Source organism: Dipodomys merriami, unplaced genomic scaffold, assembly GCF_024711535.1.
Source record: "Dipodomys merriami isolate MVZ:Mamm:240054 unplaced genomic scaffold, mDipMer1.0.p SCAF_143, whole genome shotgun sequence".
NCBI classification, from domain to species: domain Eukaryota; kingdom Metazoa; phylum Chordata; class Mammalia; order Rodentia; family Heteromyidae; genus Dipodomys; species Dipodomys merriami.
The window spans coordinates 111,490-249,842 of record NW_027202749.1 but is presented as its reverse complement, the minus strand read 5'-3'; the positions used below and the strand labels follow the sequence as shown (position 1 = coordinate 249,842).

The 138,353-nt window shown below is 54.1% G+C and overlaps 5 protein-coding genes and 1 long non-coding RNA gene across 10 annotated transcripts in view; 3 read left to right on the top strand and 3 right to left on the bottom strand.

Moving 5' to 3' along the window:
• Cplx1 (complexin 1) overlaps positions 1–14,849 on the top strand; it is a 19,606-nt gene extending 4,757 nt beyond the window's left edge. For both annotated transcript variants that reach the window (XM_070021631.1, XM_070021633.1), the window contains 2 exons: positions 10,678–10,853; positions 13,298–14,849. In XM_070021631.1, coding sequence (XP_069877732.1) covers positions 10,678–10,853; positions 13,298–13,495 — 374 coding nt within the window. In that variant the 3' untranslated portion in view covers positions 13,496–14,849. The remainder of the gene's footprint in view (positions 1–10,677; positions 10,854–13,297) is intronic.
• A 9,717-nt stretch (positions 14,850–24,566) lies between these two features.
• Pcgf3 (polycomb group ring finger 3) lies at positions 24,567–54,876 on the bottom strand. 4 transcript variants are annotated; one of them, XM_070021629.1, is made up of 11 exons: positions 54,837–54,858; positions 44,308–44,347; positions 43,853–44,016; positions 42,166–42,283; positions 39,862–39,958; positions 36,719–36,774; positions 32,016–32,123; positions 31,026–31,114; positions 29,816–29,953; positions 29,322–29,402; positions 24,567–28,516 (listed from the first exon to the last, which is right to left on the bottom strand). In XM_070021629.1, exons 4-11 carry the CDS (start codon positions 42,272–42,274, stop codon positions 28,469–28,471), a joined length of 726 nt encoding a protein of 241 aa, XP_069877730.1. In that variant the 5' UTR covers positions 42,275–42,283; positions 43,853–44,016; positions 44,308–44,347; positions 54,837–54,858; the 3' UTR covers positions 24,567–28,468. The 4 variants fall into 4 exon arrangements, with proteins under 4 accessions (XP_069877730.1, XP_069877728.1, XP_069877729.1 ...); XM_070021627.1 differs by having other exon boundaries at positions 43,879–44,016; XM_070021628.1 differs by lacking the exon at positions 43,853–44,016 and having other exon boundaries at positions 54,837–54,876.
• A 15,489-nt stretch (positions 54,877–70,365) lies between these two features.
• Slc49a3 (solute carrier family 49 member 3) lies at positions 70,366–76,367 on the top strand. The gene is made up of 11 exons (XM_070021613.1): positions 70,366–70,455; positions 72,087–72,245; positions 72,379–72,589; positions 72,745–72,821; positions 73,258–73,395; positions 73,504–73,620; positions 73,981–74,133; positions 74,361–74,518; positions 74,773–74,882; positions 75,561–75,828; positions 76,226–76,367. The coding sequence occupies exons 1-11, from the start codon at positions 70,366–70,368 to the stop codon at positions 76,365–76,367; spliced, it is 1,623 nt and encodes a 540-aa protein (XP_069877714.1).
• A 4,524-nt stretch (positions 76,368–80,891) lies between these two features.
• Atp5me (ATP synthase membrane subunit e) lies at positions 80,892–83,841 on the top strand. Its single transcript, XM_070021625.1, has 5 exons — positions 80,892–80,915; positions 82,075–82,121; positions 82,886–82,940; positions 83,168–83,266; positions 83,759–83,841. Exons 2-5 carry the CDS (start codon positions 82,086–82,088, stop codon positions 83,782–83,784), a joined length of 216 nt encoding a protein of 71 aa, XP_069877726.1. The 5' UTR covers positions 80,892–80,915; positions 82,075–82,085; the 3' UTR covers positions 83,785–83,841.
• Positions 83,842–85,464: 1,623 nt separating this feature from the next.
• On the bottom strand, positions 85,465–122,004 carry Pde6b (phosphodiesterase 6B). Its single transcript, XM_070021626.1, has 22 exons — positions 121,537–122,004; positions 108,897–109,049; positions 108,494–108,583; positions 100,834–100,974; positions 100,674–100,748; positions 100,181–100,245; positions 99,504–99,570; positions 99,269–99,316; positions 98,394–98,543; positions 98,056–98,199; positions 97,378–97,443; positions 94,682–94,828; positions 91,416–91,523; positions 91,096–91,205; positions 90,847–90,934; positions 90,240–90,340; positions 89,735–89,842; positions 89,324–89,387; positions 89,033–89,107; positions 88,014–88,097; positions 86,878–87,031; positions 85,465–85,619 (listed from the first exon to the last, which is right to left on the bottom strand). The coding sequence occupies exons 1-22, from the start codon at positions 122,002–122,004 to the stop codon at positions 85,558–85,560; spliced, it is 2,568 nt and encodes an 855-aa protein (XP_069877727.1). The 3' UTR covers positions 85,465–85,557.
• Positions 122,005–130,998: 8,994 nt separating this feature from the next.
• On the bottom strand, positions 130,999–135,805 carry LOC138826461 (uncharacterized). The gene is made up of 3 exons (XR_011371726.1): positions 133,067–135,805; positions 132,501–132,916; positions 130,999–131,747 (listed from the first exon to the last, which is right to left on the bottom strand). It is a non-coding gene; the product is annotated as an uncharacterized lncRNA (long non-coding RNA).
• Positions 135,806–138,353: the final 2,548 nt, after the last annotated feature.

Here is a 138,353-nt window from a genome sequence, read left to right as displayed (position 1 = left end):
CTGGGAGGAGAGTGGGCAGCTGTGGCTGCTCAGTGTGGGCTCTTAGTTGAGTTAAGCAGAAGCGGCTATTTTGGCCCAGATGATCCAGGTCACGCCTGTTTTGCCTTTTCTGTGGGATGCTGCCCTCCCTCTGAGAGCACGCTTAGACCCCCAGGGACAGAGGGGCAGGGGCAGGCTCTGAAGAATGAGCGGAGCGCTGTCCTCACAGCCCTGGGGGCCTGGGGTTAGGACAGGCAGAGACAGAGGTAGGAGGTGTTCAGGGCAACCTCCTGACAGGACGGTAGACCTGGCCCGGGGTAGGAACCTTTGACCCCTGCTGGTCCGCTCTCGGGCAACCCCAGCAAGGGCGCTCTGTGTTCTCCAGCAAGTCCACCCTGGGCCTGGCTGGAGATCTGTGAGGTGGATGAGGAAGGGATCCGTCCTGCCTGCACAGAGTTCCTGGGTGCGGCTGGCCTTCCCGTGCTGGTCTGAGTCTCAACAGCCATGTTTCTCAGGTGCCTCTTGCTGGTTCCTGTCCCATTGGGGCACTGGCCAGGCTGGTCAGGCTGCAGCTGAGTTGAGCAGCAGGAAAAGTAGTAGATAGGAGAGGAAGCTCTGGAAGTCGTCGTGTGGCAAAGCTGTCTCTGGTGGAGTTAGGCTACGGCAGCATGTCCAGAGACAGCTCTGCAGTGCCATTGGAGACCTGATGCCATTAGCCCACATTCATTCTTGGTAAAATCTCATGCTCAGTCTGCTCCTCACAGTCTCAAAGTGGCTGCTGCAGCAGCCCTGGCATCACATTCCCAGTGAAGGATGAGCTAAGGAATGAGCTGAGAGTTCATCTCTTTGGTGGAGGTGTGGAGGGTTTCCACTCGGGAAGGGGAGGGCCACGTTGGGCAAATGGACTTCCCGACATGAGCAGGGTATTGAGAGGGCAGTTCCCAGTTCCGAGATCCTCCTCACGCTGTGCTGTGATGGTTTCCAGAGCCTCTGACCATGAGCTCCTCAGGCAGAGCATCCTCCTCCCCCTTCACCCTTTTAAACGGCATCCAGCAAACACTTGAGGACAAAGTACCAACAACACGTGTGTTTGCTCAGAAGCTGCTTCTGCTCCTCTCGGCTGGCAGAACTGCCTCTTGCCCTAAATCTCTTGGTGGCTGGAAGGACACTTCAGGGAAACGACTTTTCTCCCCACACCCTGAAGGCTGGTCCCTCCTTCCTGAAGACGCTCCTAGATGATGGACCTGCGATTCAGTTGCAGATGTTTTAGTCCTGAGCTGCATGAAACAGCTGCAGTGCACTTCGTCTGATGAAGTCATTTGTGTTTTGCCTTGTTGGTTGGCAGACGATCATGGTCAGGATTACAGCATTTGTTTTAATAGCCCCAGTGTGCTGACTACTCTCAGAATCCTTGCCAACATGGTGCACTGCGGGAAGTTCCAGTTCCTGTCATTCAGGGCAGGTTAAACCGAGCAGGGAGCGCATGGCGGCTTCAGAGTGAGCAAGTGCACCTCCAGCCTGGCAGAGTCCCAACCCGGCTCTGAGGCATCGGGACAAAGGAGACGGCTTTGCTGCCAGCCCTCGCGGCCCACGCCTTTCCCACCCTCCACACGGCGCACTTTTCCAGTGTCACCCTCACGCAGCAGCTGGCCGCCACTGTCTCCTCCACCTGGACACACATGGCCCCCTGCTCCGGAAAGGCCCAGAACCTCTGGCTTCTTATTTTTTGGTAGGACAGGACACTTGGCACGATGTAGGGGAGAGCCCACTGTTTTATGGGAGATGGGTTCTCAGGCCAGGCTGCCAGGTACTAGTGTTGGATGCTAAGTGCTGGGTGCTGGTGCTGGGCACGGAGTGCTAGTTATGTTGGTGCTGGGAGCCAGGCCTGGTGCTAGGAGCTGGGCTTGGGTCCTGAATGCCGATGTTAGTGCTGACCAAGGCATGGAGGCGGAAGACGGGCCAGTCAGGTGACCACTGGCTGGAGCACAGTGGGAGGGAGCCGACAGCCCTGCTGTCGCAGCGGCCCTGGCTTTGGCTGACGTTCCTGAGGTGGCCACACACACTGGACGTGCGGTCCCTGCGGCGGAGCCCCAGGGTGCACAGAGGTGCTCACCGGTGCTGGTTTGCTGGCCGGGGGCCTCCTCAGCAGAGGAGATGCCCAGCGCTGCACTGCTCCTGCTGAGACAGCAGCCAGGGCCGGGCCCCCGAGCCCACCCGGCCCACGCCAGGCCCCCGAGCCCACCCGGCCCACGCCAGGCCCACGCCAGGCCCCCGAGCCCACCCGGCCCACGCCAGGCCCCCGAGCCCACCCCACCCGGCCCACGCCAGGCCCACACCAGGCCCACGCCAGGCCCACGCCAGGCCCCCGAGCCCACCCGGCCCATGCCAGGCCCACGCCAGGCCCACGCCAGGCCCCCGAGCCCACCTGGCCCATGCCAGGCCCACGCCAGGCCCACGCCAGGCCCCCGAGCCCACCCGGCCCACGCCAGGCCCCCGGCCCACGCCAGGCCCACACCAGGCCCCCGAGCCCACCCGGCCCATGCCAGGCCCACGCCAGGCCCACGCCAGGCCCCCGAGCCCACCCGGCCCACGCCAGGCCCCCGAGCCCCCGGCCCACGCCAGGCCCACGCCAGGCCCCCGAGCCCACCCGGCCCACGCCAGGCCCCCGAGCCCACCCGGCCCACGCCAGGCCCATGCCAGGCCCCCGAGCCCACCGAGCCCACCCGGCCCACGCCAGGCCCCCGAGCCCACCCGGCCCACGCCAGGCCCACGCCAGGCCCCCGAGCCCACCCGGCCCACGCCAGGCCCCCGAGCCCACCCAGCCCACCCCAGGCCCCCAGCCCACGCCAGGACCACGCCAGGCCCACGCCAGGCTCCCGAGCCCACCCAGCCCACCCAGCCCACGCCAGGCCCCCGAGCCCACCGAGCCCACCTGGCCCACGCCAGGCCCCCGGCCCACGCCAGGCCCACGCCAGGCCCCCGAGCCCACCAAGCCCACCCGGCCCACGCCAGGCCCCCGAGCCCACCGAGCCCACCCGGCCCACGCCAGGCCCCCGAGCCCACCGAGCCCATCCGGCCCACGCCAGGCCCCCGAGCCCACCGAGCCCACCCGGCCCATGCCAGGCCCCCGAGCCCACCCGGCTCACGCCAGGACCACGCCAGGCCCCTGAGCCCACCTGGCCCATGCCAGGCCCATGCCAGGCCCCCGAGCCCACTGAGCCCACCCAGCCTACCCGGCCCACGCCAGCCCTCCCCAGGCCCACGCCAGGCCCACATCAGGCTATGCCATGGAAGTGGCCAGTGGCAGATCAGGCGGAAGGCAAGGGTGATGCTTGTCCTCCAAGCTGGTCATCTGCTGTCTGTCCTGGAGCCTGGCTCTGTTGGGTTCACTACTTGGTACTTCATCTTGTCTTCGTCTCCATTTACCTCTTCCCAAAGCCAAGATCAGACACTTTTCTCTCCTGTGGTGCCTCAGACAAGGATGGCAGTGCCCACAGGTAATACAGACCTCCCACCGGGCTCCCCAAGAGTGTCCCAGACCTCCCCAGAGTGTCCCAGGCCTCCCCAGAGTGTCCCAGGCCTCCCCACCCCAGTGTCCCAGACCTCCCCAGAGTGCCCCAGACCTCCCTCCCAGTGTCCCAGACCTCCCCAGAGTGTCCCAGACCTCCCCACCCCAGTGCCCCAGCTGGGAAATCAGCATGTGACCCCAGGCCAGCTGGTAAAGGTTTGCAAAACCATGCAAGTTGTTGGGGAGAAACAGTCTTTGGCTCTTCAGTTACAAAATCCAGAGAAGCAGTGCAGTCCGGCTGGGCCCTGGAGGGCGGCAGCAGGGCTGGACACGGGCAGCGAGTGGGCTGGGAGCTGAGCCAGGGTAAAGACGGGTCCTTGGGCTGCGCTTCACAGGGCAAAGCACAGGGACTAGCCAGGTCTGCAAAGCTTGGTCAGCAGGGTGGCTGAGTCGGGCACAAAGCCCAATCCCACCAGCACTCCCTGGGTTCCGGGGCCCCCTGCTTGGGAGTACGTTGGGCAGGGCCGGGTTGTGAGCCCTCCATGCTAAGCAGGGTGCTGCCTGGGCTTCCCGCAGCAGAGCAGCACCGAAGCTTGCTTCAATACCAAAGCGTCAATGGTAGCGGGGCGCCGGTGGCTCACCCCTGTAATCCTAGCTACTCGGGAGGATGAGATCTGAATAGCATGGGTCAAAGCTGCCCAAGCAAGAGATGAGACCCTCATCTCCAGTTAGCCACAAAGAAGCCAGAAGTGGAGCTGTGGATTAAGTGGTAGAGTCAGCCTTGGGGAGGGGGGAGAAGAGAGGGGCCAGTGTCCAAGCTCTGAGTTCAAACCCCACAGGTTTGGAGGCATGGCTCAGTTGGTAGACTGAATTCAAGTCCTGGTCTTGGCCCCAAAAGAAAGTGACCTACTACACACACACACACACACACACACACACACACACACACACACACACACACACACCACATACAAACACACACACCCCACACACCACACAAACACCCCCCCACACACACATACTATACCACATACCAGTTGATGGTTTTTGCGGCCTTGAAGGGAGGTGCACAGCTTGCTGGAAGTGGGGCTCTTGGAAGCTAGTTTACACCTTGGCCAGAAAGGAGAAAGGATCCTGGCCTCCCAGGCTTAGCAAGTGGCTCCCCCGCAGCCCTTCCACCCGCTGCAGTGTCGGGACACTGCCAGGGGGCACTGGGATGAAGGGGGAGTCCCAGGAGGAAGCCAGGAGGAAAGGGACATCTGAGCAGCACTGTCCATGGCAGAAGGGCCATCGAGCATGCACCGCACGGAGGCGGCCAATCTCCAGGCATTTATGTTATCTAATTTATACTTAAGCATTCTAGAGTTGGGCCAGGTGGCTTGTGTCTGTCACTGTTACTATTCAAGAGGCTGAAAACAAGAGGATCACGGCTCAAAGCCAGCCTGGGCAGACATCTCATGAGCTGCATCTTCAATTAAGTAGCAAACAGCCAGAAGTGGAGGTAAGACTCAAGGAGCAGCAGAGCACCAGCCTGAGTGAAAAAAGCTAAGCAACAGTGGAGGCCTTGAATTTAAGCCTCATACCGGCATGAACAAAAAATTATTAGATAACATAAAATTATCCCAATTACTCTTAGTTTTGCCTATAATTCTGCTTGGAATTTTTCTCAGTTACCTGATACGCTCTGCATGCCAGGATCAGCATTCTCATGGCAGTAGCAGTTTGCCTGGTGTGTGCATGTGCGTGTGTGCGTGTGTGTGTGTGTGTGTGTGTGTGTGTGTGTGTGTGTGTGTGCACGTGCGTGCAGGGCTTGAACTTCAGTCTGCTTGCTCTTGCTTGGCTTTTTTCTATCACAGGTGGCACTCTACCACCTGAGTACACTTACAGTTCTGGCTTTTTGTTGGGTAATTGTAGATAAGAGTTTTGTGGATTTGTTTGTCAGTCCTCAGATCTTTGCCTTCTGAGAAGTAGGATTATAGATGTGAGCCACTAATCCTTGGCAATTTACATTTTATTTAGAAACACAACGCCAGTTTCCCCTCTGTCCAACCCCAGTCTGTCCTCAGCAACAATGCAAACACCCAGCAACACACCCTCCGACCAGCTTGTGGGGCCCCACCCCTGCCAGCTGCAGTTTTAAACACTGGCCTTCAAGCCTCATTCATCTCAACAAGGATCAGATGTTCCTTTGAAGCCGTGGTGTGCTCCCGTTGTCAGGAGTCCAAGATGACCTTCAAGGGCTTCCCACACTTGTCTTTTTATTTGTTTGTTTTTTGGTTTGGATTTTTTTTGGCCAGTCTTGGGCTTGAACTCTGGGCCTAGGCAATGTCCCTGAGCTACTTCTGCTCAAGACTAGTGCTCTACCACTTGGGCCACAGAACCACTTCTGGCTTTTTCTGTGTATGTGGAACTGCTCCCCATACTTGTGATATGATAACTGTCCAGGTGTATGTGTGTGCACTCTGTCAGTTTCATAAGAAAATACAATGTGTAATGGTCACATAAGAGCAATTGGCAAATCCTGGCCTCAGACATGTTTCATTTCTCTGTGTTGAGAACTTAAAACAAACAAATACTTCTGCTTCAGCCTCATGAGTGCTGGAGTTTCCCCATGGCCACTCTCCCCCTCCCCCTGCATTCCCGCATACTTTTTAGTCCTTCCTTTCCTCTCCTGTCTTTCGGTCTTTGTGGTCTAAACACAGAGGGTTGGTAACAGTCCCTGTGTTCTTTATATGTAAACACATTTTGATCTTTGCATGAGCCTGTCAGCAGATCTGGCTTTGATCTGGGCCTCTTCTTCTGCAGATGGCTGCTTCCTTATATCTTCCCAGGGCAGAAAGAAGGTGAGAGAGGCTCATGTTCCTTTGATGAGGGTGCTAACCCCATTCTTGAAAGCACAGCCCTGTGACCTAATCACTTCTTAAGTGGCCCAGCCACAGAGGAACTGGAGGGATGCTCCCATCCTCCATCTAGTCGGCCTTACCAGCTGCTTCTCTGAGCTGGGTACAGACCAGCGGTCTGTGTCCTGAGGTGGCACCCATGCCAGTGTGGGAAGCGTGACACCCTGTTTTGTGGGGCAGTGCCACGTGCCACATAAGAACGCAGCAGAGCTGTGGGTTTGTCTGCGTGTGCTTGCTCTCCACAGCCATGGCTACAGCAGGGTAGTCTGTCAAGACACCTTATATCCTTGTTGGTGTAGCCATAGTGGGCCCTGGTGCGTACTCTACCTGACTCTACCTGACTGTGTACTGCCTTGAGAACTCCACCCTCACCTGAATGAGGGATTTTGCCAAACAGCTGGTGACCTGGTGGCTAAAATCCACCTTGCATGGTATGAAACCCTGGTGGGTCCCAGGTCTGAGCTCAGAGATGCTCCTGCCCTGCTCCCACGTAACCGGGGTGCAAGGCACACACATTGCTGCCCAGCTGGATCTCATTTAAATAAACAAATGAATATATATGTAATACATATACATATGCACACACATGGACGCATGCCTATATTTAGGAGTAATGCACTTCAGCATCTTTCATTCATACAAGATTGTTGACTATCTGGTTAGTACCATTCTTTTTTTTTTTTTTTTTTGCTGACTTTCATGTTTTAGGTGACATTTTGTTGTTTATTAAATCTTTCCACGTTTGGCATTTACCTTTATGATGGTCATGGACTTTCACCGCATGTATTCCTATAATCAGGTCTGTCAGACTTTGGCCATGACTTCCTCATTATAGGTATGCTGTCTTTATTTTTTATAGGCCCAGTAAGCTTTTGAATATCATTTCATGTTATCATTAAGGTGTTGTATGGAAGGGTTACCGTTTTGTAAGTCAGATAATGAGTCACATTTCTTTTTGGACGACGTCGCCCCCTGCTTGGCTACCCGGGTTTCCCCTCTCGTCTCTGCTCACAAGATGTATAGCTTATTGCTCACAGTATGTCTACGGAGCGCGTGCCTGCACTTGTTATTCCTGCTTGCTGTGCACTGGGCAGCCGTGGTCCCACCCCACCCCTTCCGTGCCAGTGTGCCAGGCAAGATGATGGGGAAGAAAGGCTCTGTCCTGCCAGCGGGCCTTTCTAGAGCAGGAGTGAAGGCTGTGGCCAGCCTGCCTTTGACGGTGGGTGTGAAGGAAATCGTGGTGTCATCTGTAGAAGAAGGTGCTGAGGGTGCACAGGCATCTGGACTGAGATGCCGCTGTGCCGCTGACACTCCTGCGCCTTCCTGAAAGGAGCCGCCGAGCACCAGTCCAGCCCTCCTGCCCAAGAAGCACAGCTGAGCCCGCTGTTCAGGCAGGTGTGCACCCAGGCCTCAGCGGCCTGCAGCAAGTGTGCTGACTTTTGGCAAAAGCAACCCAGATGATTTCCTTCTTTTTTTCTCCTCTCTAAGAATTCTAAATATGATGGAATTATCTGGTGATTTTTGAAAGATCCCATCTATGAATTCTTTTTTTGGGGGGGTCCGGTCGTGGGGCCTGAGCTCTGGGCTTGGGCGCTGTCCCTCAGCTCTTCAGCTCAAGGCGAGCACTCTACCACTACAGCGCCACTTCCGGTTTTCTGGTGGTTTATTGGAGATAAGAGTCTCACAGATTTCCTGCCAGGGTTGGTTTTGAACTGTGATCCTCAGGTCTCAGCCTCCTGAGTAGTGAGGATTATGGGCATGAGCCACCAGTGCTCAACTCTCAGATTTTTATTAGTTCTTTTCTGGAAACATATTTTACTCAAGGTTCAAATGTATTAGGACAGAGTATACAATGTATCACTGATCCTTTTGACTGTTGTCTAAGGCATTTTGTGTTATTAATACAACTGTTACTTTGTGATTACCTTAACTCGGGACATTTTCATGCTTGCTTTGTCTCCCAGTATTGAGCGCTGCATTTCCTCCTTCCTTGGCGTCACCTGCTGCTGATGCTTGTCAACAATGTCCATGCTACCTTTAGCTTTTCTGCCCCCGTGTTTCCTAGCTTGCCACCTTCTTCTTGGAGGGCAGAGGTAGAGCTACGAGCCCTCAATTGCTCAGGAGTGTGGTATTGGGACTTACATGGCCACCGGTTAGTCCTGCTAGGAGGCGCCTCCAGCCCTCCAAGGTGCGTCCACTGAAGCCATCGTCCCCCATGTCACCGATAGAAGTCACATTTGCACACCTGGGAGTCAGTTTCACCCGCTTGCCTCCCCTCCAGAACGCGTGTCTGCCTTGGGGAACATCCGAGATCATCTATGGCTTGAAGACAGATGGCTTCAAATCCCAGTCCTCAGACCCCAGCCTCCTGAGTAGCTCAGATTAGAGGAGTGAGGGCCCAGCCCCCAGCTCCTTGTTTTAGTCCTTCAGACTTCCTCTGAGGCTGAATCATGTCCACTGTGTGGACAGACATGTTTCATTTCCCTGTCCTGGCAGTGTGGTGCTCAGGTGGGTCCGCGCTTGGCTGTGCGGACATGGGTGGGCAGGCCCCGGCTCAGGGTCCTGTCTTCAGTGCTGTGTGCACTTGGAGGTGGGGTTGTCGGGGCAGGGCTCCTCCTCCTCCTCCTCCCCCTCCTCCTCCTCCCCCTCCCCCTCCTCCTCCTCCTCCTCCTCCTCCTCTCTTCTTGCCATCCTAACAAGTATTGGCCTGTTGTAGTAGGGACTGACATTGGATCTTTTTTTTCTCATTCTGTTATGTATGTTAATTGTATAAAGGGTTTTCACCGTGGTATTTCTCATGTGTTTATGCTATAATTTAAGTCAGATTAATCTCTTCTCTTTGACCTTCCCATTTTTCAATAGCTTTCTTTTTTGTTTTTGTTTTGCTATTATAAAGGTGATGTACAGAGGGGTTTTGGTTATGTAAGTCAGGCCGAGTGCATTTCTTTTTGGACAGTGTCACCCTCAACAGCTTTCTTGATTGATCTTTGTAAGCTTTCCCTGCAAGCCAGAGAGAAATGCTGCTGCTGTCTTCAGGACTAGAGTATGCAGCCAGCACGCAGCTCTCTGGTCCTTGGACCATGAAAGCTTTATTTGTAGGGTTCTCCCTCTGCTTTCCACATGAGGTCTGTGATCTCGGGTCTGCACATCGCCGTCTTCCCGCCAGGGCCTTCCCCTGCGCACACCTGTGTGTCAGCGGGCACTGGGCAGCAGGGCTCAGCAAGCAGGCAGCGCTTGGCACCTGTTTCCGTTGATATTTGGAGGAGCAGGCCTAGCAGTGTGGGCTGTGTCACTGGGCTCTCTTGCCTGACCTAGCCACCATACACCTCTCAGGAGAGAACTGGGGACCTGGTGTAGCTCCTTCCACTTTAGCTTACCTGCTCCTTCTAGGAGGAAGAAAGTCTCTCTCACTGTTGTGTGAATTAGCTTGTTCTAGCAGGGATCCCATATCTGGAACTTCTGTCCTCAGTATCTGGGAACCATAAGAATATGCTACTCCATGACCAGCTTTCCCTGGAGAGGTCTGCGAAGTCTTGTAGACGTGGCTGAAAACTGGCTGGGAGGCTCCTTGGTGTCAGCAGCATCTGGCCCTTGCTCTCCTCCCCACAGCCTCCCATCGGTGATGGCAGCCCTCTCCCTCGTCTGCGGAGGACCTGGGTGTCCCTGAGGTGTGGGGTAGGTCACCCTCCCCCAGCTGCAGTGGGGGGGAGCAGGATGTAGCCTTGCTCCTGTCAGTCAGGGTGTGTGGAGGGCCCCCCGCAGCACCCAGGGCGGCAGCAAAGCAGGCCCACCAGACAGGCCCCTGCCTGGGGTGGCCAGCATCTGGAGGCGGCCTGGGGCAGGGCTCGCCTGCTGGGGCTCATGCTGTAATTACTGTCTTGGTCTTGGGGGCCGAGCTGCAGGGCGTTTGGGGAGGTGTCTGTGACTCAGGAGCTCATGAGCAAAGTGGTGGCTGGCAGAGGGGGAATTAGGGCTTTGGTGATGGTGCAGACGGCGCCTGCAGCCGGGCCACAGCGGTCCAGGCGTCGGAGCGGCAGGCCTGTCCAGGCATCTGTCCCCCACCGCCTTCTCCTCTGTGTCTGCGTAGCTGAGCACTCTCCCCCCACCGCCTTCTCCACGCCTACGCTGCCACAGGCAAGCACACCTGCACACACCATGGTCACCCCGTCACCGCCCAGAACACACAGCCTCCTCCTGTAAACCACTTCCCTGGCAGCAGCGGATGCCAGAGCTGGCAGGGGCGTTCGAGGGTGCCGCGTTCAGCTCTTGTCTTTGCCCTGCTGTTCACAGGGGCCACCAAGGACATGGGGAAGATGCTCGGGGGTGACGAAGAGAAGGACCCTGATGCTGCCAAGAAGGAGGAGGAGCGCCAGGAGGCACTGAGGCAGGAGGAAGAGGAGCGCAAGGCCAAGTACGCCAAGATGGAGGCCGAGCGTGAGGTCATGCGACAGGGCATCAGAGACAAGGTGGGCACCACCCAACCTGCCTGCGATCCCAGCCACTGTCAGGGTAATTGAGTCAGATCCCACCCGGGGAAGAGGCGAGGCCCAGCCCGGGCTGCGAGCACCCACCTGATGCCCCCTCCTTGCCCCTTTGCCTGCTGGGGGCCTGCCTGCACATCTGCCATGGCCGGTGCGGGTGGGGCCGGCAGCCTCCGATTGCTGCCAGTGCTGACACCGTGGACTTTCTTCAGCGGTGCTCGCAGGGTTTTTGTGATCCCTCGTACTTCACACCCCATCCTATCCCTAGTCTTGGCTTAGCCCAGAGTCTGGCAGTGTCTGTGCTGCCCCACAGGTAGGGACAAAAGCACAGGCGCCTCCCCCTCCTGCCTGGCTCTGCCTGGGCAGGCCAGACTGTCGCTGGGGGTAGCGGCAAGCAGGACCGTAAGCGGTCCCCCGGGTGGGAACATGCTCTGCCCCCTTGTGCTGACCTATCAGCTCTCCCGTGCTGGATGGGGACAGAGCTGTCTCTAACATACGCAACACGCCCTGTCACCTGGCCACAGGAACTGTAGTCTCAGCTCTGCTATCAGCACGGAGGAGTCGCTGAGGAAGTTGAGTCCAGTCCCCCTCTCCGGGGCTGGGAGCTGAAGATGGCTCTTCCTAAAATTACCCACAGTTCGAAGACAAGGAACAATGTCACTGAAAAATGGAGGGGTTCTCTCAATCTCCCACTTTCCACATTAAGGTTTTAGCAAGGATTTTAGTATAACATAAAGTAGGAAGAAATGGAAAAAGAGAAACACTTCCTTTTTCCCCCGTGCAAAAAATGGGAGTTAAAGACTCAAATGGGAGCTGGGCGCTGGTGGCTCACGCTTGTCATCCTAGCTACTCAGGCGGCTGAGATCCGAGGATCTTGGTTCAAAGCCAGCCTGGGCAGGAGACTCCATGAGACTCTTATCTCCAATAAGCCACCAGAAAACCAGAAGTGGTGCTGTGGCTCAAGGGTAGAGTGCTGGCCTTGAGCTGAGGGACAGCGCCCAGACCCAGAGTTCAAGCCCCATGACCGACAAAAAAAAAAAAAAAAAAAAAGACTCAAATGGGCATTGGTGGCTCACGCCTGCCTTCCTAGCTACACAGGAGACTAAGATCTGAGGATCACAGTTCAAAGCCAGTCCGGGCAGGAAAGTCCTGGAGACTCTTATCTCCAATTAACCATCAGAAAACCAGAAGTTGTGCTGTGCTGTGGCTCAAGTGGTAGAGTGCTTGAGTTGAGCAAAAGAGCTCAAGGACAGTGCCTAGGTCCTGAGTTCAAGCGCCATGACTAACAAAAAAAAAAAAAAGAGAGAAAGAGACTCAAATGGTTTTCATCTGTAGGTTCCTCCCCTCCCCCCTTTTTTGGTGCCAGTCCTTGCTTGAACTCAGGGCCTGGGTGATGTCCCTGGGCTTTATTGTTCAAGGCTAGTGCTCTACCACTTGTGCCAGTTCCACTGATGGCTTTTTGGTGGTTACTTGGATATATTCTCATAGACCTTCCCCTCCGGCTGGCTTCAATCCATCACCCTCAGAGCTCAGCCTCGAATAGCTAGGATGACAGCTGAGAGCCACAGGTGCCCAGACTTTCGGTTCTTCTTTGCCTAACCAGAGCTCCCAGATGTTCACTGTTTGAAAAAAGGTAAATGTGGATAGTCCCTCCAAAGCCTCCAGTCTTGTAATTTATCATTAAAGAGGAGGTATGATGGGAGGGGAGTTTATGTGCTTTTTCAGTTTGCTTCCTGGTTTGTGTTAGGCCCTTTTGATACTTGTTCTAAAAAAAGAATATAATTTTTTGTCTCCTCATCTATTTATGTATCTATCTGTGTATGTATCTATCATTTACCTATCCCTCATCTACCTATCATCCATCTAAGTATCTATCCCCTCTCCATGAATCTATCTATCTATCATCTACCTATCTACCTACCTACCTTTCTGTCCTGACAGGAGAATGAGAATGAGAATGGAGGGTAGGGAAGGGGCTCAGTGTGTTTGCTGAGATCATGTCGGGGCAGAACTCCAGTATACCAAGTGGCACCAGTGACACCAGTGCAGGCGTTGCTGACTGCACCGGGCTGCAGAGTGGTCAGGCAGCCTAGGCCACAGCCAGGAAGCAGCGGACAGCCAGACCACAGAGTGAAGGGCTTCTGGTACCAGGCCCCTCTTTCTGTCCATCCCTCCCTTCTTTTGTCTTTCTGTTCGAGGGTGCTCCCTCTTGGCCAGTATAAACAAAGCTTTAGGTTTGAGTTTTCAGACATACACCTCCAGGTTCCCGGGATGCAGGTCTCCAGGAAAGCGATGGCTGGAGGAGCCAGGGATGTGAGGACCAGGGCACTGACTTGGGGTCCCGAGGGTAGGGCTCTCCACGGGCGGGAAGGCCCAGGGCTGCAGGACTGGCTGTGCAGAGCTGCCCCCTGAACGCCCTCTCCCTGCAGTACGGCATCAAGAAGAAGGAAGAACGAGAGGCGGAGGCCCAGGCCGCCATGGAGGCCAACTCGGAGGGCAGTCTGACGCGACCCAAGAAGGCCATCCCCCCGGGCTGCGGGGACGAGCCCGAGGAGGAGGACGAGAGCATCCTGGACACCGTCATCAAGTACCTGCCCGGGCCGCTGCAGGACATGTTCAAGAAGTAACGCCAAGCTGGCCGGAGGCCCGGAGCCCGAGACCCTGCCCCACCTTCCCTGTACAGACCCCACGGAGGCCCCGCAGGATGTCGGGAGCAGATGCAACACCCCCAACGCCAAAATAAGCCATAGTCCTAGGTCTGTCCTTCCGTGCCCCTCCCCCTCAGCCATCCAGGGCACCGCCCGGCCCTGCACTCCCAGCCCGTCCTCGCCTACCCCCCTCAGCCCGCCCCACTCCCAGCCCGTCCTCGCCTACCCCCCTCAGCCCGCCCCACTCCCAGCCCGTCCTCGCCTACCCCCCTCAGCCCGCCCCAGGTCAGGCCCTGAGAGGGCCAGCCCCTTGACCACCCCTGGGCGCGCCGTCCCTGTGTCTGTGGGCACCTATGAGGGCCCAAACTCAGGAGCACAGCCATAGTCGGAGCGGAGCAGTTGTGCAGTTGGGGTGGGCTCCGGCCCGGGCTCCCAGCCCTCCCTGATGCCTGGCACCAGGGTGTCTGGACCTGTTGGCCCAGCTGGACCGCGCGTGGTCTGCCTGCCTGCGTCCCCCTGACCTCCATCTGCAGGCCCTGACGTCTGTCTAGCTGTCACTTTCTGTTGCTCTTCATTGTTCCACAGGTTTGGCTTTTTAGAAACACTGTGGCCGGCCGGCCGTATTCGTCTCAGCCAGAGGAAACAAGGCAGTAGGCTTGGGAGGGGCTCCAGGCACTCTCCAGTCTCTGCGCACCCCTCCCCACGACGCTCACCTTGAGCCCCCTCTCCCCGTGGGTCCCTGTCCTGTGTCAGAGGGGGCTGCGGATCCCCTGAGCGCCCACTTCCAGAGAGGCCCCGGGAAGCCACCGGTGGAGGGGGGCCGCGGGGTGGAGCGCGTTCTTCCCGCCGCGCCGTGCTCTGCTGTGCGCGCGCACCGTGCGCGCTCACCCTCGGTTCACCTTGTTTAATTTGCATCACAATCTGTTGAATCTCAGGTAAATGAGGTCTTCTGTATCTGTTGAGTTTTCCCGTGACAGACAGGCCATTCTCCGTCCCCAGCGCTTTCTGTCCAGTCAGACGGCTGTGTGTCCCCAGGGCGGCCAGGGGCGTGGCTTGGCGCTGACCTCCATGACCTCACGTAGCTCTAGAGAAGCCATACGATTAGACTGCAATACTGCGCATCACCCCGCGCGCCCCGCCTCCCGCGTCTTCCGCGATGCCGTGTCCTCGCACCGAAAGCTGGCTCCGAGCGCGTTCTCCGTGACCGCACCCGTTCCCGCGCCTGGGGCCGCCGGCCGCCTGTCTGTCCGTCCTCCCGCGCCCCGCCCGCATGTGGGGGCCGGGCGTTTCCTCTCCGGATGGAATCACAGCCAATAAACAGTGATTTCCCGCAGGCCTCGGCTCCTTCCGCGTCCCGCGGGCCCGGGTCCCGCAGGTCCCCCGGCGTGGCGCGCGTGGCCCGGGTCCCGCAGGTCCCCCGGCGTGGCGCGCGTGGCCCGGGTCCCGCAGGTCCCCCGGCGTGGCGCGCGTGGCCCGGGTCCCGCAGGTCCCCCGGCGTGGCCCGGGTCCCGCAGGTCCCCCGGCGTGGCGCGCGTGGCCCGGGTCCCGCAGGTCCCCCGGCGTGGCGCGCGTGGCCCGGGTCCCGCAGGTCCCCCGGCGTGGCGCGCGTGGCCCGGGTCCCGCAGGTCCCCCGGCGTGGCCCGGGTCCCGCAGGTCCCCCGGCGTGGCGCGCGTGGCCCGGGTCCCGCAGGTCCCCCGGCGTGGCGCGCGTGGCCCGGGTCCCGCAGGTCCCCCGGCGTGGCCCGGGTCCCGCAGGTCCCCCCGGCGTGGCCCGGGTCCCGCAGGTCCCCCGGCGTGGCGCGCGTGGCCCGGGTCCCGCAGGTCCCCCCGGCGTGGCCCGGGTCCCGCAGGTCCCCCCCCGCCCCGGCCTGCGCAGGGTCCCGTCCCAGGCGCCCGCCCGTCGCGCGGGGAGGCCCTTTGGCCTCGCTCCGTGGGAGCCCGGCCGGACCAGGCCTGCTGCCCACCAGCGGCCGCAAGCCGGGCGGAGGAGCCGGGCTCCGCGCGGCTTCGGGGGTGGGCGGCGCCCGGCGAAGGCGCGGACCACCCACAGGACGGCCCTCCCCGCAGCCGACGCCCGCCCCGCCTCCACACCCGCCCGCTCCTCGCTTCCCACCGCGGCCCCAGGCCACGTGGCCCGCCCCTCCCCTAACCACGCCCCCGTCCATGGACTCTCCTCTAACCACGCCTCCCATCCGGCCCTCGCCCCTAGCCACGCCCATCCATGTGACTCTCCTCTAACCGCGCCTCCCATCCGGCCCTCGCCCCTAGCCACGCCTCCACGCCATACGGCCCGCTCTTCGCCTCTAACCACACCCTCATGTGTGGCCCGCCCCTCGGTTATAACCACGCCCTCGCGGCGCATGCCCCGCCCCTCGCCTCTAGCCCCGCCCCGCGTCCTCTGGCCCGCCCTCGCGGTGGCTCCGCCTCCGCCTGCGCGACGCGTGCCCTGCGGCCCTCGCCTCCCGACGTCCGCAGCCGCGCGCACGGTAACGAGCAGCGTCCCCTCCCCGGTGTCCCGAGGCGGTGCCGGCGGGGCGCGCCCCCCTTTTCAAAGCCATATTAACATCGGTCCCGGTCCCGGGGCGGCTACGGGGTGCCGCGCTGAGGGGTCCTCGTCCGCCCGGGGTGGGGGGCGGGGCGGCCCAGGCCTGGCCCCGCCTCACCGGAAGTGTGCCTGCGGGCTGCACCGGAAGGAGGCGGCCTGGGAGGGCGGGGCGGGGCCCGGGTCGCTCTTGTTCCCGGGCAGAGGGCCAGGTCCCTGAGGCCGGGAGCGTCCGGTTCCCGCCGCAGTGAGGCCGAGCGGCGCGGGGGGCGGCGCGGGAGGCGGCGGGGGCCGGCGGGGGTCGGCGCGGGGGTCGTCGCGGGGATCGGCGCGGGCTGTGGGGACGCGGCAGAGCCTAGGTCCTGTGCAGGTGAGGGCGGCCTGGGTCCCGGGTGTCCAGGGCAGAGGGCAGAGCAGGCTCGCAGGGCCTGTGCTAGGCCAGCGCAAGCTAATGACAAGCCAGGTATCTGTTGGTCACTTTGGCTCTGGGTGGTGGACAAGTCCTGTGGACACCTGGGACACAGACCTAACAGGCACACGTGATCCTCTGTGGACACCTGGGACACAGACCTAACAGGCACACGTGATCCTCTGTGGACACCTGGGACACAGACCTAACAGACACACGTGATCCTCTGTGGACACCTGGGACACAGACCTAACAGGTACAGGTGATCCTCTGTGGACACCTGGGACACAGACCAAACAGGTACAGGTGATCCTCTGTGGACACCTGGGACACAGACCTAACAGGTACAGGTGATCCTCTGTGGACACCTGGGACACAGACCTAACAGGTACAGGTGATCCTCTGTGGACACCTGGGACACAGACCAAACAGGTACAGGTGATCCTCTGTGGACACCTGGGACACAGACCTAACAGGTACAGGTGATCCTCTGTGGACACCTGGGACACAGACCTGACAGACACACGTGATCCTCTGTGGACACCTGGGACACAGACCTAACAGGCACACGTGATCCTCTGTGGACACCTGGGACACAGACCTAACAGGTACCCGGGTGTACATACACAGAGTATGACAGGTAAATATTAGGTTTTGGTTCCATGATAGGAATATGTCTATTTGTGGAAAACAAAAAACTCTCAGGTGTCTTCCAAGGTGGCTTTCCCAGCAACAATGCATGGGAGTCCGGTGCCCCACCTCTTTCTCTGCAATGTGTTCATGGTTCTGGGTTTAGCCACTCTAATAGTGTGTGATTATGCTCACACCTGTGATCTTAACTACTCTGAAATCTGAGGATCTAGTTTCTAAGCCAGCTCAGGCAGGGAAATTTGTGAGACTTATCTCCAATTAACGAGCAAAATCCAAACCCCCACACAGTAACAAACAACTGGGTGTGGAGCTTTTAAGACTTCACTCAAGTGCCAGCCTTGCGTGACGAGCTAAGGGACACCCAGGTCCTCGTATTGTACAAAAAAAAGCTGCATTATTATAGCTCATTTTTTCTAATTTGCAATTTCCTAATAATAATATATGGTGTTGTATCATTTTGTATGTGTGTGTTTTTGCCATCTGTATATCTTTTCTTTGGAGATTTTTTTTGGTTTTAATAGTTAGACTTTTTCCTTATTGTTGAGTTTGACGTGTCCTTTGCATATGTTTGGATCCTAGTCATTTTAAAGGGTGACTTGCAGGTATTTTCTCCATGGCCCGTTTTTTTCATTCTTTACAGCATCTTTCAGAGAATAAAGAATTTAATTTTGCTAAAATCTGTCTTATCAACTTGTTCTTTCCTGGATTTTGTGTGTGGCATTTGATCTAAGAACCTCCTTTGTTATCTTCTAGGGGATTTATAGTTTTGTGTTTTATATGTGAGAATATGGTCTATTTTGATTTAACTTCAGTGGGATAAGGTCTTTGTTTAGTTTTTTTCCTTTGTTTTTTTTCATATGGAGATTCTGTTGTTCCATTTGTTCAAAACGTTTTTGTCTCCACTGACCTGCTACGTACTCCCTGTCAAGGTCCAGTTGCTTTTATATGTGTGGCTCTGCTTGGGCTTTCTGTTTCTTTTTTCTTTTTTTTGGGGGGGGGGCTTTCTGTTTCGTTCCATTATCTGTCTGTTCTCTTACCAGTAGTGTTGGTCACTGTAATCTTGGGAGTCGGATCCTCAACTTTGTTCTTAATTCATTTTAGTTGTCTTATGCCTTTCCCTGTAAACTTCAGAACCAGTTTGATATCCATTACCAAGATTGCTTGAATTCTGATTGGGATTCAAGCTATAGAACAAGCTAGGGAGAACTGATATCTTTTCATGGCTCAGTAGTAGAGTGCTTTCCTCGCATGCATGAGGCCCTGGGTTCGATTCCTCAGCTCCACATAAGCAGAAAAAGCCGGAAGTGGTGCTGTGGCTCAAGTGGTGGAGCGCTAGCCTTGAGCTGACGAGCTGAGGGACAGCGCCCAGGCCCAGAGTTAAGCTCCACGACCAACCAAAAAAAAAAACCCCACTGATATCTTTTCAGCATTGAGTCTTATCTGTGAACATGGATAGTTCTGTCCTCATGTAGTTCTTTTATTTTATCCATCAGAATGTTACAGTTTTCTTTGTGTAGATCTTGTATATATTTGGCTAGGTGTATATCTGTGTTCCATTTCTTTTTGTTGCTAATTTTATGGATATTGTGTTTTTAATTTCAAATTCCAATTTTTCACTACTAGTGATTGTGTTTATTTTTTTGGTTGTGGGGCTTGAACTCTGGGCCTGGGCACTGTCCCTCAGCTCTGTTTTTTTTGGTCGGTCATGGGGCTTCAACTCTGGGCTTGGGTGCTGTCCCTGGGCTCTTCAGCTCTACCACTGGAGCTACAGTGCCACTTCTGGTTTTCTAGTGGTTTATTGGAGGTAAGAGTTTCACGAAGACTTTCCTGGCAGGGCTGGCTTTGAGCTGTGATCCTCAGATCTCAGCCTCCTGAGTAGCTAGGATTACAGGTGTGAACTACCAGTGCCCGGCTTCCCTCAGCTCTTTAGCTCAAGCTAGCACTCTACCATGAGCCACAGCCCACTTCTGGTTTTCTAGTGGTTTATTGGAGGTAAGAGTTTCACGAAGACTTTCCTGCCAGGGCTGGCTTTTAACTGCGGTCCTCAGATCTCAGCCTCCTGAGTAGCTAGGATTACATGTGTGAGACCCTGGCACCCGGAATTGTGTTTTATTTTTAAGTTTCCTTTTAAATGATTTTTTTTTTTTTTGGTGGGTTTTGGGGCTTGAACTTAGGGCCTGGGGCACTGTCCTTGAGCCTCTTTGTGTTCAAGGCGTGTTCTACCATTTGAGCCACAGCGCCATTTCTGATTTCTGAGTGGTCTGTTAGAGATAGGAGTCTCATGGGACTTCTCCAGCCAGGCTGGCTTTGAACCACTATCCTCAGATCTCAGCCTTTTTTTTTTTTTTTTTTTTTTTTTGTCAATTGTGAGGCTTCAACTCAGGGCCTGGACACTGTCCCTGAACCTCTTTGTGCTCAAGGCCAGCACTCTGCCACTTGAGCCATAGTGCCATTTCTGGTCTTTGAGTGGTTAATTGGAGATGAGTCTCTTGGAGCTGGATGCTGGTGGCTCACACCTGTCATCCTAGTCACTCAGGAGGCTGAGATCTGAGGATCACAGTTCAAAGCCAGCCCAGGCAGGAAAGTCCGTGACACTCTCTCCAAAAAACCACCAGAAAACTGGAAGTGGCGCTGTGGCTCAAGTGGTAGAGTGCTTGCCTTGGGCTGAAGAGCTGAGGGACAGTGCCCAGGCCCAGAGTTCAAGCCCTATGACTGAAAAAGGAAAAAAAAAACCAACAACAAAAAAGAATTTCATGGGACTTTTCTGCCCATGCAGAATTAGCACACATTAGTCGTGTCAGAGAAATTTCACTGTGACATTTTCATACATACCTACATGGGGATACAATGTATCCCAATGAAATCACCTTATTACTGTCCCTTACCTCCACTTCTAAAGGTTCCACCAAGTTTCACTGTTCTCATACAGGCAGATGCCCCACTGTGACTGTACTCACTCATCTGCCCTCTCCACTTACTCTCCCTTCTCTTTAGAGCAGCCTGCTCCCAGCAGAGCCTGTCATTAATTTTCTTTTAGTGTGTGCATTCATTGCACCAAGAGGTTTCACCATGTTTTTTTCAGACATAGATTTTTAAATTTTTATTTAGTTTATGTGGTGCTAAGGAATCGAACCCAGGGCCTCATGCACGCTAGGTAAGCATTCTTAACAGTAAGCCACCTTCCCAGCCCACATTTTTTTAGTCAGAATAACCCTCTTTATGGTTTTCTTTTTCCCTATCTCCAGCCCCCTACTAATCAACAGCTATGTGTGAACCCCATTTTGAAAATTTGAAGTTATTCATTTTGATTCCCCTCTCCCCTCCCAGCCATGTCTGACCGTGCGCCCCAACTGTTCTGTTGGAGCTGGTGTGAACCGGGGTGGGGAGCCCCTGCTCCTCACCCCTGGTACCCACTTATTTGGACGGCCACCTTCAGTCCCCCACTGACCTGACTTGCATCTCCAGTGACTCTATTCTTATCTATCAAAAAAGCTTTTTTTTTTTTTTTTTTCCTAATGGCAGAGCACCTTGAAATAATTTTTTTTTTTGGGTCCGGTCGTGGGGCCTGAGCTCTGGGCCTGGGCACTGTCCCTCAGCTCTTCAGCTCAAGGCTAGCGCTCTACCACTTTGAGCCACAGTGCCACTTCCGGCTTTTTTCTTTTTGCTTATGTGGTGCTGAGGAATCGAACCCAGGGCCTCAGGCATGCAAGGCAAGCGCTCTACCACTGAGCCACCTTCCCAGCCCCTAAAATAATTTTTTAAAAATTATTATTTTCGCCGGGCGCTGGTGGCTCACGCCTGTAATCCTAGCTACTCAGGAGGCTGAGATCTGAGGATCGCGGTTCAAAGCCAGCCCCGGGCAGGAGAGACCGTGAGACTCCTATCTCCAATAAACCACCAGAAAACCGGAAGTGGCGCTTTAGCTCAAGTGGTAGAGCGCTCACCTTGAGCTGAAGAGCTGAGGGACAGCGCCCAGGCCCAGAGTTCAAGCCCCACGACCGACAAAAAAAAAAAAAAAAAAAAAAATTATTATTTTCTGCCCGTCATGGGGCTTGAACTCTGGGCCTGGGCGCGCTGTCCCTCAGCTCTTCTGCTCAAGGTGAGTGCTCTACCGCTTAAGCCACAGCACCACTTCTGGTTTTCTGGAGATAAGAGTCTCACAACGCTCCTACCTGGGCTGGCTTTGAACTGCAATCCTCAGATCTCAGCCTCCTGAGTAGCTAGGATGACAGGCGTGAGCCACCAGCGCCCGGCTTGAAATAGTTTTTATAAAGGGAGACACTTGTGTTTTCAAGCTGTTCTGCCAAAAATGTTTTATATAAAAACAGGCTGGTTAGGGCTGGGAAGTTGGCTCAGTGGTAGAGCGCTTGCCTTGTACGCATGAGGCCCTGGGAAGCTGAAGAGCCGAGGGACAGCGCCCGGACCCGGAGTTCTGGCCCACAGCTGACCAAAAAAAAAAGGCACCAAACACAGCAAAGGTGCTCATTTGCCTGATTTGCTTACTTCCTAAATTTATTCAGAGCCAGTGTCTAATGGTGTGTTCCAGGCTGGCCTCAGCATTCACCTGCCTCCCTCCCAAGTTGTTGGTATTATAGCACTGGGATTACCATATATATGGTTTGTCTGTGTGTGTGCACACGCATGCTCACGTGTGCCCGTGAACTGGGGCTTGAACTCTCTTAGCTTTTTCTCTCAAGACTTGCACTCTACCACTAGAGCTACACTTCCATGTCTGGCTTTTTACTGGTTAGCTGGAGATAAGAGTCTCATAAGCTTTCCTGTCCAGGGTGGCTTTGAATTGGGTTCCTTAGACAGCCTCTTGAGTAGCTCGGAATTACAGATGATGGAGCATATTACAGGTTACAGGCTCATCATAAGCACAGCTGCATGTCGGTATAAGAGAGCAAGATAACCTGCATTCCTAGATACAACTGTGATCATGGAGAGATGGTCATGGTACAGGCCTCCCTCCGCTCCTTCAGCCATCCCCAAGGACAGAACTCATCCCAATGCATTACAAATGCTGTTGACCTCTGGTGGACGTGAGCACTCCCAGAGAAAACGTCGTCCGTGTTGGTCTCAGTCACACCACCAGTTTCTCTTCTACTGTCCATTTTGTTTCAGGGGAGACCCACAGCCTTCTAGGCCCGCAGCTGAGTCCATGGTTATGCAGCTGAGCAGGGCTTGCAGCAGAGCAGCTCTGGAGAGCAGCCTGAGCCAGGCCCACAGCTCCTGCAGGCCCCGGAGCAGTTTCGCCAGGCGGGAGCAGAGCCTGCCGTAGGGACTCGAGTCTGCCACTCCCCATCACTTTTCTAAAGGGAAGGCAAAGCTGGGGGCCAGTAGTGAAAGCCTGTAATCCTAGCTACTCAGGAAGCTGAGATCCAGGAATAAGGTTGGAAGCCAACCTGGGCTGGAAAAGTCCATGAGTCTCTTAGCTCCAATTAACCGCCCAAAAGCCAGAAGTGGATTTATGGCTTAAGTGGTAGAGTGTCAAAGATCAAAGGAAGTGCCAAGTCCCTGAATTCAAGATTTGGGACCAGCAAACAAACAAAAAGGCATCAACACTGGTGGTACATAGTGTGACATGGTCCTGAACTCTTCAGAGGTTAGTCTGCAAAAGCTGGGTACCACTGGCTCACGCCTGTAGTCCTAGCTACTCAGGAGGCTGAGATCCAAGGAGAAGGCTGGAAGCCAGCCTGGGCAGGAAAACCTGTGACTCATCTCCAGTAAACTACTCAGAAAAAACTCTTAAGTGACTGTGGCTCAAATGGTTGAGTGCTAGCCTAAAGCAAAAAAACATAGGGACAGAGCCCAGGTCCAGAGTTCAAGCCCCAGGACTGGCCAAAACAAAACAACAAAAGACTTGCAGAAAATAACTTTTTTTTTTTTTTTGGATCCGGTCATGGTCCTGAACTCTGGGCCTGGGCGCTGTCCCTCAGCTCTTCAGCTCAAGGCTAGTGCTCTACCACTTGAGCCACAACACCACTTCCAGCTTTTTTCTTTTTTGCTTATGTGGTGCTGAGGAATCGAACCCAGGGCCTCATGCAAGCAAGGCAAGTGCTCTACCACTGAGCCAACTTCCCAGCCCCAGAAAATAACTATTTTCTAAGGCAAATTTATTTTTCAAACTTACTGATTTTAGGACCATGAGAATTTAATTTTGGTCAATATTCTTTCCCTCCTGTTTTCTCAGGTTTGCAAGAGAAGTGGAAGATTATTATTACTATTAATTTTTCCAGTCCTGGGGCTTGAACTCGGCCTGGGCACTGTCCCTAAGCTGCTTTTTTTTTGCTCAAGGCTAGCACTCTACCACTTTAGCCACAGCACCACTTCTGGCTTTTTCTGTGTATGTGGTACTGAGGATTCGAACCCAGGGCTTCATGCATGCTGGGCAAGCAGTCCACCACTAAGCCACATTCCCAGCCATGGAAGATTAAAAACTGAAGTCTGGTTGAAAATGAGCTAAAAAACTTGATATTGTCCAAAAAGAAATGTACTCATTACCTGATTTATGTAACTGTTACTACTCTGTACATCACCTTTATAGTAATAAGAAATAAAAATTACAGCACCCTCCCCCCCCCAAAAAAAAACCCCTGGTAAGTCTGGCGAGCACGTGTTCTTTCCCTTTTTGACCATATCTACAGCCAGCCACCCACAGAACCAGCGGGCTTGCTCCCAGCGCCTGCCATCACACCCTGCTCCACGCCAGAGGACAACTGCAGACCAGTTGAGTGCACTCCAGCGACAGCATGTTACAAATGCTGTGCAGAGTAAAGAAAAAAGGTGGTATACCTAGGAGGGCGCAGTGAACCTATGCACACATGTGACCGTGCTGGGTACATGCACGTAGTGCGCTCCTGTGTGCAGCGAGCATGCATGCAGTGAGCATGTGCTCCTGCACACGTGACCGTGCTGTGTACATGCACAGTATGCTCCTGTGTGCATGTGTGGCCAGGCTGTAGTATGCACACATGTAGTGAGCATGTGCTCCTGTGCCGAGTACATGAACATGGGTGAGCCTACCTGAGTGGCAGGCTTCTGTACCTCAGCATCCCAGGGCTAGATTCTCTACCAACACCAGAATCTGCAGGTCTCAGGTCCCTTCTATGAAATGGCATAGAGCACCGGGCACGGGTGGCTCACGCCTGTCATCCCAGCTACTCAGGATGCTGAGATCTGAGGATCATGGTTCAAAGCCAGACCTGGCAAGAAAGTCCATGAGAAAACCAGAAGTGGCACTGTGGCTCAAGTGGTAATGCACTTGACCTGAGCTGAAAAGCTCAGGGACAGTGCCCAGGCCCTGAGTTCAAGCCCCATGACTGACAAAAAAAAAAAAAAAAAAAGGCTTAGCATTAACTTATAACCATGCACACCTTCTTGCGTACTTTACAGATTACTTGTAATACTTTAATACTTAATACATATGAATGCTGTGTTATGGTATATGGTTTAAGGAGTGACAGAAAAGTTTGTATTTTCAGTTCAAATGAATTTTTCCCTGAATATTTTCAATCTATGATTGGCTGAATCTATGGATGTAGCATCTGATGAACAGAAGGCCAACTGTATCCATGAGACTGTCTTACGTTCTTACAAGTATTCTATATAATAAAGTTCCAGCCTGGGAGATTCTTAGTCAAGTTTTTCTTCTGCTTTTATTACAAGCATATAATATTAGTTGGCAAAACACTGAATACAAGCTTCACTATCATAAAATCAAAACATTAAGCAATATTCCAAAAAAGATTTAGACAAAAACTAGCCACCGATGGTACAAAAATCACACACCAACACAAGCATAAAAAATGTAAACTTTCAAATCAAACATCAGAATCTGTATCTGCATCATCCTTTTCAATACTGTGGCGTTTTCCTCTGCTCACCATTCTGAGGCGATAGTTCATGGGACCGTCCCTGGCTGGACATATTTTCACTGTGGAAACACATCTGGAGCCCAGCTGAGAGCTGGGATGTGGACATTTATGTGAAGCTACACACACCTCAGTGCACTCTTGGGAGTGGCAGGGATGAGCGTGAACAGCCCAGCCCCCACCCCCGTGGCCCGGTCCTGGCCTGGCGGGAGAGCAGCGTGCAAAGCGTGTGAAACAAGTGTTTTCAAACTACAGACAGCGGTTGATTCATGTGGTGTATTTAAGTATCAAGGTGGAGAAATAACGTTTTTGAGTAAGGTCACATGTGATGTGGTGGGGCTTACATGATTTCCTGAGGAAACAGAGAAATTGGTTGTTCTGTGTGATTTAGCTATCTGCACTCTATTTATTTTTAATGCTTTGGGAGCACACTCAACCTCTACGTACTATGTAGAAATCTGTTGGCTCGCTCCTAGGCCGTCCAGCCCCGAGAAACAAACCAATCTCCAAAGACTGACACAAAGCCAGGCCTCAAGCTCGCTAGCCATGAAGGAAGGCCACTAGGTTTGTGGGCTGAGGCCACACGGTCCCAACCCCAGGGTGGCCTGGCTATGCGCACACAGGCTCTGGCACCAGGACCTGGGTAAGCCTGGATGCTTGTTTCAGGATATTGCTGGCAAGTATTCATGCACACAGCCCAATACGGCATTCTTATAACAACAACGAAAAAGAAAAAAAAAACAGCTGAATACACATAACTTGAAATTCCACCTATATTCCCTTTCAGTTTAGTAGAATCGATGCTAGATCACAATTAAAACACATCTAATAAATGCATGTTGGAACCTATTGCACAAAAGCATAAAAATGCTCTTCATCCCTATAAAAACATATGAAGGCTACACAAAGTAAAAGAAGCTTGCAAAACATCTCACAATTTCATTTTATATGCCTGTAAATAAAGCTGGACCACGGAAACCAAACGATTGGATGGGAAAATATGATAGAAGGCTTAAAATAGAATAAATAATTTTATAAAGTTTTCTTTTTTAACCCCCCAAATCTTAAATTCAATATTATATATTCTATCTGAGTTCTATTTTCATGAAAATGGTGTCTGGCGAGACCAGTGCTGGGAGGCTGGTCCCACGGCCGCCGGCACCGGCACCGGCACCGGCACCGGCACCAGGGCCTGCAGGTCCTCCGGCAGCGCCGGGCTTCCTGTGCAGCAGCTGTGAAAACGACTTCGAAGGAGCTAGGCCTGCTGGGAAACTCAACAGGACCAATCGCTAACAGGGCCTGGAACTCATGCTGTCACATGGAGCTCGGCAGGGGTGAAGAGGCGGCCCGAAGCTTCCATCAGACACAGGTTCACTCTGCTTGTCTCCAAGCGAGGTAAGGCTACAGGTCAGACCAAAGGGCAGAGGGCACCGGGAGACACCTGCAGTGCAGCCAGGTGTGTGATGGAATCTTAGAAAAATAGGTACTTTTGCTGCTGAGGTTTATCAGGTTAACATGGTGACAGAGCAGGGCTGTGAGGGGCAGCGCCCAGACGGGAGGTCTGCACTGCTGCACAACTTAGATTTGTCAACTTAGCACCATAGCAAAGTCAAGTGATTCCAAAGGTAGCTACAAAGTTACAAATGCATGTCATGAGATTATACAGCCATACTATATTTGATCAGAACTGTAAATTATCTTTATTTGAATTTGGAGGCTCCTAACCGTTTAATCCTTCTTTAGTTTCACCATACAGAAAACACCTAAACCTAATGGTACTCTTCAGCTGCACTGTGAGAACAGGGTCCTGCCGGGTACTTCAGCAGTGTCATGTGTTTTGAGGTAGACAGGTAATATTTACTCATAAACCCTTATATAGTAAGTAACTCTAGAAACGATTTGGATGAATAGCAAGCTCAGGAAACTGAGTAATCCAGAGAGTCCTGGGCTTAAATAAAGAGGTGAATTTTGACCAATTACTAACAAAGAGCTTGTTTTTATTTTAAGAAAGGCCTCACATTGAAGATTGCTTGGATGAGTTAATTTGGACATTTCCTCATCACTGACCTTAAGTCTCATCAGTTGCTGCTTCTAACATTTTGTGTATGTGAAAAGGAAACGAAACTAGCTGTCGCAAGCCCAACCAACTTTCAAAGCAAATGAAGAAGAAATTCCAGTGGCTATGGTGAAGACTCATGGACACACTGGGGCCCTCTGTCTACCCAGCAATTGCTGGAGGGCAGTGGGCCGAGTGGGCCTCCTGGGGGCCGTCTGCCATCTGCCCAGGGCCTGGGGAAGGAAGGGAAGAATCCAGCCCACAGATCATCAAGAAGTAGTGCTCAGTGCAGCTTCCCACGGGACTCCAACCACCACAGAAAAGCGCCTCTCCTCTGCTCTCCTGCCCCACACCGTCTCTGCCATGAGGGACAAAACATCCATGTGGTGGCAACGATTTGATCCTCTAATTCAATTTAAAAATTGAACCCAATTACACTGGGAGGTGAGAGGGCTTAACAAAGGGCCGCCTGCCTGTGACTAAAAAGCAACTTCCTGGCAGAGCCAAGCGGCCTGGCCTGCCCGGCCCAGTCCTGCAGCACTCGGCCGAGCCACGAAGCGCACACACCACCCTTGCCCTTGCCCCTGGCCGGAGGGCAAGCCTGGCACGGGGGCACACCAGCAGGCGTGGCCCCACGGGCTGGGCTCTGTCCGCAGGCACCAAACAGCCACTGCCACGGCGCACCAGCAGCAGAACGGAAGGGAGAGCTAGGAACAGATGGTGACTCCAGGCATCTGGGCCCTTTCTAAACCAGGAACTCTTCTGCAAGCCAGCGCTACTCTGGTCTGCCCTGCCGAGCGTGCTGGAATCTTGTTGTGGGGTCACGTCTGGATGACAAAGGAGCCCTGCCCACCTGGCTGCTCAGGCCGGCCCAGGACACAGTGCAGGCCTTGGCTGTATCCTACAAGGTGGAAATTCATCACCATGGTTAAATCATAGTATTACTGCAAGCCTCTTTGGGTATGCTTTTAAATTAAATTTTTATATATCTTCTAAGTTTCAGGAAGCTAAAGGCAACATAAATATTATTTACCATGAAAAGGCTCTTTTTCAATAACTTAGGAAGGATGCGATAAAAATACAAGTATTTTTGAGGCTCATCAGGAAACCCAATCCATGACTTAAACCAAAACGAACTCAGCTGTTCATGACCTGGACAGGGGTGAGGTGGTGGAAGCGCATCGCACTGCACTCGCTCTCTGGCCGGAGACGGAGCAGAAACGAGTGTGCGCGGTCACACAGAACTGCGAAGTGTCTTCATCCTCTGTAAACGCGTGCTGGTAGTGTCTTGGGTGTGGATTCTCTCATACAAAAGTTATAAATATTCTCTATTCAGAAATCTGGTCCGCATGACACCCAAGAGGTGACATTCCATAGCAGGGTCACCGCACGGAGCCCCGAGGGCGCCGAGACTGCCAGGTCACAGCAAGTCCATCTTGGGTCTGTAGTGCAGCAAGAGGGGCGCCTTCTGCAAGACAGAGACAGTTGCTGGCAGGGGGGGGGGGGTGGGTAGCCACGGCGGCCAGACGGCCATCTCCTCAGAGGGCAGAGAGATACTAGGAAGGCTGGAGCTTTCTGTCCTGGGTGACACTGGGTGTGGGGCCGTGGCTCCTTAGACCTAGAAGAGGTCCGGGTAGCCAGTGCCTCCTGCCCACCACACTGGCTTTGGTCCTTATTGTGTTCTCTCTCACATACCCCCCGGTCACTGGTCAGCTCCGTCCCTAGGCAGTGGACCCTGGGCCCACTTAGCTGCTGCTTTTCTTTTCCTTCTAGCCGGTGGCTCAGCTAGATCGCTCCCAGTCCGAGATTCACTGCTTGTTTCTTGCCCAAGGATTTGGAGATTTGTTCCCAGGCAGGGGTCGCTCCCCCAAACTTGCACCCTCTGACACTGGTCTCTTGGGGTGGGGGGGAGGAAGGGGAAAGGGAGACTCTGGCTACAGTAATTTTTTTTTTTTTGGTTGGTTGTGGGGCCTGAACTCTGGGCCTGGGTGCTGTCCCTCAGCTCTTCAGCTCAAGACCGGCGCTCTACCACTTGAGCCACAGCACCACTTCTGGTTTTCTAGTGGTTTATTGGAGATAAAAGTCTCACAGACTTTCCTGCCTGGGCTGGCTTTGAACTGTGATCCCCAGATCTCAGCCTCCAGTGTAGCTAGGATGACAGGCGTGAGCCACCGGTGCCCGGCTGTGGTAATGATTCTCGAAATGATTCTGCTGCATCACCACAGACTCCGACTGGAGCCATCACAGAGAGAACAAGTACCATGCACTCTCACCTTGAATCTCCACCTGGTGACAACCACGAACTTGAGGGTATGGTCCTTGCCCAAGATTTCCTCATTGCATAAAATGTCCAGCTGTGGGAGAAGGGCTTTGGTTAGGGACGACGCCGAGGGCGACGGTGAGAATGACACTGCCTGGGCCTCCTTCCTCCTGGGAGCAGGAGTCGGTGCTGCACAAGCTACAAAGGATCAGGAACATTCACAAAAGCACTGATGTTCCTCAAGGGCCAGAGGCAGCTGGGAGCTGGCCGCTCCCGCTGCCCACACAGTGACGCTGGGGCCAAGCCAGCCCTTCGTCCTCAGAGGGCACAAGGCTGTGTTCACACCACAGTCTGGGGGACGGATCCATCCCTGGGGATCTGTCCTGACTGAGGGACACGGGCAGTACCGTGGATGAAACTGTCCACACTGTGCTCTCCCCGCACAATCTCCAAAACTACTCAGAGGAGAAATGCCTTGTCCCCACTCCTGAGTGCATGGCTGCCTACCTCATTGAAGGAGGAGAGGTTGAGCTTCTTGGCGATGAACTTCTTCAGGTGCAGGACCGTCGCCTGGGCTGAGCAACGAATCCACTTCCGCTTCAGGCCCCTAAGTTTGCTGCTGTTGCATTCCAGACAGATGCTCACCTGGAACGTGTAGGTGGCACAGTAAGGGATTTTCTGTCAACTCCCAGGGATTGTCCTGGGTAAGTACCTGTTCCTGCATTGAGGATGGTGGCCTTTTTGAAATTAGAAGTATGCTCTACCTCACTGAGGTAGAAGGAATTGTACATCAATCACTTTATACACATGCTTTTAAAAACTGCTTGTTCTGCTGGGCACCAGTGGTTCACACCTGTCATCCTCGCTACTCAGGAGGCTGAGATCTGAGGATCATGGTTCAAAGCCAGCCCGGGCAGGAAAGCCTGTGAGACTCCTTTTTTTTTTTTGATCGGTCGTGGGGCTTGAACTCTGGGCCTGGGCGCTATCCTTGCACTCTTCAGCTCAAGGCGAGCGCTCTACCACTTGAGCCACAGCGCCACTTCTGGTTTTCTAGTGATTTAGTGGAGATAAAGAGTCTCACAGACTTGCCTGCCCAGGTTGGCTTTGAGCTGCGATCCTCAGATCTCAGCCTCCTGAGTAGCTAGGATTACAGGCATGAGCCATCGGCGCCCAGCCCGTGAGACTCTTATCTCCAGTAAACCACCAGAAAACTGGAAATGGAGCTGTGGCTCAAGTGGTAGAGCGCTAGCCTTGAGCTGAAGAGGTGAGGGATAGCGCCCAGGCCTTGAGTTCAAACCCCATGACCAATAGGGAAAAAAAAAAAGTTCTATAAGCAGGGTTAGGGAGTTTTAGCAAGTCCTTCTGCAGCACCTCTCTAACAGTTGGTCTAGTGGTCGTCTTCATCTGATGACACAGTGAAGGAGACCTGGACCGTCCCCCACCCTGCAGGCTGACTCTCATGCATGGAAAAGCACCCACCAGAGGACTACAAATGGACTACAAATGGTACAAACCTGCAGGGGTGCTAAACTATCAACACTAGGGGGCAGCCTGTAATTTTTTGTTTGATATGCTTTATAGTCACTCCATATTACTTTGGTTAAAAAAAGACAAAGAAAGAAAAGGTAGACAGAGGAAGAAAACCCCCAGGCATTTAACTCGGATATGGCTTCACGAGACACCCCAGTGTGGAGTGCCAGCCTGGGAAGCACCCCACCTGCTCGTCACTCCGGTGGTAATCATTGTCTTCTTCCTGTTTCTCTTCTGTTGTTTCTTTGTTTGAACTGTCATCTGCTTTGGTTTCACCTTTTAGCACAAACAGAAAAACCATTCAGAGTGCTCCCAATCCCAAATCCAAAATGTTTCAAAACCCCAAACTTCCTGAGCTGTACGTGGGAACTTCTACAACCAACCCCTTGTGACAGGCCAGTCAAAGCCAGACAGACACACTGAAAATACTGTATGAACATACCCTTGGGCCTATGTATATACAGGGGTATATGAAATGTATCTTGAAATTCCATAAGGCAGCTTGTCTTGTATGCAAATGTGCCACCAAATCTGAAATGCTTCCAGACTCAAAGCCGTTTGGATGAAGGATACCCAACCTGAGTCACGAAATGCAGTATGTTACACTATTTTTAAGAGTCCACAGAACCCTCAAAATGCTGTTGACATTCAGTCTACGAAGGCTGCTGGAGATGAGGAACCCAGTGAGTCTGAGCCATTCCAAGGTCATTCCTCTGTGGCACAGGGTGAGCCTGCACAGCAGGTGGAAAGCCGGGTTTGGTGCCGTATATCTGGGGGTTGGGGAATGGAATGAGATCCCAGGGCCCTTGGCTCTGACCCAGAAGCCTTCCTAGAACACTGGCTCCTGGAACCCAACTGTCTGAATGCAGGATCCCAGACACCTCTGGAGGACCCTTAGGAACACGTATGATCCCCCGATCCATGTGTGGTCCACTCAGTTATTTGAATAATTCATGATAAAGACTTTAATGTGCCACTAACTTCATGTCCAAATCAAACTGTCATTTTGCCCTTTTATCATAAAGCTCCTCTTTCCCCGACACCCTCCCCGCAACCCAAGTTTCAGGGACCTCTTGCTCCCTACCCCTCCATGATCCACTCCACCGGTCGCATTGCTCTCTGTGAGGGGAAGCCTAAGAGGAGCGCTCCTGGCATCAAACCGCCGGCCGCTACTCACCATTCCGGGCGTCTAGATGCTGTTTTGCAGAGCACGCCTCCCCCTTGATGTCGCCTGGAACCTCCATTCCCAGCTTGTGGTAGAATTCCCGCTGTTTCCTCATTTCCGCTATTAAAAATTAACAGATAACTTGTCATCTTTAGTAGGCAAGGAATTATAGAAAAGCTTCACAAACAGCATATGAAGGAAGTTGTAGATTTGGGTTATCAACTTTAAATGCTGTTGCTAGTGAGAAAAAAAGCTGTGGAGAGAACCCCATGTGGAAAGCGTGCAGGAATAGGACCCTGGGAGCTGTTGTTTAGTATGCAGTCATGGAGCTCTGTGAAGTTCTTCCAGCTTATTTGCTTGTTATCATGCTACTCAGCTGTGTATTAATCACTTCTAACTGAAGAATAGGTGTAAAAGCTCCTTATGTGCACACAGTTCAATAGATTCTGAAATATTTTTGCATTTGTATTACTGTTCAAAAAGTACTGTAGGATCAGCCACACGTTCCTCCCAGTGCATTGCCTTGCATGGCCCAAAGCCATACGATCAACTGATTCTGGACTGAAACCTCAAAAATGAACCAATAAAGTTCTTCTCCTGGTAAGCTGGTGATTTTGTTATACTGATGGAAAGGTGAGCAACAGCTTGATGTTGGCAATACATTCTACATGTAAATGTTTTGTCTTAAAATATCAAGGTGAACTCAATATTCAGCTTTATTAGGTCCTTAGCAAAAGCTAACTTCCAAAACCACTCAATGTTTGACAACGATGGTTAAAAGTTCTTCTCATTCAGAAAATTGCCATCTCTGCCCTCTGCTCAAACAGATAAAGAAAAAAACCACACACATTCATTTTATCACTGCCAAATCAATGAAATGTGGTGGACAGGCCAGGATGTTCGCTGGGCCTTTAGAGTCAATGGTGGCTATGGGCATGGGCACAGATGAGGTGTACCATGGACAGTATGGCTTTATAGCATGGAAGATCCACAAGCTTTGTAAACACCTGATGGTGAATTACAATGAGCTTCAAAACTACACTCTTGCTAGTTTTGTTAACTTATGCAGCTAGACATTTTGGCTATCCTGCTGTGAAGCGTTGAAAGAAGACTATCCCAGAGGCTCCTCTTCTGCTCAGCACTGACAGAACACAAGGTCTTGGCAGCATTAGTGATGCCAAGAAAGATCACTCCATACTCAACTGCTGATTCTGCTCCCAATGTCCCTGATCCCAGAGCATTCCTACCCAGAAGCTAACCATTTGAGTAAGTGTGTCTCCTCTGGTCATGTTTCTTCAGTTGCTGCAGTCACAGATGCCTTAATTGATTCATGTCAGTAAATAAGTGCTTTGCCTGTTTGGCTGACAAGTGAGCCAATGAGCAGCTTACTTTATAGCCTCATCTTTGTGTTTTGCTTTTGTGAAAAGATTCTTTGATGACCTATTCTACAGTAAAATTTCCGGGTTTTTTCCCCCCCCCAGGGCTGAGGATCGAACCCAGGGCCTTGCGCGCGCCGGGCAGGCGCCCTTCCGCTGGGCTAAACCCCCAGCCCCCCTGTTTTTTCTTAGATACCATGTCTCTGTGTGTTGGGCTTATCAGTGAGTAGCCACACATCACTGCATGTGAGTATAGTGCTCTGCTACTAGTAGCAACTGGTCAGCAGCAGCAGGCTAACACTTAGGGTTATTTTTCTCTTCTTTCCTTGTTTTAGCATGTTGGACATGTGCTGACAGCCCAAGGTGTCTCACCACAGTGTAACACTGCACGCAAAGGGCTGTCTCCTGCTGAGAAATGTGTTGTCCTGGGGCTGAGAACATGGCTTTCGGGTAGAGAGCTAGCCTCGCATGCATGAGGCCTCCCTGGGTTCAGTTCCTCACTACCACATACACAGAGCCAGAAGTGGCTGTGGCTCAAGTGGTGGAGCGCTAGCCTTGAGCAAAAGCAGCTCAGGGACAGCGCCCAGGGCCTGAGTTCAAGCCCCAGGACTGGGGGAAAAAAAAAAGAATCTGTTGTGCTGAGCAGTGTATCAGAGCAGTGACCACATAACACATAATATGTAGCAAATACGTAATTGCCACGGGAGGATAACATACAATAATACATTCACAAATAAGCACGGCTGTGTCTCAATAAAACTTTATTTTTTTGGGGGGGTGAGGGTTTGTTGTTGTTTTGCCTGTCTGTTGTGGAGCTTGAACTCTGGGCCTCAGTTCTGTCCTTGAGCTGTTTTGCGCAAGGTTAGTGCTCTACCACTGTCAGCCACAGAACCACTTCTGGTTTTCAGGTGGCTAGCTGCAGATAAGGCTCTCACAGACTTTCCTGCCTGGGCTGACTTTGTCAGATCTTAGCCTCCTGTGTAGCTAGAATTAAGGCATGAGCCCTCAGCCCCCAACCCCCAGGAGGAGGAGGGGATTTGAGAGAGGGTCTTACCATGTGGCCCAGGAGGGCCTTGCCTCAGCTGCCTGAGGGCTGGAATTATAAGTGTGCACAGCCATACTTGGCTTCTAATGAGACTGACGTACTGTGAAATTCAGTTTATGTACTTTTCATGTTACAAAGTAAGATTATTTTGTTTTTTTCCAACTGTGTAACACTGAAGCACATGTTCTGAGCCCACCTGCCACACGGAGGCAGGCAGTGAGTCAGGTGCGGCCTGTGCTGTAAGCGGGCCAACTCCTGTTCCAGATAGTGCAATCAGGCACAAGAAAGAAATAAAAAGGTAGATACTTTGGTCTGCTTCCACAGTGAAACCAACAGATATTTTCACCCATTTGCATACCTTTCTTAAAAAGTAAAAGATGAGACACAAATTCAATATCCCTTGGTAGAAGACTGGTAAAGACATGGCATGTGGGCTGGGAAGGTGGCTCAGTGGTAGAGCACTTGCCTTGCGTGCCTGAGGCCCTGGGTTCGATTCCTCAGCACCACATAAGCAAAAAAAGCCAGAAGCTATAGCTCAAGAGGTAGAGTGCTAGCCTTGAGCTTAAGAGCTGAGGGACAGCGCCCAGGACCAGGGTTCAGGCCCACGACTGGACCCCCCCCCAAAAAAAAAAAGATACAGCATGCATTCTGGAGGAACACACATCGTGTTTGTGGATACAGAAGCCACAGCAATGTGAAGGAAAAGCAGGAGGGTGGTAGGCATCTTGATAAAGTTTAGATAAAGATATTGCCTCAGGGAAAGAAGTTAATACCAAAGAATAACTGAAAATGAACTTCTACCAAATTGCCTGCAAGGGAACAGAAAAAGTCAGCAGGTGTCACGGGCTCCAGAACCACAGTGGAGCTGTGGAGGAAGCCTGTTACCAAGGGGTCCAAGTGAGAGCCAAGGCAAGCAGGGCCCGGGGCAGAGCTCCAGGAAGGGGCTGGAGCCCTGCAGCTGTCCTGCGAGAATTAACCAGGGACCCCCAGAGCCGATGCTGCGCCTCACAGCAGCACCACCATGGTTAAAGCACGACCCAGTCTACCTGAGCGTCCAGCTAAAGACCTCTGGCCTGAGAAATGAGGTTTACAACTGCTTGTACAAAAAAGAAAGCCAAAGAAGTGGCAGGCGGCCTTTACCGCTTGTTGATGGTTTCAAAGCCAGAGTAATCCTGAAGAGTAACAAGCGGCTGTAACTTAAGAGTTTGAGAGCACTGCATCAGGAACACGCCGGCCTGTGAACTCTGTGAGGGTCAGTGAGAAGCCGAGTCACAAGGCAGCCCGTGCCTCCGCATGCCCGAGGTGTGAACGCAGAACTCTGACTTTCCAGCCAAATGTGAGATGCCAGCTGGCCACAAAGCTTCAGATAATGCAGTGAACGGAGAACACAGGCCGTGCGGCTGGCCAGGGAATGAGCCACTGCTATCACGCAAATGTACAGACTTGACATCTATTCTGCCTCTCTTCCAAAACAGGATCACTGGGAGACCAAGCAGCAATCGTCGTTATAAACACATTACGATTCAGAAACCCATGAACGCAGGACTGCTGTTGCCTGGCAGGAATCACCAATAAGGCACCATCTCCTCAGAAGGTGACTCCACCTACTCAAGAAAAGAGACTTCCCAGCAGTGGGCTTGCCAAAAACATGGACCCGAGGAGTTGGACAGGCCCACCGGATATATGCACCAAAAATTCCAACACATGCGAAGATGCCACGGCAAGTCCCCTGTTAAGTCCAGAACCTTAGGACAAGGCAAAGACAAGAGGGGAGAGACCCAGAGGAGGCCTGCAAGTCAGCTCCAGGCACAGACCCTAGGCGGGTCCTGACCAAAACAACTGGAAAGCTGACATGAGCCAACTCGAGACATCACCGTGAGTGGACAAGCGACATGAGGGAGTCCGTACCACTTTCCCACATGTCCTAAGGACATTATGGTCAAGCGTTAAAAAAAATCCTATCTGTGGCCCTCACAAACAGCCTCAGAGATGAAACACCAGGAAGGGGTGGGGGAGCAGACGGACAGCAGGCAGAGCCACTGGACAGTGGACAGGGCCTCTCACACATCTGTGCTACCCATGAAGGAAACCACTGTACAGATTTAAGGTCTTGACACTTTACTTTGAGGTATACTTTGCCTTTTTCCAGAACCAAAACAGTTTGCACATGTTGGAAAAATCAATGGAGAACCCAGTGTTAAGAGCAGAGTAGGGAGATGAGAGTCTGCAGGGGAGAGGTCTTGGGCCACAGCCCCGGCCTGGTGAGGACCTGGGCAGAGGGCTCCTGAACTCACCTTCTTGGAGGCCTGGAACCAGCTTGTAAACAATATCTTGCATGGTCCTGTCATGCCTGCAGAGAGACAGAACAGGGTCAGTTAGTCACAGGGCCTTGGTCCTGTAATTCTCCACATTTTCTACGTGCAAAATAGAAATGTGTGCTATCAAAACAGTCATCTATGACTTGAATTAGTATTCCATTTAACTTAGGTACTAGGTATTTATGAACGCTTCAAATGATGATAGCAGATGAAATCATTCTAGGATCCAATGCCCTGTCTGCTGGACACAGGGTTAGTGTACAGGGCTCTTCTCTCAGGACAGTCAGCACCACTGTGGCCCACAAATGTGGACTACCATATCCCTGTGTCTCTGGGACCTCCCACCCTGCAGCCCCTGGGCTCCATGACTTCAGGCTTTCTTTCTGTGGTCTTCCTGTTATACCTACACAGGCTTTCTGAGAAGGCATAGGGGCACCATCTCCAATACTCTGGTTTGCTATCTTTTTGTGTGTGTATGCCAGTTCTGGGGCTTGAACTCAGAGCCTGGGTGCTGTCCCTGACCTTTTTTGCTCAAGGGTAGCACTCTACCACTTGAGTCATACCTCCATTTCTAGCTTTTTGGTGGTTAATTGGAGATAAGAGTCTTGAGAACTTTCCTACCTGGGCTGGCTTTTGTTGTTGGTTGTGGGGCCTGAACTCTGGGCCTGGGCGCTATCCCTCAGCTCTTTAGCTCAAGGCTAGCACTCTACCACTTGATCCACAGTGCCACTTCCAGCTTTTTCTGCTTGTGTGGTGTTGAGGAATTGAATCCAGGGCCTCATTCATGCAAGGAAAGCGCTCTACCAACAAGCCAACTTGCCAGCCCGTGGGCTGGCTTTTAACTGAAATCCTCGGATTCTGCCTCCTGAGTAGTGAGGATTACAGGTGTGAGCCACCAGGGCCTGGCAGGTTTGTTATTCTTATACATGAGCTTTTACAATTACATTAAAGTAACTATTTTCTTTTCTTGGGTAAAATTAAAGAATGTCTTAATTTTCAAGCCAATGTTAACTTTCAAGCGCCATTCTGTAACAAGAAAGCCCTTATATGCCCCCAAATTGATGAATGACTACACATCACAAAGTCACAAACATCTAGCCCTCCAGGGCCTAGCACAGCAGCCAGGGTCTGCTACAATCCTGGCAACCCAGTTGCTACAAGCCTGTTACTTGCTGCATCTACAAACTCCTTATGGCTTGGAAACTCTCATTTGTGAGCTCAGCCATGGTGTGGAACCACACAGGGTCACACGAATTCTTCTCACCACATGAGGAATTATATTTCACGCTTGGACTAGGACACACAAGCAGAGTAGTATGCAAATGGAGTTCATGGGTCTTACTGTACCTGCCTAGCTTCCACTAGAACTCACAGACTGGCAGCCAGAGCTCCACCCTGGGGCTCTGAGCAATGAGGTAGGCCTTGCCCACCTGACGGGGCCAGGGGTTGGGAAGTGGGGCTGGAGGGGCTTCCCCAGGAGAGGCGCTAAGCAGGTCCGACAGCACAGTGCAGGGCAGTCCTTTGAAATGGTGCCAAGTGAATGCACTCACAATCCAGGATGGTAGCTTCAGAGTTTCTCCTGCACACTCTATACTCTCTCCTACATGCTGTCTACCAGACCCCGATGGTCCCAAACCAGCCCCTGACCAGGGTACGTTTCACACCATCACCCATATCATCATCCCTGGCCCTGCTTCACATTGCTCCATCTTAAGTCCCAAAAGTAAGCCAAAGCCAAGTGTCCCAGGACCACAGCTGTCTGCCTCACCCTGGGAGTGCAGCATCCAGTAGAAGGAGAGCAGGAGTGAAGCTGCTAGCTAGGTGATTCTAGGCAAAGCCTGGACGTGACCAAGAGTCCCAGAGGTCCAGGGCCCACAGAAGGCAAATGCCTCCACTCAACTCGCAGCCTCTGTATCTTTATGTAGCAAAGCGTCCAAAGCCAGAGGCAAACCAGCCCCTGCTAACCCAATAAATGCACCCACACATATACTCAATTCCTAGCCCTTACCTCCGCCTGGCCCACACCTATTCTTCATTCTCTCTGATAAAAGGTGTGGCTCCCAGCGTGAGGCCCTGAAGCTCAGGACCCTGTTGAGGGTGCCAGCCTCTGCAGGCTCCTGTCCCTGGCTCACACATAGCCTCTGCCATCCCTCTGTCAAGAGTTCATTCCAGCTCTGCAAAACACCACCACAGATGGAGAGCAGACTGTGTGGTTTGCCCACAGTCAGCGATGGGACAAGACTTTCAAAGCATCCAGGACAGGTGGTACCCACAGAGTAGTGCCAATGGCCAGTCAACATGTAGACCTGGGAGCTCTGAGAAAACCAGAGGCACAGAGTAAAGCTTACCCAGAGCCACCGTATTGGAAAAATTAAATGCCTGGCACTGCTGGTCAGAATGCAGAGAGGAGCCACAGGAAAATGGGCAGAATCCTTAATCCAAATGCCTCCCATCTACCCTGCACCTGTACACAGAAAAGAGCTCAGGGTAGAGAGCCAATGGATGTCTCCAGATGTCCTACTGGGTACATGGACCATGGGAGTTTCTCAGGGATGCCATGCATGGGCAATCCATTGAAGGGCCCACAGTCACAGAAAACTCACACTGGTTCCACAGTGAAATGCTGGTGGGACGGAGGGCCCTCTGTGGCCTGAACCTGTGAATCTGGGCTGCTGTTCCTAGGAAAGCTAAGCTGCTGTATGCCTCCAACATGCTATGCTGTTCAATGCTTACACAGAAAACAAGTGAATGCCTCTTCCTTTAACCTGGTTTCAGATTATTTCTACTTTCCTCTTGTAGGCGGGTGGGGGGGGGGGGGGGGATTTTCTTTCAGAGAGATCCCACAGATCTAAATTCTGCTCTTTGGTCCGAGCACCTCTTCTGCCCGAACGCCAGTACAGGATGGGTTATTTCTGCAGAAAGGCACATCTGGGACACCTTCCATTTCCCACTTAGGAAACTTGCAAAGTTCCACTTGTGTGGTGCTGCCGCACAGTTGCTGACCAAGCAATGCCTACTGTCCTGGCCCTGGCCACCTTGCCTGGCGCCCGGGCAGCCTGGAGCAGAGCAGCCGCCCGGGCACCAAGGTGGGTGAGCGCTGGGGCGCGCGCGGCACTCACCCGATGTACTGCAGCGGGTGGCTCTGGTGAATCACAATCCTGCACGTGGGACACGTATTGTTCTCCTCGAGGTACTTCACCAGGCAGCTCCTGCAGACTGCAAAGGGCAGCAGGTGAGCGCGGACCCGGCACTGAGTGGTCTCAACACCCACGCCTAGCCGAAGGGACACTCACCAGCAGCCTCCTCCACACAGTGTCTGGCTCCTGAAAGAAAGCGCCTGCCTTGGGAAGCACTGCAGAAAGGAATGTCGACTGTGCGGCGGCCAGCCCACCCCCCACGCGCAGGCTGAGCGGAGAGCAAACAGCAGCGTGCGGCTACCAAAGGCCATCGACACAGCTAATATTGAGAATTTCTGTTCAGTTGGCCTTGTATAACAAAACTAGATACAATTCAGTAAAAACTGCCTGACAAAATTTGGCTGCCAGTTTCTAACAATATAGTAACTTCAACATAAAAAGTCTATTAAAGCCAGAGACTGGTGGCTCATACCTGTCATCCTAGCTACTCAGGAGGCTGAGATCTGAGGATTGCAATTCAAAGATAGCCTGGGCAGGAAAGAAAGTCTGTGAGACTCTTATCTCCAATAAACCACTAGAAAACCAGAAGTGGCGCTGTGGCTCAAGTGGTAGAGCACTTGCCTTGAGCTGAAGAGCTGAGGGACAGCGCCCAGGCCCAGAGTTCAAGCACCAGGACCACCATCATCAACAACAAAAATTTTATTAAATCTGGCAAATCGTGCCAAGTGTCAGTAGCTCACACCTGCAATCTTAGCTACCCAGGAGGTTGAGATCTGAGGATCCTATTTCAGAGCCAGCCTGGGCAATAAACTCAAGAGACTGAACCTCTAGCAAAAAGCTGGAACTAGAGGCATGGCTCAAATGGTAGAGTGTCCTGAGTTCAGGTCCCATACTGGCACTAAAAATAAAACAAACAAAAGACAACAACCAAAAACACCCCCATACCCTAGTAAAAGAGAAAAGGTGGGTGAATATAGTCATAATATTCAATGTACACATAAGAAAATGAAAACTAAGTAATTTGAGGGGACTGTGGTATTGGGAGAAATGGGGGAGAACCATGGGAGGGGTGGCACTGATCAAAATTTACTGTACTCATGAATTAACCCCCTATTTAAAAAAAAAGCTGGGGGGCTGGGAAGTTGGCTCAGTGGTAGAGCGCTTGCCTTGCATGCCTGAGGCCCTGGGTTCGATTCCTCAGCACCACATAAGCAAAAAGAAAAAAGCCGGAAGTGGCACTGTGGCTCAAAGTGGTAGAGCGCTAGCCTTGAGCTGAAGAGCTGAGGGACAGTGCCCAGGCCCAGAGTTCAGGCCCCACAACGGGACCAAAAAAAAAAAAAGCTGGGCCGGGTACCGGTGGCTCACACCTGTAATTAGGAGGCTGAGATCTGAGGATTGCGGTTCAAAGCCAGCCCAGGTAGGAAAGTCCTTGAGACTCTTAATCTCCAATAAACCACTCAGAAAATCGGAAGTGCTGTTGTGGCTCAAGTGGTAGAGCGCTAGCCTTGAGCGGAAGGACAGCACCTAGGCCCAGAGTTCTAACCCCAAGACTAAAAAAACCCAAAAACCCAAAACTGGGAATGCCAGGCACCAGTGACTCATGCCTATAATCCTAGCTACTCAGGAGGCTGAGGAGGATTGTGGTTCAAAACCAGTTCAGGCAGGAAAGTCCAAGAAACTTTTAATCTCCAATTAATCACTAGAAAACAGGAAGTGGCACTGTGGCTCAAGTGGTAGAGCGCTAGCCTTGAGCTGAAGAGCTGAGGGACGGCACCCAGGCCTAGATCAAGCCCCACATCCAACAACAACAACAACAACAACAACAACCTGGGAAATCTTTTTTTAAGAGAAAAGTATAAGATGGAAAGTATTTGTGTTATGAGTCTTCACCTTAACTAACTCCTCCTTGGTGGTTACAAATGTGTACCACCCATGATAGCCCAATAGGGAGCCAAGTAATAGGAACAGATCCCAGATCCCTGTAAAAATGTCAGAATCTCATCAGGGAGTTTAAAACTGGTGTCTCTCCCTGCTGGAAGTCAATACTTAACCCTTTACACTCACAGCACAGCTTCTATAAGTGCAGCTTTCCAGAATGAACTCTCACTCAGAGAAATCACCCACAACAGCTAAACTCTGAGGCTAATGTTTCTGATCTGTGGTTCACACCGGAGCCCAAAGCTTTTGACAAAACACAGCCAAAGTCCTACAGAGCACACTGCAGCAGCTTCCCTCCATGCCTGTCTAGGGTGACCCACAGTAGGTAGGGGTCGGGGTTGTACTCACATGTGTGCAGACACTCAGTCACCGTGGTTGCATCGATGAGGTAGCCGCTGCACAGGCGGCAGGTGATGTGGGCATTTATGTCCCAGAGCTTAATCTTCCTGGTCAACATCTTTGGCTTCTACAAGAGAAACACACAGATAAACTAGTCAACATCTCGACTGCTCTGTGTTTCACCCATGGCTCTGAACTTCCTCCAGACATCTCATGGCCGCAGATGAGCTGCCTGTATTTAGTTCATTTCCTCGTTTGGAGGGTATGTTGAACAATGAATGGTCTCATGGAGGACTGGGACAGGAAGCTGCAGACAGTGGAGTATGACAAGACCTTCCTACCTTCCTACTGGCTCTGCATGGCCCTGGCCTCTTCCCCTCCCACTGGAGGCGGGGGTGGGGGGGGGGGAAGGGGTGGCATAGCACGTAGGGAGGGGTTATAAAACAGAGCAGAGGAGAGTTGGCGGGGAAGGTCTGAATCCAGGACTGGGGCCCTGGTTTGCAATGGAATCCCCAGGGATTCTGCTCTGGGATAGCAGAGGGGGAAAGGGCGGGTAGAGGCAGAGCACAGCCAGACATGCTGGGGCAGCTGCATGGCACATGCATAGAGACCCCAAGATCCCTGCTGAGTCCACAGCAGGGTCAGCTGCTGGTGCTCACTGGCTGCTTGACGCACAGGAGCTCAGGGCCTCCAGACCCACTCGGCCCATCTTGGACGTCATCATTCCCTTCAGAGCCTACCTGTCCAACTGCCTGTGTCCTCCTCTGCTGCCCAACCCAGCTCATCAGATAGGAGGCTGTCCCAGGCCACAGCAGCAGGTAGAAGGTAAGCCCTGAGGAGAGGCCCATCGGCCTCGTTCCAGTCCACCAGGAAGACAGAACTCCCTGGCCTCTACAGGAGTCTGACTGCTGAGTTTCTACAGGGCTCAGGCCCCTCCTTAGCCAGGGTCATCCAGACCTGCCATGAGGCCTCTGAGCATGGGCGTTGAGGTCCAGGCCCCAAGCCCACAGTTTAAATGGCTGTGCATGCTCACCCCTCATGCTCTCTGTATAAGCATGGTTAGACTGTCCACTCAGCAGCACAGGAGACTTACTGGTTGCACTTCCACAGTAAGTCATCACCGCTCAGAACCTGCTGAGCTCCAGACCCTGACTGCCCTCATGCAGCATGACCGTCTACCCTTCAGACATGATGCCCAGGGCAGGGCACGGCCATGGAACCCGTTCCTTACCACCTCCAGACCACATACCTTCCCCAGTCATCTGACGGCCAGCCACCACTGTCGTACCTACCTCCTCCTCTGTTCTCACTTTAAAGACCATCATCGTCATCATCATCGTTGTCATTATTATTATTATTATTACTATTATTATTATTTTGTGTTGGCACTGGGACCTGAACTCAGGGCCTTGTGCTCTTGCTTGGCTTCTTTTGCTCAAAGCTGATGCTCTACCCCTTGAGCTACACCACTACTTCCAAGTTTTGCTGGTTAACTGGAGATAGAGAATCTTGGATTTGTCTGGTCTGCTCAGACTGGGTTTCAAATCACGATCCCAGATCTGAGCCTTCCAAGTAGCTAGGATTACAGGCGTGAGCCACCAGTACCCCAGCACTTTGAACGGACCCCAGATCCACGCTCTCTGGAGGGCTGGCCCCACAGACGGAACCCCAGGCCTCCCTCCGTGGATAGCCAGACCTTACTGACGGAGCCCTGGGCCTCACCAACGCCGGCCGTCTGCGTGTCCCTCAGGCCGTGGCATGGAGGGCTCAGGCCCCCACAAGGACGCGGCGATCCCTCCTCACTCTGCACTCAGGCTCACTTCTGCACCTTCCTTCTGGCCCTGGCTCTTTTTCCATTTTCTAGGTCAGAAATGGTACTGTTACTCAGGCATATCACTGACAACCCTGCACACAACCCACCACTGAGCCCTCTGAATCTCAGCCGCGTCTACACAGCTGATGGCAGGACCACGGCCCGAGAGAAACAAACACCAGCCAATGAAAGCAAGCCGAAGCCAGCTGCCGATGACAGCACCAAGGAAAGGACATAGAAGGACCTGACTTCTTCATGTCATACTGCACTTGCCAAGGGATTCTAGGTAAAGCTCACCAATTCACAGGCAGTGAAGAGGAAGATCAGCCTCAACTTACCTGCGAATGACAGCCTAGAGTCCCGGCTACATCGTGAAGCCTGTGGAGAAGCAGAAATGGTGTCGTCATCATAGGGGTACAGGGCACAGGCCAGGCACGCAACGACTCCATCCCCTGCCTTGCTGGGTTAAGTGTATCTGCTTGTTTACTTGCTTATTCAAAGAGAAGATTAATAATGATGGTGAAGAAAGCTCTAAAACACGGAGATGAAGCCAGAGGCACTACGCCCAGCTCAGAGAAGAGATGGGAGGGAGGGAGGGAGGGAAGGAGGGAGGGAGAGAGGGAGGGAGGGAGGGAGGGAGGGAGGGATCTCAGGGACCACCTGGAGGGCCTAGGAGCAACCAACTGTCTCATCACTTCACATGTCTGCAACTCCTGTGTCCTCACATGGTACGGAGCCCTCCCTTCTGGGCACAGATCTGCCACACACCCAGTGAATATGCACTGAGGACCATGCGTGTGGCTCCCGTGCCCGTGCTGGAGTCTGGCAGAAAGCAACGGCGAGTGTGGCACTGGCAGCAGGAGAGGGTGGACGAGAGCAGCCCCAGGGACCTGGAGCCCCTGCTCAAGCGAAGGGTGGTAAGGAAGCCACGTGTGGTCCGGCACCCTGACCTGCCTGGGCTGACTACCCCGACTCCACCCCGCTGCTCTGAGCACCTGTCCAGGGCTCTGTCCACCTAAGAACAGGCACGACTAGAGAAGGGCTTCAGGAAGACATGCTGCATGTGGTTTAAGGACCGCACTTGGACAGAACCTGAAACAACAGGTGCTAAGATGTAATGAAGTGATGCTCCTTTTCTTATCAAACTCATACCATTATTGCTCTTGAGGCTTTTCCATGACAACACGTTTATTCACTGTTTCCCTCCATACTGGGCCTCCTGCTGCTAGGTAGGTGCTCCACCACTGAGCCACAGCTCCAGTCCTTATTAACTAACCCTGAGGTGTTCAGATGGGGAGACAGACTCATGACCAGACCTGTCTCCATGAACTGTCCCCTGATCAGCCTGCAGGCCACTGACCCCTTGAGGCTGCTGACACTGAAAAGATGACTTGTCTGAAAACAAAAGGGTGGCTCTTAGAAAACCAAAGTTTTAATTGTACTTCATTTTAGGCAAGTGTGGCCAGTAGTTCCCGTGATGCACAGTGCAACTTTCTGACTGAAGTACCACACACATCCATGTCATGGGAGACAATAAACAATCAACACAGTGAGCAGGTCACTTATCTAGTACGTATGAGGTGACAAACACTACTGAGAACCAAGGGGAGCAGGCAGGCAATAAACAACCAGTGGACGTCCTGAGGGAAAGAAGACACCTGAGCAATAAAAGAACACTGAACAACTCATGTCAACGAAACTAATATTTATGTGAAACTAACAAATTCCTAGAAAAATAATGTACCAGAATTGAGGCAAGTGCCCAAACCCCCAAACATTCTGTACCTGTTATAGAAACAGAGTAAGCAGTCAAATCCCTCAAAGAACACTACAGACACGGTAGTTTTCAGGTGCTTCTAGGATGTCTTAGAGCAAACGGTGTTCTCCATGAGTAAAAAGACAGTACTTTCAGCATGGAAATGTACACTCACCTTGCACCCAGGAGGACTTGGTTCTAATCCCCAGCAACACACACCAAACTCTGGCAAGGTGTGAGCTGGAAGGAAACCGTGAGCCACTTCTAACCTTATGTGTCAGCCCACAGGCAGCAATACCCAGAAGGGACAATCAGTCTTCATTAGTTAGGGTTATCCCTAGAACAGGGTGGGCACAGTATAAACACACTATTTAGGATTAAGAGTAAAAAGAGAAAAATCATGAGAGGATCTTCCCAACAGATACATAAAAATCATTGGATAAAATCCATTACCCTGTCTAGATTTTGCTGTTGTTGGTCCTGGGGCTTGACCTCAGCCTGGGCACTATCTCTAAACTCTTTTCACTCACGGCTAGCACTCTACCACTTTGAGCCACAGCTCCACTTCCAGTTTTCTGGTGGTTAACTGGAGATAAGAGGCTAGCACTCTACCACTTTGAGCCACAGTTCCACTTCCAGTTTTCTGGTGGTTAACTAGAGATAAGAGTCTCAAGGACTTTAACTGCCTGGGGTGGCTTTGAATTGCGATCCTCAGATCTCAGCCTCCTGAGTGGCTAGGATTACAGACGTGAGCCACCAGTGCCCAGCTCCAATTTGTAAAAATTGTTAAAAGAGGCAGGTACTGGTGGCTCATGTCCGTGATCCTGGCTACTGAGGAAGCTGAGACTTGAGGACTACTGTTCAAACCCAGCCTGGGCAGGAAAGTCTGTGAGATTCTATCTCCAAATAACCACGAAAAAGCAGGAAGCGGAGCTGTGGCACAAGTGGTAGTTGTGGCTAGCCATGAGCACAAAAGCACAGGGACAGCAGCCAGGCCCTGAGTTCCAGCCCCAGGACTGGCACCAAAAAAAGGAGAAAAAAAAAGTTAACTTGCCAGGCACCAGTGGCTCATCCCTAAAACCCTAGCTACTCAGGAGACTGAGATCCAGTGGGTGGTGATTCAAACCCAAATCAAGAAGATTCCATCTTCAAATTAACCAGCAAAATCATGGCTGGTGGTGTAGCTCAAGTAGTAGAGCACCAGCTAAGCAAGAAAGCCAAGCAAGTGCAAGGTCCTCAGTTCAAACTCCTGTACTGAAGGGGGAAATTCCATGAGTCTCCACCTCAAAAATGACCAGTAAAGCCGGGAGCTGGGAGCTGGGAGCCCGTGGCCTTACGCCTATAATCCAAGCTACTCAGGAGGCTGAGAGTTGAGGATTAAGGTTCAAAGCCAGCCCCCTCCTCACCCCTCTTTTCCTCCCCCCATCCTCCCAGGCAGAAAAGTCTCAGTCAGACTCTTATCTCCAATTAACCTCTCAAAAACCGGGAAGTAGCTAGAGCCCGAGGCTTACACCTGTCATCCTAGCTACTCTGGAGGCTGAGATCTGAGGATCTTGGCTTAAGCCAATCTGCACAGTTAAGTCTGCAAGACTCTTATCTCCACTAAACTACCAAAAGAAGCCACAAGTGGAGCTGTGACTCAAGTGGTAGAGTACTAGCCTTGAGCAAAAGAAGCTCAGGGACAGAACCCAAGGCCTGAGTTCAAGCCCCAGGACCGGTATGTATGTGCATTTGCACACAAGTGTGTGTGTGTGTGTGTGTGTGTACACACACATAGCTACGAGTGCTGACAGTTCTAGGCTCACAGTTAATCAACTCTACCTTGTGTGAAAGACACGCACACAGCAAAAGCCACACTTGCAGGTCAGATCTCCCCTAGGCTAGCAGTATAATTCACGATGCCCTCTCACCTGTGGGCCGCAGTGAAGGGCAGCTCGGGAGCAGCCCCTCCCTCCCTCCCTCCCTCCCTCCCTCCCTCCCTCTCTTGGGGAAGTGAAGCTCCCGGGACAAGCCTTTCAGTTTAGGGTGGGTGTACAGGGACTGGAGCTTAGCAAACTCTGGTCTTCAGGCCAGTCTGGTACTACTGCCCTAGCGTCCCAAGCCATCCACACTCATGCACAATTGCACAGAGTAGTTTTTTTTGTCTGGGGGGCATTTTTTTTTTTTTTGGCCAGTCCTGGGGCTTGAACTCATGGCCTGGGCTCTGCCCCTGAGCCTCTCTGTGCTCAAGGGTAATGCTCTATCACTTGAGCCATAGCTCCTCTTCCAGGTTTTTCTGAGTAGATTATTGGAGATAGAGTCTTACAGATTTTCCTGCCTGGGCTTCAGACCGTAATCCTCAGATCTCAGCCTCCGGAGTAGTTTGAATTATAGGCCTAAGCCACTGGCTCCTGGCTAGAGTTGAGTCATTTTGATGCTATAGGATTTCACTGTCTTCTGAGTCAGTTTACTAATCCCTACTCTGGTGATAAAAAGAATTTCACAAACCAGAAACTCCAAACAAGTATAAACTATTCAACCTCATTAGTAAGATGAGAAGTGCAAGTTGAAGATCTCATGAGACAAAGTTACATGCCAGCAAGATGAAGGCCCAGCTGCTGAGTGCTGGTGAGGAGCAGGCCTGGGTGCTGGCTGCCATGGACGCTCAGATACAGTGCCAGGAGACAGTCTGACAACACCCATGCCCCATCAGTCTTTCCACCTGGCCACTTCCCAGGGGATCCAGCCCCGCTCAGAAGTCACACGGACCTGGCCACTTCCCAGGGGATCCAGCCCCGCTCAGGCCAGCCAGCACAGCTCCCGCTGGGCATCTGTGGGCATGTTTCAGCATCCCACCCAAGGCCCGCAGCCGGGACAGTCCTGAGGGAGGGGCTGTCCTTGGGAGGTTGTCTCCAGCCCTGGCCAGCAGAAGTTCACTACACAGATTGGCGCTTTCTCTGAAGAACACTGTGGTACCAGAACCCCATCTCCATGCCCAGACACCTTTGACAACATGCCTTGCAATGTATGCTGAAACTGGAAGCTGCTAGGATCTGGCATTCAGTACAGACAGCAGAGTCTATGGAGCCAGCTACCAGTGAAAACCTTGGGCCTTGTGGATGGACACCCTCCTACCTATCCTACAACCTGTGCTGGGGAATAAAGCCTGCTCTGGGCATGTGATCTTGTGCTGTGATCCTCCCCTCTGGCTGACTGTGCTGAGTTCTTTCCTTGAGCAAACAGACACCAACTCTACACCAAATCTCCTTTAGTGTGTCGGAAAGGATGGACACTAACTCCACACCAGACCTCCTAGAGTGTGTCAGGAGAGACAGACACCAACCCCATAAATCTGGTTCAGGAAAAACACTATGGATCCTCCAGTCAACTGAGGGAAGACTACAAGTGGTTCATGAGTCATGTGTGGACAGTGGCACTTCTGTCCACAGGGTACGCAGGACTGGAGTCTGCTTTACTGGGACAAATATTCCTAATGTCCTCCAGGAGACACTGCACTGCCGGCAGCTGCTCTCCAATGACGCCAGGATAGTAAACCTGTATTTCGAGGAAAAGAAGAAGAAAACTGCCCAGTAGAAAACTGTGCTCCAAGTGTGAGCATAGGGTCTGCCATGCTCTGTTGAGCTGCTCACAAAAGATCTTGAACTTAAAGTAGAGGTATGTCTTAAGTGGTAGGGTGCCAGCCGTGAGCAAAAAAAAAAGAAAAAGAAAAAGAAAAACAAGCAAGAGGGAGAAGCCCGAAGTTCAAGCCCCAATAGCAGCACAAACAAACAAATAGCCTGAACTGGGAGGCTTACAAACCACAGCAGTTTGACAATGCTGGAGATAGGTCACAAGGACTTGCCTCTATTCACAGACTGACCTTCATTGATAGACCCTGGCTGAGAGCCACTTCTCACTGAGTCCTTCCATAGTAGGTAGGGCCAGAAGCCTTTTTTGTTTTGTTTTTGTTTTGTTTTGTCGGTTGTGGGGCCTGAACTCGGCCTGGGCGCTGTCCCTCAGCTCTTCAGCTCAAGGCTACCGCTTGAGCCACAGCACCACTTCCAGCTTTTTAAGAAACCGAACCCAGGGCCTCGTGCATGCCAGGCAAGCGCTCTAACACGGAGCACCTTCCCAGCCCAGAATGCTCTCCTCCATAAGGCACTAGTCTCACCCACAAAGGCAGAGCCTACCAAAGGCCTACTACTCATACCATCCCCTTGTGGTCAGAGATTGTGGGGAGATTCAAATACTCAGACCACAGTAGGTACTCGCTGTATAATTCTTGCAGGGCTTCTCCATTTTTCTTAGTAAATACTTGGGAAGTAAAAAACACGTAAAATGAAGTTCCTAAAATAAAGAAGAAGAAAAACTCGGCCTTCTCTGCTACCTCCTAGTGTGTGTGGCCCAGCCCCCATTCCTGTGAGGCAAACAGGTTTGTCCTGGTGTCTTTAGAGACCAAAGTGATCCATACCACACCCTCAGAATAGAGCTACTAAAGGCACCAGTCCAGATCTGACTTTAATTATGGTTTGTTGACCACCTATGACAGACTCCTAGACTCTACTTAGGAACAAGGACATGGAACTGTGGACAAGACCCAGCTATGACCCAGGAAGATGGCTTGAGCCCCAGAAGTCCCACTTGAGTGTGGAGTTTGCTGCGAATATAGTCAAGTGTGGCAAACAGTGAGTTTACAAAAGAATCTAATTAGCCTCTACTGTCAAGATTCGCTTAAATAACAGATCATAGTCTAAGGTCAGCTGGGGCAGAAAAGCTCCTGAGACCCCCTTGTAAACTAAGAGCTGGCACCTCTTAGCCTAGCTACTTGGGAAGCCTTGTTAGGTATACTGTGTACAGGTTAGGAAGTGAGACCCTATCAAAATTAACCAGCAAAGAGTGTTAGAGGCATGGCTCAGCGGTAAGACTGCCTGTCTAGCAACTCTGAGTCCAAACCCCAGTACCACCCTCTCCCCCGTCCCCCCAAACAAAAGCAAACATCTTAACAGTAGGCTGAAGAGGATAGTGCTTTCTAGGAAGCATTGCTCCTACCAATGGGAGCTCTGTGCCTGGGTGCTGTTCCTGAGCTCTACCACTTGAGCCACAGCACCACTTCCAGCTTTTCTGAGTGGTTTATTAGAGATAAGAGTTTCACGGACTTTCCTGCCTGGGCTGGCTTTGAACCACAGTCTTCAGATCTCAGCCTCCTGAGTAGCTCGGATTACAGGCATGAGACACCATCACCTGGCTAAGGCTTCACATTTGTATTTATTCTTTTTTTTTTTTTTTTGAGGCAAGGTCTCAAGCTGAGGCTGTTCTCAAACTTGTGGGCTCAAGCCATCTTCCTGCCTCAGCCTCTTAAGTAGCTGGGACTATAGGTATCTACCACGTTACCCGATTAAATTTGATGATAACTTGTCAAACTGAAGAACAGCCCCAATTTGTGAAGCATAATGTATGTGTAACCATTTTCCAACCTAAACAGCATAGGGTATTACAGGGTAATAATAATGGACAGACAACAAGCTCCTAAACATCAACATATTGCAACTTAGGGAAAATTACAACTTCAACCTTAAATCCAACTCTGAATATCAGGCAAATAAGGCAGCAAGTAACAAATTCTGCCAAACTGAAGAACAAAAACACAGACACAAAGGAAGCTTGCTTTATAACCCAAATTGGACAACCCAAACGAACAATTCCAGGCAATGGCAAATGGCCCAAAGAGCCTCATGACCCTGCAGTGGGACCTGTGGAGAGTGGGAGGTTGATACCATAACCCCAGCATACCAGATGACCTTGAACCTGGGCCTCCACATAACCCCAGCATACCAGATGACCTTGAATGGCCTCCACATAACCCCAGCATACCAGATGACCTTGAACCTGGGCCTCCACATAAACAAGCCAGGCCCCTGACTGGAGCATAGTGCGCCCACCGGACAAATGCCCCAAACTTTCCAGGATCTCACATTTTATACACCACTTTGGAGACACAAGTAAGCAAGTGCACAAAGTCCAAAATAATATGAAAAAGACTTTCTCCATACACTTAAAAAGACTAAAAAAATTCTCCCAAAGATCAGTCTCTACTTTCTAGACCAAGTCTCTGGCAGGAGTAACAGTGAGACTCTTAGAACCATGCAATCCCTTTATTCAGGGGTTCAACACCACACCACTCCCGCCCCACTTCATCCAAAGAAGTCAAAAAGTTTGCCAAAGTATTCCTAGGAATCTTGTGTATAGGGTCCGTGAATCACACTGATCTCAACTGTTACAGCACTATAGAGTAATATTAATCAATCAGAAAAGCCTCATTTCAACATACTACTCTACATACAATTCTTAAGGGGATTTTCTTGGAGTCAGGCTGAATAGTAGTCAGGCTCTCACCCACCTCCTGGTATGGCCATCCCATTGGATCCCTGCCCTAAAGTCTGCACAGGGTCTACTGTCTATTCTAACAAGCAGAATTAGGCAAAGGCTATAGTAGGTGGCTTCCAAAGTTAGGTTTGTAAGCCCTGGCTCCCTTCTGTCTTGTTGTCACAGCCCCTCAACTCAGCTTCTCTCTAAGCTCTAGGAAAGAAGCTGGGTTAACAGAGGACACTGCAAGTAAGGGTCTGGAGTGGCTGGCAGGGGAGGGCCGGGCCAGCCATGTCTATGGGGTGTGACCAAGGACCTACCGGGCTAAGCTTGGTTTTGACCCACAAAAACTGAAGGATAATAACTGACTGTTGGCTGAGTTTGGAGACAAATGTTGCATGGCAATATATAAATAATACAACCACTCAGCACTGTCACGTGTTTAAAAGCCCCAAAATAGGAAAATGAAGACTTATTCAAACATGAATACATACATATACTGTGTCACAAGTCTTTCCCTAAATTTTGTACATTAAGCTTTAAAAACAGTAGAAGGTACAGCAAAAGAACAAATCAGAAGTGCAGTAAACACAAAGGTTGCAAGTGTGATTGCGTTTGGCAAATACAACTTTCCACGCTGGACTGTTGGTATTGACATTCAGTGCTATGTAATCTCGGGGCAGTCTTCTCCCAAGGAACTGAGAGGTAAGGCTACAGCTTAACCTGATACATGGAACCTGACAGTTCAAGTGTCTGTCTGGAAACCAATCATCTCAGAATACTGCCAGTTTCTGTAAGTGTGCAGCCTGACTCAGAGCTTCCACAGGTGTACCTACTCCTCACTAACTCTTCAGTGAACAGGACTCGGTCCACCCCAGGCTTGTGCTAGGGGACAGGCTTGGCAAGACCCATCCTCCTTTTGTTTTCTGATCCTGGAACACATCTGACAAGTTGTCACTGGGCACAGTTGGTGCCTGCCCTAGTCAAGAACACACACATCACTGCCTCCTTCCCACCTTATGCAGCAGTAAAACTGCATCCCACTCTTATACTTCCAAAGTAAAGAAAAACATCTCACTCTAGATGTAAGACCAATATGGAGGCTTCAGAGAAACAAAAAATCTCTCTGCAAGACCCTCTGTCACCCCTGCCCTTTTACCAGATAGGAGTGGGGGCCGGCAGACCCTCACCCACAGATCCCTACTCTCTTCCCAGCTCCAGCCCACCCTCTTGCCTGCTCCTGGGCCCCTGAACACTGGACACCTCTAGATTCAGAAAGAACCCACACCACCTTGGGGGTGCCAACCACTGACCAGGGCTGAAAGGAGGAAAAAGCAGCAGTTCTGCAGGGGGATAGATGTGTTTTTTGGACCTAGAGCACAGAACATTCCTGGACAGAGAGCACCCTTGAGTCTCCAGCCAGAATGCATCCCAGTCTCATCTTTTACCTGCCCATGTGAAGTTTGCTGAAGGTCTAGGGGCCAGCCAGGAGCTCCTGACACCATGGTGCTTGGGAGCCTTGGGGGGAAAGTAGCTTTGAAGCGGTAAGCTCAGGTGACTAGGATTCCACAAGCCAGAGCAGAGCCTTTACAGCAGGGTCTAGGTGGTTGAAGGGGGAGGCCACAACCTGGCCACCTGAATTCTCAGCACCCTTTCACCCTCATCTTGAGTCTCAGGCCTCCCTGAGGACCCATCTTGAAGTTCTGGTTCTTACCAGGGTCCTCCCTCCTGGAGAGGACCTTACTCATGGTCCAGCCCAGTGCTCTCATCTTAAGTGATGGGGCCCTAGTTGTCCCAGAGCGTATCAACATCTTGGGCTTTCCTCAGAGCTCAGCATGAGGGTCCTAGCTTCCCAGGGACAGACATGGCTGTCTCTGGACCCCAAATTACTACAGGACGGTGTCAGGGCTTCATTCAGACCAATGTGGGGCTGGCCCTGGCGTCTCAGTCCTCTCCAGGAGGCCTGTCTCACAGCTCTGGCCTTTCCACAGCTTGTCCTGGGGTCCTGTCCCTCCCCTGGCACAGTCCAAGAGTCTCAGTCCTCTTCTTGGGTTGGAAGCCCCTCACACCCCAGTGGTCCTGGCTTTCTCTAGGTCTGTCTGGCCCTGGGATCTGGCACTCCTTGATGACCTTTCCCAGGTGCCAGCCCTGACCCCCAGGCCTGATCCTCCTCTGACCCATCCTGGGGTCTGGCCCTGGGATCTGGCACTCCCTGGTGACCTTTCCCAGGTGCCAGCCCTGACCCCCAGACCCGACCCTCCTCTGACCCATCCTGGGGTCTGGCACCTTTGCGGTGACCACTCTTGGGACTGGACTCTTCCGGCTGCCCCGTCCTGGAGTCCCAGCCCTCCGTGGGTCCTGCCGAGTCGGAGGTCCGGCTGGGCCGGGTCGCTGCCCTCCTGGGGTCCAGCTCTGCCCGGGTCCTGTCCAGCCCGGGGTCCTACGTGGCACTCGGTCCAACCTGTTCGGAAGTCCGGGTGCGGGCTCCTGCGCCCCCCGGACGCCCCCGGACCCTGCCCGTTCCAGGTCCCGCCTGCTCGGGACTCGCGTCCCCCCGGGGTCCCGCCCGGCCCGGGTCCCGCGCGGGCCGGCTCCCGTCCTCCCGGGCCCCGCGCGGGCGGGACGCTGGCTCCCGAGGTCCGGCTCTCCCGGGCCCGGGGTCCCGCCTCCCGGGCCTGCCGGGGCCCCGGCTCGCAGCCTCCCCGGACGCGGGCCGCGGCCTGAGGAGCGGGCGCGCGGGCCCAGGCCGGGCAGGGCGGGCTCACTGACCTGCGTCTCGGGCGGCGGGCGAGCGGGCGCACGCGGGGGCTCGCCGGGAAGGGGAGGGGGCGCCGCTCCCTCCGGGTCCCCCCCAGAGGAGGAGAAAAAAGCCGTCCGGAGTTTAAAACAAAGAGGCGGAAATGCCCGAGCAGAGCCGAGCGCCGAATCGGGGGCGCCGCGCTAGGAGCATGCGCGGGTGAGGCTCGGCTCCCACCCCGCGGCCGGGCGGGGGCGGAGTCTGGGGCGGGGCCGGGGCGGGGCCTGCAGGGGGTGGACCCGGGCGAGGCCACAGGGCGCAGGCGTCGCGCGCTCGCACTCCCGCTCCCGCTCTCTCTCTCTCTCTCTCTCTCTCTCTCTCTCTCTCTCTCTCTCTCTCTCTCTCTCTCTCTCTCTCTCTCTCTCCCTCTCTCTCTCTCTCTCTCTCTGTCTCCCTCTCTGTCTCCCTCTCTCTCTCTCTCTCCTCTCTCTCCCTCTCTCTCTCTCTCTCTCTCTCTCTCTCTCTCCCTCTCTCTCTCTCTCTCTCTCTCTCTCTCTCTCTCCCTCTCTCTCTCTCTCTCTCTCTCTCTGTCTCCCTCTCTGTCTCTCTCTCTTTCTCTCTCTCTCTTTCTCTCTCTCCTCTCTCTCCCTCTCTTTCTCTTTTTCTCTTTCTTTTTCTCTCGCTCTTTCTTTCTCTCTCTTTTTTTCTCTCTCTCTTTCTCTTTCTCTCTCTTTTTCTCTCTCTCTCTTTCTTTTTTCTCTCTTTTTCTCTCTCCTCTCTCTCCCTCTCTCTTTCTCTTTCTCTTTTTCTTTCTCTTTCTCTTTTTCTATCTCTTTTTTTCTCTTTCTCTCTTTCTCTGTCCCTCTCTTTCTCTTTTTCTCTTTCTTTTTCTCTCGCTCTTTCTCTTTTTCTCTCTCCTCTCTCTCTCCCTCTCTTTCTCTTTCTCTTTCTCTCTTTTTCTCTCTCTCTCTTTCTCTTTCTCTCTCTCTTTTTCTCTCTCCTCTCTCTCTCCCTCTCTCTCTCCCTCTCTTTCTCTTTCTCTTTCTTTTTCTATCTCTCTCCCTCTCTCTTTCTCTTTTTCTTTTTCTTTCTCTTTTTCTATCTCTCTTTTTCTTTCTTTTTCTCTCTGTCTCCCTCTCTCTTTCTCTTTCTCTCTTTCTTTCTTTCTCTGTCTCTCTCTCTTTTTCTCTCTTTTTTTCTCTCTCTCCTCTCTCTCTCCCTCTCTCTCTCCCTCTCTCTCTTTCTCTCTTTCTCTCTTTTTCTCTCTCCTCTCTCTCTCCCTCTCTTTCTCTTTCTCTCTTTTTCTCTCTCTCTTTCTTTTTTTCTCTCTCTTTTTCTCTCTCCTCTCTCTCCCTCTCTCTTTCTCTTTCTCTTTTCTATCTCTTTTTCTTTCTCTTTCTCTCTGTCTCCCTCTCTCTTTCTCTCTCTTTCTCTTTCTCTCTTTCTCTTTCTCTGTCTCTCTCTCTCTTTTTCTCTCTCCTCTCTCTCTCCCTCTCTCTCTCCCTCTCTTTCTCTTTCTCTTTCTTTTTCTATCTCTTTTTCTATCTCTCTCCCTCTCTCTTTCTCTTTTTCTTTCTCTCTCTCTCTCTCTTTTTCTTTCTATCTCTTTCTCTCTCTCTGTCTCCCTCTCTCTCTCTCTCTTTCTCTCTCTCCTCTCTCCCTCTCTTTCTCTTTCTCTCTTTTTCTTTCTCTTTCTCTGTCCCTCTCTTTCTCTTTTTCTCTTTCTTTTTCTCTCGCTCTTTCTTTCTCTCTTTTTTCTCTCTCTCCTTCTCTCTCTTTCTCTTTCTCTCTTTTTCTCTCTCTCTCTTTCTTTTTTCTCTCTCTCTCTTTTTCTCTCTCCTCTCTCTCCCTCTCTCTTTCTCTTTCTCTTTTTCTTTCTCTTTTTCTTTTTCTATCTCTTTTTTTCTCTTTCTCTCTTTCTCTGTCCCTCTCTTTCTCTTTTTCTCTTTCTTTTTCTCTCGCTCTTTTCTCTTTCTCTCTCCTCTCTCTCTCCCTCTCTTTCTCTTTCTCTCTTTTTCTCTCTCTTTCTTTTTTTCTCTCTCTTTTTCTCTCTCCTCTCTCTCCCTCTCTCTTTCTCTTTCTCTTTTTCTATCTCTTTTTCTTTCTCTTTCTCTCTGTCTCCCTCTCTCTTTCTCTCTCTCTTTCTCTTTCTCTCTCTTTCTCTTTCTCTGTCTCTCTCTCTTTTTCTCTCTCCTCTCTCTCTCCCTCTCTCTCTCTTTCTCTTTCTTTTTCTATCTCTTTTTCTATCTCTCTCCCTCTCTCTTTCTCTTTTTCTTTCTCTTTCTCTTTTTCTATCTCTTTCTTTTTCTCTCTGTCTCCCTCTCTCTTTCTCTTTCTTTCTCTGTCTCTCTCTCTTTTTCTCTCTTTTTTTCTCTCTCTTTTTCTCTCTCCTCTCTCTCTCCCTCTCTCTCTCCCTCTCTTTCTCTTTTTCTATCTCTCTTTTTCTATCTCTCTCCCTCTCTCTCTTTCTCTTTTTCTTTCTCTTTCTCTTTTTCTCTCTTTTTCTCTCCCTCTCTCTTTCTCTTTCTCTTTTTCTATCTCTCTTTTTCTTTCTTTTTCTCTCTGTCTCCCTCCCTCTTTCTCTTTTTCTCTCTCTCCTCTCTCTCCCTCCCCGTCGGGAGGGGGCGGACCTCTGGGGGGCGGGGCCACCGGGGAGGTGGGCGTGGCCAGAGGGCGCGACCGGGTTGGCGTGAGCAAGCCGGAGCTCCTCCGGGGCGGGGCCAGGCGGGGGCGGGCCAGGCGGGGGCGGGGCCAGGCGGGGGCGGGGCCAGGGCCAGGCGGGGGCGGGGCCAGGCGGGGGCGGGGCCAGGCGGGGGCGGGGCCAGGCGGGGGCGGGGCCAGGCGGGGGCGGGGCCAGGCGGGGGCGGGGCCAGGCGGGGGCGGGGCCAGGCGGGGGGCGGGGCCAGGCGGGGGCGGAGCGCGCCGCCGGGCCACTCGCCGCGGCGCTAGCCTACCCGCTCCCCCGGTCCCGCGCGCGCGGGCCTTCAGGACCCCGAGCTTCCTCCCGCGGAAGCCGCGTGCTCTGGAGCTCCTGACCTCTGTGGGAACGAGGGTGCGTCCGTCCGTCCCCCGGCTGGCAGACTTAGCCCGGGGCCGGGAGTGGTGGCCGGCGGGCGCCGCGTTCCCCTCTTGGTCCCGAAGGCCGGGGTGCGGGCCGTCCGCGGGTGCGCGCGGCGGGGTGACGGGCCGTCCCACGGGGGTCGGGGATGAGCCCGGGGACAGGCGTGCCCGGAGGCCGCGGGGCCCGAGGGAGGGCGCAGGCGGGAGGGCCGGCCGGGCGGGCCGCGGAGGCCCTCGTCAGCAGGCCCGGCTCGGCCTTCACCCCGCCGACGTCCGCGGGTGGGCTGCGATCGAGCGGGAGGAGCCCGGGCAGCGGAACCCGCCCGAGGCCCGTCGGGCCCCAGGAGCCACCCGGCACGGCACGCGGGCGGGCGGGCGCGGGTTGGGGGGGGAGGGGGATGAGGGAGGGGGATGAGGGCGGGGGGAGGGGGGAGGGCGGGGTGGTGGTGGAGGGGGATGAGGGAGGGGGATGAGGGCGGGGGGAGGGGGGAGGGGAGGGGGATGAGGGAGGGGGAGGCTGGGGAGGGCGGGGTGGTGGTGGAGGGGGATGAGGGAGGGGGATGAGGGCGGGGGGAGGGCGGGGTGGTGGTGGAGGGGGCATGCCGGCACCCAGGCTGCTCGGGAGGGGAGGGGAGGGGAGGCCAGCTGTGGCCGGCCGAGCAGAGTCAGGCAGTGAGACCCTGTCTCAAAAACAAAGTAGAGGAAGGGTGATGGCGCAGCTCCGGTGAGAGTGCTCGCTCGGCTAGCTTGGTGCCCCGGGTCCCGCTGCGTCCCGTCGGGTCCCGCTGCGTCCCGTTGCCGTGGCCATGAGAAAAGCCACACTAAGCCCAGTGAGTAGGTAGCATATCTCACGGCCATAACTTAGCGCCTACAGAGGCTATGTAAGTTTACACTTTCTTGGGAAAATACCCAGCTAACTGTAGGCAGTAAAAGTATAATGGCCAACCCTGAAAGAACAGAGAAAATCTGTGGGATTCAGGACTTGGGGAGGAAGAGAGGAAGCACTCAGTGCTGCCCATGCAGTGGGAGAGGGATGTGAAGCAAGCCTGAAGGGGAAACCGTGGTGTGATCACTTTGTCACTCCAGGAAGTGCAAAGACAGCCACCTGCTTGGGTAGGGAGACAACATCCTGATGACAAGCACTCCTGATGAGAGTCACAGCTGGAATGCCCAAAGTGAAGGTGTGGGAAGGCGCTGGAGGAATACCATAACCGTGTATGCCAAAGGCTGTAGAACACAAGTGGACAGCAGTAGAGATAAGGAAGCTGCAACAAAGCAAACCAGCGAGAAAACTCCACTGACAACTTTCTAAATTATAATTAACTGAATTGCAGAGAAATGGAAAGGGATAAAGTTTAATTGCTAGATCAGAGCAGGCAAAAATTAGCTAGGTGTTCTGAATACTGAGCAACGAACAGAGCTTTATACAGTACAAAATCTGACATTAAGCAAATAGACAATGTATATGTGCATATGTGATAGATAAATGGTTTATGTATTTCACATGTATTTTCAAGTATATAGGCCATATGTCCATTAACCAAACATTTACCATAAAAAAAATCTCAGCCAATATGAAAGACTATACAAATGACATTTGCTGATTGCACATAAATTAGAATCCAACATGAACTGTTTTTTTTTGGTCTAGTCATGGGGCCTGAACTCTGGACCTGGGCACTGTCCCTCAGCTCTTCAGCTCAAGGCTAGCGCTCTACCACTTGAGCCACAGCGCCACTTCTGGATTTTTCTGTTTATGTGGTGCTGAGGAATCGAACCCTGGGCCTGATGCATGACAGGCAAGCATTCTACCACTGAGCCACCTTCCCAGCCCAACATGAACATTTTTTAAAGTTGTGTTTGGGACATTGAACATACTATTAAGTAACCTGTGAAATATGTATGGAATGCATGTGTAGAAAGCTACACAATTCTGATGAAATAAAAATGGGGATATATTTTGTTCTTACATAAAAGTCTCAATATTGTCAGGTATCAATTCTTACCAACCTGTCTATGACTTCAAAGCAATCCCAAATAAAATGCCAGAAGATATTCTGTGGACATAGACAAACTGACTCTAAAGGCTATATGGACAGGAAAAAAGGCCCAGAGTAACCACCACAGCCCTGAAGAAAAGAACCAAGTCAGAGGACTGGCACTGCCCCTCTCAAGACTGTCTAGCCGCAGTAATCAACACTGTTGGTGAGAGGCAAGCAGATCCCAAATGAAAGAAGCCAATATGAAAAGCTACACACTGATTCTAACTACAAGACATCCTGGGAAAGGCAACACTACAGAGACCATATCATTCCAGACCCCATCATCCTAGTTACATAGGTGAGTAAAAGTACCAGACCCTGCTCAAAAAATGACTAAAGCACAAGTGGTAGAACACCTGCCCAGTAAGCACAGCACCCTAAGTTCAAACCCTAGTACCACCACCAGAAAAAAAGAAAAAAGAAGTGTAAGCACTCCTATAACCCAACAGTGGAAAGATAAATACCTAATTAAAAATGAATATCATATCTTCCAAAGAAGATACTCAAATGGCCATGAAGCGCATGAAAAGATGTTCAATAGGCTGGGCTCCAGTAGCTCATACTTGTAGTTCTAGCTTATGAGGCAACTTTGAGATTCTTCTTTTTTTTTTTTTTTTTTTTTTTTGTTTTGGTTTTTGTTTTTTTTTTTGGGTCTGGTCGTGGGGCCTGAACTCTGGGCCTGGGCACTATCCCTCAGCTCTTCAGCTCAAGGCTAGCACTCTACCACCTGAGCCACAGTGCCACTTCTGGCTTTTTTTCTTTTTGCTTATGTGGTGCTGAGGAATCGAACCCAGGGCCTCAGGCATGCAAGGCAAGCGCTCTACCACTGAGCCATCTTCCCAGCCCCTACTTTGAGATTCTTATCCTCATGCCTTTACCCTACCTGCCCAAGAGGCTGAGATCTGGGGCTTGCACTTCAAAGTCAGCTCAGGCAGGAAAGTCTGTGAGACTCCTATCAGCAATTAACCACAAAAAGTCAGAAGTGGAGCTGTGGTTTAAGCCTTGAGAAGGAAGAGAGAGAGAGAGAGAAAAAGATGCTCAACATCAGCCATCAGGGAAGTGCAAATCAAAATTCCCAGAAGACACCTTCACACCTAGTAGGACAGCTGTAAGTAAAGACAGAAATGTGTTGACAAGATGAAGAACAATAGGAACTCATCCATAATTGAAGAAAATGTAAAGTAGTGCAACTGTTTTGTAAAATAGCGCCTCAAAAGATTAAACATAAGGTTGACATCTGAGTCAGATCAAAGGGAAAAACAAAGACAAATGTCCACACAAAAATTGACACCTAAGAGGTTAGAGTTTCAGTATTCATAATAGCTCCAAAGTGAAAACAAGTCCAGTGCCATTCATCTGATAAATGTATACCCATAAATGGAAATATTTGGCAGTACCTGGAAGGGCTAATAAATTCTACAACATGGATGAGCCTTGAAAGCACTGTATGAGTGAAGACCCAGCATGGAGGGGCATGTGTTAGAGGGTTCTGTTTATATGGATGCTCAGAATAGGTAAGTCCATAGAGACAGAAGGCAGAGCAGTGGTTGCTCGGGGTGATAGGGATTGCTAATAAGGACAAATTTTTGGAATGGCATGATGCTACAAATTGGTGGCAGTGATAGTTCCACTAAAATCGATTAGCTTGCCGGGTGCCAGTGGCTCATGCCTGTAATCTTCGCTACTAAGGAAATTGAGATCTGAGGATCACAATTCAAAGCCAGCCCGAGCAGGAAAGTCTGTGAGATTTTTTCTTTTCTTTTCTTTTTTTTTTGGTTGGTCGTGGGGCTTGAACTCTGGGCCTGGGCGCTGTCCCTCAGCTCTCAGCTCAAGGCTAGAGCTCTACCACTTGAGCCACAGCACCACTTCTGGTTTTCTGGTGGCTTATTGAAGATAAGAGTTTCACAGACTTTCCTGCCTGGGCTGGCTCTGAATCGCATTCCTCAGATCTCAGCCTCCTGAGTATCTAGGATTACAGGCATGAGCCACCAGCACCTGGCGTCCATGAGACTCTTACCTCCAATAAACCACCAGAAAACCAGAAGTGGCACTATGGCTCAAGTGGTAGAGTGCTCGCCTTGCACTGAAGAGCTGAGGGACAGCGCCCAGGCCCAGAGTTCAAGCCCATGACACACACACACAAAAAGATTAGCTTGTAATCTAATAACTTGTAACACACTTTAAATGAGTGAATTATATCTCAATAAAGCTGCTATCTCAGAAAATTGCAAAGGAAACTACAAAATACTTAGGACTGATAAAAAATGCAAGTGCTGTATGTTTACCCTTTGGGGACCACTGTAATGTTAGGTAACTTAGCATAATCACACAGTACAGTAACTAAGCATCTCACACCAGCACAAAGCAGATATCCATCTCAACCCACATATGAAGTAATACATTTGCTCTTCACCATGTATACCAAAAAGTGAGAGAGGTATTTCATACCGTAAGCAAACTATTACTTACATATAGCACACCCACACCCAAACACACACATATGCATGCACATTATCCTGCACACACCAACATAGCCACTTGCAACATATCCCAATATATTTGGTAACTAACCCATAACAAAATCATTAAGCTATACCACACAGGAAAAAATTAGATATCAATTTCACATTGGATAAAGAAAAGAAAACCACCTGTCTCTTACACAACTAGGGGAGACATGTGGGTCACACTTCACACATACCCTTTTGTTCCACTCAGCACTGGGGCCAGTCCCACACACAGATGCTCCGCTCAGGTGGAGTCCTGGGGGAGGAAACACTGCATGGTCCCAGCCCACGGGGCAGGATGGTGTTGACCACCTTCTGAGTGTTCAGCCTAGGAGACATGGGGCCAGACGCTGAGAATCCCCACTTCTGGAGACCAACTAGGAGAAAAGATGACCCCTCCCTTCCCTGGATAAGAGTGGTAAACAGTCCAGGGCAGACACAGACTCTCTCTGCAAGGAAGATGGGTTGACCAGCAGCCCTAAGAAGAAAAGACTTCCCTAACTTCAGGGCTTCCCTCAGTACCCCCCACTGCACATGTAGGGGCTGTCTGCATTGCCCTGTGCAGACGGGCTGTAGAACTGGCACTTGGTGGGTAAACGGTTTGTCTCTACCCAGGGTTCTTACGCTCCCTGTTGCAAGTGTGAAGCTAAGACGGGCTGGCTGAGCTGGTGAGCAGAGCAAAGTCTCAGGCCCTTCCAGTTCTTGCTTTCCTACTTACATCACAAGCATATGGAAAAAAATTACATGTAGTACTTCATCTTTTTTTTTTTTTTTCAGTTGTGGGGCCTGAACTCTGGGCCTGGGCGCTGCCCCTCAGCTCTTCAGCTCAAGGCTAGCGCTCTACCACTTGAGCCACAGCGCCACTTCTGACTTTTTATTCTGTTTATGTGGTGCTAAGAAATGGAACCCAGGGCCTCAAGCATGCAAGGCAAGCGCTCTATCACTGAGCCACCTTCCCAGCCCTGTATTACTTCATTTTAACATTTACAAAAATTAGATGCCCTGGTGGTTCACGCCTGTAATCCCAGCTTCTCTGGAGTCTGAGATCTGAAGATTGTGGTTCAGAGCCAGCTTGAGTAGGAAAAAGTCTGTGAGTCTTTAATCCCCAATTTAGCACCAAAAAGCCTGAAGTGGAGCTGTGGCCCAAGTGGTAGAGCACTGGCCTTGAGCAATAAAAGCTCAGGGATAGTGACCAGGCCCTGAGTTCAAATCCCAGAAGTGGTACCAAAAAAAGTAGGTGTCCATTTAAAATAACCAAAAATACCCACAGGGAATTGTTTTATATCACATATACAATAAATTAAATATCCATCTTATACCACACACCAAAACCTATATAGCCTAACAAATACAGGAACAATACACTGGACATCAATCATTACATATTCATGTGCAGCCTAGATGAACATCAGACTCTACACAAAAAATTAGATATAGGGGCTAAGGTGCAGCTCAGCTCAGTGGCAGAGCACTTACCTCACATGCTGGAGACTCGCAATTTAGTCCTGAGCACTGAAAAGACACACAGACACACCTTGCACCATACATATACAGAAAGTTGTCCATTTCACACTATACACACAAAAAATGAGAAAGCCAAGTCTTTTACCCCTTAAAGAGATTAGTGACTGGTGGCTCATGGCTGTAGTCCTAACTACTCAGAAAACAGATCAGCCCAGGCAGAAAAGTTCCCTAGATTCTAAAATAAACAGCAAAAAGCAGTGCTGGAGATGTGGCTCAAGTGGTAGAGCACTATGTGTGTGTAAGCTCGAGGCCCTGAGTTCAAGTCCTGGTACCAGATAAAAGAAAGAATGGTCTGAGGGTAGGGACTGACAACCATGCAGTCCTGTGGGCTGTAGGAGGGGACGGCCTTGTTGGCTCCAGGGAAGCGAGGAGGAAGATGCATTGGGTCCTCTCTGTGGAACCAGTTGGAGCCCAGGCCACAGAGATTAGAGCGTCCCAAACAAATAAGCAGGTCGACATTCCGACGACGGTTGCTGAACTGTTTGGAACTGCATCTCCTCCGGATCCATGAGGATGAAATGCCTCATCGTCTCTAAGGCAGGCTGAGAATGTGGATCCCGACTGGTTTGGACCCTGCCAGGTGGTGCTGTGTGTAGGCTTCCGCAGCCCGGCCCCAGCGGGGGCGGAGGAGGCACAGGTGCGTCATCAGGCAGATATTCTGGGGAGGCAGGCTGTGTGGCTGGGACCAGACTGGCCAGGAAGCTCCGCACAGCTGCTCAGCAAGGGGGTATGCCCACAAGGACGTGCCTGCAGGCCCTGCACAGCGAAGTGGCCCCTCCTCCCACCACCTGTGTTTTCTCAGGGCCTGTACGGGCCCTTCAGGCTTTGGGATGGATGGACAGACTCCTGCTCTCATGCTCTGGACCGATTGAAAACTAAGTAACAAGCCCCTTAGCGTAAAATATATCAGTCCAGAAATAGTAGCTTCTCTGTTGTGGCAAAACAGCTCTCAATTGCTCAATGTTGAACAGGATACTGTTTAGGAAAGACATTAACCCAAGAAACCCGCTTAATGTTAGTTTGGAATGCGGGTAAAGTCTGACTGAGAGCTGGGTGCCAAGGCCTTACGCCTGTAATCCTATCTAATTAGGAAGCTGAGATGCTTGGGATGGTGAAAGTTCCATGACTCCTTCTCAACCCGTAGCTGGACAGGGTGGTGTGCTGTCGCCCCAGCCATGCGGAGGGTGTCTGTCACACTACTCAGGAGGCTGAGATCGGAGGATCAATCTTCCAAGTCAGCAGGGCAGGAGACTCCATAAGACCCTAATCTCCAGTGAACTTCCAAAAAGCCAGAAGTGGAGCTCTACTGAAACTCTAGCCTTGAGCAAAAAAAAAGGCCCTGAGTTCAAGCCCCAGGACTGTCACCAAAAACAAGAGGAAGAGGAGGAAGAGGAGGAGGAAGAGGGGAAGAAGGAGGAGGAGGAGGGGAAGGAGGAGGAGGAGGAGGGGAAGGAGGAGGAGGAGGAGGAGGAAGAGGTGGAGGAGAGGGAGGAGGAGGAGGAGAGGAAGAAGAGTGAAATGAGAGGCCATGGATACATTTGGGAAACAGTGAGACTCTATCTCAGAATAAGCAGTGTGAAAAAAGGGGCCAGAGGTCCTGGCACGAGGCCTTACATTCACGCAAACCCAAGCACGTGCGCATAGGCACACACACACACACACACACACACACACACACACACACACACACACACACCCTGAACCACAGCTTTAGCCATAAGTGAGAGTTAGATGTTAAACTGGGCCCTGGAGTGATTCCCAAGAAGTCACCAGGAAGCTGAGTGGGGTCACCACGACCCCACGATGTGGCTACCCCAGTGTGCACAAGTCCCTGCGGAGGTCACGTTCCATACACGATGCTAGGCCTGGATCCAAGATGCTGGGCTGAGGGCGTTGATACAGCACAAGCCAGGGTGGAAAGTCGTCATTTCCAAATGAATGGACAGATGTTTCTTGTTAAGGGGTTTCTTAGAATCAGGCTGTTTCAGATGGTGTGGACTCACTAGCACCCTTCCTGGGGGGAGGGCAGCCGCTCTCGCAGCGGGGTGCGTGGCAGCCACACACGGGGCTGAGGCCACCGCGGCCCTCTTGATCCCTAGTGCCTGGGTTTAGCTTCCCAAACATGTTCTGTGTGCAGGCCCCTAGGCCCCCACCATGGTGAGGGTGCAGAACCCCAACTCTTGGAATGCCCTCCTGTGATGCCTTTGCAGCCCCCACCGCCACCCTGCTCGGTCCCCATGCCTTTAGTCAGGGCTGACAGCCTCCAAGCTGTGCTCCAGTTGTAAAGATCTTTCCAAGAAGGTGACCTGAATGCATTGTTAGTCCATTGTTGTTATGATAACGAAATGGCTAAGGCTGGTAACTTTGTAAGAGAGATTTGTTTAGTTCACAGTTCCACAGGCTCAAAGATCAAGGTCTTGGTAAAAATTCCCTCAAAAAGCCAGGCGCCAGTGGCTCACGCCTGTCATCCTAACTACTCAGGCTGAGATCTGAGGATTGTGGTTCAAAGCCAGCCTGGGCAGAAAAGTCCATGAAATCACCCACCAGAAAACCAGAAGTGGTGTTATGCTCAAGTGGTAGAGCACTTGCCTTGAGCTTAAAAGCTCAGGGACAGCACCCAGGTCCAGAGTTCAAGACCCACAACTGACCAAAAAAAAAAAAAAATTCACCTAAAAGAAGCCAAGGTCAGGGGGGGAGGGTTGGGCTTCCTCTTTCTTCCTTCCTTCCTTCCTTCCTTTCTTCCTTCCTTCCTTCCTTCCTTCCTTCCTTCCTTCCTTCCTTCCTTTCTTTCTTTCTTTCTTTCTTTCTTTCTTTCTTTCTTTCTTTCTTTCTTTCTTTCTTTTCCTTCTTTCCTTCCTTCTTTCTTTCTTTTTTCCCTTTCCTGACTGTACTTTTGGCCTTACACTTGCTAGACAAATGTTTAACCACTCCATCTACATCTCAAGTCCCCTTCCTTCCTTTTTCTCTTTGTCTCTCTCTTTCTTTCCTTCTTTCCTTCCTTCCTTCCTTCTTTCTTTCCTTCCTTCCTTCCTTCATTACTTCTTCCTTCCGTCCTTCTTCCTCCCTGTCTTTCTTTTCTTCCTTCTTGCTTATTTTTAGGTAGCACTTCTGCCTGGGTCAGTTTGGGACCATGATCCTGTCTCTGCCTCCCCTGTCACTAGATTACAGACATAACAATTGTTTCTGTAGAACCACATTTACTATAGTTAGCAGCACATCACAGGGATGCCAGTGAGAACTCTCACTAGACCCTTCTTCCTAAAGTTCCCTCCACCTCAGCATTGCTAGAGGAGGACCAAGCTTCCAGCCCACGGCCCTGGGCAGTCTGTCAGCCATACCCGAACCCTAGCAATGTAGCTTTTAGGACTGGCTGTTTTTTGTCTCACTCTGCCAAATTACTTGCAGCTGCACCTAGTCTGTTGCTAGTACCATTGACATTCCTACTGAGTAATATTCCATTGTGCAATGAACTGTTTGCATAACTACGCATTGACTAAAGGACATCTGGGTATTTCTAAGTTGTGTGTGTGTGTGTATGTGTGTGTGTGTGTGTGTGTGTGTGTGTGTGTGTGTGTGTGTGTCTGTCTGTCTGTCTGATTGTACTGGGTCTGGATGTTGTCCTTGAGATTTTTTTTGGTCAAGGCTACCACTTTAGCTACAGTGCTACTTCTGGCTTCTGGCTTTGAGCCTTAATCCTCAGATCTCAGTTTCCTCAGTTGCTAGAATTGGGCCTGCACACTGTCTCTGAGCTTTTCAGCTCAAGGCTAGTGCTCTACTATTTGAGCCACAGCTCCACTTCCAGTTTTCTGGTGGTTTATTGGAGATAAGAGTCTCATAGACTTTCCTGCCTGGGCTGGCTTTGAACCTCAATCCTCAGATCTCAGCCTCCTGAGTAGCTAGGATTACAGGCGTGAGCCACCAGCACCTGGCTGTTGCTCTTTTAGCCATTCCCAAAAGTGTGTGATCATATCACATTGTGGGTTCAATTTGCATTTTCCTAGTTGCTAATGAACTTCATAATTCATCTCTATTTGCAATCTGTTTACCCTCTTCTTATAATTCATTGTGTCTTTGATCTATTTTCTAAACTGTTGAGTTATATGCCCTAGAGGCCTTCATCTGATATGTGGTTTGAAAATATTTTCCCCAGTATATGCATACAAAAACCTTCTGCTAGGAGCTGATTAAAGCCATACATTAGATCAACGTAGGGAGGACTGAAGGAAAGCATTATGCCCACCGTGGGTCCTCACCTCGTGGAGGCAGGCAGGCTATCAGAGCAGCCGTATTTCCCACAGAGGGAGCACGTGGCACCATCCCTATCCAGGTAGCAGGAGGGTCTGGGGGCCGGAAGTGAGGTGGGTGGGAGCTCAGGTGGGTCTGGGCAGCTGTATGGCAGGAACTCCGGGGCTGGGAGGAGCTCAGGTCTGGGTGGAGCTAGGACCAAAGGTGGGCATAATGCTTACACTGACATCTATTATTTTCCAAGTCAAGACATGGTATGTCTTTCCATAGGTCTTATTTTTTCATTAGTGTTGTATTTTTTAGTATATAATTGCTATAAACATGTGTTGTGCCATGCACCAGTGGCTCACACATGTAATCTGAGCTACTCAGGAGACTGAAGTCTGAGGGTCGTGGTTCAAAGTCAGCCTGGGTAAGAAAGTCCAAGAAATTCTTCTCTCCAATTAGCCACTGAAAAGCCAGAAGTGGAACTGTGGCTCAAGTGGTAGAGTGCTAGCCTTGAGCAGAAAAGCTCAGAGACAGTGCCTAGCCCCTGAGTTCAAGCCCCAGGACTGGCACCAAAAAAAAAAAAAATCTAGAGTTGGGAAGGTGGCTCAGTGGTAGAGCGCTTGCTTTGCATGCATGAGGCCCTGGGTTCGATTCCTCAGTACCACATAAGCAGAAAAAGCCAGAAGTGGCGCTGTGGTAGAGTGCTAGCCTTGAGCTGAAGAGCTGAGGGACAGCGCCCAGGCCCAGAGTTCAGGTCCCATGACTGGACCCCCCCCCAAAAAAATCTGTTTGTTAAGTTTATGTTTATTGGAGTATTTAATTTTCTTTGAGGTCATGTATTTAATTTTGGCCCCACATGTTCCCTGTTGGACAGGTTATAGACATTCAGCTGGTTGATTTGGATGGAATCGAGTGGGGTGGGGACAGCTGACCAGAGATGTGACTGTGCAGAAGCATCACTGTGACTGCCCCGAGCCGGCTCAGACACCACCCAGGCTGAGTGACTGCCCCGAGCAGGCTCAGACACCACCCAGGCTGAGTGACTGCCCCGAGCGGGCTCAGACACCACCCAGGCTGAGTGACTGCCCCGAGCCGGCTCAGACACCACCCAGGCTGACAGCTGAGGCGGAGTCCCACCCACCCAGCTCCCTCCATAGTCAGGCCTCTGTGGCCCTCTCTCTGCCCCCAGACCAGGTGGGGCAGGAAGACGTAAGGACCTGGTCTTGAGGAAGGGGCTGTGGATGGAGGGGTGGGAGGGAGCAGGCGATGAGGAGGAAGAGGAGCACAAGAAGATGGGACAAAGATGGAGAGACCCATAGGACTCCATTTGAGGTCTTGGAGAGTGGTACTGCCCTTTTGGGGGGAGACCTCTGGATGATGTTCATCTTCCTTTGTGTTGGACAGGGCTTATCCTAAAATGGGTGACTATCACAACCCCCAAGAGTACATCAAAGGCTGGAAACACACAATGATTATTTAGATGGGTATGGTTGAAAACAAAGTACACGTTGAGAGACAGAAAACAGGGATGAGCAACAAGAGACTTCCTCACTGGCTCCTAGCTCTGACAGGCCAGACTCCACCCGAACCCACAGAGGCTGGGCAGTGTTCGGGTGTTTGTGATCCTCCCCAGAGAGCCAGGTGCAATACAGAGGCCCGGGGCCACTTCCTCCTACACAGACAGAAGCTTGTCCACCTGTGCTGCCCTGCTGCTCCTCAAGCAGCATGACAGCTCCTGGGGAACGTGGCTGGACAGACACGCTCTGCTCTCCCCGGCCTCAGCTCCACCATCCTCTTGGACTGCTGGGATTTGCAGCTCTTTGCAGATAGACCCCGGTCTCCTCTTCCAGGCTGGCCTCTGGCCTCTTCCTTTGGCTTTCTTTGACCTCACGGGTTTGGGAGAGCTTTGGAGAAGCACAGAGTTCGATGGGGTGGAGAGACCTCAGGTCTTCTTTCCTAGGTACACGGCTCTGGGCGTGTCCTGCGACAAGAGTGGTTCCTGTGGGAGGGGACCTGCGACCTCACCCTGGCCTGGATTTTGATCTGGGAAACCTGGAAGGATCTAGGCAGCATTGGCCCTTCCCACCACATGCGCCACCCCACCCTCTACCCCTGAGGCTGGCTGCAGTCTGAGCCATCAGTGCTGAGCCTGCCGGTCCTGCTCTGCTTCCACACTGCTGGCCAGGACAGGGACCATGGAGGACCCCCCACAGGGCCACCGGGCCTATGCTCGCCGCTGGGTCTTCCTGCTGGTGGTCAGCCTGCTGAGCTTCTCCAACGCCATGGTATGGACGGCAGGTGGGCGGGCACAGGGAGCCGCCGGGTTCACTCTCCCGAAGACACAGCGCTCTGTGTTCAGTGTCCATCCGGCGCCTTGTCCTGGATGGGGAAGGGGAAAATATTCTGACCTCAGGACACGGGTGAGCCTGTGACTGGGGAAACCAGCAGGAAGCAGATCTTCCTGCAAGGTTCCCAGCTTCAGACCAGGACCCACAGGTCCCGATGGCCTCTCCACCATCTGACCTGGGCACCGTCCAGCTGCCTGGCTCCCTGGCCCACATGAATCTGTAGGTCACTGTGCAACCTTTTTTTTTTTGGTCGGTCATGAGGCTTGAACTCTGGGCCTGGGCACTGTCTCTCAGCTCTTCAGCTCAAGGCTAGAGCTCTACCACTTGAGCCACAGTGCCACTTCTGGTTTCCTAGTTGTTTATTGGAGATAAGAGTCTCATGGGGGCTGGGAAGGTGGCTCAGTGGTACAGCGCTTGCCTTACATGCATGAGGCCCTGGGTTCGATTCCGCAGCACCACATAAGCAAAAAAGAAAAAAAAAGAAGTGGTGCTGTGGCTCAAGTGGTAGAGCGCTCGCCTTGAGCTGAAGAGCGCAAGGACAGTGCCCAGACCCAGAGTTCAAGCCCCATGACTGACAAAAAAAGTCTCATGGACATTCCTGCCTGGGCTGCTTTGAACCGTGATCCTCAGATCTCAGCCTCCTGAGTAGCTAGGATTATAGACGTGAGCCATCGGTACCCAGCACTATGGGACCTCTTTTTTTTTTGCGGGGGGGGGGTCCAATCGTGGGGCCTGAACTCTGGGCCTGGGCGCTGTCACTCAGCTCTTCAGCTCAAGGATAGTGCTCTACCACTTGAGCCAGAGCGCCACTTCCGGCTTTTTTCTTTTTGCTTATGTGGTGCTGAGGAATCGAACCCAGGGCCTCATGCATGCAAGACAAGCACTCTACCACTGAGCCACCTTCCCAGCCCCTGGAACCTCTTAAAGAACCACAAAAAACAAAAACAACAACAAAAAACAAAACGGCATCTGGGCCCTGCAGCTACTTTGGCAGCTTGATACGCTGCTTGGGGAGGTCCAGAGGTGACCTAGAAGCTCAGCCCTATGAGTAGAGATGATGTCTAGAGGGCAGGTATGGTAAGATTTCAGCACTGCTGGCTGACACTGCATTAAAATGCCTGCAGACTGATTAAGGCCTTTTCTTCCCTGATGAAATACAAATGGCACCTGTTGTGTGGGCCTGGGCTCCGTCTGCTGTGATGATTGTAGAAGCCTCCTCTGCCCACAGCTGCCCCAGCCGCCTACCGTGGCTGGGCTCCCAGGCCCTGTGGAGGGTCAGATCGGTCCTAGTGGAGCTTGTGGTCAGCCCTGAAGGCTCTGGCCAGGTTGCTGGCCGCCACACATGCTCCCACAGGCTGGCCCACTGCTAGGCAGGCTGTCTGGCCTGCCCAGGTACCACCCCCAGGATGGCAGGATGGACACAGAGTTCACGTTAGGTCATACCCTCAGTGTTTGTATACCTGCCCGTACCCCTGCTCCTCCCTGGGTCGACTCCATGAGGCCACGAGCAACAGGGCAGAGTTGGGTAGGCAGAGGCTCTTTCCCTGGGTGACTGCCTTGTATCCCAGCTGTGGCTCAGCTTTGCCCCTGTGGCGGACACCGTCGCTCAGCACTTCCTCCTGTCCATGGAGCAGATCAACTGGCTGTCACTGATCTACCTTGTGGTGTCCATCCCGTTTGGCGTGGCAGCCATCTGGGTCGTGGACTCTGTGGGACTCCGTGTGGCTGTGAGTCAGAGCGGGCAGCACGCCTGCTCTGGGGCGAGGGGCCCTGCCTTTGGGGTGGGAGCGGTGGCTGTCTCCCGCGGTGGGCTGGGGCTGGGAAGACCGAGCTGGCTGTCAACCTCTGACCCTCCCACAGACCATCCTGGGTGCATGGCTGAACTTTGCCGGGAGCGTACTGCGTGCTCTGCCCGGCCTAGCTGGGATTCCCAGTCCGTTTGCCTTCTTCATGAGTGGCCAGAGCCTGTGTGCCCTGGCCCAGACTCTGGTCATTTTCTCTCCAGCCAAGCTGGCTGCCTTGTGGTTCCCAGAGCATCAGCGAACCACAGCCAACATGCTGGGCACCATGTGTGAGTCCAGGGTGAAGCCTGCTGCCTGGCCTAAGCCTTGCCCCTGGCTGGGTATAGGGCCCCTCTGCCCCTGAGCTTGGGCTTAAGCCAAGAAGGCTGGGCCAAGGCCTCTCCTGGCTGAACTAATGCAGCTCTTTGTACGTCTGTCAACCTAGCAAACCCCCTCGGCATCCTTATGGCCAATGTGCTGTCACCGGCCCTGGTCAAGAAGGCAGAGGACATCCCCGTGATGGTGAGCAGCTCACGAGGTGCACGTATTCCTGCATAGCGTGGGCATACATGCGGTGTGTGTTAGTGTGTGCATATGAATGTCCTTGTATGTGCGATATGCATAGGCATGGTATACACACAGGAACATGTGTGTACCCCTTGCTACCAGCATGACCTGTTTCTTACATACGTGTGAAGGGGCTATCGGGGATGAGTCTGGAGGCTGAGGAGGGCAGCCTGCCATTTTCAAGAAGGAAGTTGTCTTTAGGTAGTATTCTGAGAGCTGAGCTCCCTGTGAAGCCTCTGGAGCAGGCCAGAGTGGAGCAGGCAGCTTACTCCTGGGCCTGCAGTTCTGCAGAGGAAGATGGGTGGTTGCTGGCAAGGGGGCAGCGAGCCTGGGCCCAGAGCACGCTGGAGATGTGGGATGTGCACGCCAATATGGTGCTTTGTCACCCCAGCTTGGTGTCTACACCGGGCCCGCCGCCCTTGCCTGCCTGCTGTCCACCACCTGTCTCTGGGAGAGTGTACCCCCCACCCCACCCTCCGCCGGGGCTGCCAGCTCCACCTCAGAGGACTTCATCCAAGGGCTCAAGCTGGTGGGTGCTGAAGACGCTGGCGCTGGACGCTGGGCTCCGGTGCTCCTGGGCTGGACCCCGGGCGCCGGGCTCCAGGGCTCCTGGGCTGAGTGACACCTTCCTCTCCAGCTTGTCCAGAACAAGGCCTATGTTATCCTGGCTGTGTGCTTTGGCGGTGGCATCGGCGTCTTCTCTAGCTTCTCAGCCCTCCTGGAGCAGATCCTCTGTGTCAATGGCTACTCCAATGTGAGCACCGTCCTGTCTCCGCCGGGGTAACGTGCTGCACACACAGTGTGCATCCCTGACGGCAGCACCCTGGCTGCTCACACATCCCCATGCCGTGTCCTCTGCCTCCACGCGGCCCGTGGGGCGAGGTACATATTTCTACCTCTGCTCTGGGGCGCACAGACACCAAAGTCCCACAGGCCATCCGGAGGGGTCAGGCCCTTCCCTGAATGGGTGCAAAGTGCAGGAACCCTCCCCTGGCAGGCGGCCCAGGGTCTTTTCCCTCCTGGGCCTCTGGCACTGCCCTGGTGATGGCATAGACCCCGAGGAGCCCTACTGGCTTCTCCCCCTTCCCATCCCCCCTCTCCTCCCTGCTTCCAGGAGTTTTCAGGCCTCTGTGGGGCTCTCTTCATCGTGTTCGGGATCCTGGGTGCCCTGGGTCTTGGACTGTATGTAGATCGGACCAAGTGTTTCACTGAGGCCACCAAGATAGGGCTCTGCCTCACCTCCATGACCTGTGTGGCCTTTGCCCTGGTGAGCACCCCCGGTGTGGAGAGGTGTTTGGGGCAGGGTGGTGTGGGCGGGTGGGACGGGGCAGCTCGGCCTAGCAGGCCGTTTACTTCGGCTGGACTGCTCCCCACTGAGCGGCCTTGGGTAGGATGAGGCCTCCCTGCTCACGCGCCAGCCAGTCCCGGAGCTCAGGGAGCAGCGTACCTGATGGTTTCCACTGCTCCTTCCCTCGGCCACCCTGCCGCCCCCAGGTCTCCCAGCTGCAGCAACAGCAGGTGGCGCTGGCGGCCATCTGTGCCCTGTGTGGGCTCTTCGGGTTCTCAGTGGCACCAGTGGCCATGGAGCTGGCTGTTGAGTGCTCGTTCCCTGTGGGGGAAGGAGCGGCTGCAGGCCTGGTCTTTGTCCTGGGGTGAGTGTCCATCTGTCCTAGCCATTTCCCTTGGGGTCCAGAGGACCTCCTCCTGTCCCGCCCAGGCTGTGAGACCCAAGCCCCTGTTCCACGAAACAAGGCGCCTGCCTGCTTTCCAGTGCTGTGTGCAGGCTGGGGCCAGCTGCTGGCTCCGGGGGAAATGGTGGCACCGGCGTTGGCTCCCTCCCACGGCGGCACTCAGCTCTGGTAGCTGGTTCAGTATCACCGCTCACCTGAGCGCCCTGTGTGTGCAGGCAGGCGGAGGGAACGCTCATCATGCTGCTGCTGACAGCACTTACCGTGAAGAGGGCCAAGCCATCTGTCTCTACCTGCCAGCAGGGCGAGGAATCGCTGGACTGGACTGGTGAGTGTCTACACCATGCACGTCCCGAGAGCAGCCACTAGGAGACCCGGCCTAACCGGACAGCCCTGCACCCTCCTCTCCAGAACACTAGCTCTTCATGCGCTTCGCTGTCCTTGGGAGGGGGGGCACGGGCACCATGGGTGCTGTGGGGCAGGGCCAGAGACAGCTCAGCTGATGTGCGTCACCCAAAGACCCTGACATAAACGCATCCTCCGTACCCCGAGTGAGCTTCTTACAGCCCAGGAAAAGAGAAAGGGAAATAGAGGGAAGTAGAGGCAGAGACCTGAGAGGGAGAAAAGGAGACAAACATATAGATAAGAGAGGCGAGAGTGACACACACAGAGGGACAGGGATAGAAACACAGAGAGGGGGACGCCCGGAGACAGCATCAGAAGGAAACCCAGACAGAGAGGACAGGGTCAGAGGTGTGGGCAGAGCCAGGTGCTCCACCACCCAGTCCTCCTCCTGGCAACACAGAGCTGCAGCGCTTAGGTCTGAGTCTAAACACCCTCAGGGCTGCAGGACTGGGCACAGGGCTGTTTCCAGGCCGCTCTGTGGTCATGGCCAGCGAGGTCAGCTGAGTGAGAACTACGGGGCTTTTGCCCACTCAGGTTCAGCTGTAGCCAGGGGTTCTGGCTGCTTGGATGTCTGTGGACAGAGCTGTATTTGTGTCCCCAGTGTCCCTGCTGCTGCTGGCCGGTCTGTGCACCGTCTTCACGTGTGTCCTGGTCCTCTTCTTCCACACCCCGTACCGGCGCCTGCAGGCTGAGTCTGAAGGGCTCTCTCCAGCCAGGGCCAATACCCTGGAGCCCAGGATCACAAGGCCCACTCCAGAGTTGCCCCTGGAGGCTCCCAGCTTAGCATCCCTAGCTGGGATCCTACAGGAAGCTCCTGCCCCTGGCCCTCTTCCCCCAGGACTAGCAGAGATGGTGACTGGAGATATCCAGTGAGGGAGAGGCAGCCTGGGTCAACCTTACTGGGCCAGCTATGCTAACATGGACTCATGAAGAGGTAGGTTTGATGATAGGCGTGAGCTACCCGTGGACTCAAGGTTCTTGGCACAGGCCCAGGCATCGCGGGGTGGCCACTTCCCTCCGGGGTGGGGGTGCCGCCGCCTGGGTGCTCTCTGGGCAGGCAGGACCTTCCCCAGGCCAGACCCGTGGCTGCTGTAGGGAGGGGCGGTGCAAGGCAACGGGGTGAGAAGGGGCACCCTGTCACCAGCCACGGGCCGACGGGGAGCTGCATAAGTTAGGGGTCCTAGGAGCCAGAGCACAGCCAGACTGGGGCGGGCCTTGCCATGCGCCCACCCCAGAGCCTTTCCACATCTGCTCACCCGTGACCAGACCTGAGCCCAGTTCTGAGGATGTGGAGGATGGAGGGCCAGGCTGGGCTGTGGAGGAGCAGCAGGGCAACCGAAAATGCGAGGACCCCGTGCCCCTTCCCTCCAGCGGACACCCGTGTTTACTGAACCGCCCACAGCCCTAGGGGTGGGAGAATCACTCCGCCCCCCTCCCCCATGGGTGAGCACGTGGCTCAGCACCTTGTAGTCTGGGCTGTCCTCAGTGTCCATAGAGGTCATCTCTAGCATCTGACCCACCCGAGAGCAAGGGTGGCAGTCGGGGTGAGAGACTCGCCAGGCTCCACTGCTCAGAACCGGCTGAAATACAGGAACCTAACTCCAGCCAGCAGCGGCTCCTTTCTGTGTGGGACTGAGGGGGCCCGCAGCTTAGGGCCAGGCCAGCCACGGCTATGCTGGCCTCTCAGACAGGCTGGGCCCAGGCCTGCCCGTCTCTAGCTTTCCTCCACTATTACCGTTTGTGGCCCTTGAGCTTGGGCTTTTGGGCATGTGGGAGAGGGCAGTGTACAATATGAGGCCGAGGCAGGGATTCTAGAAAGCCCTGGAGATCACAAAGCTGGAGGAGTAGATCACACTGGCTGCAGAGTGACGTCCAGACCTGACCTAGCGGCGCTGGAGGTTTCAGCCCTTGTGGGAGACCCATCCGAGGGGCTTGTTCTGACAGGTGCTTCCCTCACACCTTCCTGCCGTCTCGAGCAGGTGGGCACCTCCCTCCAAGCCCCAAGAGGGGCTGGGGCGGAACAAACGTCACTTGCTCTCATCTGGTCGTCCTGCAGCGGGTGTTTGAGGCAAGGGAGGGAAGGAGCTGAATTAGGCTGTTCTGAGAAAGGGTGATCAGTGCAGCTGCAGCTCCTTGGGGGAAGGCACAGAGCCCACCTCCACTTACACTCGCTCTGACTCACATCTCTCCTGGGGTCTTGCCTGGAGGAAGGTGTCTGATGGAGTCAGAAGCAAGTACCCAGGATACCAGAATTCTTACCCTCATCGCCAGTGCTCAGCAAGGGGGAACCCTCTACATGAGAGTCCAGAGGTTCTCTGCAGAAGGCAAAAGACAGTGTGGCCAGAGGGACGATTACTGAGTGTGCCATGGGGGCCCCCATGAGCAGGGCTACCCTAAGAACTGGGCCTTTGTGGTCCCTGGGCAGTGTCTCAAGGCCCCACACTGGGTAAGGACCAAGGGACAGACTGTAGGATCCGGAGCTACAGCCCCTCTCAGCCCCTCCGTGAAAGGGGACTCACTCTTCCCTGTGGATGCTCCCTTTGCCATCTGGGTTGGGCATCTTGAAGATGTTTAAGATGGCCGCCTCTGTGTCTGTGCCTGTCCACAGGAGGCTTTTAGGGTCCCACCCTGCCCCAGGGCACCACACACTGCTCACAGTGTCCTTTGCTTGGAAAGCCTTTCCACACCTGAGCCCCAGAAAGACCCTGTCTTCATCACCAGCCAGGTCTGCAGCTGGGGGCCAGTCCTCCAGGAGCTGGAGGCCACCAGCAGCTCAGATAATGGGAGCTGAGTATGGGACCTTGAGTGGCTTCCAGGTAGCTGACAAACTTCATGTGGTAGCAAAGTATGGATTTTTCTGTGAAATGCCTAGGTTTTTCCTAGTAACCCTTAAGCAGCATGCAGGTATCTGGCTCTCGAGGACTTCCATGCCCGTTGAAGCATCAGGAAGTCACCATTCAGCCTCTCTCCAAATAGGTTCAGGAACACAGTGAAGTTGATAGGCCCCGAGGCCTCCTGGGGGAAGACATCCGCGCATCGTCCCTGACACTGATTCTGCCTATTGCAGATATGGAGGGCCGGGGTTCACGGGAGGGCATACCCCAACTCTACTGTCCTTGACCCTGGAGGTGTCTCCTGCCAGGCAGCATCCCACCTGCCATTCTCCAGCCTGATCCCAGAGCAGGCTCACCATGTGCAGACACAGGGGGAAGCGGGGAGGGAAATTCTCAGCCCAGGTGTACAAAGCAGGCCCTGGGGTAGGCCAGCGGACTCCAAACCAGGAGACAGGGACATTAGCTGCTGTGGAGGACCAGAGGAGGAAAAGAACTGGGACGTGGTTAAGGACTTATTGCATGCTCAGGTATAAGAAGGCCAAAGGAAGACCTCGTCACTGGGAACCCTCACCCCAGGGAGAAACCAGAATGCTTTCTGTGTGTTAGAAGCCCCTTGCATCCCTCCCTGGGCTGAGAACAATGTGTCCCATGGTGTGGGACAGGCTGGGATGACATGGTGTCCATGAGAGCATTAGCCCCTCCGTGCAGTTCCTGTCCCAAGCCCATTCCAGATTCCCTGTCCACCGGGAATGCTAGGCCATGTCTGGGCCATGCTTCCCTTCCATTGTAGCTGCTCTGTGAGGCATAAGTGCCTTCCAGGTCCTCCTTGTCAAGAAGCCCCCCTGGTTCTGATCCCTGAGCGTCAATGCCTAGGGATCAAGGCCAGGCCTGCTCCTGGTGTTGCTCCTGGTGGCCTCCTTCACCCTGTCCTGGGCCCCATTCCCTGTGACCCACTCCTCAGCCCCACAAAGAGGAGAGGCAGCCAAAGGTCCATACAGATCCTCCAGACCGGCTGGGCCAAGCATCCCTGTGAAAGAAGATTGTCTCACCTCCTTGAACTGAATCTGGGTCTGCTGAAGCTGGAGGACACTGAGGATGCCCACTGGGCACACAGAGTCCTGCTTCCTTCTTGGTCTTCCTGCTGGCCTGAGTTAGGAGCACAGTAGCTGAGGTCTCTGGGAAGTTGGGAGAACCCTCACAGGCACCCCATAATTTGGGAGGTGAGAGGAGGAGTCCAGGCTGAAGGGGTCTGGGCAGCCCTCAGTCCCAATGCCTGGGTTTTAGAGGAAATGCAGAGACCCCTAGAGGACCTGGTAAGGCATGGAGCTCACAGCTGCCTCTTGGTGTTGAGCCTAAGACAGCCCCAAAGAAAATGAGACTCCAAGAATAGGCTTGTTCTAGGATCAGGTTTCCTGAACCTGAATGAGGTTTTCTTTATCCTGTCCACACCTGCATGTCTACATGAGTACACACACACACACACACACACACACACACACACACACACACACACACACACACACACACACACACACACACCCCCCACACACACACACACACACACACACACACACACACGGTCTTGGCCGGGAACAACCGCAGAGTGAGCCCTCGGTTCCCCTTTGCTTCCTGGCATCCCCAGGCACCAGGACTTTTTTTATTTTGCTGCAGTCCATGGCACCGCCCATGCTGCTGGCTAGGACCTGGGCACGGAGCCCTGGGGAGTGCCTGGGTTCTGCTGGGGCTGCAGGAAGTACAGAGGAAGGGGCCCTTTCCCAGATCGGCACAAAGGCCTAAGTTTGTCTAGCACTCTGTACCTGTGGGGGCTTCCCAGCTGTCCTTACATGCTGGCAAGACCCATGACCCTGTCCCTAAGGCTTCTTCTGACCTTTGAGTCACCATCTCTTTGGCTGGCCCACAAGGATAATGTTTCTGAGATGGATGGTCAGCTGGGATGGAGTCACTTAGCCTGGTGCCCAGGTACTACCCTATTCCTAGCCTGACAGGCAGAGTGGGTGGAAAGGGTCTGGCAAGCAGCCTGCTGTTGGTGCCAGACACTGGCACCTGAAGCGAGCATGCGTACGGAGGAGATGGGGACTGCAGGCCACAGGCTGGAGGGAGGGTGAGGTGGGCAGGTGGGAGCCCACGATCTCACTGTGTGATTTTGAAAGGTGGGTGCTCCCCCCCAGCATGTCTTTGAGTCACAGTGCACTTGCCATGTCCGCTGTGACGTCCTCTTCCCTTGTGCCTCAGTTGGTCACATCTAGGAGGTTATCAAAGATCTGTAGGGCTGATAGAACCTTTGAACAGGACTCAGGGGGCTTGAGAGGAATGATCAGAGGGGATACCCATGGCCAGGCGCAGGACAGGAGCTGGGAGGAAGGGCCTGGCCAGCTCTGGGTTTGGCCCTGCAGGGCTGGCTGTAGGAGTGGGAAGTTTGGAAAATGAGAAGGGCTACAGAGCCCCCAGGGAGGGTAAAGACTGTGCTCAGCACTAAAGATAGCAACACAGCCAGAGTACTGGCATTCTGTACACAGCCGACCCCAACTGTATCCCAAGATCCGTCCCGAGGTGTCCTGAGCCAGGTAGAACCACTCTACCTCCAGAAAGACCCTGAGCCTGGGGCTGTGGGGGGCAGCCAGAGGTCTTCCTTGGGTGCTCGAGCTCGTGGTGTCTGTGTGCGCTTGCATGCATATGTGTCTCCTCTATCAGCACCCTCAAGTGGTTTGTATGTACTCCCCCTCTGTCCTACACGCCTTGGGCCCCAGAGACATTCACTTTCCATTCTGGAAGTTTGATTTATTTTACAATCAGGTGAAGGGAAACTCATTTGGTCATCGGAGGTAATCCAACCGCTTGCAGGAAGGGGAGGGGCTGAGTGTACAGACTGCTTCCAGCTCCCAGGAGGCATTCCATCCAGAAGGCCAGTACCTCTAGATCAGACACACAGGGGAAGGATTTGGCATGGTGATAGCTAAATAATATTAATTAGACTTTGCCAGAGAACCACGCAGACATCCAGGCACAGAGAACAAGAAAAGGTTTACTGTCGGGCGAGGGGGCCGGCCAGACCCCTTCTCACAGGGAGGAGTGAGAAGCACCGGCTACTGTCCGGGTGACCTGTATGACCTAGGAGGTCTAGGAGGGGCTGGGAGGGGCTGGGAGGCGGAGACCCGGTGTGGAGTGCGGGCCAGGGGCTTCATCAGGGCGGACTAGGATGGATGGCTCTGTCCAAGGAGCAGAGAAGGGTCCTGCGGCCGCCCAGGCCTGAAGGTCACTCTCAGGGGCTCCGCTGCCTCCTGGGAGTGCCATCCGGGTAGAGGGCCGGAGGCCGGTCTGCCTCCGGGAAGGGCCAGGGCTGTGCAGCCATCGCTAGCGCCGGCCAGGCCGGCAGCGCCCGCTCCGGGGCCCGGTCACCAGTGTGGGCCCGGGAGCCAGGCCGGCCCACGGCGGGGAGGCCACGCGGCCACGCACGGCCGGGGCCGGGAGAGGGGGGCCGGGGTGCGGGGCCGGGAGAGGGGGGCCGGGGGGATTGGGGGCCGGGGTGCGGGGGGCCGGGGGGAATGGGGGCCGGGGTGCGGGGCGGGGTGGCCGGGGTGCGGGGCCGGGGGGATGGGGGCCGGAAGAGGGGGGCCGGGGTGCCGGCCCGGGTGTGGAGCCGGGGGGATGGGAGCCGGGGTGTGGGGCCGGGAGAGGGGGGCCGGGGGTGTGGGGCCCGGGGAATGGGGCCGGGGGTGCGGGGCCCGGGGAATGGGGCCGGGGGTGCGGGGCCCGGGGAATGGGGCCGGGGGTGCAGGGCGGGGTGCGGGGCCGGGGGAAGGGGGCCGGGGGTGCAGGGCGGGGTGCGGGGCCGGGGGAAGGGGGCCGGGCCGGGGTGCGGGACTCCGACCAGACCGTCCCGACCCCAGATCGAGGCGGGAGGACGGCGGGCTGGCGGGCGGCGGAGGGCCCGCGTGGAGGCGGCGGGGCTCGGGCCTGCGCGGACCCCGGCCCTTCCGGGTCGCCGCAGGGCCGGGAAGGCGGCTGCCTCGTGGCCGCCCCACCGCGACCAGAACCGCTGCAGCGCCCGCGGCTCAGAGCCGAGCGGCCCGCACCCGCCCCGCGGAAGAGGGAAGTCAGCCCGGGGCGGCGTCGCCCCGCCCCGCACGGGGCAGCGCGCAGGCGCAGCCCCGCCCCCGCCCTCCGCCCGCCAGGGGGCGCCCCGGGGCGGCGCATGCGCCTTCCGGGGCCTCCCCGCCGCGAGGGTTCACCCTTCTCCCTCGTTGTGCTTCCGGTGTGAAGGTCGGGGCAAGATGGTGCCGCCGGTGCAAGTGTCTCCGCTCATCAAGGTGAACCCAGCTTCGGGGCCGTGTGCGGCGGCCCCGCCTGACCCGACCCGCTCCCTCCCCGCGGCCCGGCCTGCTGCAGCCCCCACCCCTGCCCGGCCTGCTGCAGCCCCCACCCCGGCCCGGGCTCCCTCCCCGCGGCCCCCACCCCGGCCCGGGCTCCCTCCCCGCGGCCCCCACCCCGGCCCGGGCTCCCTCCCCGCGGCCCCCACCCCGGCCCGGGCTCCCTCCCCGCGGCCCCCACCCCGGCCCGGGCTCCCTCCCCGCGGCCCCCACCCCGGCCCGGGCTCCCTCCCCGCGGCCCCCACCCCGGCCCGGGCTCCCTCCCCGCGGCCCCGCGGCCTGCTGCAGCCCCCACCCCGGCCCGGGCTCCCTCCCCGCGGCCCCCACCCCGGCCCGGCCTGCTGCAGCCCCCACCCCGGCCCGGGCTCCCTCCCCGCGGCCCCCACCCCGGCCCGGCCTGCTGCAGCCCCCACCCCGGCCCGGGCTCCCTCCTCGCGGCCCGGCCTGCTGCAGCCCCCACCCCGGCCCGGGCTCCCTCCTCGCGGCCCGGCCTGCTGCAGCCCCCACCCCGGCCCGGCCTGCTGCAGCCCCCACCCCGGCCCGGGCTCCCTCCCCGCGGCCCGGCCTGCTGCAGCCCCCACCCCACCCCGGCCCGGCCCGGCGCGGCTGCCCTCGTCCTCTCCCCGCGGCCCGGCCTCCCCCCTCCCCCCTCCCCCCCGGTCCCTCCCCCCTCGCACGGTGCTCAGCCCCCCTCTGTCCCGCAGCTCGGTCGCTACTCCGCCCTGGTCCTCGGCATGGCCTACGGAGCCAAGCGCCACAGTGAGTCGGGCGGGCGGCGGGGGGGAAGCGGGAGGGCGGGCGCGGGCCTGGGGGGCGTCGGGGGTCTCGGAGGGGATCGGGGGGTCGGAGGGCTCGGGGGGATGGGGGGCTCGGGGGGTCGGGGGTCTCGGAGGGCTGGGGGGGGGGCCGCAGGGGTCTCGGAAGGCTCGGAGGGTCGGGGGCTCGGGGAAGCCCGGCCCCGCTCGGAGGCTGACCCCGCGCTCCAGGTTACCTGAAGCCCCGCGCGGAGGAGGAGAGGAGGGTGGCGGCGGAGGAGAAGAAGAGGCAGGACGAGCTGAAGCGGATTGAGAGGCAGCTGGCCGAAGGTACGGCCGGCCCGAGCCCCCACGCCGGGGCGGCCCTAGCCCGCTGCCCGCCCAGTGAGGGCTAGGGGAGGGCTCGTGGAGGGAGGGAGGGAGGACTGGCGGAGGGAGGGATGGAGGGTGTCCCTTCCCACCACCCAGGGTTCCGCGTGCCAGGCTGGGGGGGGCGTGTGGCAGTTTGCCTGGGGGACGGCGCCCATCTCTCTGGGCCACTTGCACCCGGTCCAGAGAGGACACAACAGAGCAGCTGACCCCAGCAGACCCAAGTCACGTTACCTGGAGGTTTTTTTTTTTTTTTTTTTTTGTCAGTCTGAGTCTTGAACTCTGGGCCTGGGCGCTGTCCTTGTGCTCTTCAGCTCAAGGCGAGTGCTCTACCGCTTGAGCCACAGCACCACTTCCAGAATCTGGGTAGTTTGGAAACTGAAACCCCAAGGTTCTCTAAGGTGGCCTCAGAGAACAATAATGTCTGACACTTTGTCTCTTCTGACCTTTCAGCCCAGGAAGACAGCATACTTAAGTGAGAGGCACCAGCTCTGCCATTTCCAGCCCCATCGGATGAATAAAAATTTGGTTTGTGATGCTCTGGCTCCCTCTCCTTACTGTCCCAAGCAGTTGGATTATTTTCCTGATTGTGGGGGCCTAAGGGAAATTTGAAAGAACTAAGAATCATTTGGTACAGACCTAAAGTGTAGTTGGCACACTGAAAGTACAGAAAGACAAAACTAGTGCTTGTTCTGTCTGGGACGGGTTGGAGTGTGTACGCGCACACGGCGGTAGGGGACAGAGTGCAGTTTGCTCTGTCCCTGGATAGGCATAGGACACAGGAGGGTCCTGCATGGGAGTGTGTATTCATTGCCCAGTCCAGTTCTCTAGGTGATGGAGTCTTGGCTGGTCTTGAGACGAAAGCTCAGAGAAGTGAGCTGAGTTCTTCCTGAGGTGTTCTTTCCCCAGGGAACCCCCAGGCTCCTGCTTGCTAAGTGCAGGCCAGACCCTGGGCTGTAGGTTTGGAGTGGACGAGGTGGTTGTGGCTATTTTCCAGCTTTATGCCTTGAGCACATATCTCAGGGCTGGGGCCCCAAATGTGTTTCCCCCGTTCTGTAAAGTGAGTGAAGAGGTGCGACTACATGAACTCAGAGCCCTGTATGTTAAGGTGTTGTTTGATTCTCCAGTGGGCCCCCCCCCCCCCCCACTACCACCTGGTATGCAGCACCTGGGTCTATGGTGTTGCCAGGTCCTGTACCCCTTGGTCCTTGCTATACTCTCTCAAAAGTCACTGAGGTGAAAACAAATACTAAACTGGCTCCTGTTTGTAGCAGGTAGATGATAATGTTGGGCGTGTCCACCCTCCCCTCTGCTCTCAGGAATGACCCTATCCAGTTGACTATCAAGGGAACAGATGTTTCCGGTCACTGTGAGTTAGAAGCCTTTTTTCCTTGTACAATGAATCCCGGTGAACTGCCTCTGCTGCTCCTTCCCGGCTTGCCTACATGAAGTCACGCAGAGTGCGGGCTGTGCAGGCCGCAGGCCTTGCTGGTAGGAGGCTGAGCTTCAAGTTCCACTCCAGTGGTTAGTATAATTCTTCCCCTCAGACCTCTGTTTGGATTACTGCTCTCGCTATTCATGGCCTTGACCTTTGTGGTAGAATGTCCTGACTAGGTCACAATGATTCTACTTTGTAAAAAGTGAGCAGGTCGAGTTTTATTTTGAGTTCCTGGGCATGATTTTGCTAAACAAGATGGGGTATGTGGATGCTGTCTACCATATAGGTATATACACATATGTACATGTTGGTTCTGGATGGTTCCACTCAACAGTTCACCGACCCAAGTTAGAGATCTCCTTGTGGAAACTATCTGAAAAACTGGTGAGTGGAGCACCAGTGGCTCACACTTGTGATAGCTACTCAGGAGGCTGAGATCTGAGGATCACAGTTCAAAGCCAGCCAAGGCAAGAAAATCTGTGAGACTAATCTCCAATTAATCGCAGAAAAAGCCAGAAGTAGCACTGTGGCTCAAGTGGTGGGTCCTAGCCTTGAGCAAAAAGGAGCTCAGGGACAGAACCAAGCCCAGAATTTGATCCCCAGGACCAGCAAAAACAAAAAACTGATTAGTTACGTGGGCTACCACCTAGGTTAGTCACAGTTGGCTTTAGTTTATAAAAAACACAACCTTAGTTTCAAAATACTCAGTTATGCTCAATCATTTTCTTTGCTTTCTAACATATACCAGACTGCAGAGGCAGGGTCCAGTGTGTAAGTAGCGGTAGCAGGAGGGATTGGCAGCCCGGTCCAGAGCTCACAGGATACAGCAGGTAGAAGACTTTGGCGCCGGTCCACCATTGCAGACTTCCATGCCCACTACAAGACAAACAGAACCTTCATTGCCGTCTCTGCCCCATGCCCTCTACCAGGCCAGCAGGAGAGGCTGAGCTGGGTGTGTGGTCAGTCCAAGCGGATTACCTGCTGAGTCTCAGCTAATGCTTGAGCCCTGCTGACACCATGCCCTGCTTACTCTCGGTCTTGGCCTGCCATGACCCTCACGCTGCCTGGCTCACATTGGTCTCTTACCCCGTGGCACAAGAAGGCAGGAAGGAGAAAAACAGCGAGGGTTGCCAGACGCCAGTGAAGATACAGTGTTACTGGCTGACCTGGGTGCGCTAACTCTCAACTGAGTCCTAGCCGGGTTGTGGGATGGAAAGAAATGACATCATGAAAGACAATGTTTGCTTTGCTCAAATCTGTGCCTTTTGTTTTGGGCTTGCTGTTTTGCTTCAGAAGCTTAATGGAAGTGTGGCTGGATTTCCTGTTGCTATATAACTTTTTTTTTTCTTTTTGGTGTCAGTCCTGGGGCTTGAGCTCGGGGCTTGGGTGCTGTCCCTGAGCCTTCATGCTTACTACCACTTGAGCCACAGCTCCACTTCTGGCTTTTTGGTGGTTAATGGAGATGTGTCACTCAGGTTTGTCTGCCCAGGATGGCTTTGAAGAATGTGATCCATGGGGCTGGGAAGGTGGCTCAGTGGTAGAGTGCTTGCCTTCCATGCCTGAGGTCCTGGGTTCGATTCCCCAGTATCACATAAGCATAAAGAAAAAAAAGCTGGAAGTGGCACTGTGGCTCAAGTGGTAGAGCGCTAGCCTTGAGCTGAAGAGCTGAGGGACAGCGCCCAGGCCCAGAGTTCAGGCCCACGACCGGACCAAAAAAATAAATAAAAAAGAGTGCGATCCTCAGATCCCAATCTCAGCCCTCTGAGTAGCTAGAATTATAGGTGTGAGCCATCTGCATCCAGCGAGAATTTTTTTTTTAGACATGGTCTTGCTATATAACCTTGGCTGACCTCAAACTCATAATCCTCCTCCTTCACGGGCTGAGGTTACTAGCCTGTGTCCCCACCCATGCCTAACTTGGGACAAAGGGCTATCAGGAGTTTGGGGAACAGACTTCCCCTGTACAGAGCATGAGCTCCTGTTTGGGAATGCGCTGTGTGGTGTGAGCAGCGGTGTCTGGCGGGGAGTCTCTGAGCCGCACACCAGCCACTGGGCTCTCGGAAGCGTCCTTATCTCCAAGTCACTCAGCTGTTCTCTGCCATGCACAGCTCTAGCGGGGGGTAGGGTGCCCAACCTTTCTTGGCTGCTACATTCTCCTCTTCCTTCTTCTTCTCCTCCAGAGCCTTGACTTTGGCCTCATGCTCATCAGCCAGTGCTTTCCACTCCTTCCTGTTGTTTTGCAGTCGGTCGAACATGGGCAGGATTTCTTCATGAAAACGGGAGAATTCCTGGAGGGAACCATGAGAAGTCGCGGCACTGTCACACTGCCCGGGCAGGCTCAGGCCTTCGCTCCTTTTCTCCTCCAGCCCTCGCTGGAGAACCAGCAAAGCCTCACGGAGAGGACAGGCTTGAGACCTTGTGCAAAGAGCTGCTTCATGGAAGGAGTGCTGTAGACCGTCTTGGCAGGAGGGTCCCGGGAATGGAGTGGAACCCGTGGACGTGGGAGGGGTCAGGGCAGCAGGAGGCTCCCTTTGAGAGCAGGTGGGCCCCTAGCATGTTTTCTCACATGCACCTATCACAGATGCACAGCCACATGCACACTGCAGATCACAGTTACACACTACACGTGCACATGTATGTTACATGGTGTGGAGGGGCGGAGGGAGGCAGTAGGTACCCACTGAGGGGCTGGGGCCTGTGACCGCCGGCTGAGGGAGGGTCCTCGGCTCTGCCTGGCTGGTCAGGACTAACTTCACTTAGAGCCAGACATCGTCCTTACAGGTGGAGTCAGTCGGGCCATATGCCACAGCAGTCTGGAGCCCGGTGCAGTGCCGCCGCACCACAGGGGCTTTGCAATTTCTGCCCCAGGTCTTTGGGAACCAAACAGCAAACTTAAAGGGCTCACCAGGGTACTAGCTGTGGGAATGTGGCTGCCTTCAGGCAGGGTGCACTGGTGATGACAGACAGACCCAGACCTACCCTTGAGAGTTCAGACCCTGCAGGCAGGCTGCGTCCTTGCCTAAAGACTGGGCTGTGGGTGGGAGGGGCTCTCAGAAGCAGTGACCTGTGTGACCTGAGGTGAGCCAGGAATTTCTGCCAGGGAAGTGCTCAGGGCTGCAGTTCTGAGGCCAGGTCAGGGCTGGCCACTGGGGTGCATGCTGGTTGTGATGGTCTCTTCTCTTCCGCCTTCTGTGGTTAGGCATGCAAGTTCCCTCCCATGCCTCCTCCACTCTGCCCTATCCAACACAGAATAAGGCCACAGCTGCATACCTTGTACACGAATGTGCACACAAAGTCGATGAAGCCGACTTGTAGCTTGGGGAGCTCAGCTGCTTTGTTCCGGTCCATCATGGGCTTGTGGGAGAAACAGGCAGCTGATGACATAAGTATCATCACCTCAGGCTCCCGCCCAGCCCTACAACTCAGGTGAAGGGGTTCCCGGAGATGCGAGGGCAGGGGCAAGATGGATCCCAGCTTGGGGGGTCAGCTGTCAGGTGGCCCTGGCGTCCCCTGTGGGCTCCAGTGTGTTCACCAAGCTCTTCTGTGAGCCCCAGCAGTCGCTGGTGCCACTGGGAACACTGTCCCTGGTGCTGACCGGCTGTCCAGGACCAAGATGCGTTCTGGGGGCTGCTCTTGGTGCTGCCGGGCTGCTGCTCTGAGTAGCCCTCGTGTCTCCCGCAGCTCCTCTGAGCCAGGGCTCGGTGCAGCGAGAGTGAAGCCCGCAGGCACTGAGGCCAGGTCCTAGATGACCAGCTTTGCTGCTTAGTTTTTGTTTTTAATTAACTATTGCTAGTTGGCTCACGCCCCCCTTTCCTTGAGAATAAGGCCCCAAGTCTGCTCCAGACGGCTCTTCACACTGGAGTTACTTTGCAAGACTCTCCTGCAGGGGTGAAGCAGCCCTGATTGTCCCCAGTTCCCACAGGTGTGAAGCAGCCCCGTCCGTCCTTGTCCCCAGTGTCCATTTGGGTGTCCCCCGTGTCCTCGCAGTCAGTCTCGACTCACTGACCCAGCATCTGTCTTGCCGTGAACCTCTGTCTCAGGCTTTTCTGCACTCCCCTTAGGACTGTTGTGCGGGTCACCTTGTCCCACAGCTGCCTAAATCCTTCAATTTCCCAGACTCACCCCTCTGTGTGTCCTAACCCACACCAGCCTCTTCTGCAAGCTGCTGACCCACACAATTCATGCTATAGAATCTTCATAAAGTGAGGTTAAAAATGTCCCAAAGGTCCTGAGCACCACAGTAAAGCGAATCACTTGTCAGGGTAGAAACCTCTGGAAGCAGCACTTACGATGGGCTGCTGATCCAAGACTGTCCTTTCCAGGTCACCTTGTTCCCAGAATTCAGCGGCTACCAGAAGAGCAACCTGGGGGCAAGAAGGGTCAGGGTGGGGCTCTGCACTCAGGAGCAGGTGGGCCTCCTCTCCAGGCCTCCCCTCCAGCCCACGGGGTTCTGCTGGGCCAGCAGCGCCTGTGCACCTCCCACTGCTGTGTTCTGGCAGCCCCAGGCCCCAGTGGCCCATAACCGCTGTCCCCCGCTGCAGCTCTCAGATGCAGCCCTAGGACTCTCTGCTAGTCCTGACCTTGCTCTGGACTTCCCAGGGCTTGGTGATGGCAGACAGGTCACATGCAGTCATCATCATGGCCCTGCAAACAGGCAGAACATACATGGTTTTACTGAGTGAAGAGTAGATGTTCCCAGAGGCTCCTAAGACATGGCCAGGGAAGGAGCAGCCTCCAACCACAGTTCCTTATGTGTAAAGAAGGGGAACCAAACATGAAGCGTGTGGGTACCAAGACCTTAAACCAAGTGTCCATCTGATCCTGATGTCTCCTCTAGAACTGAGGACAGATAGGGGCAGAAGATTTACTCCCAAGCCTCAATAAACCATTTGAAGAGCCATTATCTTTCTGGCGTCCTCTGTCTATGTGTCCAGGAGGTCTACAGGGTTAAGTGGCCAGCTGTGGATCTGCCACCTTTGCCCACATCTCACATGACAATTTCCTTCCGTGTTGTCTCCAGGGACAAGTACTCCACCCAGCTCTTCTTGTCCTCGTAGTTCTTGGACTCGTCCACAATCTTCTGGAACATTGTCCTCTTCCTGGACCCCAAGAAGGGGGGAAGGCAGGTAGCAGAGCAGTCACACCTGCCATGTTTTACCCAGGACCCTGCCCTGCCCAGGACCCCCACTGCCCAGGACCCCCCTTACTGCCAAGGGACCCCCACTTCCCAGGACCCCCCACTGCCCAGGACCCCCACTGCCCAGGACCCCCCTTACTGCCAAGGGACCCCCACTTCCCAGGACCCCCCACTTCCCAGGAGCCCCCACTGCCCAGGACTCCCCCTTTCTGCCAAGGCACCCCCACTGCCCAGGACCCCCCACTGCCCAGGACTCCCCCTTTCTGCCAAGGCACCCCCACTGCCCAGGACCCCCCCTTACTGCTAAGAGACACCCCCCTGCCACCCAGGGCCCTCTGCAGCCGCTGCACAGTGCGCACTTGAAATAGAGGGCCAGGTCGGTGGCGATGATGGCAATGTCCATGAGGTGGATCACATGCTCGTGCTGCCTCCGGTTCAGGTTCTGGTAGATATTCAGGCTCTGCAGGGGGAGAACATGGATCTGCCTCAGGGTCTTGGTAGGTGACACCCACAGTCCCCTGCTCTGATGGTTCTCGGGTGGGCCTGTCGCCTCTCACTGCAGCCCGGACCTCGCTTGTGGCACTCCAGACAGCCTGTCCTAAGCTGCAGCTTCTCCAAGTGAGGATGGCTCCTTCCCTTCCTGCCCATTCCCTGTCGTGGGCTTCCGCTGTGGGCTGTCAGCTCTGGACCCAGGTGGACATACAGGTCCTTGTCGCAGGAGGGTGCTGGGGCGGTGGGTGCACCCGCCTCCTCTGTTGAGACCCCCCCACACCTCCTCCCCCCTGCCCCCGGCTGCTTCTGGCTGCTGCCCCTCTGGATGCCGCCCTTCCCCACGCACCATCTCCAGCTACCTGTTCTGCAGCTCTTTCTCATGAACCCTTACTTCCCAGGGCCTGAGGTTCACCTGTCCCCGCATGCCCTGGTTACCCCAGCCCCCAAGATCAGGTACTGAGTTAAAGTGCAAACCTCCTCTGCCAGCAAGAACTTGCCAAACTCCAGATGGTGCCGCTCCAAAATGGAGGAGCCGTGCAGCTTGGCTAGGGGATTCTGGGATCTGTTGGAAGTGTAAATAAAAATGGGGTCAGAGGACAAGAAGATGCGCCGTGCTCTGAAGCCAGCTCCGCTTGGAGCCAGCTGCCAGGCTGTGCAGACCAACCCCAGAGCCTCATGCCGTGCGGTCCGCGTGGCCCCCGTGAGCCTGGCCCCAGTGCCTACTTCATCTGATACAGGTTGTTGGTGCCGCGGTGGTCGATGTCATGGCATAGGCCGGCGGTGACCATGGCGAAGGCCTCCAGGTCTGTGTAGTAGCTCTTCAGTTTGCCTGTCTGTGGGGACAGGTGCATGCTTGGCTCCTGCTGTTGGTCCGTCACCTCCCGTCAGTGCTGCATAAGGTGCCCAGACCTGGGGGAATCTCACCGCCTCTGCCCTGCCAGGTCATCTCCGGCCCCGGCTTGGGAGGCCCTTGGACCAGGAGGAAGGTGGCCTGGACACTCTACCAGCCTTGTGTGTGACCCTGTCCTACCCATTCGACGCACCATGAGCAGTGTAAACATGGTCTGGGCCACATTGAAGCCGTGGCGCCAATTGTGGTAGGTGATTCTCCTGTAGGCTTTGCTGACGGAGAACAGGAACCGCACCAGAACCTGGGGGAGGAGAGGAGGTGTGGGCTCTGGGCCCTCCCCACAGGGCCCCCAGAGCCTCATCTGTGGCTCTGGCAGAACCTGCGCCATGGCTGTCACCCGACACCTGCCTCTCCGAGGCTTCCTGCCTCCTGGAGGCCCCACCCCCGCCCCGCCTCCCCCAGGCCCCACTCCCCCAGACCCCCCACCTCCCCCAGATCCCCTGCTCCCCCAGACCCCTGCCTCCCCCATGCTCCCCCTGCCCCCCCCAGACCCCCGCCTCCCTCATGCCCCCCACAGCCCCCCCACCTCCTCCAGGCCCCCCTGACTCCCCCAGGCCCCCGCCCCCCCAGGCTCCCCACCTCCCCCATGCCCCCCCCAGGCTCCCCACCTCCCCCATGCCCCCCCAGGCTCCCCACCTCCCCCATGCCCCCCCAGGCTCCCCACCTCCCCCATGCCCCCCCCAGGCTCCCCACCTCCCCCATGCCCCTCCTAGAGGCCTCCCGCCTCCCCCAGGCCCCCCGGAGGCCTCGCACCTCCCAGTGGCCCCCTGCCTCCCCGAGGCCCCCCCAGACCCCCGCCTCCCCCAGGCCCCCGCCCCCCCAGACCCCCGCCTCCCCCAGGTCCCCCGCCCCCCCAGACCCCTGCCTCCCTCATGCTCCCCCTGGCCCCCAGCCCCCCCAGACTCCCCGCCTCCCTCATGCCCCCCACAGGCCCCCCACCTTCCCCAGGCTCCCCTGACTCCCCCAGGCCCCCCAGCCCCCTCTGAGGCCCCCTGCCCCCGCGGCCCCCCTGCCTCCCCCAGGCCCCCGCCCCCCCCAGGCTCCCCACCTCCCCCATGCCCCCACCCAGCCTCCCCCAGGCCTCCCGGAGGCCTTCCACCTCCCAGTGGCCCTCCCCCGCCTCCCCGAGGCCCCCCTGCCTCCCAGTGGCCCCCCGCCTCCCCGAGGCCACCTCCCCGCCTCCCAGTGGCCCCCCACCTCCCCCAGGCCTCCCCGAGGCCTCCTGCCTCTCCTGCCTCTGAACCCTTGCAGCCACTGTCTGCCTGTCCTGCAGAGCCAAGAAAACCTCCAGCCCCTGGGGATCTGGGGCCTCCAGTTGAGGGCTCTGTTCCAAATGGGAAAGGGACCCTTGAGGTATGAGGGAAAGAAAAAATACTAGTTATTGGCTGGATGCTTGAACAAGACAGATGTAAGGTCTTGGGAGCCGTTTTCTCTGGGCGAGAGAATGTGGTCGAGGGAGCCCTTAGCTGCTCCGTAGCAACAGCTAGGGTCAGAAAATTACCTGAAAATATTTTTATTCTGTGGTTTTTTTTTTTTTTTTGGTCATGGGGCTGAACTCTGGGCCTGGGCCTGAGTGCTGTCCCTCAGCTCTTCAGCTCAAGGCTAGTGCTCTACCACTTGAGCCACAGCGCCATCTCTGGCTTTTTCTGCTTATGTGGTGCTGAGAAATCAAATCCAGGGCCTCATGCATGCAAGGCAAGCGCTCTACCACTGAGCCACCTTCCCAGCCCCTGATTTTTTTTTTTAAAGCCAGTCCTGGGGTTTGAACTCAGGGCCTGGGTGCTGTCCCTGTGCTGCTTCTGCTCAAGGCTAGTGCTCTACCACTTGAGCCACAGCATCACTTCTTGCCTTTTCTGGAAATGAGAGTCTCACAACTTTTCTGCCCAGTCTGGCTTCAAACCACAATCCTCAGAACTCAGCCTCCTGAGTAGCTTAGGATTATAGGCGTGAGCCACTGGAGCCTGGTTTCTGTTGATATTTTATATAAAATTTCCCTTTTTGTTTTCCTTTAGAATTCAGTAAAATTTCAGAAATGTCAGGCTTCCAATTTTGTTCCCCAAGGAGCTTAAGAAAAATGCTTGCGTCCTCAGGGGTTGCTAGGGTCCAGGGAGGTGGAACAGCAGGGATGAAGGGAGAACGGAGGGGCCTGAGCTGGGGTCATCCCTTCTTCCCTGCAGTGATCCCGAGGGGCCTCCTGGGCCCAAACCTAGATGCCATGTGCCTTCTCTTTAGTGAGGGGTTGCTTCAATTTCCTTTGTTACCCCATGCCAACCCCCTTTTTTTTGGTCGGTCGTGGGCCTGAACTCTGGGCCTGGGCGCTGTCCCTCAGCTCTTCAGCTCAAGGCGAGCGCTCTACCACTTGAGCCACAGTGCCACTTCTGGTTTTCTAGTGGTTTATTGGAGATAAGAGTCTCACAGACGGGCTGGGAAGGTGGCTCAGTGGTAGAGCGTTTGCCTTCCATGCATGAGCCCCTGGGTTTGATTCCTCAGCACCACATAAGCAAAAAGAAAAAAAAGCCGGAAGTGGCGCTGTGGCTCAAGTGGTAGAGTGCTAGCCTTGAGCTGAAGAGCTGAGGGACAGCGCCCAGGCCGAGTTCAGGCCCCACGACCGGACCCAAAAACAAACAAACAAACAAACAAAAAGAGTCTCACAGACTTTCCTGCCCAGCCTGGCTTTGAACCGCTATCCTCAGATCTCAGCCTCCTGAGTAGCTAGGATGACAGGCGTGAGTCACCAGCGCCCGGCTTTCAACCCCCCTTTTTGGCCAATGGTGCATCAATAAAAACATTTTTGGAGCTCCTATTAATCAAATTTTCTGTCCGGCCATCCATCTACCATCCATTCTTCTACCCAACACTTACTACCTCATCTATCCACCAGGTATCCATTATTATCCATCCAACCAACAATTCATCTATTCACCTATTCATCTATCCATATATCCATCTACCTATCCAGGTATCTAGCCATCCACCGTTTATCCCTCACTAATCCACATTCTTCCCTCCATTCACCACCCACATGTCCATCCACCTATTCATCGAACCATCACCCACCCATATATATCCTTGAACCTACTTTATGTCCTTCTACCCATCTACTTATCCAACATCTATCTAGTCATTCATCCATTCATCCACATGTCCATTCACCCATCTATTCATCTCTCATTTATTCGCATACACAGCCATCCACCCACCTGCCCATCCACATCCAATCCTTTATTCTAAGCATATTGACTATATTTTACCCATCCATCCCAGCACCTAATGTGTCCCCACACTTCCCATGGGGTGTGAGACTGTCCACGCCACACGCCCTCCCCTCCTTGGGGCTGGGGCCCTCAGTTACGTCCCCCACTCCGTGGGACCCCAGGGCCTCTGGCCACACCTCCCTACCTCCTGGGGAATCTGGAACTTGCGGACCACGCCCAGCTCGTAATACATCTGGATGCCGCACTTGACCAGCTCCAGCTCCGTGCACTCCAGGTCGGAGAAATGGAACTCATAGATGTCAAACTTGGTGGGCCCCGGCAGCTCTTCCTTCTGCAGAAGGAACTGTGGGCTAAGCGAAGCAGCCATTTGCAGCCCACTGGTTTCTGGACCTTTCTCTTCTCTGAACCTTCTGTGTAGATAGATACCCCAGGCACCTCTGGGGCTGTCTACCTGCAACCCTGCAGCATGCCCCAGGATGCTTGCATTGCCTAAGCCCAACCGGTTCTCTTCTTCCCTACCCAGTGACCTGACAGTTAGGGAGGTGCTGTGGGGCAAGCAAACACGCACATACGCACGTGAAAAGGCACACAGGCACACGCAGGGATGCACCACAGTGAACAATGTACACATGTGCAGACATGCCCCACACAGACCACACACAGCCACAGGGTGACACACACACCACCGGTGTTCAGAGCATGTCCAGCATGCTCACACGCTCAAAGGTGTTCTGTAAGACGTTCAGTCTGGCAATCCTGCTGGGTCATTCAAGTGGTCTAGAGATGAGGCATCATGTGACTGACATGTTGATCTAGGGGTGTTCTTTGTGAGAAACATATGCTGGTATGCCAGACACATGCATAGATATATCCACAGTAGGGACCACAGGCCCTTGGTCAGTCCCATAGGGAGACAGCATCAATGGACACTTGGTCCAACCTGCGCCTGCAGAGACGTGGGTAGTACTAGAAAAGATAGGTAGGCAGGTAAGAGGCTTGGTAGCTGGGTGCTAGTGGCTCATGCCTATCATCCCAGCTACTCAGGATGCTGAGACCTGAGAATTGCAGTTTGGAGCCAGCCTGGACAGATAAATCCTCAAACTTTTGTCTCCAAATAATCAACAGAAAGCTAAACAAACAAACAAACAAAAAAAAACCCAGAAACAGAGGTGTGAACTAGAATGCCAGCTGTGAGTGAAAAAGTCAGGAGGCCAAAGAAAGGCCAAAGCAAAACACACAAACCATCAGCAGAGTAAACATGATGTCAACCCCAGCTGGACAGACCCTCAGAGCCGAGACTGCAGAGACACACAGCCAGAGCCGAGACTGCAGAGACACACAGAGCCAAGACCCGAGACTGCAGAGACACAGAGAGCCAAGACCCGAGACTGCAGAGACACACAGAGCCAAGACCCGAGACTGCAGAGACACACAGAGCCAAGACCCGAGACTGCAGAGACACACAGAGCCAAGACCCGAGACTGCAGAGACACACAGAGCCAAGACCCGAGACTGCAGAGACACACAGACCCGAGACTGCAGAGACACAGAGAGCCGAGACCCGAGACTGCAGAGACACACAGAGCCAAGACCCGAGACTGCAGAGACACAGAGAGCCGAGACCTGAGACTGCAGAGACACAGAGCCGAGACCCGAGACTGCAGAGACACACAGAGCCAAGACCTGAGACTGCAGAGACACACAGAGCCGAGACCCAAGACTGCAGAGACACAGAGAGCTGAGACCTGAGACTGCAGAGACACACAGAGCCGAGACTGCAGAGACACAGAGCCGAGACTGCAGAGACACACAGAGCCAAGACCCGAGACTGCAGAGACACACAGAGCTGAGACCCGAGACTGCAGAGACACACAGAGCTGAGACCCGAGACTGCAGAGACACACAGAGCCAAGACTGCAGAGACACACAGAGCCAAGACCTGAAACTGTAGAGACACACAGAGCCAAGACCCGAGACTGCAGAGACATACAGAGCCGAGACTGCAGAGACACACAGAGCCGAGACTGCAGAGACACACAGAGCCAAGACCCGAGACTGCAGAGACACACAGAGCCGAGACTGCAGAGACACACAGAGCCGAGACCCGAGACTGCAGAGACACACAGAGCTGAGACTGCAGAGACACACAGAGCCGAGACTGCAGAGACACACAGAGCCGAGACTGCAGAGACACACAGAGCCGAGAACTGAGACTGCAGAGACACACAGAGCCGAGACCCGAGACTGCAGAGACACACAGAGCTGAGACTGCAGAGACACACAGACCCGAGACTGCAGAGACACACAGACCCGAGACTGCAGAGACACACAGAGCCAAGACTGCAGAGACACACAGAGCCGAGAACCGAGACTGCAGAGACACACAGAGCCGAGACTGCAGAGACACACAGAGCCGAGACCCGAGACTGCAGAGACACACAGAGCCGAGACCCGAGACTGCAGAGACACAGAGCCGAGACTGCAGAGACACACAGAGCCGAGACTGCAGAGACACACAGAGCCGAGACTGCAGAGACACACAGAGCCGAGACCCGAGACTGCAGAGACACACAGAGCCGAGACCCGAGACTGCAGAGACACAGAGCCGAGACTGCAGAGACACACAGAGCCGAGACTGCAGAGACACACAGAGCCGAGACTGCAGAGACACAGAGCCGAGACTGCAGAGACACACAGGGCCGAGACTGCAGAGACACACAGCTGTGGAGCAGCGTAGGCACACCTGGGACCACACATCCACACACACATCATCTGGGTGCCAGCGTGTTCATCCCACCTGCTTCCCTGGAGGACTCCCTTCCCACCCCTGGGAGTGGGCAGTGGCCACTGAGCGACTGGAGAGAAAGGGCAAAGCCTCACCAAGATTCTCCCCAGCTCCTCCTCCTCGCAGTCGGCGGGCTCTTTCCCCAGGCGTTCCCTGGTGGGCTGATGGAGAATGGCACAGGTGAGTCATGTGACAATGGTGGAGTGTGAGGACGAGAGGGTGGCCTTCATCCCACGAGCGATGGAGTGGCTTGTCACCTTCACACCGTGGGCACCTGATCAAGGACCTGAGCACTCTAGTCAGCCGTCGCCTTGGCCCAGACACCATCATGGGCCTCTGCTTTGCTGCCTTTTACCACACTGTGGGACCTCGTGAGACAGTGCTCATGCCATGCTCACGGATGAGGTGGAGGTGCTGGAAGGGCCCCAGGAATGTGTCCTGATTCCCAGGCTCCTTGATTCCCCCCCCGTGGAGTGCTGGGCACAGTACCCCCATGGAGTGCTGGGCACAGTACCCCCCTGGAGTGCTGGGCACAGTACCCCCCCCGGAGTGCTGGGCACAGTACCCCCCCCGGAGTGCTGGGCACAGTACCCCCCCTGGAGTGCTGGGCACAGTACCCCCCCTGGAGTGCTGGGCACAGTACCCCCCCTGGAGTGCTGGGCACAGTACCCCCCCTGGAGTGCTGGGCACAGTACCCCCCCCTGGAGTGCTGGGCACAGTACCCCCCCGGAGTGCTGGGCACAGTACCCCCCCCGGAGTGCTGGGCACAGTACCAGGATCTCCTGGATCTCGTCCTTGTCACACCTCACATGGTACAGAACCATGTCCTGGGCGATGTCCTTGCGGTTCTCCAGCTTGTTCATCTTGTCGTAGGTGTCCGTGTTGAGCACCGACCAGCCCAGGAACTGGGTCAGGGACTGGGAAGCAGGGGCAGCATTACCTCATCTCCACGCACCCCGGTGCGTGCCTACTGGGGGCGACCCTGTGCCTCAGGAGGCCGGCTTCCCGCGGCCCGCAGTGAGCGAGACCCTGGTCCAGTGCTGGACAGGGATGGACACACGTCCTGTACCGCTGTGCCAGGCCCCACCGAAGCCCAGCACGCGACGCTCACCTCCATGAGAACTTCGTCATGGTCATCAAAGGGCTTCCCGTCTTTCCTGTTGTAGAAGGTGGCCACCCCCACAATCTCCTCTTTCTTGTTGACAATGGGCATGGAGAGCACGTTCTTGATGACCCACCCGGAATCATCCAGAGGCCCCTCCTGCAAGGGGGAAAGGCAAGCTGTCCCATCTCTGCACTCCGCCTTGCCTGTGAATTTGTGCCTGCGGTCTCCACGCCACCAAGTTCCCTATTAAGGGAGTGCTTCCCCACGAGAGCATGCTTCGCAGGGTGCCTTAGAAGCACCTCTAAGAGGGCCGTTCACTCCCTTCTCTTAAAGCTCTTAATGATTGCTCCACAAAGAGCTTCACATTTCTGTGTGCACTGGGCCCTGTTCCCTGTCATGGATGTGAGCCTGATAATGAAACGTGGACACTGGCCCAGTTCCTCCTGTTCTTGTCCTTCCTCCCTCCCTCCCTCCGTCCCTCCCTCCTTCTCTCCTTCTCCCCCCTTCTCCTCCTCCTCTTCCTTCTGCTGCTGCTGTTGTTGCAGGTACTGGGCCTTAAACTCAGGGCCTGCGTTTAAGCTAAGGGAACAGCCCCCTTAGCTTTTTTGCCCAGACCTGGAGCTCTGCCACTCGAAGTTCCACTTCGAGCTTTTTTGCTGGTCAATTGGAGGTAGTCTAATGGACTTTCCTGCCCAGGCTACCTATGACCTGTGCTCCTCAGATCTCTACCTCCAGAGTAACTAGGATTACAGGTGTGAACCACTGGAGCCTAGCTCAGAGTTGTTTCTTAAGCAGCAAAAAATAATCCAGTCCATAATTTCTGGACCAAAATACTTCTTTCCTAAGGAATGCACAGTTTCTGCCGATGAGCAGACACGTACCTGAAAAGCGAACATTTCATCTGCAGAGGCATTCATGATGTTACAGATCTGTGAAAGGATCAGAAACAGTTTCATTCTGAGCATCTGGGCTCGCACTCACTGGCCGGCCCGGCCTCCCTGCAAGACACTCTTCCGACAGCGCAAAGCGAGCAGCAGGGGCTGGCAGGAAGGACAGGAAGGGGGCAGCAAGGAGGGTGGCAGCGCCGGCCATGCAGCGGGCAGGGGCAGCACTCACAAAGCCACTTTCTGCCACGTAGGTTGGGAGGCCACTGACCAAGGCCCAGTGATCCGCCGGGGGTGTGCTGAGGGGGAGAAACAGGTCAGAGGATAAGCACTTGGTTTTAGACGTGGTAGTGTGTGACCACTGCACTCCCTTCTCTGGACCCAGGCGGAGGTGGCAGGGTGGGGCTGGAAGGCTGCTAAGTCAGGAGAAGGCTGGCTTGAGGTCCTGCCCACTTCATCATGCCGGGGCCTCCCCTGCCAGGTCTGCTCCCTGCCACAGACCCTCTGGGACTTCAGGGCCGGCACCGTTCTGCAGACCTGGCCCATGTGCCTTCAGGCTGCGGCCCAATGCGGGCCTGGGACAGAGTCCTGATAGAGGTTTAGGATCACAGCGTCAATGGCCACCCAGCAGTGGGGCTAGAGAATGGTCAACCCCTTTCCTTAGTCCCTCTCGGCCTGAGCCCTGCCCTGAGTTCTGGACTGGGCTCTGAATGGAGTGTGCTGCTGTCCTTGCCTTCTGGAGACCACCTCCCAGGACTGGGCTGGCGAGCTGAGAAGCCTGAAGGCCTCAGCCTCAGATCCCTTACCTGCTCTCTTCCCCACGTCTCACATGAGAAGTCCCAGGTCCCACTACTCTAGGGGCTGGACAGGAGCCACTAGGGTGAGCTGCTTCTAAATCATGGCACTTACGGAATGACCTTGATGTCTTCCTTGCCATGGAGGATATAATCAATGACTTTGTAGAAGACAATTTCCTGAAAAACGAAGCACATCAGTATGGGGACCCCTAGCCTGCTCCTTGATCAGGTCCCCTCCGAGGGAGAAGAGAGCCAGCAACTCAGGTGCACACCCAAGGTCTCAGATGTGTAGCTGATTGCAGGCATAGATGACTGACCCGCCATGTGCACATGGGTTGTCTAAACTCACACGCACGCACACACTCATGCACGTTCAGCTTTCTTGTGTCCCATTCAACCCCACACCAACCAGGCTCATATTCCACTCAGCATATATGGTCTCAAGATGAAAGATGTCACCGTGATTTAAAGAAGCCCCAGCAAGTGAGAGCAGATGCAGGGAAGCCCCCCACACCAGGGCAGGGCTGGCTGGCGGGAAAGATGGCAGACAGACATGTGGGCCTGGAAGCCCGGCCGTGGGCAGGGCCCGCTGGCCGCTGACTCACCCTGCCGTCGGGGGTGCGTGGGCCCGAGTACGGCTGGGCCTCCCCCATCAGCACTGGCCATATATCAAAGAATTCCTGGGCAGAAAAGAAGAGAGGAGAAGGGGTTGGCCTGCGGAGTGGGCCAGGCCGGGGAGGAGCCCCCGAAGGCCTACGGCCTCACCTTCTCCTTGGTCATGTCCAAGAGACCCACTGAGTACCGGTCACAGTTCAGGTAGGCCCGCACGGTGTAGAAGGCCTTGTGGAACTGCCTTTCAATGTCCGTCAGCTCCTCAAACACCTTGTTGGCTGACCAGAGCAGGACCTGGAGGGGTGATACATGTGTTGGCCCTTGCTATCTGACAGCAGCAGCAGGGGTCCACTTACACCTGGGGTGGTGTGGAGAAGCACACAGACGATTGAGCACAACTCCTGCGGGGGCCAGCTGGCTACGGAGGCCAGGACACTGACCAACACTGAATAACTCAGGGCTTCCTGCAGCACAGGACCAGCGGCCCTGACCTTGAGAGGCCCTGGGACCCCGCGGACTGGTGGGGCCTCCAGCCCAGCCACATCCCATCCACACCTGGAATGGGAATGATGCTGTGCACTGGAGAGCAAAGCCCGGGCAGCTGCTTCCGACCGTCTGCTCTGCAGGTTCCCATGGACACTGAAGTCTGCAGAGGTAACTTGCGTCTTTTGGATGGCAAGCCCTTTTGTGTCTCAGCAGAGTGGACTGAAGGTGACAGCTTGGAGAAGTCCAGACCAGCCTGGACATCCATCACTGCCCAGACCAGCTTCAGGACTTTTCTCCCACCACTCTGAGCAGTGTTCTCAAGCCTGGGTCCCTCGGGAACCCTGTCGCCCCTGGGGCTTCCAGCCCCAGTGGGTTCCGCCCAGGTCTGAGCCCCTTCTCCACGGTGGCTCTTTCCTGCCAGCTCTCTTGGGTCCTGGGGACCTTGGTGAGAGGTGGCCTGGCAGCCTGGCCTGTTGGCTAGGTGCCTGGCCACACCTCTGTGGAGGTGCCACCCAGCAGGTGCCGAACCCGGGCTCCCCTTCCCCCTTCTCTGCCCGCCTGATGGCTGCGCGTCATCACCTGCCATCACCCCCACCGTGGGCCTCTCCACGCACGGCACTCGCCCCAAGCCAGGCCCTGACTGGACCAGAGAGGGCACACGGGCCTTTCTGGCCTCCCCGCCCATCCCCCGGGCTACCACTTCCATCACCAAAGCTAAGCATCACCACCTTCTGTGGTCTTGACCCTGCGCTCACTCCTGAGGGTAGCAGCAAGAAGAGCAGTGGTGGGTGTCCGGAACTTTCCTGACAGTCCAGAGCCTGTCTACTCTCCGGTCCACTCCCAGTCCACCCCTGCCTCAGCTGTCAAAGCCTCTGCTTTGACCTTTAAAAACTTTTAACAATAAAACAGACATTACTATTATTACTGTTATTATTTTTATTACCCCCCATCGTGTGTGTGTGTGTGTGTGTGTGTGTGTGTGTGTGTGTGTGTGCTGGTCCTGGAGCTCAAACTCAGGTCCTGAGTGCTGTCCCTTAGCTTCTTTGCTCAAGGCTGGTACTCTGTCACTTCAGGCACAGCTCCACTTCTGGCTTTTTGGTGATTAATTGGAGACAAGAGTCTCATGAACTTTCCTACCTGGGCTGGCTCCAAACCTCAGTCCTCAGATCTCAGCTTTCTGAATAACTAGGATTAAAAGCATGATCCATTAGGGCCTGAGGACACTATTATTTTTTAAAAGGTATCTCTTAACATTTCAGCTAGGAATCAAATGCAAACAGGTGTATTTTTAAGTTAGCATTTACTTAACTGTCCCAAATCACAGCAACCTCAGAGAAAGCGCACACTGAGGAGCATGGTTCTCATATTTTCCATCCCTGCCACTCCTGCTTGTCCACTGGAAGTTAAGGTTAGTTAAGAGTTATTGCACTGCTGGAGCAGGAGATGGAAAACTAAAAGCGTTCAAAACTGCACTGCCAGTTTTGAAATGGGGGAAGGAAGAATGTCAAGCATGGATGCCCCAGGCTGTTCTTGATAATATAGTTGAAATTCAGCTTTACATCCACCCACATCTTCATGGGATCTACTAGATAGATATAAAAAAGACACATGGAAGATTTAGGAAACCTTAGAGGCACTTAGCTGAATTGGAAGTACATCAGAAAATCCACAAGCTCCAGAGCTGAGTGCCCTTGGGGTAAACCCACTGCCGGCCTGTACATCACAGACATTTACGGTTAACCCAAATCATCATTGTATGTAATGCACTCTGTTTACGTGTGTGTGTGTGTGTGTGTGTGTGTGTGTGTGTGTGCGTGCGCGCGCGCGCGCGAGCGCTGGGCTTGAACTCAGGGCCTCATGCTCTTGCTTGGTTGTTTTTGCTCAAGTGGAGCCACACCTCCTCTATTTGCAACTGCCATCTGTAGGTGACTTCACCACACAATTTCTTCTCAAGTTCACGTGGAACATTCACCAAGACAGCTTATATTTTGGGTCAGAAAACATACCTTATCCAAATCATGAGAATAAAGTCAAACAAAATATTCTCACAGCACAATATAATAAACTAGAAACCTATAACACAAATGTAGTCAGAAAATTCCAAGAGAGCTGGGGCTCAGATCCTCCTGCACAGGTGACCCTGCGTTTCTGGGCACGACAGGCATGTATCCAACCCTGTTCTTCCCAGAGCTGGTAAAGCGGGTGCACGTCCCCTGTCCAGCTGTGGTTGAAGTAGAGTCTTTTTGAGAAGACTGGCCTCTCACCTCAACCCCACCTTCACCTCCCAAGTATCAAGGATGACAGGTCACGTCCTTCTTGACCTGCTCTGTTTCCAGCCTCTGCCATCCTCCTTGGCTCCTGGGAGGTGCCCATATTCATCCCAAGCCTAGCATGGACTCCGGCTGGCACAGGCACCTCAGCCCAGCCCCCCTGGACCCAGTGATCTGCCTGCTTCAGCCTCCCACGTGGTAGAGCTCTGAAGCACATGGCACCCTTCCCAGGTGACATAGTTCTTAATGACATGGGACTGAAAGCCGTCCCCTAAGGTCAGGAGTGAGGGAAGGTTGACTTTTCTCATCATAATTGTTCATCATTTTATTTGAAATCTAGCTAGTGTACTAGACAAGGAAAGAAACTACAGCTTATATAGATTGTGAAGGAAGAGACAGAACTGTTTGCACATGGCATGATTATCTATGTGAAACCAGCAGAGAATCTATAAGAATAATCTGGAACTAATAAATGACTTTAGCAAGGTCACAGCATATAAAGCTGTCACATTACAATCACTGGCTTTCTTTTATAACAATCAACAACTTGAATATAAAATTAATAATCTGATACCATTTGCATTACCATCCCCAAATAAAATACTTAGGTAAAAATCTAATGAAATATAGATTTTTATGCAAAAACTTCAAAACTCTAATGGAAGAATCAAAGATCAAAATTAATGGATTGTTCTTTATTTTTCCAGTCTTGGTGCTTGAACTCAGGGCCTGGGCAGTATCCCTGAGTTTTTTTGCACAAGGCTAGCACTCTACCTCTTGAGCCACATTCCTACTTTTGGCTTTTTGGTGGCTAATTGGAAATAAGAGTCTCTCAGACTTTTCTGTCTAGGCTGGCTTTGAACCACAGTCCTTAGGTCTCAGCATTCTGAGTAGTTAGATTATAACTATCAGAAGACCATTATTTTTAAGATGGAAGGCCTTCCTAGCATGGCTATAGATTTATTACAATCCAAGTTATTCCAGAAGGCCATGTTATGGACAGTAACAAATGGATGGTGACATTTATAGGGAAAGGCACAGGCTAAGAATAGCCTGCACACACGGTAAAACACCGGGAGCCCGGCATTCCCAACCTCAGGTCCTACTGTAAAGTGGCAGTGTTCTGTACTGCCAGAAAAGCTGTAGACCAGAGGACTAGAACGAGTGGAGCCCAGAAATAGATGCGTGTGTGTGTGTGAAGCACTTGATCTTTGACAAAAAGCAAAGGCAATTCACAGAGAAATTATAGTCTTCCCACAAATGGGTAAAAACTGAAGCTGGGCATCCACACATGAAAAAACAAATCTAGCTCAGCGCCTACAACTTCCACAGCATGAATCAGACCCATGTACAAGAAGAACAGCAACACTTTGCAGCTTCTGGAAGACAACACAGGAGAAAACCTAGCTAACCTCAGATTTTATAAAGCGTTTTCAGGTACAACACAAAGTATAATCCATGAGGAAAAAATATGGCAAGAAGGACTTTATTTAAATTTAAAACTGCATCCCACCTACTCAAGAGGCAGAGGTGGGATGGTGGATGGAGGCCGGCCCTAGGCAAATCCACAAGAGCCACCCTGAGAGACAAGCTGAAGGCAAAGGAACTAGGGATGTGGCTCAAGTGGTAGATAACATGACAAACAAATGATAGGCCCTGGATTCAACCAACCAGCCAACCAATCTGTTGTGCCAGAGATACTCTGAAGGAAATGAAAAGACAAGATACAGCTTGTAAAACACACACCTGACCAAAGTATGCACACACTACAAGTGAACTACCAACCCTTGAAACTAAAAAGTAAGCCGCCCACTTGTGGCTCACACCTGTAGTTGTAACTACTCAGGAGGCTGAGATCTGAGGATCAGTTCAAAGCCAGCCCAGGCAGAAAAGCACATGAGACACTTATCTCCAATTAGTTAGCAAAAAGCTGGAAGTGAAATTGTGACTCAAACAGTCCTGGCACATTCTGTCTTTTTTTTTTTTCCGGTCGTGGAGCTTGGACTCTGGGCTTGGGTGCTGTCCCTGTGCTCTTCAGATCAAGGCGAGTGTTCTAACCTTGTAGCTCACACAGTAGAATGCTACTTAAGTGCTCCAGGACCTGCACACACATGTGTGCACACCCACCCACACCCACCACTACCACCAAACCAAAAAAAAAAACCTGAAAAATAAGAAGCCAACAACCCATTTTTGAGGACAGACAAGACCTGCACAGGGTGCTGATGTAAACGGAGATGCGCAGCACAGGAGCGTGGTGGTGTCTGCGGCACTTATACCCACTGAGACCAGGAGCGTGGTGTCTGCATCACTGTACACCACTGAGACCAGGAGCGTGGTGTCTGCATCACTGTACACCACTGTGACCAGGAGCGTGGTGTCTGCGGCACTGTACACCACTGAGACCAGGAGCGTGGTGTCTGCGGCACTTATACCCACTGAGACCAGGAGCGTGGTGTCTGCATCACTGTACACCACTGTGACCAGGAGCATGGTGTCTGCATCACTGTACACCACTGAGACCAGGAGCGTGGTGTCTGCGGCACTGTACACCACTGAGACCAGGAGCGTGGTGTCTGCGGCACTGTACACCACTGTGACCTTAGGAATGAAGGCACCACCCACAGCAGGTGGGGGCACAGGGCGGGCGGGGTGGGCACGGGGCGGGCGGGGGGGGGGCACGGGGTGGGCGGGGTGGGCACGGGGCGGGCGGGGGGGCACGGGGCGGGCGGGGGGGCACGGGGCAGGTGGGGGGCACGGGGCAGGCGGGGGGCACGGGGCAGGCGGGTGGGGGCATGGGGCGGGGGGGGCACGGGGCAGGCGGGGGGGCACGGGACGGGGGGGGCACGGGGCGGGCGGGGGGGCACGGGGCGGGGGGGCACGGGGCAGGCGGGGGCACGGGGCAGGCGGGGGGGCACGGGACGGGTGGGGGGGGCACGGGGCGGGCGGGGGGGCACGGGGCGGGGGGGCACGGGGCAGGCGGGGGCACGGGGCAGGCGGGTGGCACGGGGCAGGCGCGGGGGCACGGGGCAGGCGGGGGGGGCACGGGGCGGGGGGGCACGGGGCGGGCGCGGGGGCACGGGGCGGGCGCGGGGGCACGGGGCGGGCGGGGGGGCACGGGGCAGGCGGGGGGCACGGGGCAGGCGCGGGGGCACGGGGCAGGCGGGGGCACGGGGCAGGCGGGGGGGGCACGGGGCAGGCGGGGGGGCACGGGGCAGGCGGGGGGGCACGGGGCAGGCGGGGGCACGGGGCAGGCGGAGGCACGGGGCAGGTGCGGGGGCACGGGGCAGGTGCGGGGGCACGGGGCAGTCTGGGGGGCATGGGGCAGGCGGGGGGGGGGCACGGGGCAGGCGGGGGGGCACGGGGCAGGCGGGGGGGCACGGGGCAGTCTGGGGGGCACGGGGCAGGCGGAGGCACGGGGCAGGTGCGGGGGCACGGGGCAGGTGCGGGGGCACGGGGCAGTCTGGGGGGCACGGGGCAGGCGGGGGGGCACGGGGCAGGCGGGGGGGCACGGGGCGGGCGGGGGCACGGGGCCGTGGTGGTGCTCACTTCCCGAGGGAGTGAGACAGCGCAGCCACTTTCTGGCACTTTCTTGCAAAGCCTAGCACAGTCACACAGTGTTGTCCATCAGCCCTGCTCCTGGTGTCCCCTAATTGAGTTGGAAGCGGGGTGCACAGAACCTGCGTGTGGGGATTTGTCCATCAGTGGTGCTCCTGGCATTTCCCTAATTGAGTTGGAAGTGGGGCGCACAGAACCTGCGTGTGGGGATTTGTTGGGCATTATTCACAGTTCCCAACTGGGAGTGACCATGTCCTTGACCAGGTGAATAAACAAACTGTCAGATCCAGACAGTGGAATATGATTCAGGCGTGAAAAGAAACGAGCAAACAAGCCACCAAAAAGTGAAAGAGGCTGTGAAGAGGCTGGGCGCTGTGTGACGGCCGCTCTGTGGCTCTGGGTGGGAAACGCAGGGTGCAAACCTTCGAGGTCCCCAGGCTCTCTTGAGGTAGTGAGGAGGCCAGGCCAGGAGTTACCGAGAGCACAATGGTATTCTGTTTTGAGGTCGGGTCTCCTTATGGAGCTTCAGTCTTCAAACTCTATTCTGTTTTAGCCTCATAAGTGCTCGGACTGCAGTCAGGCATTACTATACCCAACTCTGTAAAGTTAGCTTTTTTTTTTTTTATCCTGGTATTGGGCCTTGAACTCTGGGCTGAGCACTGTTCCCAAGTCTGGTGCTCTACCACTTGAGGAACTTCCATTTTTTTGGTGATTAATTGGACATTAAGAGTCTTATGGACTTTTCTGCCCAAACTGGCTTCGAACTGTAATCCTCAGCGCTCAGCCTTCTGAGGATCTAGGCTTATAAAGATGTTGTTAATGTAGGCCTTTGTGCATTTGTCATGACCTTGAAGACTTTACAGCACAAAGAATGAAGCCTACTGTGTGCAAAAAATACACCTCATTTAGTGGTTGGGGAATCCAGGAAAGAATGCAGACCAAAAAGAGAATCTAACTGTAGTATAAACTATGAGAATCCTGACTGCAGGGGTATAAAGCAAGGTGTCTATTTGTGTCATTTTGGAGTTGGGTACTGTCTGTAGGACTGAAGGCAAGGAAAGCGCATACTCGCTACTTTCTGCTCAGTGTAGGTGGTGTCCATGTGAATACAGGCTGACAGTTCTGACATAAATTCTAATGTGTGGTGGATGGTGGGGGCCAGGGGTCTCTGCGGGGGGATTTGCATTCTAAGAAGAGGAGGAGGTGAGGTCAATGTGGTAGGGTTGGCAACACACCTAACTGAACGCAGGAAAAGATGGCTGTTTGAATATCTACAAATAAGTGTACACACAAGTTAGTGCACAGAACGCACCCTCTTTTGTCAGGTGAGAGGGTATAGAAGTGAGCCCAGCAGCAATGAACACTGCCAGCACCCAGACCTTGGCATCCAACAGGGCTCCATACAGAAGCTGGGTCTCCGACTGGAGCAGGTGATCTGTCTCTGGAGCGAGGGTCTGTGTAGTGTGCGCTGCGTGGGTGCATGTAGGGTGTACACGTACCTGGCCTCGGCGAGTCTCACAGTTGTGGAGGTAACTGAGGTGGTAGATCTTCAGATTTAATGTGGCAAAATTCAGGTACTTTGTGAAAATCTGGAACAGAAACATTGTAACAGCAGGAATCAGAAGTTGCAGATTTCAGCTGTTCTGGCTACTGACTTGCTTGAGGTTGCTGGAAGACAGACAGGCGGGCTCAGACACCCAGGAGGTGGTGCTCAGCACTTCGGGTGCGGACTCTCGCGTGAGAATTCAAAGGGCATGGGTCACAGGCTCGGCTTGCACACCCGGTGTGCTCACCGATGCACAGCTTGCACAAGCATGGATGCACAGAGGGAGAAAGCGACACACAGACAGCGCAGGAGTGCTGGTACGCAGGGAAGACCCCAGACGTCTTCCTGACACTCACGTCTTCATCTTCACTGGTGAAGCATGGGCCATCGAGCTTATTCACGGCCATGATAACAGCCATGACATCTTTGCCATTCATAGTGGGCATGGCCAGGATGTTCCTTGTCACGTAGTCGGTGAGCTCGTCAGCGAATGGGCTGAAGTGGGGACACTGGTGAGAGGAGACAAGAAAGAGACTGTTGCTGGGGCTGGGGCCCGACGCCCTGGCTCTGGGCTGGGGCTGAGCTCCAGGAGACTCTGCTCCAACAGGTGTGGCAAGGTTAGGTGCTCTGCGTCTGGCCCTGGGGTATGGCCCTGGGTAGAGAGGCTTCGCTTGCCCTGGGACTCAACCCAGTTCACCTCACCTCTGAGCTTAGGAACCCTGAGCTCTGACTGCGGGAGAGGTGGCTCTCTCCTGCCTTGGCCTCTCTCTGCTCTGTCTCCACCGGCCCCTCCACACCTGCCCAGTTTGGCCTCCCGGAGTCCCCGGTCTGCCTGGCCGTCTCCTGGTCGAGAGGATCATCCCTTCTATCTCTAGCCACCTCGAGGCCAGCCCCACATGTCCCTCCCCCAAAATAACTATTGTTGAAGGAAGAATTATCCCCATTCTAATGGGTGGCTTGTGTACGGGACACTCGCACCAGGATGAGTCAGCTGGAAATCCGGGGTGGGGTTCCCTGTGCGCTGAGGTCTGTCCCAAGGTGGACAGCTCTGTCGGTCTCACTGTGGCCTGCACAATTCCACCAAGCCAGACATAATCCAGTGTCCCTGCCATGGCTGGTCAACACCCTTCCTTGACTGCTTTGCGGTTGGATGAGAAATCCCTGTTGACTGTTACAGGGAATCTGTTCTGCTTTTTGAGATAGGGAAGCCTTGGACTATGATCCTCCTACATCAGCCTCCTACAACTCTGGAATTACAGGCATGGGCTACTGTGTACTCAGCCCCGAGTCCACCATAGAAACACCAACATCCACATCAGTTCTTGTCCTTAGAGAGCACTATAGTGCTTCTGACAGAGCATCATGTGAAATTTTGATAATGTCTGTAGAACATCAGGTGTGACCCTCAGGTGGACACAGAGCCCTACCAGTGACTCTCAGAGCATGCACACAAATTTCCATGTGTGACCCTCAGAGCACACACACAGACCCCACACGTGACCCTCAGAGCATGCACACAGACCCCACACGTGACCCTCACAGCATGCACACAGACCCCACACGTGACCTTCACAGCATGCACACAGACCCCACACGTGACCCTCACAGCATGCACACAGACCCCACACATGACCCTCACAGCATGCACACAGACCCCACCCGTGACCCTCACAGCATGCACACAGACCCCACACGTGACCCTCAGAGCATGCACACAGACCCCACACATGACCCTCACAGCATGCACACAGACCCCACACATGACCCTCAGAACATGCACACAGACCCCACACGTGACCCTCAGAGCACGCACACAGACCCCACACGTGACCCTCAGAGCATGCACACAGACCCCACACGTGACCCTCAGAGCATGCACACAGACCCCACACGTGACCCTCACAGCATGCACACAGACCCCACACGTGACCTTCACAGCATGCACACAGACCCCACACGTGACCCTCACAGCATGCACACAGACCCCACACGTGACCTTCAGAGCATGCACACAGACCCCACACATGACCCTCACAGCATGCACACAGACCCCACATGTGACCCTCACAGCATGCACACAGACCCCACACGTGACCCTCACAGCATGCACACAGACCCCACACGTGACCCTCACAGCATGCACACAGACCCCACACGTGACCCTCACAGCATGCACACAGATCCCACACGTGACCCTCAGAACATGCACACAGACCCCACCCGTGACCCTCACAGCATGCACACAGACCCCACACGTGACCCTCAGAGCATGCACACAGACCCCACACATGACCCTCACAGCATGCACACAGACCCCACACATGACCCTCAGAACATGCACACAGACCCCACACGTGACCCTCAGAGCACGCACACAGACCCCACACGTGACCCTCAGAGCATGCACACAGACCCCACACGTGACCCTCACAGCACGCACACAGACCCCACACGTGACCCTCAGAGCATGCACACAGACCCCACACGTGACCCTCAGAGCATGCACACAGACCCCACACGTGACCTTCACAACATGCCCACAGACTCCACACGTGACCCTCACAGCATGCCCACAGACCCCACACGTGACCCTCAGAGCATGCACACAGACCCCACGCATGACCCTCACAGCATGCACACAGACCCCACGCATGACCCTCACAGCATGCACACAGACCCCACACGTGACCCTCAGAGCATGCACACAGACCCCACGCATGACCCTCACAGCATGCCTACAGACCCCACACGTGACCCTCAGAGCATGCACACAGACCCCACGCATGACCCTCAGAGCATGCACACAGACCCCACACGTGACCCTCAGAGCATGCACACAGACCCCACGCATGACCCTCACAGCATGCACACTATGTATAGGTCCTAGTCAGCAAACGTCCAGTCTTGCTTTTCCAGATTTGTCTCACATTTTGCTCTGAGACCCCTCTTCCGCCTCTCTGCCTCACTCACTTCTAAGCCTTCTTCCTCAAGCAAGCAGTAGAGCAGCCTGGCACCTCCTTCCTTCCCTCTAAGACTTCTTCCACCAGGGAGCCTTGCACTGTTAATTACTTTCTCTCATTCATAGGTCTTCCCTCTGCGGGGACTTGGTTTTAGAATGCTCCCAGAGCTCTCCGTGCTCTCTCCTCCATGGTGCCTTTCTGGGCTCCCCCCTTCCTGCCGGGGCCCAGGTTTTCCTGGCAAATACCTTCGCCCTGCCCCAGCTCTCCTACCTGGGTCTGGTACAATCACATCTTTTCGGTGTATGTGGTACTGAGGAATTGAACAGAGGCCTTCATCCGTGTGAAGCAAGCACTCTACCACGGAGCCACATTCCCAGTCCTTGTTTTGTTTTTTCACCTAAACTAACCTTGAAAATTAGCAGCTTGGTACCTAGGGCATCTCAAAGAATGTACCTCTTGCCTCGTAGAGACTTTTTTAAGTAGAGGGCTTCGTGGATATGTTTGGCCATGTGAGAAGCACTGCTAAACAGTATCTCCAGGGGTTGATTTCCTGTCTCTGCTTCCCCCCTCCCCGCCCCCAATACCTCTTCCAGTTCAAAGGAGTCTGCAGTGGAAATGACTAGAACTGGGCTGGGGGTTTGTCATGGGTGTTTTCCAAAAGCACAGAAGCCTTAATCTGTCTCTGGGTTTGGCTTGCCTGTTGCTAGCAAGCACCAGGCTCTTGCAGCAATGTGAAGCTGGAAGAGAGGGAAGCCTCCCAGTGCCAGTTACCTTGTGTAGGAGGTGGGCTAGTCAGCAAAATAATAGCACTTTATCTATTCTTTCTTTCTTCCTTCCTTTCTTTCTTTCTTTCTTTCTTTCTTTCTTTCTTTCTTTCTTTCTTTCTTTCTTTCTCTCTTTCTTTCTTTCTTTTTCTTTTTTCTCTTTCTTTCTTTTGTTCTTTCTTCTTTCTCTCTCTCTCTCTTTCTTTTCTTTCTTTCTCTCTTTCTTTCTTTCTTTCTCTCTTTCTGTCAGTTCTGGGGCTTGAACTCTGGGCCCAGACACTGTCCCTCATCTCTTCAGCTAAAGGTGAGCATTCTACCACTTGAGCCACAGCACCACTTCCAGTTTTCCAGTGGTTTATTGGAGATGAGTCTTGCAGACTTCTTGCCCGGGCTGGCTTTGAACTGCAACCTTCAGATCTCAGCTCCTGGCACCTGGCTGCGCTTTAACTTTTCTACAGCTAAGTTAACCATGCAAGCTGTAGTTTCCATCTTTCGTCCATTGTCATTCCCCGCCCCCGCCACCACATCAAATCTGTTGAATTCATTCACTGATGCAAAATATTCACCCATATCTACAAATCCAATGCAATACTCATCAATATCCCAACCTCAAAAATTCATATGGAATAATAAAAGATCCTGAATAGCTAAAACAATCTTTAGCAGAAAGAACAGTGCTGGAGGAATATGAATACCAAACTTCAAGCTCTACTACAAAGCCATAGTAATCAAAACAGCTTGGTACTGGCACAAGAACAGACCTGAGGACCAATGGAATAGAACTGAAGACCCAGAAATGAACCCACAGACCTATAGCCATCTAATCTGCGATAGGGAAGCCAAAAAAATGGATGGAAGAAAGACAGCCTCTTCAGTAAATGGTGCTGGCAAAACTGGTTAACCACATGTAGAAAACTAAAGTTAGAGCTGGGAGCTAATCCTAGCTACTCAGGAGGCTGAGATCTGAGGATCATGGTTCAAAGTCAGCCCAGGCAGGAAACTCCATGAGACTCTTATCTCCAATAAACCACTAGAAAACCGGAAGTGGCTCTGTGGCTCAAGTGGTAGAACGCTCGCCTTGAGCTGAAGAGCTGAGGGACAGTGTCCAGGCCCGGCGTTCAAGCCTCACAACAAAGAAAGAAAGAAAGAAAGAAAGAAAGAAAGAAAGAAAGAAAGAAAGAAAGAAAGAAAGAAAGAAAGAAAGAAAGAAAGAAAGAAAGAAAGAAAGAAAGAAAGAAAGAAAGAAAGGAAAGAAAGAAAGAAAGGAAGGAAGAAAGGAAGGAAGGAAGGAAGGAAGGAAGGAAGGAAGGAAGGAAGGAAGAAAGGAAGGAAGAAAGAAAGGAAGAAAGGAAGCTAAAGTTATATCCTTATATATCACCCTGAACCAGAATCAACTCCAAATAGATCAAAGACCTTGAAGTAAAAGCAAACACCCTGAAAACATTACAGGAAGGAATAGCAGAAACTCTAGGTCTCCTTGGCACAAGCCGAAATTTCTTAATAGAGACCCAGAAACACAACAAATCAAAGAAAGGTTGGACAAATGGGATTGCATGAGGCTGCAGAGCTTCTGCATGGCAAAGGACATAGCTAGCAAGATCAATAGAAAGCCCACGGATTGGGAGAAGATCTTCACTAGCCATACAATGGACAAGGGTCTCATACCTAAAATATACCTGGAAATCAAAAAATTAAATCCCCCAACAACAAATCCTCAAAGAAACAACTGCCCAATTCAGAAACTTCTCTGAAGAGGAAATAAGAATGGCACATGAATAAACACATGAAGAAATGTTCAACTTCTCTGGCCCTAAAAGAAATGCAACTCAAAACCACATTGAGATTCCACCTCACCCCAGTTAGAATGGCTATAATCACAAAATCGAATAACAACAGATGCTGGAGGGGATGTGGGCAAAAGGGAACCTTACTGCATTGTTGGTGGGAGTGTAAACTTGTTCAACCACTCTAGAAGGCAGTATGGAGGTTCATCAAAAGACCACACATATAGGCTGGGAAGGTGGCTCAGTGGTGGACCACTTGCCTTGCATGCATGAGGCCCTGGGTTCGATTCCTCAGTACCACATAAGCAAAAAGAAAAAAGCTGGAAATGGCGCTGTGGCTCAAGTTATAGAGCACTAGCCTTGAGCTGAAGAGCTGAGGGACAGTGCCCAGGCCCAGAGTTCAGGCCCCACGACCCACCCCCCCCAAAAAAAAAAAAAAAAGACTATACATAGAGCTCTCCTATGACCCAGCCAGCAATCTCACTTTTGGACATCTACCCAAACTATTACAAATAAGGCCACACTAAAGCTACCAGCACAACTATGTTTATCGTAGCATTATTTACTATAGCTAAGATATGGAACCAACCCAGATGCCCCTCAGTAGATGAATGGATCAAGAAAATGTGATTTATCTATCTATTGATCTATCTATCTATTAGTGAAGTAAGCCAGACCCAAACAAACATAGGTCCCATGGTTTCCCTTATTTGCAACAATTAGTATATGTCTAGGATAATCTTAGCAGATGAGCAGGTTAGCTCAATAACTATGTACATACGATGATATTAGATGATGCTAAGCGAAATGAACTCCAAGGCATTGACACAAGAGGTTTTTCTTTGTTGTTGTTGTTTTTAATGTACTATGTGATTTTTTTTGTTTCTTTTGTATATTCTTCCACTATGCTACATCCCCTGTTGTCACTGTATATGATTTTGGTACCCTTGTATTGTATATACATTTATCTGAATTAGGGAAGGGAAGGAACAGGATGGGAGACAAAGGAGAGGGGGGATCCAATGCAACAGCTATATACACAAGACAATATGTTGGAAATGATCTGTAAAACTTGGGGGGTTGGGGGAGGGAAAGTAGGAGAAAAATGAAGGAAGGGGTAACAAGTTTGACAAGAAATGTACTTATTACCTTACTTAGGTAACTGTAGCCCCTCTGTATATAATCTTGACAATAAAAAAAATGCTTGTAAAATTACTAAGAATTATGCCGAGCGCTGGTGGCTCACGCCTGTAATCCTAGCTACTCCGGAGGCTGAGATCTGAGGATTGCGGTTCAAAGCCAGCCCGGGCAGGAGAGACCGTGAGACTCCTATCTCCAATAAAATCTCCAATAATCACCAGAAAACCGGAAGTGGTGCTGTAGCTCAAGTGGTAGAGCGCTTGCCTTGAGCTGAAGAGCTGAAGGACAGTGCCCAGGCCCAGAGTTCAAGCCCCACGACCGACCGACCAAAAAAAAAAATTACTAAGAATTGAACCTTAATTGAGCCTTCAGATTAACTTGTGAGAATTAAGAAAAATCCCTTCAACTGTGTTACGTCTCTTGGACCAGGGTAGCAAGGGGACTCCAGGTTTGTAGGAGCCTCCCTCAGTGTCCCCTATAAAACAGAACTTTCTAGTATTGTGTTGCCACCACTTCTAAAAAACACTTAGGAATATTAGAGTAGCACATTGACGAAGTAAGAAATTTTGCTCATTGTTTTCGAAAACCAGGCACAAACCGATGTTCTCTAAGAAACACTGAAGCTGTAGTGAATAACACATCAGTGAATGAATAAAACTGTCACTTCCGGGCTGGCCACGGGTCCTAGGAGGTTAGGTCCCCCAGTTTTTACCTCAGCTTTCTGGCCTCAAGCTTCCTAAATCTGTATGGCAAATCAATCTTGATGCTTTTGTGTAAATAATTATGTAAAATCTGATAAAACCAAATCCATTTCACAAATTTTAAAATAATGCTCAGACCACGTAGGAAGTGGAGGCTGCAGAATCAGGACTTTGGGACTAGGCCGGCTACGTACAGTCTTCTAGGCCATCAAATGAGACCCCGTCTCAACTCCTCTCTCCATCAAAATGTATCAGCATGAATATAGAACCTTAAGTCTCCAGAGGAAATCTTGAAAGGTGCTGGTGGCTCACACTGGAGGCTACCACTTGAGAATCTTCGTTCAAAGACAGCCTGGGGAGAATAGTCAAGGAGACTGTACCCTCCAGTTAGCTAGCACAAGGGCTGAGCTAGAGGTTGGCTCAAGTGGTAAAGCTCTATCTGTGACTAAAAAAGCTGAGTGAGAACTGAGTTCAAGCATCACTACCAGTATACACACACACACACACACACACACACACACACATACATACACACACATACGCACGCACACACACACACATACGCACGCACACACACACATACACACACACACATACACACATACATACACACACATACGCACGCACACACACACACACATACACACACACACCCCACACACACACATACACACACATACACACACACACATATACACACACATACACACACATACCCCCCATATACACACACACATACACATACACACACACACATATACACACACATACACACACATACACACATACACCCACACACATACACACACACATACCCCCCCACATACACACACACATCCCCCCACACATACACACACACATACCCCCCCACATACACACACATACACACATACACACACATACACACACACATACACCCACACACATACACCCACACACATACACACATACACACATACCCCCCCACATACACACACACATACACCCACACACATACACACACATACCCCCCCACACATACACACACATACACACACATACACACACACACATCTAAATAGTATCAGATTCTAATTGTTCACTGTTCTCTATTTTTTAAGATATAGCTGTAGATTTAGACTGAATCCTAAATTCCAGTTTCTCTCATATCTGGCTTCACCTACATAACTAAGGCCATGGATTTCTCTTTCCCAAAGCCCCATAAGGGAGAACTGAATAACTTGATCTGAATTTCAAGATAAAGACCTTGTGCCTTGAAGTGGGGCTGCATAGAAAGTCTCTTAAACCACTCAGTGGCACAGCCAGAGACACTGGGTCTGCAAGCCAGATCTACTTGTGTTTAGGTCTTTATGTGGAGAGCTCTATCTGTGTTCATGGTTTGCTCAGGTTTATGGTGCACCTGACCCAAGCTTCTGTTGCTACTCAGGTTTGTGTATGTTTATGATCTGCCTAAGTTACGGTTTCCCTCTGCTCAGGATCTTCTTGTGCTCATGATTTGCCTGTGTAGATGATCTGTTTGAGCTCATGGTCTGCCTGTATTCAGGTATGGCTGTTACTCATGGTCTACCTGTGCTCAGGGTCTACTTATGTCATAGTCTTCCTGTGCTCAGGTCTACCTGTGATTATGATTTACTGGTGCTCAGGGTCTTCCTATATCTGGAGTTTACCTGTGGTCAGGGTCAGCTGGGCTTAGGATTTGTCTGGGTTAACTTATTTTTATTTTTGCCAGTCCTGGGCTAGAACTCAGGGCCTGGGCACTGTCCTTGAGCCTCTCTGTGCTCAAGGCCCCACAGCGCCACTTCCAGCTTTTTTTCTGTGTATGTGGTACGGAGGAATTGAACCCAGCGCTTCATGCATGCTAGGCAAGCGCTCTACCACTAAGCCACCTTCACAGCCGCTGTCTGGCTTAACTTCTGCAGCTACCTTGTGAGGCCGATGTCACGAGACTCGGGAGGGGCCAGGTGCAGCAGGGTTCCACCTTGTGCCTGAGCTCCCATCAATCCTGCTATCTCGGGGGGGCTCCATGCTGCAGAGACTATAGTGGGGTCTACCTATAGCCACACAACGCTCACATTCTGAGAGAAGGGTACTGGAAGGCCAGAGATATTAGGTGCTCTCCGCCTCAGTCTCTCCCTTGAAAATAGGGATGTGAACCCAGAAGTCTACCACCTGGTAATTCAGAGTATTGTGACGTGCCTGATAGAAGTCGTGGTGTTTTGTGGTTTTTCCCCTTTTCCCCTAGTCTGAGGTTGGCCGGCCTAGCACAGCCATCTCAGGAGAAGGCATCTTAGGTCAGTCCTAAGGCCGGCATCACAGAGAGCCGGGGGAGGGGGACTGAAGGGCGCCAGCAGCTTTGCTGAAGGGACCCAAACCAAGGAGGGGCACGGTCATCCCCACAGGTGTGAGAGGAGGACACGGTCATCCCCACAGGTGTGAGAGGAGGACACGGTCATCCCCACAGAGGAGGGCACGGTCATCCCCACAGGTGTGAGAGGAGGACACGGTCATCCCCACAGGTGTGAGAGGAGGACACGGTCATCCCCACAGAGGAGGACACAGTCATCCCCACAGGTGTGAGAGGAGGGCACGGTCATCCCCACAGGTGTGAGAGGAGGGCACGGTCATCCCCACAGAGGAGGGGCACGGTCATCCCCACAGGTGTGAGAGGAGGACACGGTCATCCCCACAGGTGTGAGAGGAGGACATGGTCATCCCCACAGAGGAGGGCACGGTCATCCCCACAGAGGAGGACACGGTCATCCCCACAGAGGAGGGCACGGTCATCCCCACAGAGGAGGACGCAGTCATCCCCACAGAGGAGGGCACGGTCATCCCCACAGGTGTGAGAGGAGGACACGGTCATCCCCACAGGTGTGAGAGGAGGACACGGTCATCCCCACAGGTGTGAGAGGAGGACACGGTCATCCCCACAGAGGAGGGGCACGGTCATCCCCACAGGTGTGAGAGGAGGACATGGTCATCCCCACAGAGGAGGGCACGGTCATCCCCACAGAGGAGGACACGGTCATCCCCACAGAGGAGGGCACGGTCATCCCCACAGAGGAGGGCACGGTCATCCCCACAGGTGTGAGAGGAGGACACGGTCATCCCCACAGGTGTGAGAGGAGGACACGGTCATCCCCACAGGTGTGAGAGGAGGACATGGTCATCCCCACAGAGGAGGGCACGGTCATCCCCACAGAGGAGGACACGGTCATCCCCACAGAGGAGGGCACGGTCATCCCCACAGAGGAGGACGCAGTCATCCCCACAGAGGAGGGCACGGTCATCCCCACAGGTGTGAGAGGAGGACACGGTCATCCCCACAGGTGTGAGAGGAGGACACGGTCATCCCCACAGGTGTGAGAGGAGGACACGGTCATCCCCACAGAGGAGGACACGGTCATCCCCACAGGTGTGAGAGGAGGACACAGTCATCCCCACAGGTGTGAGAGGAGGACATGGTCATCCCCACAGAGGAGGGCACGGTCATCCCCACAGAGGAGGACACGGTCATCCCCACAGAGGAGGGCACGGTCATCCCCACAGAGGAGGGCACGGTCATCCCCACAGGTGTGAGAGGAGGGCACGGTCATCCCCACAGAGGAGGACGCAGTCATCCCCACAGAGGAGGGCACGGTCATCCCCACAGGTGTGAGAGGAGGGCACGGTCATCCCCACAGGTGTGAGAGGAGGACACGGTCATCCCCACAGAGGAGGACACGGTCATCCCCACAGGTGTGAGAGGAGGACACAGTCATCCCCACAGGTGTGAGAGGAGGGACATGGTCATCCCCACAGGTGTGAGAGGAGGGACACGGTCATCCCCACAGGTGTGAGAGGAGGACACGGTCATCCCCACAGGTGTGAGAGAAGCAGCAGCAGGTGGAGGAGCCGTCCCAGGCTTAAAGATGAAACTTTGTCTTGGAGATTATGTGAGCAGGAAGGGAAAGAGGACAAGGAAGGAAGGAAGGAAGGGAAGGAGGGAGGAAGGGGAGGGAGGGAGGGAGGGAAGGGAGGGAGGGGGAGCGAGAAAGAAAGAGAAGGAAGGGAGCGTGGAAGAAGGAGAAAGAACGGTGTGGAAGTGCTCACTGCCCCACACAAGCCACTCTACCAACTGCCAACTTTCTTGTTTTCCTGCTCCTGTTATTCCAAGTGGCTTGTGGATGACCCATTTCTTAAAAAGGAAGTAAGGACCAAGCTAATCCTACAGATTACTCTATTCAGGTCGTTAGATGGCTGCCTGTTTATAGCAGATAAGCGTAAGAGGATTGCTGCCCTGCGGCCTAGCCTTCCCACCTGGCTGGGGGAGCAAATGGCGCTCCTTGGGGAGACTGTCCAGGTGGGATTCCCTTTGGGAGCCCTTCGCTAGGACCTGGGGAACCTGGGCAGAAGGACATGAGGCTGCCTGGGTCCCTCGGGGAAGGGAAAAAAGGAAGAGGAGACAGGAGAGCAACAGGAAGAAGGAGGCTGGTGCGGGCCTTCTCCCTCGGAGGCCCCAGCCCCTGGCCCGCCTGCCGGCCTCACATCAAGGGAGCCCTGTACTCAGCAGGCTAGACCTACATTGCTCCCCCCAGCCATGTACGCAGGTCTTCCTGAGCCCTGTCCTCTGTCAGTGAGTCTGCTCCCAGACTGGGCCTGCACACTGCCCCCTCCACCCCGCCTCCCACCCAGCACCAGCGGGGAGGAGAGCGGTGTGGTACCTTGGGAGTGTGGGGCTGCCGCTGCTGCCGCTGTGCCGTCTCTGGCCTGGCCCGGCAGGCTCAGACACCTCTAGGAGGCTCCCCATCCCCTCTGGCCACTGCCTTCCCCCAGGGCTCCTGAAAGCCTCAGGCCCTCACAGTCCACGGCCCCACGGGCACCAGGCGGCCCTCAGGGCCTCAGTCTGCACGGCCCCACTGGCACCAGGCGGCCCTCAGGCCCTCACAGTCCACGGCCCCACTGGCACCAGGTGGCCCTCAGGCCCTCAGTCTGCACGGCCCCACGGGCACCAGGAACCCTCAGGCCCTCACAGTCCACGGCCCCACTGGCACCAGGTGGCCCTCAGGGCCTCAGTCTGCACGGCCCCACGGGCACCAGGCAGCCCTCAGGCCCTCACAGTCCACGGCCCCACTGGCACCAGGCGGCCCTCAGGGCCTCAGTCTGCACGGCCCCACTGGCACCAGGCGGCCCTCAGGCCCTCAGTCTGCACGGCCCCACTGGCACCAGGTGGCCCTCAGGCCCTCAGTCTGCACGGCCCCACGGGCACCAGGAACCCTCAGGCCCTCACAGTCCATGGCCCCACGGCCCCACCAGGGAGCCCCGAATTTGGGACCTGGTCACAAGGTCAGGGCCTAATTCTGTTTGTTCTCTGGCCTGATCAAAGACTTCAGCATGAGGAGCATTGCTGGGCTCACTTGCGTGGACCACAGGGGGCCCTCCCGAGCTCTCCTCTTCACTCATGGTGCCAAGGGGCAGCTTTTGGGAGGGACACCAAAAGGCTAGACACTCGCTCTAGGAGCAGGTGGAGCAGAAAGGTGGGGCTCCAAGGACTCCGCCGCAGGAATCGAGCTTTGGCCCTGGACAGGAGGCCCCCGCTGGATTCTTGAAGGGGAGGGAGGGCCCAGGGCCTGGCTCTCGCACACACCCCTGCCGCACACACACCCACCTCTGCCACATCCGGCACGTTCACCATCTTCTTGGTCTGAGCCACGTGGCCAACAACCCCGATGTCCAGTGGGAAGACGATCTCAGAGTCAGGGGGCACCAGGCAGTCCTCCAGGAGGCTGCCCGGCTGCACGCTGAAGAGCCGCGTGGCGAGCTCGGCCACGCCGTTGCGCTGGCGGTACATGAAGAGGCTGCAGCGGTCGGCGTGCAGGATGGTGCACAGGCGCCGCAGGACCTTGAAGACTACGCGTTCCATGTTGATGCTTTCCTGCATGTCCTGTACCAGCTCGAACAGCGCCACGCTCTCCTCTACCTGGCACAGCTCACGCAAGCTGTCGCAGTCCACCAGACGCCCATCCTCGCAGGCCCCAGCCACATTCTCGGGGCTCAGCTTCTTCCCGAAGTACTCGTGGGCGAAGCTGGGGTTCCCATCCAGGAAGCTCCGCACCTGCTCCTCGGTGAGGCTCATGGTGTCCAGAGCTGCTGCTCAGGCGGCCGCCTCCCCGGCTCACATGGAGGCTGCAAACGCTGCGGTCAGCAAAGTCTTTCTTAGTGATGATTAGAGAGCGAGGCGTGACTCACCCAGAGGGGCTGCCCTCCCTCCTCCCAGGCGCTCAGTGGAGTAGGGGGCCGATGGGGGCTCCGGTCTGTCACAGGGGTTACAGCACGTCATAGCATTGAGTGGAACAGGCCCTCGGCCCTGACCCCTCAAGGGAAGGAAGCCCTTGAACACCATGACCTGTTCTGCCAGGGGAGACATCCAAGGATCTGGGCTGATTGTTCAGGAGGCGCCAGGTCTGCTTGGTGCCCGGCCCTGGCTCAGGTACGCTGGGAAGTGTGGTGGGCACTGGCCTGCCCTTGCTCTCCCTGCCCAGCCATCTCCTGGCCAGGGGAGAGCCAAGCCAGGTCTGTGCCTGGAGGAAGACGTTGGCTGGGAGTGGAGGTTGGACCAGAGGAAACATCCCCAGTCCTCTTGGACGGAAGTTATCTCAGTTATTCACCTCATCTCTCTTCTTGTCCAGGGCACCAGCGGTGGGGTGAAGCACTCTGCGGCCACATGGCTGTGGATGCCAGGCAGAGCCAAGTGAGGTGAGCTTGCCTAGCCTCTGTGGCAGGCCGAGGACTTCTCCTCCCCTCCTCCCTCCTCTCCTCCCCTCCCCTCCTCTCTCCTCCCCTCCTCTCTCCTCTCCTCTCCTCCTCCCCTGCTCTCTCCTCTCCTCCCCTTCTCCCCACCTCCTCCTCTCCTCCCCTCCCCTCCTCCCCTCCTCCCTCCTCTCCTCTCCTCCCCTCCTCCCCTCCTCTCTCACCTCCTCCTCTCCTCCCTCCTCTCCTCCCCTCCTCCCCTCCTCTCTCCTCTTCTCCCCTCCTCTCCTCTTCTCCTCCCCTCCTCTCCTCTCCTCTCCTCCCCTTCTCCCCACCTCTCCTCTTCTCCCCTCCCCTCCTCCCTCCTCCTCCTCTCCTCTCCTCTCTTCCCCTCCTCCCCTCCTCTCCTCTTCTCCTCCCCTCCTCTCCTCTCCTCTCCTCCCCTCCTCCCTCCTCTCCTCCCCTCCCCTCCTCTCTCCTCCCCTCCTCTCTCCTCTCCTCTCCTCCTCCCCTGCTCTCTCCTCTCCTCTCCTCCTCCCCTGCTCTCTCCTCTCCTCCCCTTCTCCCCACCTCCTCCTCTCTTCCCCTCCCCTCCTCCCCTCCTCCCTCCTCTCCTCTCCTCCCCTCCTCTCTCACCTCCTCCTCTCCTCCCTCCTCTCCTCTCCTCCCCTCCTCCCCTCCTCTCTCCTCTTCTCCCCTCCTCTCCTCTTCTCCTCCCCTCCTCTCCTCTCCTCTCCTCCCCTTCTCCCCACCTCTCCTCTTCTCCCCTCCCCTCCTCCCCTCCTCCTTCCTCTCCTCCCCTCCTCTCCTCTTCTCCTCCCCTCCTCTCCTCTCCTCTCCTCCCCTTCTCCCCACCTCTCCTCTTCTCCCCTCCCTTCCTCCCTCCTCTCCTCTCCTCCCCTCCTCTCCTCTTCTCCTCCCCTCCTCTCCTCTCCTCTCCTCCCCTTCTCCCCACCTCTCCTCTTCTCCCCTCCCCTCCTCCCCTCCTCCCTCCTCTCCTCTCTTCCCCTCCTCCCCTCCTCTCTCACCTCCTCCTCTCCTCCCTCCCCTCCTCTCTCACCTCCCCCTCTCCTCCCCTCCTCTCTCCTCTCCTCCTCTCCTCTCTCCTCTCCTCCTCTCCTCCCCTCCTCCTCTCCTCCCTCCTCTCCTCCCTCCTCTCCTCCTCTCTCCTCTCCTCCCCTCCTCCCCTCCTCTCTCCTCTCCTCCTCTCCTCCCCTCCTCTCTCCTCTCCTCCTCTCCTCCCTCCTCTCCTCTCCTCCCTCCTCCTCTCTCCTCTCCTCCCCTCCTCTCTCCTCTCCTCTCCTCTCCTCCCCTGCTCTCTCCTCTCCTCCCCTTCTCCCCACCTCCTCCTCTCCTCCCCTCCCCTCCTCCCCTCCTCCCTCCTCTCCTCTCCTCCCCTCCTCCCCTCCTCTCTCACCTCCTCCTCTCCTCCCTCCCCTCCTCTCCTCCCCTCCTCCCCTCCTCCCCTCCTCTCTCCTCTCCTCCTCTCCTCCCCTCCTCCCCTCCTCCTCTCCTCCTCTCCTCCTCTCCTCCCCTCCTCCTCTCCTCCCTCCTCTCCTCCCCTCCTCCCCTCCTCCTTTCTTCTCTCCTCTCCTCCTCTCTCTCCTTCCCTTTCGCCTCCCCTCCCCTCTTTTTCTTTCTTTATTCTGGCCAGTACTCTAGTTTGGCTTTTTGATGACTGATTGGTGATGAAGTCTTCCTGACTTTTTTGCCTGAACTGACTTCAAACTGCTTTTCTCCTGGCCTCAGCTCCTGAGCAGCTAGAAGGCTCTAGTGCTAGGCCATAGCACCCACAGGTCTCAGGGTTCTGGTCATATGACCCCGGTGTGCTGTATTGAATTCAGGCTGAGATAGGTGGGTGGCGGCAACTCTAATGAATTCTTACTTTTGAAGCACCTTTGTGACTATACGTTCTCGCACTGCACTGGTCCACGGCTGTACATGGGCTCTGTGTTTCATCAAACATCAGTCTGTGTCGTAAATGGAGATGAGCATGTTTGGACCACAGCAGGTACCTCCAGCAGGGCCCCTGGCCACCTCCGTGGATGTCTCGAAGGTACGGGCCTCTGTCAGGACTGGAGGACTCACTGCTAACGTTGCCTTCCTGCTGAGAGGTGGCCCTGTACACTGACCACAGAGGAGACTGAAGACGCTGTTCATGCATTGCTCACGTGTGCATTCATGGTTGTGTGCGCAAAGGGATGAGTACATGTATGCATACATGCTGGTGTTCATGGAACACAGAAAGGCAGGAGAGTCGGGCACCGGTGGCTCACGCCTGTAATCCTACTCAGGAGGCTGAGCTCTGAGGATCCAAGTTCAAAGCCAACCTGGGCAGCAAAATCCATCAGACTCTTATCTCCAATAAACCACTCAGAAAACCTGAAATGGTAGAGCGCTAGTGTTGAGCTGAAGAGCTGAGGGACAGTGCCCAGGCTCAGAGTTCAGGCCCCACACCCCCCCCAAAAACCAAGAAAAAAGAAAGAAAGGAAGAAAGAAAAAGAGAGGAGGGAGGAGAGGGAGGCAGGTGGGGACTATGCCATGCCTGGCTCTCCTCATCGATGAGAACAGGAATGTTGGGTGAAGCCTTTCTACCACCCATTCCGGAAACTGCTTAGGAACTCTTTGTATCTGTCTCATCTTCATTTTGCTATGTGTTATTATACTTTCCACCACAAGGCAGAGGGTGAATGTGGTGACTTCCTGCACTCAGTTAGTAACAGTGCTAGTGTTGCTTTAGCTCAAGACCCAGCCCAGTGAACCCACTGGCAGTGTCTGTGCAGTGCTGAGGGTACCTGGGAGGGGGAGGTTTACAGCCTCACAGCTGTCCACAGTGTGCCCAGCTGACACAGCGTCACAGCTGTCCACAGTGTGCCCAGCTGACACAGTGTCACAGCTGTCCACAGTGTGCCCAGCTGACACAGCCTCACAGCTGTCCACAGTGTGCCCAGCTGACACAGCCTCACAGCTGTCCAGAGTGGGTCCAGCTGACACAGCCTCACAGCTGTCCACAGTGTGTCCAGCTGACACAGCGTCACAGCTGTCCACAGTGTGCCCAGCTGACACAGCCTCACAGCTGTCCACAGTGTGCCCAGCTGACACAGCGTCACAGCTGTCCACAGTGTGCCCAGCTGACACAGCCTCACAGCTGTCCACAGTGGGTCCAGCTGACACAGCCTCACAGCTGTCCACAGTGGGCCCAGCTGACACAGCCTCACAGCTGTCCACATGTGCCCAGCTGACACAGCGTCACAGCTGTCCACAGTGTGTCCAGCTGACACAGCCTCACAGCTGTCCACAGTGTGCCCAGCTGACACAGCGTCACAGCTGTCCACAGTGTGTCCAGCTGACACAGCGTCACAGCTGTCCACAGTGGGTCCAGCTGACACAGCCTCACAGCTGTCCACAGTGTGCCCAGCTGACACAGCCTCACAGCTGTCCACATGTGCCCAGCTGACACAGCGTCACAGCTGTCCACAGTGTGTCCAGCTGACACAGCCTCACAGCTGTCCACAGTGTGCCCAGCTGACACAGCGTCACAGCTGTCCACAGTGTGTCCAGCTGACACAGCGTCACAGCTGTCCACAGTGTGCCCAGCTGACACAGCGTCACAGCTGTCCACAGTGGGTCCAGCTGACACAGCGTCACAGCTGTCCACAGTGTGTCCAGCTGACACAGCCTCACAGCTGTCCACAGTGGGTCCAGCTGACACAGCCTCACAGCTGTCCACAGTGTGCCCAGCTGACACAGCGTCACAGCTGTCCACAGTGTGCCCAGCTGACACAGCATCACAGCTGTCCTCCACAGTGTGTCCAGCTGACACAGCGTCACAGCTGTCCACAGTGTGCCCAGCTGACACAGTGTCACAGCTGTCCACAGTGGGTCCAGCTGACACAGCGTCACAGCTGTCCACAGTGGGTCCAGCTGACACAGCGTCACAGCTGTCCACAGTGTGCCCAGCTGACACAGCCTCACAGCTGTCCACAGTGTGCCCAGCTGACACAGTGTCACAGCTGTCCTCCACAGTAGGTCCAGCTGACACAGCATCACAGCTGTCCTCCACAGTGTGTCCAGCTGACACAATATCACAGCTGTCCACAGTGGGTCCAGCTGACACAGCCTCACAGCTGTCCACAGTGGGTCCAGCTGACACAGCGTCACGGCTGTCCACAGTGGGTCCAGCTGACACAGCCTCACAGCTGTCCACAGTGTGCCCAGCTGACACAGCATCACAGCTGTCCACAGTGTGCACAGCTGACACAGCGTCACAGCTGTCCACAGTGTGCCCAGCTGACACAGCGTCACAGCTGTCCACAGTGTGCCCAGCTGACACAGCGTCACAGCTGTCCACAGTGTGCCCAGCTGACACAGCGTCACAGCTGTCCACAGTGGGTCCAGCTGACACAGCGTCACAGCTGTCCACAGTGGGTCCAGCTGACACAGCGTCACAGCTGTCCACAGTGTGCCCAGCTGACACAGCGTCACAGCTGTCCACAGTGTGCCCAGCTGACACAGCGTCACAGCTGTCCACAGTGTGCCCAGCTGACACAGCGTCACAGCTGTCCACAGTGGGTCCAGCTGACACAGCGTCACAGCTGTCCACAGTGTGCCCAGCTGACATAGCCTCACAGCTGTCCACAGTGTGCCCAGCTGACACAGCGTCACAGCTGTCCTCCACAGTGGGTCCAGCTGACACAGCATCACAGCTGTCCTCCACAGTGTGTCCAGCTGACACAATATCACAGCTGTCCACAGTGTGCCCAGCTGACACAGCATCACAGCTGTCCACAGTGTGTCCAGCTGACACAGCCTCACAGCTGTCCACAGTGTGCCCAGCTGACACAGCGTCACAGCTGTCCTCCACAGTGTGTCCAGCTGACACAATATCACAGCTGTCCACAGTGTGCCCAGCTGACACAGCATCACAGCTGTCCACAGTGTGTCCAGCTGACACAGCCTCACAGCTGTCCACAGTGTGCCCAGCTGACACAGCGTCACAGCTGTCCACAGTGGGTCCAGCTGACACAGCGTCACAGCTGTCCACAGTGGGTCCAGCTGACACAGCCTCACAGCTGTCCACAGTGTGCCCAGCTGACACAGCGTCACAGCTGTCCACAGTGTGCCCAGCTGACACAGCGTCACAGCTGTCCACAGTGTGCCCAGCTGACACAGCGTCACAGCTGTCCACAGTGTGCACAGCTGACACAGCGTCACAGCTGTCCACAGTGTGTCCAGCTGACACAGCGTCACAGCTGTCCACAGTGTGCCCAGCTGACACAGCGTCACAGCTGTCCACAGTGGGTCCAGCTGACACAGCGTCACAGCTGTCCACAGTGGGTCCAGCTGACACAGCGTCACAGCTGTCCACAGTGGGTCCAGCTGACACAGCGTCACAGCTGTCCACAGTGTGTCCAGCTGACACAGCCTCACAGCTGTCCACAGTGTGTCCAGCTGACACAGCCTCACAGCTGTCCTCCACAGTGTGCCCAGCTGACACAGCGTCACAGCTGTCCACAGTGGGTCCAGCTGACACAATATCACAGCTGTCCACAGTGTGTCCAGCTGACACAGCCTCACAGCTGTCCACAGTGTGTCCAGCTGACACAGCATCACAGCTGTCCACAGTGTGTCCAGCTGACACAGCATCACAGCTGTCCACAGTGTGCCCAGCTGACACAGCGTCACAGCTGTCCACAGTGGGTCCAGCTGACACAGCATCACAGCTGTCCACAGTGTGTCCAGCTGACACAGCGTCACAGCTGTCCACAGTGGGTCCAGCTGACACAGCGTCACAGCTGTCCACAGTGGGTCCAGCTGACACAGCGTCACAGCTGTCCTCCACAGTGGGTCCAGCTGACACAGCGTCACAGCTGTCCACAGTGGGTCCAGCTGACACAGCGTCACAGCTGTCCACAGTGTGCCCAGCTGACACAGCGTCACAGCTGTCCACAGTGGGTCCAGCTGACACAGTGTCACAGCTGTCCACAGTGGGTCCAGCTGACACAGCGTCACAGCTGTCCACAGTGGGTCCAGCTGACACAGCGTCACAGCTGTCCACAGTGGGTCCAGCTGACACAGTGTCACAGCTGTCCACAGTGGGTCCAGCTGACACAGTGTCACAGCTGTCCACAGTGTGCCCAGCTGACACAGCGTCACAGCTGTCCACAGTGGGTCCAGCTGACACAGCCTCACAGCTGTCCTCCACAGTGGGTCCAGCTGACACAGCGTCACAGCTGTCCTCCACAGTGGGTCCAGCTGACACAGCCTCACAGCTGTCCACAGTGGGTCCAGCTGACACAGCGTCACAGCTGTCCACAGTGTGTCCAGCTGACACAGCCTCACAGCTGTCCACAGTATGCCCAGCTGACACAGCGTCACAGCTGTCCACAGTGTGCCCAGCTGACACAGCGTCACAGCTGTCCACAGTGTGTCCAGCTGACACAGCCTCACAACTGTCCTCCACCGTGGGCCCACCTGACACCGTGTCACAGCTGTGATTGCTCACAAATGCAGTACTGGTGCTCCAGAGGCAGCGTGAATTCTCCACAGGTGCAGCGGGGAAGCCTGTTGAGGGGAGATGGAGTTGCTCCTTTACGGGGTCCACATGCTTTCTTCCTGATTGTGGTGTTGCTCCTTTACGGGGGTCCACATGCTTTCTTCCTGATTGTGGAGTTGGATTCTGGAGGCATCTTCAGGAGTGTGTCACCACACTGTGTAAAGAATGCAATTATACCGGGAGGAGTGAATTCTGGAATTAACATTAACTAGTCAAATCCAGGGACCTTTGGCTCATGTCTCTCATCCTAGCTACTCAGGAGGCTGAGATCTGAGGATCATGGTTCAAAGCCAGCCTGAGCAGAAAGTCCATGAGACTCTTATCTCCAATAAATCACTCAGAAATCCAGAAGTGGTGCTGTGGTTTAAGTGGTAGAGTGCTCGCCTTGAGCTGAAGAGCTGAGGGACAGCGTCTGGGCCCAGAGTTCAAGCCCCATGACCAACAACAACAAAAATGTTAACTTTTCAAGAGGAATGGTGAGCAGAAGAGACGGGTCTATCGGGACCTGGAATCTCACAGAATGAGCTCTGGGAACAGGATGGCAGAGGTGACGGATGGGGGGACAGAGGCAGCTCAGACCCGATGGCCGACACTGGTGAGGGGTGGGCTCCGCTGGGCTCTGTCCCGGTTTACCTGCCTCTGGTTCACCTCAAGCAAGTCTCAACTTGTTTTTTCCTTGCAGGTGAGGAATGGAGACAGGCTCCAGCAAAGCCGGATGGGGGGACAGGTGGCTGTCAGAGACTCAGAAATCGGCCATCCCATTGATGGAGGACTTGAGGCAGGTCTACAGAAGGAGCTCCCCGGCAGCCAGAGCTCCCTGTGAAGAGAGTGTGGAGACGCTGGGTCCCAGGCCTGCCTTCTGAAGAAGAGCGCTCTGAAGGTGGAACTTCCTCAAGGCTGTGTGTGCTGCCCGGAGCAAACGTCAGGTGCTGCGGAGGAGCTGACCTCATGACAAAGGCCCACGGGCCGCTCCCTGCCTAGCAGCCCCGAGGACTGGCCGCACCGCAGGCAGGTCTGCCGGTGTCTGCAGCTCTGCAGCTGCAGGACTCCAGGGACAGCCCTCTGCTGGGCTTCCATCTCTCCTGGCGCCAGAACTGGATCTGGACGGAGATGCCCCTGTCAGCCAGGGTGGCTTCAGGCGGGAAGTAAAACGCGTATTCCCTGCTGTTCTGGGTAAACGAGCAGCGTTTGTGCTCGCGGGGATTCACCTGCCAGTGTGAGCTGTGGGTGCACACTCATCCCCTCCCCCTTGGTGCAGAAAGCTGTGTGCACACTCATCCCCTCCCTCCTTGTAGAAAGCTGCGTGTGCACACTCATCCCCTCCCCCTTGGTGCAGAAAGCTGTGTGCACACTCATCCCCTCCCTCCTTGGTGTAGAAAACTGTGTGTGCACACTCATCCCCTCCCTCCTTGGTGTAGAAAACTGTGTGTGCACACTCATCCCCTCCCCCTTGGTGCAGAAAGCTGTGTGCACACTCATCCCCTCCCCCTTGGTGCAGAAAGCTGTGTGCACACTCATCCCCTCCCCCTTGGTGCAGAAAGCTGTGTGTGCACACTCATCCCCTCCCTCCTTGGTGTAGAAAGCTGTGTGTGCACACTCATCCCCTCCCCCCTTGGTGTAGAAAGCTGTGTGTGCACACTCATCCCCTCCCCCCTTGGTGCAGAAAGCTGTGTGCACACTCATCCCCTCCCCCCCTTGGTTCAGAAAGCTGTGTGCACACTCATCCCCTCCCCCCTTGGTGCAGAAAGCTATTTGTGCACACTCATCCCTCTTTTTTCCTTGTGCGGATCTTTGTTTTAACACAGGAAGTAGTGATAACTTGGAAGGCATAGGAAGACAGGGATCCAGGCCAGACAATAGTGTCTACATGGGAGCGTAAGGGAGCGTAAACATGTTTCCAGGAGGGATCTGGCTGAGTCCGGGGTCAGCGCTGGGATCATCTGCCCTATCACCCCTTCAGCCAAGACGGTGTGGGCAGCACAACTCAATCAAGGGGGTCTGGTTCCGTGAGCACAGAGGAGGGCTTTGTGTGTACTTTAGGGTAATGGAAGCCTTTGTCTTCAGGCCCTTGATTTGCCAGTGGCCTGGCCCATGTGTGGCTGAGGGATGACCTCCTCTTTTCACAGCTCTGGCTGTTGGAGACCAGTCCAGTGGGGTTGGACAGGGCAACTGACTGAAGGGAGGCCTTCCAGAGGAAGCTGGGCATTGTCCGGAGAAAGCAGGACTAAGGGCCCCCGAGTCTTGCTCCAAGGTCCAGCAGATGCACATGCTAATGCAGCTACCTCCTATCCAGGGCAGAACTGGTCCACCAGACCTCAGGGGTGGTCAAGGCAGGCTCTTCTCATCTGCCCCCCTCTTGTCTGTCCCTCTTATCTGTCCCCCAGCATTGGGGGGAGGGCCTCTTTTCTATTGTCTCGCTGATGACACGAAACAGATGCTGGGCATGGAGGAGCCTGTGCTCAGCTTGCAAGTCCCGTAGTCCTCGAGGAGGTCCGCCCACAGACCTGGGCAACACATTCCCCAGGTCTGTCCCATGGGGTTCTTCAAGCCCTTTAGAATGTGGGTAGCTGGAACTTAAGAGAAGATACGGCATCAGATCCCTGGCAATGCTTCCGGAATCCTCCTTCCCTGCTGAGGAGGCTGAGGTCAGAGTACCCTCATTGCAGAGGGAGAACACGCTCCTCCTGCCCGATGCTTCTTGCCCTGTGAGGAGCCTGGGCCATGCCAGGAGGCAGGCCTGAGCAGACCGTGAGGAGCCTGGGCCATGCCAGGAGGCAGGCCTGAGCAGACCTGAGCAGAGGCCTAGGCACAGCCCTAGGGAAGAGAGCTCCCCATCCTGTCCTCCACCAATGCATGGCCAGGAGGTCCTCCTAAGATGACCCACCTGGTCGCATCATTGTTTTTGATTGAGACATCAGAACCTAGACTGGGACCTGGGCCCTCTGTCCCTTGTCCTTGCTTCCTGTTGGCAACTCAGGTGCAACAGGTCTCCTGAGAACACTCTCCTTGATCCCTGGTGGCAATAATCTGTACAAGCTAACTGGAAGTACAAATGTTCGTTGAGCACCTGCTATATGCCAGGTACTTGGCACCAGGTCCCTGTCTTTGGGAGCTGAGAGGAAAGATTAGCGTGACAGGCAAGGAGCTCATACTCTGCAGAGGTGACTGCTTTATGATAAGGGCGAGGAGGCCTGGCAATTTGAGTGAGGAAGGCCTAGCAGGCGCTGCACATCCTGAGGGACAGGGTGCTGGCTGAGAGCAGCCAGGAGGCTGGCCCTGAACGGAACAGGACTCCAGGCACAACCTGAGTTGTGTTGTTGACTTACTGTGCACGACACCAGAGGCATTTGAGCAGAGGCTGCTGTTCCTGAGTCATATTCTGAGGAATGACTGGCTCTTTGGGGAACGGAGGGTCTGAGAGTCAACCACAGGCATCTTGGGAGCCAGTAGAGAGGAGTTGCTGCTGCACCCGGCTCGATCCAGCCAGCACCTGCTGTTGGATGGGGTATGGACAGCAAGGGCAGCCATCAGGTTGAAAAGCCACCAGGATGAACTTCATAAATTGAGCTGGGGTCTGGGGTAGGGCTGGTGTGCATAGAAAGATGGGTGTGCAAGTCTCCGGGTGCTGGGTTTGGGCACTGGCAGGCAACCAGGGAGAATGCAGATGCGTGGCTGGGATGTAACCCAGAGCCGGGGTGTCAAGGGCACACTATCCTTTTCTGTGCTTGTTTTACATTTTCACCTGCAAAAACAAAATAAATCACTCTTTCCTTGGCATTTTTTTTTGGGGGGGGATGAAAATACGAAAAAATAACTTTGTTAACATAAGATAAAATTTCCATTAGCATTTTATGTGAGTTTAGATACAACATATCTAAACTGAAATACTTACCCTTTTGTATTCATTTTATAACTACAGTGTGATTTGCTGTTTCCTGAAGAATCTGCTGTTTTTATAACTCTATCACTAACAATAGTGTCACAAAATGAAGCCATGAATAAACGCCTGATTATGTCTGCTCAGCAGAGGCCTGGCCCTCACGAGCAGAGGGAGCCGCTCCGACTTGAATGTGGTGCTATTTTCATTTATGTTGATGAGTTCCCGGGAAGAGGAACGTCACTTCACTGACGATGTGCCGCCACAGACAGTCGCTCCTGACACTGGAAGAATGCACCCTGTTTGAATAGGACAGCAATGGCCAACCACTTTAAAGCTGCTCACATTTTTCATATTTCCCTTCACTTTTTATTAAATCTAGACAACAAACAAAGCAAGAAGACAGGTCTGGTTTGCAGCGCTCACCCATTTCTGTGGTGTGAATTTCCCTCCGTGGCCATCTCAAGTCGCTGCATGCACCTGTTGAGCACCGCTTGGGAGTACCAAGCTTCTGCCCAGCCAGACGCAGTCAGTGTGAGGAATCCAAGAACAGATCAAAGCAAAGCTAGAAGTAATGGCTTTGAAATTAATAAAATATACTTCATTGTAGGCTATAGTATTTAATTTTCAGTAATATCAGTAATTAAAAGCTAGCTTACAAAATTCCTAAGAAGGGAGGAGCCAAAAAATAGTCCACGCTGGCTCTCGCACACCTCTGGCCGTTTGGCTCTGCTTGGGGCCAGACCTGGAGGGCTGGAGACAAGAAAGGCAGCCCCTCCTAGCTTCAGGACCCTGCCTGTGCTAAGTGTGAGTTCTGGGGCTCAGGGACTCATTGTACAACTCAAAGGAACCAAATCCTGCCGACAACCTGAATGACCTTGGAAGAGGATCGTGAACCGTGAGGTCACACTTGTGGCTGACGAAGGCTTTAGTTTGAGAAGACCCAGGGCAGGGGTCCAGCTCTGCGGCCTGCGCTCCTCACCTACAGGAAATAGAAGGAACTATATGAACTGTTTTAAGCCACTAGGTTGAAGTTAATTTTTTATGTAGAAAGGAAAACTCATTAGTGGATTGAATCCTTTAGCCTGACCTCGAACTTTTTGTGCTTCCCCCACAGACGGGTAAGTACCACCACACTCAGCCACTGGTCATGATGGCTGAGTGATCAGACTCGGCCATTGGTCAACAAACTTTGATAGACCTGACCTTGAAAGGCCATCTCTGATCCCCACTTCCCCAGTAGCACTTGATCCTAGAAAAAAGATTTGAAAACACTTTTTACTAAAGAAGGTATTGAAAGACTTCATGTCACTAATCATCAGGACAATGCAAAGTAAAACCATACTGAGACGCCCCTGCTTGGCCACCAGCCTGACTGGCCACATTACTGGAAAGGCTGGCAGCACCTCTGGTGGTGGAGGACTGAGGTCTTGGGAGCTCCAACGCGTGATCGAGGTAACACACAATGAGAGGGCACGCTGCCAATCCCTCTAAAACAAAAAAGTAAACACAGGATACAATTCACAAATCCCACTTCTAAGGACGTGTCCAGGATCATGGCAAGAACGTGTTCACAAAGAATTGTACTTGAATGATACTCCCAAGCACCTTCAAACAGTAGCTTCTTCCACGCAGTGTAAAAAGCCCCAGTGTTATGAGTGGATAAACACTTCCTGATAGAACTCTACACAGCAATCAGGACAAATGATCTGCCAACTTGTGTTACAATATGAACAAATCTGAAAAGCATCATGCCAAGGAAAAGAAGCCAGACGTGAAATACGCAGGAGCCGACACATGAAACCCTGTATGGAGTGGTAGACCAAGGCGTCTGACCCAGAGTTGAAGGGCTACAGAGGAGAACCTTCGGGGAAGTTGGTATAGTCCTGGGTTATAAGATGGTGACGCCCTACACAGACGTGTACAGTTGTCCAACTCAGTGGTTTCTATTGCAACTAAACGACATCTCAGTATGAAGGGCTCCAACGTGAAGACATAGCAATGAAGAATGCCCAAGTGCCTCAGAAGCACACAAGTGAGAAGGTCCACAACTTTCTCCTGGAATAAGAACATGGCGTTCACAAGAGCGACATGGGTAAACTCCAGCATTTCATACAGTAGGCCTGTAAGAAACACGTGAGCGTCAGACGGGTACCTCAAAGGGCATCTACTGCATAAAACCTGGACACACCTCTCGATAGAGCCTCCAGTGAGGAAAGCCGACTTTATCTGTCACATGACTTCGTTATGGAAAGGCAGACCCAAATTAAAATGGTGAGGAGAGTCTTGTGGATAAAAGATCTAAGCAAGTGCAGGAAGGTCATTTCAAACAAGAGCACCGAGACTTTGGTGGGAAGGAGGCTGTGGTGGGGCCGTGGGATGCATTCTGCAGCCTTCTCTTGAGTGCTCATAGATAGATGATTATTTATAAGTCACATGTATAGTTTCATTTTTTTCACAAGATCAAAGCTTTAAAATAACAATTAAGGGGCATTGATGTGTGTCTAAGAATCCATGACTGTGCTTTTATGAGTGTCCTCTGGGAATTTATGGCTGAACATGGCCACGCAGATACGTGTATCAGTGAGTAATGGTTTGGTCCTGGCTATTCTGGAAAAAAAGGGATGAGAATTAATAACAACAGAAAAAACTGACTATTAGTCAACACTATGGCTTAATTACCTATCTCCTGCAATTGAGGGCTGGAAAATCAATTCCAAAAATCCCATATTAACGGGGTTTGGGGGGAAGGCCTTTCTGATGTGTCACAAGGCCCTTATGAGACATTGAATAGATGCTAGAACTACACTATTGGCCTTTCCAGCACCCAGAACTGTGAGCTACATAAACTTCTATTTGTGTGTGTATGTGTGTGTGCGTGTGTGCACAGACACACACACACATGTGCATGTGTGCATGTCAGTCCCAGAGCTTGAATTAAGGGCCTGGGTGCTGCCCCTGAGCTTTCATTTCTAAGGTTAGCACGCTAGCATTTGAGCCACAGCTTCATTTCCAGTTGTGTGTGTGTGTGTGTGTGTGTGTGTGTGTGTGGTTTATTGGACATAAGAGTCTCACAGACTTTCCTGCCCAGGCTGGCATTGAACAATGATCCTCAGATCTCAGCCTCCTGAGTAGCTAGGATTGCAGGTGTGAGCCACTGGGGTCTGGTGATAAATCTCTATTCTTTATAAATTGCTCAGTCTATGGTATGCCCTGACAACAGAAAGTGGACTAAGGTTAAAAACACTGAAGTTAAGTGAAGAGTTAAGGGGAAAAAAACCTAGAATCAGCCAAATTAGTTGAAATCAATACTCCAGGAGATTGAATTTAAGATGAAGATAAATATGCAAATGAGAAAATTACACTTAAATGTAATAGAAAGATATTCTTTTAATTTACATGATTAGTGTTTCACCAATGCTTTAAAACCAGGATCCTCCGTAACGTGGTGAACTCGGTGTGGATCTGGCTCTGTGAGCTGCCCCGCCCAGACTGGCTCCATGATTTCACACAGCAGCGTGTAGCTCAGTCATCTCACTAGTGGTGTGCTTCTTTTTTTGTTTTTTATTGTGAAAATGGTTGTGCTTCTTTTATGGGCGGCTTTCCCAGCCCCCTGCCCTGGCTCCTGCCCCACCCCAGGACACTAGGCTGGACAGAAGCTTCCCTGGGCCCACTGTGGCTTGCTGGGAAACGCTGGTGGAGTCTGGACATCTGAGACCATGGACAGACTGTCCTCCTCTCTCTGCAATCTGGCATCTTTATTGCAGATGATTAATCAAGGGCTGCAAGCTCCAGTGACTACATGCCTTCACAGTTGTAGTAGCAACGGAGGGGGCTCCTCAAGCTCAAGAATGGGGCTCTTTGCAAACACACAGGGTGGGGCCTCTCCCGAACGCTGGCGCCCGGCCGCCCGGCCCTGTGCTCCTAAGCAGAACCGGCCGGCCAGCACCCCGATCATCCATCCCACACAGCCAGGGGTGCCCAGCCCCCGTGGGGAACAGGGGACACCACCCTGCCTTCCTCCAGCTCTCCGTTTGATGTGGAATATGTAGTTGGACCACAGGGAAATCCTACCTCATGGGGAACAGACTTCTAGGGCTCTGGCAGGAGGCAGCTGGGGGAGTGGAGAGGCTGAGGCTCCAGCACAGCCAGAGGTGGGCTTTCAGAATGTCCCTCTGAGGATCACGGGGCGCCTACCTCCGAGTTTATTGCAAGGAGTGAGTAAGAAGGATGGGCAAGACTGGGGCTATTGGGCGACATGGAGCTATGGTCTGAGAACAGAGAAGCAGTCAGTCAGGTGAGGCTGTGGAGCTGCAACACACCCCAAGAAGAAGACACAGCAGGAGGAGAAGGGGGGAGGAGGAGGGGGAGGAGGTCAGGCAGCAGGAGGAAGAGGAAGAACAGAAGAAGAAAGGGGAGGAAGGGAAGGGGAGGAGGAAGAGGCAAAGGGGGAGGAGAGGCAGTGGCAGGAGGTGAATTAGAACGGGGGGAGGAGGTGGAGAGCAGAGTGGACATGTGCAGTGAGCAGGGGGAGGAGGTGGAGAGCAGAGTGGACATGTGCAGTGAGCAGGGGGAGGAGGTGGAGAGCAGAGTGGACGTGTGCAGTGACCAGGGGGAGGAGGTGAGGAGCAGAGTGGACATGTGCAGTGAGCAGGGAGAGGAGGTGGAGAGCAGAGTGGACATGTGCAGTGAGCAGGGAGAGGAGGTGGAGAGCAGAGTGGACGTGTGCAGTGCAGTGAGCAGGGGGAGGAGGTGGAGAGCGGAGTGGACATGTGCAGTGCAGTGAGCAGGGGGAGGAGGTGGAGAGCAGAGTGGACATGTGCAGTGAGCAGGGGGAGGAGGTGGAGAGCAGAGTGGACGTGTGCAGTGCAGTGAGCAGGGGGAGGAGGTGGAGAGCAGAGTGGACGTGTGCAGTGCAGTGAGCAGGGGGAGGAGGTGGAGAGCGGAGTGGACATGTGCAGTGCAGTGAGCAGGGGGAGGAGGTGGAGAGCAGAGTGGACATGTGCAGTGAGCAGGGGGAGGAGGTGAGGAGCAGAGTGGACGTGTGCAGTGAGCAGTGGGAGGAGGTGGAGAGCAGAGTGAACGTGTGCAGTGCAGTGAGCAGGGGGAGGAGGTGGAGAGCAGAGTGGACGTGTGCAGTGAGCAGGGGGAGGAGGTGGAGAGCAGAGTGGACGTTTGCAGTGAGGGGTGGGGGCTGCGTCCTCACGGCCCGGCCCCCCTCCGTTCTTCCACCTGATGCGCGCAGGCTATCCTGACAAGGGAGCGGCTGGCCAGTCAGGCCTGTGCTGCGAGCATGGCACCC

What these genes read in the sequence shown, in the direction of transcription:
- Slc49a3 (XM_070021613.1), top strand. Translation starts at nt 70,366, where the DNA reads ATGGAGGACCCCCCACAGGGCCACCGGGCCTATGCTCGCCGCTGGGTC. An exon ending in GTGTCAATGGCTACTCCAAT is followed by an intron (nt 73,621 to 73,980) that starts GTGAGCACCGTC and finishes CCCTGCTTCCAG; the next exon opens with GAGTTTTCAGGCCTCTGTGG. An exon ending in ATGGTGACTGGAGATATCCA is followed by an intron (nt 75,829 to 76,225) that starts GTGAGGGAGAGG and finishes ACCCGTGACCAG; the next exon opens with ACCTGAGCCCAGTTCTGAGG.
- Pde6b (XM_070021626.1), bottom strand. Translation starts at nt 122,004, where the DNA reads ATGAGCCTCACCGAGGAGCAGGTGCGGAGCTTCCTGGATGGGAACCCC. An exon ending in ATGAAATGTTCGCTTTTCAG is followed by an intron (nt 98,544 to 99,268) that starts GTACGTGTCTGC and finishes TCCCCCTTGCAG; the next exon opens with GAGGGGCCTCTGGATGATTC. An exon ending in AGGAGCTGGGGAGAATCTTG is followed by an intron (nt 94,829 to 97,377) that starts GTGAGGCTTTGC and finishes TTCCTTCTGCAG; the next exon opens with AAGGAAGAGCTGCCGGGGCC.
- Atp5me (XM_070021625.1), top strand. Translation starts at nt 82,086, where the DNA reads ATGGTGCCGCCGGTGCAAGTGTCTCCGCTCATCAAG. An exon ending in AAGTGTCTCCGCTCATCAAG is followed by an intron (nt 82,122 to 82,885) that starts GTGAACCCAGCT and finishes TCTGTCCCGCAG; the next exon opens with CTCGGTCGCTACTCCGCCCT. An exon ending in CTACGGAGCCAAGCGCCACA is followed by an intron (nt 82,941 to 83,167) that starts GTGAGTCGGGCG and finishes CCCGCGCTCCAG; the next exon opens with GTTACCTGAAGCCCCGCGCG.
- Pcgf3 (XM_070021628.1), bottom strand. Translation starts at nt 42,274, where the DNA reads ATGTTGACCAGGAAGATTAAGCTCTGGGACATAAATGCCCACATCACC. An exon ending in GACTGAGTGTCTGCACACAT is followed by an intron (nt 39,959 to 42,165) that starts GTGAGTACAACC and finishes TGCCCTTTGCAG; the next exon opens with TCTGCAGGAGCTGCCTGGTG. An exon ending in GCATCTAGACGCCCGGAATG is followed by an intron (nt 31,115 to 32,015) that starts GTGAGTAGCGGC and finishes TTGTGCTAAAAG; the next exon opens with GTGAAACCAAAGCAGATGAC.